The following is a 142579-nucleotide window of genomic DNA, read 5'->3' on the forward strand; positions in this document are numbered from 1 at the left end:
CAGTTTGGCTCAGTAGATAGAGCGTCGGCCTGTGGACGGAAGGGTCCCAGGTTTGATTCCGGTCAAGGGCATGTACCTCGGTTGCAGGCTCCTCCCCAGCCCCGGGGCCCTGGTTGGGGTGCGTGAAGGAGGCAAACAATCGATGTGTTTCTCTCACATGGATGTTTCTCTCTGTCTTTCCCTCTCTCTTCCACTCTCCCTAAAAAGCAATGGAAAAGTATCCTCAGGTGAGGATTAATAAAAACACACAAAACACACAGAGGCCTGGGGGTCCCTCCCCAGAGCTCCCCACACCAATCAGGAGAGGGTGAGGGCACTTGCTGGGAGCCATGGACACAGCACTGAACACAACCAAGCCCCCATCTTCTGGAAGCTTCCATACTAGTGAGGAATTCTGGCAGTTAAGACTCGGTAGAAAGCAAGTGCCGCACAGGGACACGCAGGACAAGGAGGAGACACCTGCATGACTTACAGGCGATGCGTATCCGGAGCCCAGCCCCAGGCGCATGCGGAGCGTTGTGTGTGACCCGAGTGTCCAAGCCCTGCAGTGGGGACCCTCTCCCCAGCACAGGGAGGAACTCGCTTGAATAAGGACACAATGCACAACCTGACATTTAAGGCGAATGTTTCGTGACAGGATTTTTGCCTCTATCATGTAGTGAATGTAACGTCTTATTTTTCAAGTTGGATGCGGAAAACCTACTATTACTCTTTAGTCAGAGACCAAACAAACCTGTCAGAACCACATATCCCAGCCCTGGAGATGAGAATTCTGCAAATTCCATGACTCACGCTCCGGGCCAGATGTGAGGGGGACCCTGGGCGAGACCAGGGCTGTGTCCAGGTCGCTGAAAGATGGACGCCTCTACCCCTAGAAACGGGCAGGTTCGATGTCGGCACGTCACTACCTTCCCATCCCTGCTTTGACCTGAGAAGGCGGGTCTGTGGGTCCAGCAGGTACTGTTTTCATTGCCTTCAGCTGCTCAATAACCAGGCAAGCAAACCCCACGTGTGCGGTGTCGGCGGCACGAAACAGCTGCTCGAGGCCTGCCCAGACGGGGCGCCTCAGTAACGGGAAGATGAGCTCACCCTTCAAAAGGCTTCGACATAAAAGGTGCCATAGAAAGAGGAAGTCATTCTTCTTAGTTGTAATACCCCAAAAAGAGGATGTGCCACCTACAGGGCTGCTGAAACTTGATTGCAGAATGGCTTCTGATGCCACACTCAGTGGAGGCCAGAAGCAATAAAAGCTCCATCCAGCCCTCACGCTGAGCAGACCCACATGTGCCTTTAATTTTTTTTTTTTTTAATTTCCTGGGCTTCCGGCCCAGAAATTGGATGGGAATTTTATTTAAACCTGCTCTTGTGTATCAACTTTTGGTAAATAGCAGGTTTTTGGCTGACTCACATCATGCGCTCCATTTGGAACAGAGGGAGGGAATGAAACGATCCCTCTCTCTCTCTTTCTCTCTCTCTCTCTCTCTCTAGACCAGCGGTTCTCAACCTGTGGGTCGCGACCCCTTTGGCGGTCGAACGACCCTTTCACAGGGGTCACCTAAGACCATCCTGCATATCAGATATGTACATGACGATCCATAACAGTAGCAACTTTACAGTTATGAAGTAGCAACGAAAATAATTTGATGGTTGGGTCACAACATGAGGAACTGTATTTAAAGGGCCAGAAGGTTGAGAACCACTGGTCTAGACAGACACCTATTCAGGCTCATCTCACCTGTTCTGACGGCGACACGGGGCTCACACTGAAGGTCCATCGCCATTCCTAGACATGTAGGATGTGCACGCTCCCCTTCACCCCAGGGCAACCACAGACTCAAAGTCCATTCAATCCCCTTCCAGCAGTAATCCGCTTCCCCCAGCTCGGGCAGTGTGGTCCCAGTTTGGAAATGACTAATGATTGGTGGGGTGTGGGGTGGGAGGTGGGGGGAGGGGCAGGGGTGTCCAGGGGCTCAGGCTTAGGTTTCTCTCTTGTGTGAATTCAATGCTGTCCTGTCTTGCGCTGTCGCGCTGCTGCCTGGGGCCAGTCCCCGCCCCTCCCCCCCCCCCCCCCCATGAAAATGCTCTCTAGGCAGGGCACAGATGGATGTCTTAGACCAGCGGTTCTCAACCTGTGGGTCGCGACCCCTTTGGCGGTCGAACGACCCTTTCACAGGGGTCGCCTAAGACCATCCTGCATATCAGATATGTACATGACGATTCATAACAGTAGCAACATTACAGTTATGAAGTAGCAACGAAAATAATTTTATGGTTGGGTCACCACATGAGGAACTGCATTTAAAGGGCCAGAAGAGAAGGTTGAGAACCACTGACTTAGACTCTAAGACTTAGAGGAAAACGCACTGTGAGACCTCGCCCTGGGAACGCTGGGAAGAGGCACCGTGTGATGGATGTGGGCAGGGGGCCGTCATGGCAGTCGCTAGGTGCACCACAGGCACGGGCATCATTTGCATGTCGTCCTCTGGGTTCTCCCCAGAATTCACCAGTTCTACCCAATCAAACATTCCGTCCCACTCAGGGGGCTTGCCAGCATGCTCCCAGACCGCAAGCAAAGGGTGATTTACAGTAGCCAATGACCAGGGAAGCCGCCATAAACCACCTCTCCGGGTACCTATTCCAGTTTTTTCCCTTTGGCTAAGTACAGAGACCTTAAGAAGCCCAAATTTACTGCAACTTAATTCTGATGGGCGAAAGAAAGCACATTATTTCTATTTATAGTAGTGAGCGCTATCCTTGCCTCCCCCCCCTTAAAACCTAAATCTCCTCAGCTTTTTCTTTTCTTTTTTTTAATGCAGCCATTCTTCCTACAAGGAAGAACAGTATCTTGTCAAAGTGAGAGGAGAGGACAAAGGTCGCCAACAGGGGACAAAGCCGCCCCCCCCCCTCCCCAGTGTATCCCAGGCACCAGGTGTGCTCTTGGGGCCAGGGTAGGGAGGGGGGTAAGGGGTGTATGAGCTCATCGCTGCCCCCTAGTGTCAGGCCTCTGCAGCAGGTCCTTCCACCCTGCCTCCCTGGGCCTGGGTTCTACCTCCCTCTTGTCTTTCCAAATCCCGAAGGAGAGTTTTCCCAGAGACAGGAGTCCAAAGGGCCCTTTCCCTTCACGCCCCCTGGGCTCTCCTGTGCCCAGGCCGCTGCCCTAGCTGAGGGGTGTGCCCCTCCAGTATGAGGACTAGGAGCGAGGAGAGGACAGAGAGAACAGAGCTGGAAGCTCCCTTTTAGTCTAAGTAAGCCAACAAGTAAACTAGAAACTTAAGACACTATAAACTTTAAAATGTGCACCCTGGGCCCAGACTCCTGCCCAGAGTCCAGCGTCCCCTGCTGACCAGACCTCTCACACCTGCATTTCAGGGAAAAACCACATACTGGCTGAGCGACCCTTATAAAGAGGTCCCTGGAATCCTATTTCAACCAATGGGCTGAGAGACCTGCCCGTCCAATTGGAGCTGAACAGCCATAGCCTCATTTGCATCTCGCCTGAGCAATCAGAGCAGCTACCTAATGACCAATCAGAACATGCCATCCCAACCAGGGCAGTGTTATTGGGACCACACGGTGCAAATTTTGGATTCCTCATTTGCATAAGGATGGGCCAATCAGGGAGCGGGGTGCCACTCTCTCTAAGTAAGAGACCTCCCCTGCGCCCTCCAGAGGCAGTTTCCCCTGATCCCAAAATGTTCACCTGAAGAAAGTTTCTCCTTTCACCACACCCCAGAGGGTGGTAGTCACCTTCGGTTGACAAAACCAGAATTCTAAAACTCAGCCCCAATTTCGGTTTTACTCACAAGGACTATTGCTAGTGTCCCGCAACAGCCTTCTAGACATGGTGAATGCATCCATATGCATGCATGTATGCAAGCGAGAAAACTGTGCTTTTCCGGAACCAACTTCCTTCTAGGAAAACCTCCTGGAGGTCACCCCTGTGAGGGGCTCCCCCGAATATTCCCACGCCTGTCCCCAGGGCATGTGCATCACTCTCCCAGGGATGGACAGACAGGTTGTCTCCAATAGTTTCAGTTACTGTTCATGCCGTTACACAAGTGCTGTTAGGAACTCGCGCTGCTCATTTGGGTCCAGGTGCTGCCACCAGCCACTGCCTGGAGGTGATTCGGAACATGCAGGTGTGAAACCCTAACCGCACAGGGTCCTCATAGGAAGAATACAACTGTGATGAGTCTCCCATCTGACTCCTGGAAGCCCGAGGCCAATGAATTTCCACTCCCTACATCAGGGCACAGTCACAGACCCAGAGTTCTCTGGGGAGAAACCGAGAACTGACTCCCTTCCAGCGCGCAGGCCACTGCCTGGGGCGCAGCGCACCCGGAACAACCACCCGCTTTTTTATTCACACTGAGGTCCGGAGCGCAGCCAGGTGCAATCCCTACCTTTACCCCGCGCTCCGGGCCAGCTGTGTGCACGGGAGGCCACCCAGCGGCGACGTGCGGCTCTCCGCCCTCCAGCGCCGCCTCGGGCCCGCAGGCCAGACACACTTGGACGGGCGGAGCGCGGGCGAGGCGTGCGGCGTGGGGCACGGCGGGGCGCGGGCGCCCGGGGGCGGGACGTGGCGCTGGCACGAGGCGCTTATGGGGCGTGGAGTCCGGCGGAGCCGGAGCACGCGGGGGGCGTGGCGTGGGAATGGAGCGCACGGGCCGCCGGGGGCGTGGGCGCGCGGGGCGGGGCCGCGGGCGCGGGGCCGGGTTGGCTGCTGCTCCGCGGCGCCGCGCGCTGGCCCCCGCCCCCCGCCTGGTCCCGCCCCTCTCGGCGCCGAGTGGCGGAGGCGCCGGCAGCAGGACCGCTGCTGCCCAGACGCACAGCCAGGCCGGCGGGGTGGCGCCGCCGGGTGGGGACGGCGCGCACCCTGAAGGCGCACGGAGGACGTGGGATCAGGTAGGTCGGGCTGTCGGTCCTCGCGCCGCCGGACCGACTGGACACGCTGGCTTCGTGGCCCACGGGCTGCAAAGTTTGGGGAAGACGAGGCAATCTCTAGCCCGTGTGCTTTGGGGCGCTCGTGTTCCCTTCAGGCGAGGGCTGTTTCGGGCTAAAAAGATGGGTACCTGGCTCCAGCGGGGGCTATGCCCGCCTGGCCCTCTGACTGGCCTTTAGCGCTGAAAGTTGGGGGGTGGGGGGGCGGGGAGTTGCGAACCCTGGGTACACAGAGAAGGAGCCCCCGAGGCCCCTGGTCTTGTAGGAGGGTGACAGCGGTGAGCCCTGGAACCCCCTTCCCTCCGGGCTTGGGGCGCCGGGCGAAGGATTCCTCCCTAGAGATCAAGTTTTCTCAGCTGCCTCTGCACTTCCAGGTCTCCCTGGTGGACCGAGTGCAGTCTGGGTTCCTGAGCTCGGACCTGGGTCTCCGCTGCTTCTCCGAAAGCCTGCAAAGCATCCCACGCGCGCGGGTCACCAAATCCCACCCGGCGGCTGCCCGGCGCGCCGTGTCTCAGCGCTGCAGGGACCAGCTATGGTGCCTGAGACACACGGGCAGCCTCTGGGCTCCGCTGAGCACAGCTGCTCAGGGCCGCCGGTCTGTGCCCCTTCCCCGCATTGCATTTGCTTATGGCTTTGCCGGCAGGAGATGCTCCCACAGCAATGATTTCATAATAAATGGTGCCGCTCAGGCGAGGAGAGGCAGCCCCTCTTCGGAGCCCTGGGGAAGGTGGGGGGGGGGGGCAGTCTGGTCACCTGCAACAAGATTGGGGGAAGCAGTGAGCAGGAGCGAGGCAGACGGGGGATGTGTGATGTGCAGAGAGGTTGGAAGCCCTGGCTCCCGTGGTGAGTAGGTAAATCCAGAAATCATCTCAAATGATGAAGCAGGAAAAAAAAACCACCTAAAAATATTAGGGAGGCTGTGCATGCTGTGGTTTGTGCCTGCCCCCACAGAGACGAATATCGTGCTTGCTGAAAAGAATCCTGATCTGTAAATAGATTAAAAACAGGAATTAGTGCGAACAATGAGTCAGGGCCTTCGGAGATTGACAGGAGGGATAATTGCTTTGGAAAGAGCTACTCCGTCTCAGTATCGCTCCAGTGTGTTGCTCTTGCTTTGCTGGCTGTGTTTGGTAACAGTAGCATGACTTTGGCTCCCATGCCCTGGCCTGTGAGTCTGTGGGTTTAACCCTCTGTGGGTCATGGGACCCGGGAGGAAGTGGCAGGTGAATCGTCATAACCGCATGGACAGCATGTGCATAAGCCCCAGTACGTGCCAGGGACAGGTCCCTGTGAGACAGGCCGCAGTGGGACAGGTCCTTGTGGAAGACGGCCAGTGGGACCCCGGGACGCATCTGTACCCGCCAGGGACCTCGAGCAGGTGGCTGCACAGTGTTCAGGTGAAGGCCGGTCGGCTGCATATGTGTGGGCCTCCCGCCTGGAGATGGGCCGGCGGAGGCGCCGCATGGCTAATTGACTGGCCGGCTGATGGGTTCGGCAGCCGCGGCCTCAGACAGTGACATCCAGCCCCATGTCTCTCTCCCTGTCTGGGTGTCACTAATGTCAGCCTCAACCCAGGGAGCCTGGAAGTGCACTTCTCAGAGGAGCGTAACTTTTAAACACCCTTCATGACACAGCCACGGAGCCTGAGGGCTCCTTAAAATGGCCACAACACCTTTCATAGGACCCACGTGCCCCGCAGGTTCAGGGGAGCCGAGACCCGCTGTGGACAGCATGCTGTGTAGCTTCTCCCTGACTCATTTGTGTTCGATGCCCTCATGGTCACATTTCATACCAAATAAGTCTTTCTTGTGTATCGGTTCCCCACTCCTTCCCCCACACCCAGTGCACATCTTCCAGCTTCGTTTTTCCTGCGCAATTTAAGCGTCCAACTTGAAGTTTTCATCAGCTCTCACTACAGTTTGCACTGAAATAGTATAGAGATACAACTGTACCTTTTCTTTTTCTTTAAATATATTTTTAATGATTTCAGAGAGGCAGGGAGAGGGAGAGAGAGAGAGAGAGAGAGAGAGAAACATCCATGATGGGAGAGAATCGTGGATCAGCTGCCTCCTGCACACCCCCTACTGGGGATTGAGCCCGAAACCCAGGCATGTACCCTTGACCGGAATCGATCTCAGGACCCGTCCACAGGCTGACGCTCTATCCTCTGAGCCAAACCAGCTAGGTCTATACCTGCACCTTCTCATGCTGCACGGCATATATATATATCACTGTGTTGTGGCCATGTCACCAGACAGAGGAGCGATGCTCTGTTGCCCTGTCCCCGGTCAGTAAGCCATTAGCAGTGAAGTCATGCTAATTTTATGTTCTGGGAGAGAATCAGATGGAGGGGGATTTATTGATGCTGTGGGCGTGTGTCTGCCCCCTCAGAATCAGTCACTCCAGCCGTCCGCCTTGAAGCCGGCTGATCGGCCGGAGTTACTCGGTCCCTCTGAGGGTGAGCATGTCTCCTGGTTTCAACCCGCATGCAATACGCCTTGATCGGTGGTGGACATTTCCTTTTCGGATGCCTGATCGTGGTGCACCAGAGAGCATCCTTTTTGCAGAGACGTTGGGCAGTGATTGGCATGTTGGGCCACAGGCTCCTTTAAGGTACCAGAGGTCTTTGAAATGGAGGGATCACAGGTCTCAGGTTCAGATCTGATTGGAATAAACATTTCGGAGATGACCGAGCGGGCTAAGTGGTGTTTGGTTTTCAGTCTTTGCTCTGCCTCTCTCCCCCCACCCCCCACCCCCGACCCTTTATCCCCGCCGCATCTGTCTCCCACACACCCTGGCGGGCGTGTGTCTTTTGAAAATTGGCTGCAGGAGGCAGGCACCGCTGGTTGAGACTCTGCATGCCGCGTTTCCGTCCCTAGTGCTTTTCATTCCGCCCTTTCATGCGCACGTTACACACAAGAAGTGAGGGTCCGTAATAGAAGCGCTGACAGAACTTGATAGCGTCTCAAACAGCTCGGCTCCGCGGAATGTAAATATTTGTAGCATCTTGACTGTGCAAGAGGCTGCCTTGTGGGAAGGGAAGCGAGAGACAGCGGCTGCCTTGTTAAGTGGGAGACCGGCGATGCGCTTGCTCCTTATTGCGGACGGTGCATCGTAGGACGTGGATTGTGTAAATTACTCTCTTAGGTGCCTTTGTGACTCGGAGTGTGAACTTTCCGGGGGCTAGAACCGGAGGGACCAGCTTGCCCCGTTTGTTTTTCTAACTCGCTTGGCTTGGAGTGCCTTGCGAATGCTGAGGTGAGATCTCATTCAGAAACAACGTGGATTACATGGCTGATCCATGAGCCTGTCCCCACACTGGTTGCACTAGGAAAAAGAATTCCTGGGCTCATTACAACACTTAACATGCTCTGCCTGGCTGGTGTGGCTCAGTGGTTGAGCGTTGTGCTGTGCACCAAGAGGTTGCTGGTTCGATTCCCCATCAGGGCACATGCCCGGGTGGCAGGAACAATCCCCAGTAGGGAGCGTGCAGGAGACAACCAATGGATGTGTTTCTCCCACACTGATGTTTCTCTCTCTCTCTGCCCCCCGCTTCCTTCCACTCTCTCTATTTAAACTTTTTATTTTAAAATAGAAACGGAAAAATATCCTCGGGTGAGGATTAACAAAAAAACACAACAACAAACACAGGACATTCATTGGGGTTTTCCTGCACCAGCCTGGGCTCAAGCCCTGGATCGCATGTCTTGCCCTCAGTGCAGGGGTGAAGAAGCCGTCTGCTGCCCCGCCCGCGCTCGCTCCAGCCTTCTGGACACTCCATGCTGGATGAATCCATGAGCCACAGGCCCGGGGCTGCGGGACACTCAATGCTTGACCTGGAGAAGACTTCCCCCTACTCATCCCATGCAGGGCCTCCCAGCCACAGCGGCCCCTTCCACTTCCTGGGAGACCCTGTAGACACACCTGGCGTCCACCCTACGCCCCTTCTTCCATCTCCCCACACCCCCCTCAGCTCACTGTTGCTTCCGCCAGGTAACTCTTTACTTCCATGCTGCCATTTGCCCGTGACCCTGCCTCTGGGCTCCTCCCTGACGAGACGGGCCCGTGCTGTCTGCTCTGCACTGCCCTTGTGTCCTGCTTCAGGGGGGCGGGGATCAGAACTTCATGAACGTTGTTCAGCTGTTCTGTCCCTGCCCTTCCTGGTAGCCGGTGGGTGGAGTGGCACATGCATGTCAGGGCTTCGGTAAATATTGGTAGAATGAAACTCTCATCTCTTTTATTCACATGAAATTCTACTGTAGTTATATTCGGGCTTAAAATTAATTTGTTGGACTTAAAATGACTAGAAGATTTTATTTTATTTTGCACAGTTTTGGGGTGACCCATCGTTCATAGAAAACAGACCAGGATTTTCATATTGTCTGCATTTAGAAAATTCTGTGACAAGTGCATATGCCCTTAAAGCAGGGGTCCTCAAACTTTTTAAACGGGGCCAGTTCACTGTCCCTCAGACCGTTGGAGGGCCGGACTATAGTTTAAAAAAAAAAAACTATGAACAAATTCCTATGCACACTGCACATATCTTATTTTGAAGTAAAAAAAAACAAAACGGGAGCAAATACAATATTTGTATTTGCGTGTGGCCCGCGGGCCGTAGTTTGAGGACCCCTGCCTTAAAGGAAGCATAAACTAAAGGTGGTCCGTATGGAGGTCTGGTTCTCGGTGTAATTGGCTCATTTGAGTGCAATTCGGAATTCTCGGAATGCATTATCTTATTAGAGTAAAGCAGTGGCACCTGGGGAACATAACTAAATGACTGGCCCTCGCCGGACCGAAGGGTCCCAGGTTCGATTCCAGTCAAGGGCAGGTACCTCGGTTGCAGACCCTTCCCCAGCCTGGGCCTGGTCTGGGCACGTGCAGGAGGCAACCAATCAATGTGTTTCTCTCACATCGATGTTTCTCTCTGTATTTTCCCCTCTCTTCCACTCTCCCTAAAAAGCAATGGAAAATTGTCCTCAGGTGAGGATTAACAAAAAACAAAGAACTAAATGACTAAAAAACAACAAATCAAAGCCCATCTTCCTAAACTATAAATAATTACGGGTCCACGGGGCACCATGTGAGCATGGAACAGTCTCGCCTCATCCCAAACAGAGGGCCCCTCTGAAGGCCAAGCATACTCATTCCCCTCCCACTGCCCCCATGGGAGATCTTTCTGGAAACATCCCCTAGGATCGTCTGGTGAAATAATGGACATTCCTGGGCTCTGCCAGGACTTTCCGAGTTATCTCGGGGGTCCGACTTGGTAACTTACATTTTAAAACTTTTTATTTTAAAATAGTAACACAGGAAGTCACAAAAATAGTACAGAGTCCCATGTACCCCCCCCCCCCCGCCCCCCGCATGGGATGCCGGTGGTCATGGTGCACTTTCTGAACCAGGGGTTGCCCCTGGCGCGTTACCATCAGCCGGGCAGCCGATCTGGCCATTTCTCACCGTTTTTTAGCCCGATCCTGTGTGTATAGCCCGGTGCGGTTTTAGTCCATGTGTAGATTCCTGTATCTGGGGTTTAATTTAAAGAGCAAACATCCTCAAAGCCGAGTCTCCGTGTCGGCATACACCGATGCTGTATTTATGCAAGTGTCTTCGAGGCTTCCGATTCCTCTCCCACAGGCCGGTTTCCATGCAAATATTTGTCTGGTTGTTCTTAAACAGTACGATCTGCTCCTCCTTGGAGACGCCAGCGTGTGAAAGTTGCTATGGAGATCCAAGTGTTGGCATTTTACACCCGGGACGTGGCATTTGGGCGGCGCCGGCCGGCGGCTTGGGGGCAGGTGCTGACTTTCTGAACTCTCTGTGGAAGGCTCTGCTGGGGGGTGTGTGTGTATCTTTTACTCAGACCTGGACTGGGTGCTTCGGTGTTTGGTTTTTTTAATCCTCCCCTGAGGATATTTTTCCATTGACTTTTAGAGAGCGTGGAAGAGAGAGGGAAAGACAGAGAGAAATATCGATGTGAGAGAAGCACATTGCTTGGTTGCCTCCTGCATGCGCCCCGACCAGGGTCCGGCCCGGAGAGGAGCCTGCGACTAAGGTACATCCCTTGACTGGAATCAAACCCGGGACCCTTCGGTCTGTAGGCCGACGCTCTATCCACTGAGCCAAACCAGCAAGGGTGGACAGGGTTTTTATGCCCCTCAGGCAAAGACCCACGGATGCTGCTTCTCCTGTGCAGCTGCCTCCCAGCCCGTTCCTGGTTCTTACCTGGAAACAGCCCCTCTGTAAATAACTCCACACCTTGCAGGGACGGCAATGACCCTTCTCAGGCAACTAAAATCAGCGGGAGCCTCGTATCCCAGATCCAGGCCGGGCTGCTGCTCGCGGGGCGGCTGCCTCTGCAGGGGAAGCAGTGAGTTGCCTATCCCCAGTCGCGGTGATGAACCCGTGAGCATCCCGAGGGCTCTGGAACCCAGGCGGGTGCGTTTGCACCCAGTCGGTGTGAGCCACAGAGACGGTGCCTCCCCTGCACCACCACCCCCCCATTGGCTTCACCAGCAGAAGTGTTCACATGAGTGTGTATTAGTCGGCCTGTCATTCTCTCAGTTCTTTTGGTGGTGGTTGTTAATCCTCACTTGAGGATATTTTTCCCCTTGATTTTTAGAGAGAGTGGAAGGGAGAAAGGGAGGTGAGAGGAGAGAGAGAAAGAGAGAGAGAGAGAGAGAGAGAGACATCGATGTGAAAGAGACACATTTATTGGTTGCTTCCCGCTCATGCCTCGACTGGTACAGGGGTCAAACCTGCAACCCAGGTACGTGCCTTTGACTGGGAATCAAAGCCTTGACCATTAGGTGCAAGGGCTGATGCTCTAGCCACTGAGCAACACTGGCCAGGGCTGAATTATTCGTAGGGAAGCTTTACTAGTGCTTTTTATTTTCTTGAGTAAAGCCAACCAGGACCTGTGTACACGGATGGGCTGTACACTTTTGAAATTCTGAGCCTCGTAGGTCAAAGGTTTTTCTCTCTTTCTCACTTCCTCATACCATTACGTACACATTTCCTCATGCACGTGGAAGAATACACACATTTATATTTAGTCCTGCTCTACTGGACCATTTCATGAATATTAAACATGGAGTGGACCTGGGGAGCTTGTTTTCTGGTTCTGGGGGGCATATTGATTTCTGCAAACAGGAAGCGTCTCAGCCTGCGGTTCTGTTACATCCCGGAACCAACCACGTGGTCTGGGGAGGTGCAGGTGAGTGGACAGCATATGTCCCTGTGTCGGGCAGTTCTAGAATACAGGCGTTCTCTCTTCTTCATCCAACGGTGCCGTCGTCGTCTGTTGCTTCGGAATATCTTTGGTCATTTTTCCAGAAATTACTTCTGGGGGTTTCCTCCTGAATCATGATTTTAAAAAAATTCTTCCAAGTGATTACGAATACTCCATTTCTTTGTCATTAACACCTCCCCCGCCCCCTCCCACCCCTGCACACACACACAATACCCAGGACAGGTGAGAATAGGGAATAGAATTAACACCAAATCAGACAACACATGAGGTAAGGGTGTGCAGACATTTCGTAAGCGTCCAAGCAAGAGAATAACAGCAAAGGCTGGGGAGGGGTTTCGGGCTGCATTTGGGGCCAGTGTGCCCATGTTATTTAAAGTTAGTTGCTTCCTCCTCTTCCTCTTCCTCTTCCCTTTTCTGGGTTTTCTCTCTTGCTTCAGGGGTCTGCTTTTGAATGGGCTCCTCTGTGCTGACCCCTAGTGGGTAAGTGTTTTCAGTTGTCTCCAATTGAAAAGTGACATGTCTTGGTTTGCAGGGGAACCTGGGGGTCAGGGAAGGCGGCTATAAAGCTTACCAAGTTTGACCTTCAGAGAAGAACGACTTTAGAAGAAGGTGCAGCACAGGTCGGCCCTGCGGGAGGCAGTTTGCCAAGGCGGCCGCAGCGGCCTCTTCCTCGGCCGGGCCTGGGGGCTTGCACTTCCCTTTAAGCGTGAGTCTCTTCCGCTCACCCTGGATTGGGCTGGATGTGAGGGAGAGAATGCGGCCAGGTGGTGGCAGTGTGAGGGCTGAGCCTCGGCCTAGACTCAGGGTGCAGGGTTCTTGCTCTCCTCTGGCCCCTGCTCATCACGGCTCCTGCTGGGGCCTGACCTGTGTCTCCTATGCTGAGCTTATCCACAGGCTACATCCCAGGACAGTGGGCAGTCGTGGATTCCACGGGAAGGTGTGGGGTGGAAAGGAGTATTGGCCTAAAACAAGAGGCCTTTCTGTTGCTCTCTGATGGGGTGGCTGGGAGCTGTGCTGGCAAATAATTCTGAGTCATGTGGGACCACAGTCACTACGAGTGTTCTTATTAAACTTACTAGTGACCCGGTGCACGGATTTGTGCACATTGAAAGGAAATTAATTAGAAGGTGGCCGGCGGGGAGGGACTGGGTGAGACAGGATGGGCACTCCCTAGAGCCAACCTCCCGTGGTCCCTCCTCATTATCTATGGAGTGAGCGGGGTCCCTCCAGCAGGTGGGTCCCTCAGCCTGGCCTGTGGGGGTCAGACCAAAACTGGCTCTCTGACATCCCCCAAGGGGTCTCAGAGTGCAAGAGGGCACTCTGCAAAGTTGCTGTCGAACAGGGTGTGGAACGAAAATGCATGTGTGCAGTAAACCAGATTCAGTGTCGACAGTGCCCCAGCAACAACATAACCCACGGCCGAAGGGGGAATCACAAAGCCCCGCGATAAATTGTGCTCCCTCCTCTCTGGTTTTGGGGTGCGTCACCCTAGAACCACCACTGCCAAGTCACTGCAGCTTGGCAGCTCCTGCGTTGAGATTCTTCCCCCTGGTGGTCAGTGCATGTCATAGTGACTGGTTGGACGGTCGGACACAGCATATTAGTCTTTTATATAGAGAGCTTTTTTAGAGTGTAGGCAAAGCTCTGGGTTGATGTGTCTCGGTGTTCAGTTATTCTCCCTAGGAAATTTCTTTTTTTTTTTTTTGTAACATTACAGAATAAAAATGTGTGCAGTTTACTAAGTCAACAACTGTGACCTTTAATTACTTCATAAAATGTGCAGCTACTGAGTGGCTAGGACGTTTTAGGCACACATATAGCTTTCGAATAAACATAGCCTCCTAAAATGTAAACAGATGTGCAAATTGACTCAATATTCCCACGGCGGTGGGCAGACGTGGGTTCCACAGGAAGGTGTCGGGGGGGGGGGGGGTGAGGGGGTGGAAAGGAGTATCTGTGAGCAAGAATACGGCTGACCCAGAGGAATTTGCACTACGATTGTACTTAGAAAACAACCAGGAGTTTCCAGTGGCCTAAAGCAAGAGGCCTCTCTGTCGCTCTCTGAGAGGGTGGCTGGGAGCTGTGCTGGCCTTGCTCCCGTGGCCACGGGCTGCAGCCACAGGTCCGGCTGGTAGGGGGCCTCCAGGTCCTCTGGGGTGCAGGCTGAGGGGAGCTCCTGGCAGAAACCGTCCTCATGTACGTTGTTGGGGTGCAAAACAGGCGGACAGGACAGCATCGATGCTTGAAGCTGGAATAAGCCCCGGATGCGTTCCTTCCTCCACATTTCGAGGGGTGTACGTGGCGGCTCTCAGGCCTCGTGGGGGCCAGGCCTGAGCTGCAGGTGTCACCATGGCCGCACTCCCTGGGCCAGGGTGTCCCAGGCTCCCTCGGCCTCTCCATAGGGAGGATCAGCACCTTGGACAGCGGCGGGAGGACCTGGCTGCGTGGTTAATAGTCCTCTACTCTAAGGGCACCACCTACCAACTTCTCATTTTCTTCTAGAGCAGTGGTTCTCAGCCTTCCTAATGCCGCGACCCTTTAACACAGTTCCTCATGTTGTGGTGACCCCCAACCATAAAATTATTTTCGTTGCTAATTCATAACTGTAATTTTGCTACTGTTATGAATCGTCATGTAAATATCTGATATGCAGGATGTATTTTCATTGTTACAAGTTGAGCATAATGAAACCATAGTGATTAATTACAAAAACAACATGTAATTATATATGTGTTTTCTGATGGTCTTAGGCGACCCCTCTGAAAGGGTCATTCGACCCCCAAAGGCGACCCACAGGTTGAGAACTGCTGTTCTAGAAGTTTCCAAGGAACCTTTCCAAGGACTTGGTATGAGGTGTAGAAAGTCTGATCTGCTCAATCTGAGGCGTGTGGTTGGCTGACAGTGAGCCTGATGAGTGAGCCAGAAGTCCTTTGTGAATCTCGAGCGTGAGGCACACACCTGTTCCCTCACCAGGCTGATCTTCAGTGCTGCTAGTTATCTACGTTCTGTGATTAAGGACAATAAACAGAATTAATCTGGGTGCGGGAATTAGGATCAAACCTGTCAGCTGAGAAGATGGCTCTGAACACAGTGAGCTCAGTTTAAATCGTTCTGAGGAAGTTTGGTTGGTTTTAACATGTACACGCAAAGTGCAAATCCCCGGGAAAGGAGGGCGTGTCCGCAGGAATGCCGGGTGCTGCTGTCACTGTCCGTCCCTAAAAATAAATGTGCTGATTGGTGCCCTGAGTAACTGAGTGGAGGCAGCGGTGGGATCCGGGCTGTTTTCTTCTTAGTGATTGCGCCTTCCGTTCCACCATTTCACGGAGCCACCGCTCACACCCCGGGAGGAGCAACCTCTGGGTTACTTCCTGTTCATTAAAAAAAAAAATCTGCCCGATAAAATATAGTTCCTGCAAGATTTTTGCTTAGAGTGTAGAGATTTCTCATGTCTGGTATTAAATCATGTGGAGGGGTTGATCTAGCTAATGAAATCATTATCCCAAGAATAATGACCAACATTTCTCAAAATGGTTATCGAGGGTGGTTTTCTGGTTCAAGATCAAACCCAGAATCCCTGTGATTTAGGGGACCTTGTGGCGGTCACCGTGCACGGTCAGAGCCCAGCTGTCGCCTCGGACCTGGAGGGACAGTGAGCCGAGCCCCCTCACTCCTGCGGCCTTACCACCCCACGTGATCAGAGTGGAGCTGCATTAACAGGGCCCCGTCCCCACCCCTAGGGTGGTCAGGAGGTAGGACAGACCTGCACCCCGGCATCTGGGCCACACTTCCTTGAAGGTGAGGGGTTCACCCCAGGCCATTGGCTGGCACATAGGAGGCTGCGCAGTCACCCGGGAACGTTGCCTCCTAAGCAGTAACATTCTCTAGTGACAGAAGCACCCCTTTCCCACGGGAGGGGCCCTTGGGCTGCAGCCCATGCGCTCTCAGTTCCCTTTCCTCGATTTGCTCAGGGGGTGGTGCCTTTGAGTTCAACATTGGCGATACTGTGGGGTTGTGTTTGTTTTCATCTACGTCGTTGAATCCTCCGTGATGTAGGAAGTACTGCATGGAATACGGAACTGCAGTACTGGCTGTGTAGGCCAGAGGGAGGACTGATGGAATTGTCCACGGCCGGCAGCCCTGTGGGGGGACGCCCATGTGAAGTGCACTGGGGGGTTCACAGAGCCAGATGCTGACCGCCCATGAGAGTCGTCCCCGGTGCTTCCCAGCTCACCCTGTGTCTCGGTGGGGGCCAGGGGCTAGGAGACAGGACACGCCCTCTGGAGTTCCCTCTCTTCCTTGTCCCTGGATTCTTCCGTCCCCTCTGTGTCCTCCATTCAAAGGGCCACCTCTCCTCCGTGTCTCCGTGTCCAGAGAGTGAATGCCCTCACTCTGGTCCACATCACTCCACTCTCCCGAGGGGTGGGGCTGGGGGGTGGGGCTGGGAGAACAGAGAAAGTACACTGTCAGCCCTCCGTACCCATGGGCTCCCCTCCGTGCCCGCGATTCCCCAACCTCATGTCAAATATACTGGCAGGGAAAAGTGGTGTGACCCAGCCGGCCGGTGTGGCTCAATGGTTGAGCGTTGACTTATGAATCAAGAGGTCACGGTTCAATTCCTGGTCAGGGCACATGCCCAGGTTGCAGGCTTGATCCCAGTAGGGGGTGTGCAGGAGACAGCTCATCAATGATTCTCTCTCTCATTGATGTTTCTGTCTGTCTCTCCCTCTCCCTTCCTCTCTGTAATTAATAAAAATTATATATATATTTTAAAAAGTGATCTGGTTGCTGGTGGGCAATTCAGTTCGATGTACCAGGGTCGATGGGACTTTTTTCTTGTCATTATTCCCTAGACCCGTGTTCGGCAAACCGTGGCTCACGAGCCACATGCAGCTCTTTGGCCCCTTCAGTGTGGCTCTACACAAAATACCACATGCGGGCACGCACGTACAGTACGATTGAAACTTCGTGGCCCATGCCACGGGGCCAAAGAGCCGCATGTGGCTCGCGAGCCGTGGTTTGCCGACCACTGTCTTAGCCACTCAGTAGCTGCGTGTTTTATGAAGTAACTAGAGGCCCAGTGCACAAAATTTGTGCATGGGGGGGGGGTTCCCCTCAGCCCAGCCTGCACCCTCTCCAATCTGGGAGCCCTCAGAGGATGTCCTACTGATGGCTTAGGCCCGCTCCCCGTGGTTCTCTGCTCTCTGCGGTCCTGCCTGCTCGACGCCACCGCAGGTCCTGTTGTCTGCTCACAGCGGGGGACTGGGCGCCGCCATCTTTGTTGTGAAGTGACAGTCAATTTGCTTATTCTGTCTTTATTCGATAGGATTAGAGGTCACAGTTGTTGACTTAGTAAACTGCACACATTTTTATTGTGTAAAGTTACCAAAAAAAAAGAAATCTCCTAGAGAGAATTGCTGATCACCCAGACATGTCAGCCCAGAGTCTTGCCTAAGCTCTAAAAAATAAGTGTAATAAGAACACTCGCGGTAACTGCAGTCCCACGTGACTCAGAATCATTTGCTGTGAAGGGAATTCCTCTTACGAAGCTTTGCCTTCATTTTCCTTGAGGAAAAGCGACCCAGAACATCAGCCACATGGCTAAGCCCCTGGGCCACGCCACGTGGACAGCCACATCCCACAGGCTGAGGGCTTGGACAGGGTGGGTATCAAATTCCTTACGGTAAGAATCGCTGGATACAGTGTACCTACGTAATTTGTGTCTTTTTCCTTTTTTCCAAGTGATACTTGGGGGTTGATACATTTTCCCACGGTTCCCGATTCCCGTGTGAAATCAACTCCTGTGTCCAAATGCCATGGAAATGGGGGTGCGCCCTGAGGTTTCTCTGTTTCCCTCTCCCCCTCGGAGCTTCTAGAACCCCAACTCCTCCCCCCCCCCCTGCCAATTTCCTTTCCTCTCTTTGTTTAGATGGTCTTCTGTTCATTTTCTGATCCCCACCATGGACTTGGCTTCTTGAGTCCCAGGCAGGCACACGGGTGTGGCTCTGTCTGTCCTTCCTTCCAAGCTCAAGCCCCCTAAGCGGCCCTTGCAGTCACTGCCCCTCCCCGGCTCCCACTCCCAGAGCCTCTGGGCCCTTTCTCTGTGCAACTCCTGCCCTCCCCGGGCTTGAAGGCCGAGGTCTGAGCTTCTGCCTGACGTCTTTCCCTGGCCCTGTCTTCCCTCAGGGCCATCCTCTCTGCTCTCCATGCTGTCACTCCCGTCCTGCTGAGCCCCAGGCTGACAGCCGCCCTTTCAGCCGGAATGTCTTGCTGTTGATTTGGGACACAAGGTGCCTGAATGTGAATCCGTCTTTCTCCCCAAACCTGGCTGCTCCTCTCACGTTCCCAGTGTCTGACTCAGACCATCCTTCCTCCCGCCAAGGAAGCCGCCATCCTGGGTCCCCGCCACCTTCTCCTCATTCGTCCCCATCACGCGTCACGTGTGCTGATGTGCAGGTGCCAGATCCTGTCCTGCTCCAGGTGTTGCTTCATTCCTTCCCTCATCCTGTGCTCACCTTACGGTGAGTCCCCTTTGCAGAAGGCTGCTGTGAGCATCCTTTAAGTCCGAGTGCCCAGCCGCCAGGAGCCGGCAGGGGCTGTTACTAACCCAGCAGGAAACCAGGCTCTAAGAATAAAGTCCTCCAGCCCCTTCCCAGGGCCACACCAGGTCCCGGTTGCGACCCCGCCCGGTGCTCTGTGGCTGTCACTCTAATTCCTGCTCAGCACACATTGATACAATTTCTTAATACTTTCTGCCTCACACGGCACAGTGTGGTCGTCGCTGTTCAAGCAGGAAGAGGACAGAGCTGGTGTAAGTGCCCCGGGCCTGGTGGGCATGTCCTGGTCACTCCATGTGAGGAAGCTATGGTGGACGTAGAGTTTAGCATTCTCCCTCGGGCTCCCGTTTTATTAATGACTTTCATGTCTTTTCTTTCTTTTGTTTTGTTTCATTAATCCTCACCAGAGGATACTTTTCTGTAGGGCACGGCTATAGGGTTAAGCCTCAGACTGACCTGTGGCAGGGCCACAAACAAGTCCCAGCTAGACAGAGCCCTGCTAGCATAATTGAGCTTGACCTTAGAGTCCTTCCTTGCACCTTCCTAGGTAGCTAATGGATGTGGGAGGTGCAGCAAGTGCTGCCAAAACAAGTGAAACTCACAAAAACATTGTAAACATGTTGACCACTACCCTTGTTTTGCTTTGTGTGTTCTGACTATAAAATAAAGATTCGGCCTGCAGGCCGTGGCGCTATCTCTCCATCTGAGAAGTAGCATCCCACCGAGCCCCAACTGTATTCTCTTGTCTGTCTTCTTTAATCCTTTACCGCCCTCCTCAGGCTCACTGAACCTGCCCATGCTGGACAGGGCACATTTTTCCATTGATTCTTAGAGAGAGTGGGGAGGAGGGGGAAAGACAGAGAGAGAAACATTGTGATGTGAGAGAGACACATTGATTGGTTGCCTTCCACACACGCCCTGCCCCTCCCAGACCAGGCCTGGGGATCATGCCTGCAACCGAGGTAGGTGCCTTTGATGGGTTCGAACCTGGGTCCCTTCAGTCCATGGGCCGAGGATCTAACCACTGAGCCAAACTGGCCAGGGCTCATGGGTTTTTCTGGGTGAAACTCCATTGCGTGATCGGTTGGAAACCTGCTCTGTCGTCACAGAACAGCTGATGTCTGGCCGGCGGCGTTCTCAGGCCGGAGTCTGACCAGAGGAGTCATGGCCCCAGGCTCCATGCCCCCTGCCCGCTGTTGGCTCTGTGCCAGGCGGGAGGAGGCTATTTTGCTTTTCTTTGTACCTTGGAGACATCGAGCAGCTTGTCACGACTTCAGAAATCTTGGAGGAAATGAAGGCTGAATGCCGAGACAGTAATTTTACCATTATCCCAGCAGGTCTGGCTCCTGCTTGATCCATTGTGATTTTAACAAGGAAGTTACAAGAGAAGAGTTTCCCACCGGGGCTCTGTGGACAGATGGAGTAAAACACCTGATCTCCGGCCGCTCATTTTGACAGCTGAGAAAACCCTTCAATGGCCATGAATAGATCCCTTTTAATCTGTATTTATCCAACATTAAAATTACAGGTTTAGTTGTGCTTATTTGCAATGGTAAAATCATTAGATTTTAAGACAGCCATTTAGTAGTTCAAGATGATAGCAATGAAGGTTTTCTAAAGTGAAGTAAGAGTCTTGATTTTATAGTGCACCTTAAAATGGACTTATTATTATTTTTTAAATATTTTTTTATTGATTTCAGAGAGGAAGGGGGAGGGAGAGAGAGATGGTAACATCAATGAGGAGAGAGAATCATCGATTGGCTGACTCCTGCACGCCCCCTGCTCGGGATGGAGCCCACTACCCAGGCACGTGCCCCTGATCAGAATCAAACCATGACCTCCAGTTTCATAGGTCCATGTTCAACCACTGAGCCACGCTGGCCGGGCTAAAATGGACTTATTTTTTTTACATACTTAATATTTAATTATAAAATTAGCGTGTAGTGTGGGTGTGTCCTACAAAAGGCCAATATTCACTCAAGAGATGTTGGATCACATACAAATTTAAGTCAGTTTATTCCTATAAAGCAGCGGTTCTCAACCTGTGGGTCGCGACTCCTTTGGGGGTCAAACAACCCTTTCACAGAGGTCGCCTACGACCATTGGAAAACACATATATAATTACATATTGTTTTTGTGATTCATCACTGTGCTTTAATTATGTTCAATTTGTAACAATGAAATTGGGGGTCACCACAACATGAGGAACTATTAAAGGGTCACGGCATTAGGAAGGTTGAGAACCACTGCAAAGGATGGCCACTTACGTGTATGTAGTGTTTTACTTCTCCGAAACCTGATTTCAAAATAGGAAAGTGCAAGCAAGCTAAGCTCCCTCGCTGTGTCTGGGATCCCGTTGCACTTTGTTCCCTGTAGCAGACCTTGGGGCTCCTGTGCCCACCTTCCTGCCCACTGTGCCCCTCTTCTGTGCAGCCATTCCTAGTAAGTGAGAAGCTGGTCCCTGCTGTAGCTTTAATTTGCATGACTAATGCCGCTAAGCATCTTTTCATATGCTAATTCATCACTTTTATGTCTTCTTCTGGGAAGTGTTTGTTCAAGGCTATTGCCCATTTTTATTGGGCTTTTTATCTTCCCAACATTTACTTAGATACTCCGCATACACCTGTACTGCTAATTTTGTCCTTAGACTATTAATTAATTTTCTCAATGATTAGTTTTCGTAATGATATTAATTTTCTTAACGATGCTATTTATGGCAAAGCATTTTTAATTTTGAACAAATCCAGGTTATCATTTCTTAGGAATTGCAGGTACTTAGCGTGTCCTGGGCATGGTCACGCGGCTTTCTTCCGGAAGCTTCCTGGTCTGCTGTCTCATATTAGATCTGTGGTCTATGTCAGATACATGGTGTGGATGGAGAACGTGAGACTGAGGATTGCTTTATGTAGATATCCCGTTGGCAGTAACACGTATTAAAGACACTCCCCTCGCCACCCTCCCCAATGAACGGCCTTGGTGCCTTGGTTTAAAAACCTAAAACTACCCACCTAATATTTGGGGTCTGTTTCTGAGCTCAGCTCCCTCCACGGATCCATCTGCAAGTTCAGCACTGAAATCTCAGTCAGTGTTACGCCTTTGACATTCTTTCTCTCCAATGTGTGTTGCCTTGTCTGGCTCCTGTGTGGCTCCATGTAAATTTGAGAGTCATCTGGGTTCATCCAAGGGGCCTGACGCTGTGAGGTAGTTCAGGGAGGATGGACGTCAACCCCGCGGAGTCTTCAGGCAGCGAGCGCTCTTCTTTCTCCTTTACTCAGCTCGTCTGGAATGTCCTCAGCCACCTTCGTGGTTTTCCTGCTGGGTGCTGCACATCCTCCTTAGATTTCTTCCTGGATAGTTGATGTCTTTATGTGCCTTTGTAAGGATGGCTTTTAAACGTTCACTTTCCAGTTCTTCATTGTTACATTTAGAAATACAGTTGTTGCCAGGACCGGTTTGGCTCAGTGGATAGAGCGTCGGCCTGCGGACTGAAAGGTCCCGGGTTCGATTCCGGTCAAGGGCCTGTACCTGGGTTGCGGGCACATCCCCCGTGGGAGATGTGCAGGAGGCAGCTGGTCGATGTTTCTCTCCCATTGATGTTTCTAACTATCTATCTCTCTCCCTTCCTCTCTGTAAAAAATCAATAAAAATATATTAAAAAAAACAAAAAAGAAATACAGTTGTTAGGATATTGACCTTGTATTCTGCAACATTGCTAGTTCACATGATAATCCAAGTGGGTTTTTGCTTTTATAGGTTTTATGGGCTTTTCTTTTTTTTAAAAAAAAAAAATAAGATTCTTATTGATTTTTAGAGAGGGAGGGAGAGAGAGAGAGAGAGAAAGAGAAGCATTGATGTGAGAGAGAAACATCGATTGGTTGCCTCCCACTGGCACCCTGACCCGGGGCCAAACTCGCAACCTGGGTGTGTGCCCTGACCAGCAATCGAACCGGCAACCTTTTGGTGCAAGGGACACTGCTCAACCAACCAAGCCATACCAGCCAGGGCTGGGCTTTCCTTATAAACTGTCTGTAAAAATAATGAGCTTTATATTTTTTTCCCCATCCAAATGCTTTCATTTTCTTTGCTTGCCTTATTGCATTGTCCGCCAATGCCAGTGCAAGGGTGTTCGGACAAGTGGACGCCTTAATACAACAATAAAGGTTTAAAAAAATGAACCATCTGAGACCCCACTTTAAGAAGCAAACACAGAGAAGCAAATGAAGCTCAAAATAAATGTAAGAAAGAAAACACATACAAAATAAGAGCATAAATAAGTGAAACAAATGAAAGGGCAAGCAACAGGTGAAATATTGTTTCTTTAGAACCATAAATAATGCTGCACAGGAGGAAAAGGTATAAAAGAGAGGCTCTGACATCAGGAATGAGAAGGGCAACACCAGCGCAGGTCCTAATCATAATAAAGAAAGAGACTGTAATTTTTATTTTTTAATTGATTTATTATTTTTTGCAGCTAGGGATGAAAACCCTGTGATTTGGGCCCCTTCCCTGGGTCCTTTCCAGGCACGTGGAAAATGCCACATGACCCGACCATCCCGGTCGGTGCCTCCTGATTTCGGGATGGGATTCTCCCAGGGTTCCTGCCTGCGGTGGACTGATCTGCTGAAGGGGCTTATGGAGAGGAGCCGTCCACCTTGCAGGGCGGGGAAGGGAGCTTAGAGGACCCTGCAGGGCTCACAGGCACCGACCTTGACTCATGGTGGGGGTCGTGCCCTGGAGGGGCCCCTTGTTATCTGCAACTTTTTACGTTAATTCCCAACAATGGGAACTTTGGGCTTCGCATCTGCTAGTAAGTTGCTGGGATTCACTTATTTATTTATGTTTTTTATTGATTCTTTAGCGAGAGGAAGAAAGAGGGAGAGAAACATCAGTGAGCTAGAAACATCAATGGTGAGAGAGAAGCATCGATTGGCTGCCTCCTGCACGCCCCCTACTGGGGATCGAGCCAGCAAGGCGGGCGAACGGGTCACCTTTCAGTGCATGGGACGACCCTCAACCACCTGGGCCACACCGCCCAGGGCTGGATTTTACCTTATTGATGTCTTCTTTCCTGCAGTTTTAACTTTCTCTCTGACAATTTATAACCAGACTTTGGTTAAGTGATTGTTTAATAGCTGCCCTTGCTGATGACTTGCTCAATCGAAATGTGGATTTTCATATGCAGCCATTTCGGCTTTCTTTACCAGAGAATTAATAAATAACCTTACCTTCACCTTATGAGAGCATAAATGCTTTGCAGATCGGTAAGGATGTATCGAAACGTATTGTAATGAAAACGTGGAACATTTAAAAATAAATGTCTTTTCTTTACATATAAAATGGCACATCCATAAGTTAGACACTCACTTGTTCATTCAAAAAACCTGCCCGGCATGTCTGCCCGTGCCAGCGCGCATCCAGATTCCGCAAACCGCCCGTCTGTCGGGAACGAGTTTCATGTTAAAACATCTAATCATGGGTTTCTAGCAGCCACATCCATCCCCGGTGCAGGGTGAAACTTTTGGCTAAAATTCATGCTAGCATGGGGCCGAGTCCTTGGCTTTTGCCAGTATTAGATAGGCCCTCTCCTGCATTGAAGGGAAGGTGGCTGGGGAGGAGGAAGGGGGGTGATGTGGAGTAACCCCGGGTCTTGTGCGGCACTGAAAGGGGGATGTGCGCTGGTTCCTGGGAGAGGCCGGGCTGTCCAGGTCTGAGCTGCCTGCTCGCACTATAATTCCTTCCCTCAGTCTGGGCAGCCTGTGATAGAATAAGCGATGCCGTGCAGCAGACACACTCTAGTTCCATCGCATGGGAAGGCGGGACAGTGAGATTCACAGCTTCTAACTGCTGACGTCACTGGGATTAACTCTGTTTTAGTGAAGTGTCTTCGTTTTCTTCGTGCTGGGAAACATGGGTACCCCCTGGATACGGTGTATCCATTCGCCCGAGACACCCGCCTTTGCATGGGGATGTCTCCACCTGGGTCCTCCCCGGGGAGGGGACACAGGAGGCTGGGGGGGGGGTGTTATTGGGGTCACTCTCGGCACAGTGAGAAGCCGCTGCTCACAGCCCCGAGACAGCCTCTCCTCGGGAGGTCAAGAGTGCTCACTGGACTCTACAGGAATCAGTGATTAAGCTGAGAAAGAAAATAAGCTTAAAATTGCAAATTTGAGCCCAGGAAATAAACACTTTGTGTTTCCAGGAGGGAGGTAGGATTTAAGCCTTTATTTGAATGTGCTTTTTAGAAACATGTCCTTTAAGACAAGAAGTATGTAGTAATACCTTTTCTTTTCTAAGTAGAAAAAAAACATTAAGCAGCAGGGTATGTGTTTTCCCCCTTTTTTTCTTTCACTTGGTACAAATTACAACTCAAGGCCAAAAAAAAAAATAATAACAATCCTATTAAAAAATGGGCAAAGGGTCTGAATAGACACTTATTCAAAGAGGACAGACAGATGGCCAAGAGACTTCTGAAAAGATGCTCAGTGTCACTAATCATCAGAGAGATGCAGATTAAAACCGCTATGAGCCCTTGCTGGTTTTCCTCAGAGGTTGGCCCGCAGACTGAAGGTTCTTGGGTTCGATTCCGATCAAGGGCATGGACCTCAGTTGCAGGCTCAATCCCCGGCCCTGGTCGGGGGGCGGGGGGGTGCGTTCTGGAGGCATCCAGTCCATGTGTCTCTCTCACATCGATGTTTCTCTCTCTGTTCCTCCACCTCCCTTCCATTGTCTAAAAATCAATGGAAAACATATCCTCAGGTGAGGATCAACAAAAAACAAAAACAAAAGCAAAAAACAGCCCCCAAACCACAAGCACAATCACCTCACGTATTAGAATGGCCATCATCAATCAACAAACAGCAAGTGTTGGGTAGGATGTGAAAGAAGGGGAGCCTCTGTGAGGCTGGTGGAATGCAGATTGGTGCAGCCACTGTGGAAAACTATGGAATTCCCTCCAAAAATTAAAAACGAAACTGCCTTTTAAAAAGTTTACCCATATTGTTGAAAGTATTACAGATGCCCCCTTTGTGTTTTTTTCCCCATTGACCACCCCCACCCACCTCCACCCAGCACCCACCCCTCCCAGGCCTTCACCGCACTATTGAATTGCCTTTTGAGCCAGCAATTCCTCTTATGGGAATAGATCTTAAGAATCCCAAAACACTAATTCCAAAGAATATACGCACCCCTGGGTCCATCGCAGTGTTATTCACAATAGCTAAGATCTGGAAACAGCCCAAGTGCCCACCAGTGGATGAGTGGATTAAAAAGCTGTGGGACATTTGCACTATGGAATACTATGCAGTTGTAAAAAAAGAGGGATCTCTTACCCTTTGAGACATCACGGAGGGACCTGGAGAGCATTATGCTACGTGAGATAAGCCAGTCAGAGAAAGACAAGCACCATATAGTTTCACTCTTGTGAAATCTAATGAACAAAATAATAACAACAAAAAGAAACAGACTCATAGATACAGAGAACAGACTGACAGCTGTCAGAGGGGAGGGAGTTGGGGGACTGAGTGAAAAGGGTGAAGAGATTAGAAAAAACAAACACACCAAAAACTCATAGACACAGACAGCAGTGTGGTGATCACCAGAAGGAAAGGGGGTGAGAGGAGGTAGAAGAGGGTAAAAGGGGGATAAATAGTGATGGAAGGAGACTTGACTTGGGGCGGCAAACATAAAATACAATGTATAGATGATGTAGGATTGTACCCCTGAAACCTACATAATTTTATTAACCAGTGTCACCCCAATACATACAATAAAAAGGAAAACTTTAATTATAATGTGAGAAACAGGAATTTTCCTACAGAATAGATACAATTTGAGGGCATTTTTAATAGACTAATGTACGGTGACTGGTTTTTATCTCTGCCATAAAAAGAACTTTTTTCTGGTTTACATATAAATGATTAATGTAATTTCAATTTTCATCGATTAATGACATCGTTTCCTCCTGGCTTGTGGCTAGGTGAAGAATTATTTTTTTCCCCACCCTCGGAAAAGGGAGTGTAGTCTGGTCTGGCTTTGGGAATGAGTTTCTCTGGGTCCATTTTAAGTAGACATTATGTGTGCTATTGATTTTCTAAATTTTTTAAATGGCAAGGAAGAAGCTATGCAGATTAGCTGTCAGACTGGTGGTGGTTTATTGATGAGAACACGGGAAGCTTATTTGAAAGGCTCGGAGGGGAGAACGGAGTGTGTGCTCACACGCATGTACGGCTGGAGCATTTCTGAAGATACAAGTCTGTGTGGTTTTCCCCTGGATTCCTGGGCTCCATCTCCCAGGAAAAAACTGTGACCGTGGGCTCGGGGGAGGTGAGCCAGAGCGGGGTGTGGACATGAGAGGAAGGAGAAGGAATAGCCCTGGGCGGAGGCAGATGGGTGTGGTGTTGGGGGGTAATGCTTGTGGCCACACTGCCAGGTGGTGACATCTTCCAGGGGGTGTGGGTGGGTGGCAGTAGATGCTCTGGGCCCCGGGAAGTCACCACAATGTTCCAACCAAAGAGAAGGTCACCCAGTTGGACTCCGCTCTGAAAGTCCAGGCCCTGGAATCCCAGGAGCCCATGGGAAGGAACCAGTCAAGAGTATGAATCCCAGTCAAGGGCACATACCTGTATTGCAGGTTTGATCCCTGGCCCAGGTCAGGGCACATGCAGGAGGCAACCAATGTGTCTCTCTCACATCGAGGTTTCTCTCCCTCCACCCTTCCTCCCTTTTACTCTCTCTAAAAATCAATGAAAAGCCCAGCCGGTGTAGCTCAGTGGTTGGGCATCGATCTATGAACTAGGAGGTCATGGTTCCATTCCCTATCAGGGCACATGCCCAGGTTGCAGGCTCCATCCCCAGTAGGGGGCATGCAGGAGGCAGCCGATCAATGATTCTCTCTCATCATTAAAGTTTCTCTCTTTCTCCTCTTTCTCTCTCCCTCTTCTTTTCTCCCTCTCTCTCTTTCCCTTCCCTTCCTCTCTGAAATCAATAAAAATATATCCTATATTATAAAAGCCTAATATGCTAAGTTTCAGGTCATCCTGTCAAAGTGTAACATGATAATGATATGCTAAGGCCACTCAACCACTCGCTATGACCTGCACTTACCACCAGGGGGCAGACGCTCCAACCAGTAGGGGTCTGGCCAATCAGGACTGAGCAAGATGGGCTGGACATGCCCTGGAACCTCCCACCGTCCTGCCCTGGCTGGCCAATCTCCTGCGTCCCTCTCCAGCCCCGATTGTGCACTGGCGGGGTCCCTTGGCCTGTCCTGCGCCTTCTTGCAATCTGGGCTGAGGGACCCCCCTCCCAAGTGCACAAATTTTGTGCACCAGGCCTCTAGTATTTTTAATAAAAGCCTTCCTGTGGATGGGTGGTAGGGCTGGAAGCTCACCCCCAAGCTCAACTAGCACAGGAAACCCACTTCCTGTATTTCTATGACTCCATTCAGGCTGTTTTAATCGCAGACCCTCACCACCTCCCCAGCCTTCCTGCTGTGGCTCCCAAGTCTCTGTGGAGCCAGAACTGAGAGATGGCAGCATGAGCAGCGGTCAGAGGAGGGGACTCGGTCAGAGGCCAGGTCTCGGTCATCGCCCTCCCAGGCATGTCCGTCCACGGGTCACTCCCTGCTGGTGCCGTCCCAGCTTCTGTGGCCTGGGGTCTCCCTGGAAACTCCAGGTGATGGCTCCTCTATCCACCTGCAGCTCCCAGCGCCCAGGCCCGGAAACCTCTCCTCAGTGCCCAGCGACGCCCTCCCTCCCTGTGAGCGTGTTTCCAGCGGAGACCTTTGCTGCATCTTCTCAGCGGGGTTCAGAAGCACCTGCTGCTTTTGGCAGTGACTCCTCCGGGGACAGGCAACGTGAACACCATTCCGCCTCCACCTCCTGGTGAGGAGGAACCTGAGAGCTCACCAGTGCACCCGCGGAGAGGAGGGAGCAGCCCTGCAGCCGGGGTGGAGCCGCCTACAGGCGCTCGTGGGCTGGGCAGCGGGCGAAAGTTGGAAGCAGAGCTGGTTCCTGAGAGCGCAGGGCCGCAGCAGAGTTCCTTGGGGAAGTTTTAAACCGACGGCAGTTTCTGGGCCTGAAGCCTGGAAATGGCAAGGCAGTGAGACCAGGGGATCGATCGGCGATTCTGTTTAGCTCCCCAGATGGTCTGATGCGGGGCCAACTGTGGCAACTCCAGCCCTAAATCAGATGTTCATGAATTCAGCACATATTGTTTGGAGCGTCCGCCTGGGCCCTGCTCCGGGATGGGGTGTGGGCAGCCGGCGGGGAGCCTGCCGAGGTGGCCGGGCGGGAGGTGAGCACAGCAGGCTCAGCCTGATTTGAACAGGTCTCCAGAGAGGGTTTTGGCTCCTGTGGCTGGTTTTTTGTTCCTCTCCTGTCCCTGTAGGTTTAGAGACTGCAAACTCCCGCCTGTGGCCACATCTCGTCTAGTTTTGTTAGACCAGCCCTGTGTTATTTAAAAAACAACAACAGATGCTGCCCTAGCTGGTGTGACTCAGTGGTTAGAGCATTTAGAGCAGTGGTTCTCAACCTTCCTAATGCCACGACCCTTTAATACGGTTCCTCATGTTGTGACAACCCCCAATTTCATTGATACAAATTGAACATAATTAAAGCATAGTGATTAATCACAAAAACAATATGTAGTTATATATGTGTTTTCCGATGGTCTTAGGCAACCCCTGTGAAAGGGTCATTCGACCCCCAAAGGGGTCGTGACCCACAGGTTGAGAACCGCTGATTTAGAGCATTGACCTGTGCACCGACCAGTCTGGCTTTGGTTCCCAGTCAAGGGCACGTACCTGGGTTGCAGGCTCAATCCCTGGCCCCAGTTAGGGCACCTGCAGGAGGCAGCCAGTCGATGTGTCTCTCTCACATCGATGTTTCTCTCTGTCTCCCCCTCCCTCCCACACTCTGTACAGATCAATGGAAAAAATATCCTAGGGTGACGATAAAAAAAATGAGTTGCCAACATGAAAAACAGAAAGACAAGTGAGCAAAGTTGTCTGAATCCCAGAGGCTGCTTCCCTGTGTTCTGGGTGGCCCCGGACCCCCCCAGGCTCCCCGACCTGGCACTCTCACCAACGTATACTGTCCGCCGGTTCTCTAATGTCCTCATATTCCGAGAGCATGTGGAAAACTGGATGTGTGTTTGTGGAGACTATCCCTTGACTTTGTTTTTCTTTTCTTTTTAAAAAAATATATTTTTATTGAGGTCAGAGAGGAAGGGAGAGGGAGAGAGAGAGAAACATCAATGATGAGAGAGAAACATGGATCAGCTGCCTCCTGCACGCTGCACACTGGGGATCGAACCCACAACCCAGGCATGTGCCTTGACCGGGAATTGAACCGTGACCTCCTGGTTCATGGGTCAATGCTCAACCACTGAGCCATGCCGGCCGGGCTGTCTTTGTTTTTCTGAAATGCGGAGGCTGGTGGCCGGACCGTGTTTTGATTCCACAGAAGGAAACTGTGTGTGTGTGTGTGTGTGTGTGTGTGTGTGTGTGTTAGGATGTGCAAGTAGCGGTACTTTATCCGGAGGGTCTGGGGAAGCAGGGAAGTGGATCTGAGCCCTGGACACACCAGCATCTCAGGGTCTTTTCCAAAGCACGTTTGTCATCGCTACCCGCTGGGCGGGGTCCGGGGCCTGAGAAGCAGCGCTGCTGTTCAGAGCTGGGCCTGCCTCTCCCCACGGCCCTCCCCCTCCCCCCGCCGGATCTGCAGGTGGCTTTTGGGTAAATGCCGTCGTCTCCTGAGTCTGCCCGACTGTGGGGAGGCCAGGCAGTCCTGAACGTGTGTGAACTGAGATGTGAGGACTCTTTTCCTTGCCCCTCACAGCCTTCCCTGAAGTCTAAACTTTTCCCGCTGGTACTTGCAAATGCTTTCCTCGCCTCTCCTGTGGGCAGGCTTAGAAAATGTTACTCGTATGGCCCTCAGGGCGGCCGTTGGGCTCCTGTGACCCGAGGCAGCCTGTGGACAGTGCCCAGTGAATCCACATCTGGGCAGAGTCTTTGGGACCCGCTGACCTTGGGCTGCAAAGCGTGGCTCTTAGGTGTGAGCGCCCAGGGGACGAATGAGAATCACCCCGCTGAGTAGAAGGCAGCACTTTCTACGTCACTTTCCTCCTGTCCCCGTCACCCTTCCCGCAAGGAAGGGATTCACACTGATCCCTGATTGGACACAAGGCTGCAGTGTCTCTGATACGCTCTGTTGCACATTCATCCAGGACCACAGGGGTGTCAGTTACACCGCTCAGGCTTCTTTAAGCGGGAAAATGCATTTGGTCAGACGCTTCCGGGCGGATGGCGTCCAGGTTGCAGGCATATATGGTTTGGTCCGCACACGTGTTCTGAAGTTGTGGTTTAAGTGGGTTGCTTGCTAATGTTGGAAAACGGGGACGTCTCCTGTAAAACTCTGCGTGTCCGGGTCTTCTGAAAACTCGGAGCGTCTGGAGGCCCCGGGTTCACAGTGCTCCGAGGGGGTCGCCCTCATCCCCTCCCTGGGGTGTGGTATCTGTGCCCTGTTCCCCATTATTCCTTGCAGGCTGGCGGTTTGAGCCCCCATCCCTGTGCGCTAGGGGTTTCTTCTGAACCATTGCTTGTTTGCAGGAAAACAGTCAGAGCTGTGCCCCTGTGTGTGTGAGGAGGGGGGGCAGGGGTGGGGGGAGGCAGGGGGAAAAGGGTCTGTCTCTTCCACTGAAATCCATACAGTGGGGATAAATTCACAGTTTGCCTCCATTTAGATTCACGCCTCTGTGTTGATAGAGCGGATGTGTTGTGCACCTAGAAGCAGCCCCTAATAGGTGTGAGTTCCAAGCTTATAACTGTTCATAGCCGTGATTAGCATTCCCAAAGGTGTCAGAACCACTCCATTCATTGTGATAAAACGCAACTTTAAAAAACACACAGTTAAGCAGAACAAGTGTTGGGCGCAGCTGGAGTCTCTTTAAAATGAGTTGGAGACCTGCCTTTAAGTGCCTCCTCCATTGAAGTCTTATTTATCACCAGTCAGGTGCCCATCATATTTAATTTCTGCATAGCAGTCGTGGTAACTGTCCTCTCTCGGTCCAGGGAGCCGGCTCAGCAGACAATCACAGTCCTTCTCCTTATATTAAAGCGTTATGCACACACTCCCGCCGCTCTGCAGGTGTGAAACTGAGGGCTGGGGCAAAGGTTATACAACGGTGTGTGAGCACATATGTATCTATGCCACATACATGTGTGCACACATGTACATATATACACCATGTTTAACCACAATTTATTCCGCCTCCCATGGTTTCTGTACTATTTTTTTTTTTAGAGTACAAGTTACTTTTTGTTTTAATCCTCCCCGGGATATGCATTTTTATTGACTTTTAGAGAGAGAAAGGGGTGAGAGAGAGAAAGAGAGGGAGAGAGAGAGACATGGATCTGAGAGAGGTGCTTGCAAAACAGTGGGCCCTGGTGGTGCGGACGTGGGAGCAGTGTAAATCCAAGAATGGCGTTGTTTCTCCAGCTTCGAAGCTGGAGGTGACTCTCTGTGGCTCTGAGGCATGCGCAAAGCCATCCTTCCACACGAATCTCTGTCCTGTTTGCCTCTGAAGAGGAGACTCGCATCAGGTGCCTGTGAGTCTGATGGAAACAGAGCCACACTCAACCGAACGGCTGAACCGAACTTCCCCGGACAGGAAGCGGCCCCGCGCGCTGGCCAAGGCGGCGCTCAGCGTTGTCCACAGACGTTTAATATTACAAATGCGTATCAATATTTCACGACCTATTGCCTTCGCGGCATCTCATAATGCATGTGACGACAGCCGCAAATGGTCTCTTAGAGCAAAACGCAGGAACTACTCTCGAGCTGTTCTTGGTTTGGGGTCCAAGGTCTGGCAGTTCTGGGCCCTCAGCTGACTGACATTAAGAAGAGACAGGACGAGGGTCAATACGCACTGACTGGGGGAGCTATTTAAAGAGGCCCCGAGCAACGTGTGGTGAATATCGTGCACTTTTGCCCCCAGATGCAGCTGTCCGTCAGCAGAGGAAATTGTGAAGGGTATCGTCTAGTTTTCCTTTGATGTGAGACATCCCCGTGAACACGGGGAGAGCAGATGGCGTTTGATTTGGGTTTGTCTTGCTCTTTGGCTTCCTTTGTCATTACTTGGGCTCGGTGGTCTCAGGAGCGGGCCGCGTCCCCTCGCTCTGCGACGCTTCTTGGCAGCGCGGAGACACACCAGGTCCTGATCAGATTCGTTGCCTTCATTATTTATCACGTCAGTGCCCTACTTAGCGTTGGCGAAAGGAGCAACATGATTTTTAAATGTAATATTCCTGAAGGAGTTACTTTTTTATTTTCAAACTTTATTATAGAGTGTATGCCCGTGCGCTCGCCTCTATGAGAATAATAGAATACCCATATTTCCTCTCTCATATCAGACAGTTTGCCTAGTATTTTCTAGCCTGGGAGTCTGTGAGTTCGAAGAGAAAGATAAAGTGGGTGTGTTTGGAAAATGTGTTTTCTTTTTATCCTTTTATGCCTGGTACAGATATAAGGCGTCTGATTTGAATGCCCGCCCCTTGCGAATCTGATCGTGTCAACTACTGGTTCCAAACGCGATGACTTTTCCTGGGCTTTGCCCCGAGACCAGCATCCTTAGCCCGACATCTGAGGCCCCCCCCCCCCCCATTGTACACCTGCAGCCTCATTTCCTTCACACCCACCTTCGCCATCAGCAGCCTCTCCTGTGGGCCTTCCTTCTGCTTTTGCCACAGGGGCTTTGCTGAAATATTGACCTATAGGTAGGTCGTGGGCACAGACCAAACAGAAAGCAGGATTCTGGAACTCCTGCTAGCCAGGCATTCACCCTGCGGTGGTGGGTCGAGGGGCAGGGGTGGGGTCTGAGCAGCCCAGGAGGGCAGGGAGGTGACCAGCCTGAGTCCAGTTCAGGGCGACACCTGGTCTGTGTCCACGCCCGAAAGGGTGCTCCCCCCTCCCCTCAGCACACACATCACACGTCGGTTATGCACCTCCGCCTTCCCGCCATCTGCTCGCCTCCTCAGAGGAGCCCTGACCTTCCGGGGAGGCCTCCCCCTGCCCCTTGGGAACCTCTCCGTCACTGTCCCTGCCGGTGGCCTGTTCACGGCGACTTGGCGCTGACATGGATCGTGTGCCCCTCCCCCTCGTTCATAGAGTCCACTCGGGCGGGGCTGGTCCGTGACCCGACACCCCCTACCCCACCGCCCTCCCGGATGACAACCTGACACCTCATAGCAGCTGCTCAATAGTATGTATTGATCACATGGATTTTCAAAAAGACTTGAGAACGTCTTCGAATACATTTACACGTTTAAAATGTAACACACACATGGAACCTGGGGTGCATTGTTGGGAAGATAACGGTGTTAAGTTATCATCCTTTTAATAATGTCTTACATTTTTTCTGAAGTAATTTCAAGTTCATGGCTAAATAAATATTGATTTTCTATTGTGTGTGTGCATGTGCGTAGGTGTCCACGTGTGTGTGCACGCATATGTGTGTGCATCTGCACATGTGCACATGCATGCATGTGCACCTGTGTCCATTGTGCATGTGTGTGTGTGTGTGTGTGTGTGTGTGTGAGCTTATGATTTCTGGACTACAGCTTCCTCACAGACATGATCAGAAAGAGGGTGTGGTGGTTATGGATTGTCAGTTATCAACTTAATCCAGAATGATTTGGGTCAGCATTCAGGTTTGTAATTGAAAATAATTGTGGGCACGGTCGGTGTCGCTGACAGAGCAGAAATAGAGGAAGGCAGGCGGGTCTGAAAGCTTCCGGGCCACGGAGGAGGCGCCAGCCAAGGCGGAGGCCTGGGAACCCAGGGCTCAGTGAGTGAGGTGGAGAGGGCGCCCCCACCCCACCCCGTGTACTGGGATCACTCGGTCACCTCGGCGTCGGTCTCTGGGACAGACGCCATGCACGTGGCTCCCAAAGCTGTTTCCGCCGCGCCCTCTCACTCCCTGCCCCCTCCTTACCTGAGCTCACTGCTGGGCTGGGGAGCCACGTTGCTGCCCAGCGAGCGGCTGGACGTGCTGGGCAGTGACGCCCCGGGAACGGCCTCCACATGGTGCGAGACTCTCAGGCTCGGTGGTTCCCACCAGGAGCGTTTCGGGTCTGTGCTCGGCAGCACGCTCTCTGCGCTTGTCCTGAATGCACCGCCCTGGAGGCGAGCCTCGGTCCTGCCGTTTATAATTGACGCTCCTCGTCATGGACCCGGGACCAAGATAACTGGTGCTGTGAGGTGTCTGGTCCCGTGACCCTCGTAGTCTTAGCAGCATGTCATCATCGGAGAAAATGAGAAAAGTTGGAATGCAGGGTTATAAGTGCTGTAATTATTATCTCGCCAGTGTTTTAACACTTAACATTAATGTTTAATATTTTTAGTGTTGAACAGTTCTGATTTTATGAGGCCACTTCCATCTGCCTCTCAGTTACATAGAGTGTGTTTTTTTAATGTCTCTACATTTCATACATCTTCTCTTTTGCATCCAAAAAGATGCATTTCCTTTGAGGATTTTGAGTGGCATACAGTTTTAGGAGAATAAGGAAATGTATTTTTAAAGGCAACTCATTTTTTTCAAGCCTAACTTCTTTGTACATATATTTTACAGATTAAGGGTTTACCTGAAGGCAAACCACCCTGTTCATCAGAGACTGGACCAGAGTTCCTCCCTGTGGGCAATTAAAGATGCTGTTGTCATGGAAACAGCTGGTCCTGCTGTCATTCATTGGCTGCCTAGGAGGTAGGTAAAACTAAGCTGTATTTTCCAAGTTGAGGTTAGAAATACACTTGAGTCATATATTCAATAATTTTTAAACTGTGGAGTAATACTCCTCCAGTAGCAAGGAAGAACAGTTTTTGTTGTTGTTGTTGTTTGGTCTTTTCAAAAAATTCAGACACTCTCTTCTGACTGTCAGATTCTCATTTCAGCCCCTAATTTTGGCCCAATGTTTTATGCCTTCTTACCTCATGAGTCTCCTGTAGCAGATGAATGCAACAGTTAATCAGAATTTGCAGATGTTAGTTCATGAATATTTTTTTCCAAAAGGAGCTAAAAGTTATAATCTCTAGAGTAATGGGCAAATATAAATTTTAACACCAGTATTTTTATATATTGAAAACAACAGTTTTCCTTTTAGCAGGTAAATTATTTCAGGGAGCAAAAATAAACATGGGCTTTTTATTTGTTAATTTGGAAAATTTGAAGTTCAGAATAAAACAGAAAGAAAAGGAATAATTTCTCAGACATATACCATACAAAACAGCTCTTACAGATCACTTGATGTATTTCTTTTGTTCGTTTTGCTTTCTGAAAGAATGAATAAGTAAGAGAAGACTTTAAAAAATTAGTATATGTATAACGCATAGGTTTTTCAAAATGTTTATTCTTCTTCTTGTGAAAATTCTCCAGCGCCTATAAAGTTGAAAGAATAGTATAATGAACACCCACACATGCACCACTTAGATGGAACTGCTGGGCCGTTTCACTGTATTTGTTCTATTGGTGAACATACGTGGATGTATTTTTTCTGTTGATTGACTGATCAGCTCAACCCTTTGAAAGTAAGTTACGGAAGTCATCACCTCTCACCTCTGAAAATTCCAGCACCCATCTCCTGAGAAGACCAATTTTCTCCATAAACACGATTTCCTGGTGAAAAGGGAGCTGACTCCATGCAGCCCGGTTTCCTGCCTAGACGAGGGCATCGCTGTGTGATGAGGCCAAACGTGTCGTCCGGTAAAACACACGTTACCGGAAGTAGACTTTTGAGCCCTTATATCAAACTTTAAACATCCTTCAAATATTTTAATGAAACAAAAAACCTTCAACTTTTACGTTAAAGGTTTTTTTTTAAAAACAGGTTTTTCCACGTGACACCTCAGTGTTGTTCCTAAAACAACTATTCATCTAGCCCATAGGGGGAAAGGAGTATTTATTTCCAGATTTCTGCCTATTTAAGTGATCTTTGAAGAAAATGCAATGGAGATATCAAACAGTTGTTCTCCTTGGATTATATTCTTCATGTACAAAGTCGCCATTTGAGTTCTGTTGGAGGAGGAAGAAGATGAAAGTGAAGGCACCACAGTGATGATATTATTCACGACTCAATTTTTATAGAACAACCTCGAAATTTCCCAGTTAATTGGAAATTGGAAATTATACTCAGGAAGGGGAGGTATCGCTAAAGAGAAAGCTCAGTCCCTAAAGGTTTAAAGGCTGAGTTGTAATTTCATACAATGTGCAACGAATTAATCTTAGCATTTTTTGAGAAATCTTGCATATGTTTCTGAATGAACTTATGAAAAAGCAGTATCCATTTTTCTAAAATATTAAGACTTTATTAGAAAATTGAAAGGCCAACTTGATTCTCGGGATATGTTGCTAAAAAGCTTGGATTAATATGATACATTATGTACAAGGTACCAGTGTGGTTTTTTTCCCATTTTAAAAAGATTTTGGTAAAGGTCCTTAACAGAGCAACCTCCACACTCCAGACCCCACTGCCAGGGAGCCCGTTATGTGGTGGGTCCCGGCCGGCCCGTGGCAGGCGGCGCTGGCTTCCACCTCTGGCTCTGAGACCAGGTGATGGGCAGTAGCTTGTCCACCACCACCCCGGCGGCGCCTACGTGGTCAGCCCGGGGCTTCTCGGGGCAGAGGAGAGTCGCTGGAACGCAGCGTTTACCACCCCCACTCACCCTGGCCACCCTCGCTGTCTCCCGCCCACAGGTGAGCTGCTCTTACACGGCCCCGTGTTCGTCAGCGAGCCCAGCGACAGCATGGTCCCCGTCGGTGCTGAGGACAGGAGAGTCACTTTCAACTGTGAAGCGAGAGGCAACCCTTCCCCTCAGTACAGGTAGGGTGCAAAGTCTGAAACGCACGTTAAGAATGACGTGGCCCCTGGCCGGTGTGGCTCAGTGCTTAGGGCATTGGCCTGTGGACTGAAGGGTCTCGGGTGTGATTCCCAGTCAAGGACACGGACCATGGTTGCAGGCTCCATCCCTGGCCTCAGTCGGGGTGCGTGCAAGAGGCAATCAATTGATGTGTCTCTGTCACATCGATGTTTCTCTCTCTCTTTCTCTCTCTCTCTCTCTCTCTCTCTCTCTCTCTCTCTCTCTCTTTCTCCTTTTCCCTCTCTCTCTCCTGCAGTCCTCTCTTCCATCCATTCTCTCTAAAAAAATCAATGGGAAAATATCCTTGTGTGAGGATAAAAATATCCAATGGGTGAGGATAAACAACAAAAAGAATGATGCAGCGACTGAATTTTTGGAGGCCATGTGATTACGGCTGTGGTTGCACCTGGGGTTCAGCAGACCTGAGGTGTGAACACGGGGCCCAGCACACAGAGCCTCATTCCCCTCCAGCGGGGGGGCGGGGGGGGGGGAGCGGGGTTCTGGCGTGAAGAGAAACGCTGCAGAATCCCCCACGTGCACAGTGGCTTCCTACTGACCCACAGTGCAATTGAAAGTGCGTGCTGGGACCGAGGCATCCACTGCGGCATCCTGGGGATGGAATTCAGTGTCTAAGGATGCGGTCCATGTACACACGGGAAGACGACTCAGCCACAAGAAAGCAGGAAATACGGCCATCTGCAACACCATGGACGGACCTTGAGAAGATCATGCTAAGTGAAATAAGTCAGTCAGAAAAAGCTAAGAACCATATGCTTTCACTCACGTGGGCTGTAAGACTGAAACTTGTGGACACAAACAGCAGAGTGGTGGTTGCCAGAGGGAAGGGGGTGGGGGGATCAGGGGACCCTAATATGAGGTGACAGGAGACAATTTGACTCTGGGTGGTGGGCACACAGTGCAAAATACAGATCTTGTAACATAGAAACCCACATCTGAAGCCTGTATGTTCATGTTGACCAATGTCACCCCAATACATTCAATTTTTAAAAAAATAAGAAAGGGAGTTGGAAATGCTAGTTTTAGAAAAAGAACCTTCCGTGTCTGACCTTCTTCCTTTACCATTTTCCTGGGGTGTGTTTGAAGGTTCAGTAAATACAGAATAAAATACATTCTTACTAAGATCAGTTTGCTTATCCTTGAAAAGAAAAACACATTTAATTAGATTTTTTTTCATGTAAAAGTCTATATTTTTCCGATTATAGAGATAACACCTGTTCACTGAAAGACTTCGAACACCACAGCAAGGTATACGGAGAGAAAGAATAAATCTCTAGTTTTTGGTCGCCTTAAGATAAAAATACATGTGAACATTTTGGGGCGATGGTGGATCCTTGGATGGGATGGGTACTTACTGGGATGGGATGTATTAAACATCCCGGGATTAGGATTTCAACTCCTAGGGGTGCTGAGGGGACCCGCTTTCACGCAGAAATGAGTCATGTGTAAACAGCATGTGCTGCTTCCGTGGGAGGGGCTCCGAGGGAGCGTGTCCTCTCAGTCCTGAGAGCATCCGTCTCCAAAACTCTGTTTGCGGAATTAGTTGGCTTGGCACAGCTTTCCTGAATCCCGCAGAGCGAGCCGACTGCGGCCCGTATCAGTAACATCTGACTGTTTAGAGTATTTGAGTCACTCCCTGAGCTTCCGTTCAGTTAAATCATATAAATAGTTGATGCCAGCAGTCAATGGCAACTGGGTCAGCATGAGGTCGGAAGGGAAGGCCCACCTTTGTATTTTTTAAAATATATTTTTACTGATTTCGAGAGGAAGGGAAAGGGAGAGAGGGATAGAAACATCCATGACGAGAGAGAATCATTGATTGGCTGCCTCCTACACACCCCCACTGGGAATAGAGCCTGCAATCTGGGCATGTGCCCTGACTGGGAATCGAACCGTGACCTCCTGGTTCATAGTGATTGGCACTCAACCACTAAGCTATGCCGGCCGGGCGACCTTTGCACTTTTTTGTTTGTATTTTCATCCTCACCTGAGGATTTTTTCCCCCATTGATTTTTTTAGAGAGAGGGACAGACAGAGAGAAACACTGATGTGAGAGAAACACATCAATTGGTTGGTTGCCTCCTGCACGAGCCCTGGCCAGGGCCCCGGGCTGGGAAGGAGCCTACAACCAAGGTACATGCCCTTGACCGGAACCAAACCCGGGACCCTTTGGTCCTCAGACTGATGCTCTATCCACTGAACCAAACCAGCCAGGGCCTTTGCATTTTTACATCTGGAAGCCTTGCAAGGTCACCGATATCCACCAGCCGGTGTATTGAGCACCTACTGTGTGCTTTCAGCAGCACAACACCAGGTTCCTGGTCAGCCTTGGCAGACTGGTGACGTTTTCTCTCTGCCTCTTCCTTTCCCTGTAGAAAGAGGAGAGGTGTCAGACCTGATGAAAGAGGCAAGCAACCAGCATTTCGCAAGCTGGATTCGTTCTTCAGACGTCTGGGCACATTTCCCTCCCTCGGGGACATAGGAACGAAACAACGGAACCAGGCATGGCCCTGGAATACTTTCCCAGCATTTTTGTAGGACGTTCTGACCTGTTGAAAACGCCTCCGTTGTTTCTCCCCGAGAGGAGGAGGCTGCTAGGCGTGACTGTGAGCACGACAGGGACTCTGCGAGCTCTGACCCGCGGGAGGGCCGTTCCCCTGTTGTCAGTCAAGTTTCATTCCCTGGCATCTGCCTTCTGAATCCTGCGACGACAAGTGTGTCCAACTGAAGAATTGTCAAGATACAAGATTTAGTCCTTCGGGCATTTCAAAATGGGGAGATTAATTAGGCTGCAAAACAGCAGGGAGTAGTGCCTTTAGAAACCCAGGCATAGCCTGTCATTGTCTTTATTTCTTTGGACACCGGGTATTTATTGGAAAACCAGAGAGCAAGTTTTTAACCAGTTAACGGCCACTATATTTTGAATGGAATTAATAAAGGTTCGCTGCTTGCGTCTGTAGAGGCTTATGGCGTGCAAACGGTTAACTATCAATGGCATGCGTGCATGCCTATGCAAAGCTTCTCCTGTTTGCAAAGTGCTTCTGATACTGGATTACAGGGCCTGGGATGGCGTGTGTTGAAATGCAAACAAAATCCATAGCCGAGACTGGAAGCGGTGGGACTTAGGTTGGTTTATCAGTTTTACGTCTTATAGTGAAGGAATTTAACGTGCGGATGTTTTGGAATGAGCAGGTATTGTTGAAACCCTTGGCTAGCCGACAGTGCCAACACTTGCATTGTAGCTGTAAGATTTTCTAACGTTAAGACTTCTAACCAGTATAAGATTTCCACTTAAACCGGAGGTTAATAGTCACTAGAAATGAAGACCTTAAAACAGCACAGGGAACCTCGTTTATTGTGAAAACATTAGGCTTTCCGACCACAGGCGCCAGCAGCCTCTTACATGTTACCTGCATGGGTTTTGCGGACAGAGTCATGGGTGTATAAAATCCCATGGGCTATGATTGTAACTTTATTGACTCACACGGCACCTTCACTTATGGCCTGATTCTCTCCCGGCCCCCAGTCCCCAGGCTTTTGACTTTAAAGTCCACCAGGTAATGTTCTACATTATTCTTTAAATGTTCCAAAGAAAACATGCTAGCGTGTTCTTAGGTTTTTACTATCCTTTAAAAACTACAGAGAAGCACTATAGATATGCGATAATTGAGGACATATAAAAGATATGGGGAATTTTCTCCATGAAGCAAGAGAGAATATGTTTTTATAAGTATAAATCCATGCAGATAAGTAGGTAGGTAGTAGGTAGATACATAGATAGATCATGCATCATACATACATCATATATCATACATATATACATAGGTAGATAGGTACATAGGCACATAGATATATAGATAGATACACATGTAGGTAGATAGGTAGATAGACAAACACAGATGTACATAGGTAGATACATAGATATATAGATACACACACATACATAGGTAGATACGTAGGTAAGTAGGTAGGTAGGTAGGTAGATAGATAGGTGATAGACACACAGACATATCTAGGTAGGTACGTAGGTAGGTAGGTAGGTAGATACATAGATATATGGATACACATACATAGGTAGGTACGTAGGTAGATAGATAGATATACACACATATAAGTAGGTATATATGTAGGTAGGTAGGTAGGTGGGTAGGTGGATAGATAAATAGATAGATAAATACTTAGGTAGGTAATGTTCTATATTAGGTAGGTAGGTGGGTAGATACAAAGCCACCAAGGAGTAAAATTAGGGGGTCATGTGTAACCATAAGTGAATGGAACCCAAACACAAGGTTCAGAACAAACTTTGTCTAACAAAGACTGTCCATTGCAAGCCCAGAACCTACCCTGCAGACAGAGGCAAACTTGTCCCAAGAGAGATTTCTTTGTTGTTATCCCATTGAGTAAAAACAAAACAAAACAAAAAAACCCGCTTAATTGGCCCTACTGGAAAATCTGAAAGCTCAGAAATTCTCCAGAGAATCGCCTGTCTTGGGGTTTCGTGGAGGGTTTTATTCTTCCTTGTGCCTCTCCCCGCCAGAGCCCCACCGCCTACGTGTGAAAGTTAATTGTGTTCCGTCTCCTCCCAAAGCCAATGCCGCGAAGGAGGTGCCCTGAGGAGGCCTTCAGACCTCCTGTGAACAGGCCGGGGTCTCCCGTGTCTCTTAGGTGACAGATGCCCACCTGTTCGCTCACTGCAAACTCTGAGCAGGGGCGTCTCTGGGCTGGATTGGGTAGAACGGGCCAGGGCATGAGGATCAGGCAGGTAACAGACCTGCAGAGGCGCCTGCCTGGCGCACACGCGACACCCTGAGCAGCGATGGGGATGGGCTGCCCAGCGCCGGGCCACAAGCCTCACAGGGTCCGGCGCTTCTCGGCGGCCAGCGGTGGCTGTCCCGGATCCGGGCCCAGTGTCACAAAGCTTTTCAAGGCATGTTTCTTTCTGGGCGCTCTCCACGTCTGATGTTGGGTCTGCTTTTCTGTTCACACCTGCTGGAGGCCACAGAAAACAGGTCTGCACGCTGGACGTGGCCCACGTGGGCTGTTTCCAACATGCGGTTCAGCTGGGGATCGGCAGCCGTGCTGTCCAGTAGGGCAGCGCAGCCACATTTGGGGGGAAGGGCAGGGAGGAAACAGGGAGTCTGGGGTTAGGCCAGGAGCCAGGCTTCAGGTCGGCAGCAGTCGGGGATGCTTACGTTTGGGGTGGTGCTTCTGTTTTGCTCACTTCGGGACGGATTGCAATGAGGGAACAGGTGGCTCCGGAGTGAGCAGGGGCAGCATGAGACTCCCAACTGGCATCGACTGGAGAAAAGGGCATCTCCCCTGTTAGGGTTCTGGAGGGTTCCAATCACGTCAGGAGACTCCAGATAAAAACAGCGATGCTGTCAGCAGTCGGCCCAGGAGAAATGCATAGGTCGGGTCTCGGCCCTGGGCCAGGGCAGTGCAGGGAAGGCTTCCTCTTGGGGGGTCTTTTCCTGGAGTTTCTGAGTGGGGACAGGAGGGGTGACCTGCTGACCACTGGCTTCCTCGGGCTCAAGGGGACGTTCTGAGGCCCAGGCCTGGGGCCCGGGAGGTGTGGCCTCGTAGGAGGAGAATGAAGGACCTGCTACCAGGAAAAGCTGAACCGGTTGCCAGAAACGTAGAAATAGCCAACCTCCACCCTCTACTGTCTCCTGGGATTAACTAAGACAGTCACTGACCAATTGGAACAGGGCCGTAACTATGGAAACTGAACTCTGGTTTTTAATCCCAGTATAGCTGTAATCTCTGTTTTTCAAAATGCATGTGTTTAAATTTACCAACACAGGACAAATAGGAATCTGTGTCATAAAACATGGTCAAAAACACAATTTTTAAAACATAGCATCACCATTACACTCATTTATATCTTCGGCAATTACTGCGGAAGCCTAACTAGTTATTTTTGGCTAAATTATGGAATATGCAAATTCAGACGTTCATGCTTTCAAGGGCTGCAATTACTCTCATCACTTCAGTAAACATATTAACAAACGTTGCATTGGAACACAAACGCCTTTGCTTATTAACACGAAGCTGCATCTAAAACCACAAATTGCTTCTGTGATTAAAAATCCTCATTTTCCCGTCAAGCCCCCAACAAAGTATTGCCTGTTGATTTAATAAGCCTTTCGTGTCGGCCGGTTTCCCAAACCCTACCCAGCCCCCTAAAGATTTTAGTACATTTTTTTTTTTTTTTTTTTTTGCTTTTATGTTGAAGCCCAAGGTGACATCTCTTTTTCTCTAGAATATGGCTTTATTTCCATTTTCCTGACAGATTTTGTGGGATCGTTTGGATATCCCGCGGGATGATAACTTTATACCGTCCACTGCGGGTGCATGATATCCTGGGATCATTTTCAGTCTAGCCTGAAGGCACTCAATTTATTTTCAGGTTTGTTAGTTCCAGCTTCAAAGGGTGGCCTTCCTGCCCTAGCCGGTTTGGCTCAGTGGATAGAGCGCTGGCCTGCGGACCAAAGGGTCCCGGCTTCGATTCCCGTCAAGGGCATGTACCTTGGTTGCAGGCTCCTCGCCAGCCTGGGCCCTGGTCAGGGTGTGTGCAGGAGGCGACCAATCGATGTGTTTCTCTCTGTCTTTCCCTCTCTCTTCCACGTTCCCTAAAAATCAAGGGAAAAATATCCTCGGGTGAGGATAAACAAAAAAAAAAAAGGAGGGAGTGGGTAACCTTCCCTAACCTTGTCCTCAGATTCTAGCAGAACATGGGATTTGGGACTTGGTGCCTTTCAGTTACACTGGCAACAAGATCTATCGCCACTTGTTGTTGTTTTGCTCCTGGGTGGTTTTGTGTAGGAGGTGCCCTATGTGATGATAACTAGCGTGGTAAATCAGTAATGACCAGTGAAGTAAATGAAGATGATCGTGCATTAACTCCTCATCTCGGAGTTGTGTGTCGATCTCGTGGGTGGCCAGCGTCGGGCGGGCTCAGTGGGGCTGGTTAGGGCCGGGTTGGAGGCGGGGATTGAGGCACTCCCTCAGGATGCACCTGTGAGCAGCCCCCGCTCATGGCTTTGGCGGGAATCAGAGGTGACTCAAGCAGCCGCCCTCCAGGGGAGCCTCTATGCTTTTAAAGCAGCTCCCCACCCTGAGAAGGCAGGCTTTCGCATGGTTTAGCTCATGAAGACATACATTTGTGTTTGGAAGGCGGCGACTCACACCCTCAGCCACTGATGTCCTACTTGATCTCCTCGACACAACGGTGTATGCTTGTCATCATTTAGGAGCGAGGTCTACCAGTTGAAATGTCTCCTACGTCAGGCACCTTATGCTTTTAGTTCAATTTATTTTTTAAATATATTTTTATTGATTTCAGAGAGGAAGGGAGAGGGAGATAGAAACATCAACCATGAGAGAGAATCATTGATCGGCTGCCTCCTGCATGCCCCCTACTGGGGATCAAGCCTGAAACCCCAGCATGTGCCCTGATGGGGAATGGACAGACGCCGCCCTTCTGTTTGTGGGCTCCCCACTTCCTCACTCACTCCACCTGCCCAGCCCCAGGCCAGTGTGGTAGGTACTGGAGCGCCCGGTGGTGTAGACGATATAGCTGAGATTTAGAAGTGGATCAATCAAATCCCTGCTGCCTCACTGGGGGGCAGCAGTGAAAGTAGACGTCTCCCTCCAGCACCCCTACCTTCCTCCACCCTACCCCCTGCCCCAGGCTATCAGCCCAGAAACACACACACACACACACACACCCTCCACTCAGTGGTTCGGGGCCAGGGAGTTTGCTGACGGAGGAGCAGTGGGTTTGCGAAGGATGAACCAGGAGCCATGCCTCCCTTGTGGGTTCCACAGAAAATCCCAGTTCATGTAGAATGAGGGTCTGAATACCGAAGGCTGACGGCCAGGGAGGAGATCACTCGGGAGGGTTACGACGGAGGAAGATGCAGATTTGCTCCTTACCTGTGACCTTCCCACGGAGCTGACGTCACCAGGTCCCTCTGTGTCCAGAGCAGAAGTCAATGTCCCCCCGATGGGAATGCCGGGGTGTGGCCCCCTAGCAGCCATGGGCGGCCCCCTTTGCGCCATCCCTGCCTTCAGCCTTTCGGAATGGAATGTTCTATCTGTGAAGTTTTAAACACTGTCCACATTTCAGAAAGAATTCATTCAAGACTGTAGAGTTCCTTATGAACTTCAGAACGTAGACTCCTCGACTTTTACAAAGATTGTGAATGTGCAACACTAAAAGCCATCGTCTCTAAAAGCTTCCAGATTTATGACCGGAATGTGCCACTCACCTGTCACCTTCACTCCTGTGCGATTGAGTTCATCAACTCTGAACAGATGGAGGACAATTTCCTGCAAAAAAAAATTAGTCTAAAGTGTACATTTTTTGGACATAGACTCTGAAAGAAGGAGTGTGAGTGTAAGCCTTGGGTTTTTTCCCCATACAGATGAAAATATCAGAACCATTTACAGATCAGACTGAAATGGGACTATTTTGCATTGGGGAATGAAAACTGTTTTCTCAGGATAAATCGCAGGCCCAGCGATTTCTTCCATATTTCAGAGCTTAAATAAAGACAGCCCTTTTGAATTCGCATACTTTCAGCAAGAGGAAAAACAATCAATATTTAATAAGATATTTTATGTCACCTGGGGATGGGTTCCATTAACGAGGACTCGTGTGGGAAGGTGGGAAATAATTTGCGGCTTTGTGGAGGCAAAATGAGCATTCCCGAGGCCTCCCAGTGCTCCCGCGCTCGGAGGGTCTGCTGAAAGAAACGCCTTGTCCTCTTCTGTGGCGGGAGCACACATAAAGGAGCCATTGCTGCCTTTTCTGTAGTGAAATGACATAGGGACTGTGTCCGCAGGAGGAAGACCGAGCTGACGGAAGTAAGAAATACTTATGCAAACGGAGCAAACTTTTCCATTTCGGTTCTTCGTCAGAACTTCAGGGTGTTGGCTTTTAGATCGGAGACAATTAGTGAGATAAAGTTTTCACCCACATACTCCACAGCCCCTAACTCTCTCCAGCTAGTGCAGAGGAAGGAAGAAGTACTTCTTCCAATTCTTATTTATCTTACAACTAGAGGCCCAGTGCACGGAATTCGTGCAAGGGTAGGGTCCCTAGGCCTGGCCGGCGGTCAGGGCCGATCAGGGCCTTCCTTCTCCCAGCTGCCGGCTGGGGCCTTCCTTTGTTCCATGCCACTCCCTTGGTGGTCAGCGCACATCACAATGAGCAGTCGAACTCCTGGTTGGTCAAACTCCCGAGGGGACAATTTGCATGTTAGCCGTTTATTATATAGGATTTTCCACATAGCCACTGTGTCTTTATCATTGAACAGCTCGACACAGGAATGCAGTTTTCAAATGCTGAGTCTGGCCACAAACATTCTATTTCTTTTCCCATTGTTTTTTTTTTTTTTACAGAGTGGAAGGGATAGGACGAGAGAGAGAGAGAGAGAGAAGGAGAGAGAAAGAAACATCAATGTGAGAGAGACACATTGATCACTTGCCTTCTGCATGCACCCCAACCAGGGTCAGGAATGGAACCTGCAACCCAGGTGCATGCCCTTGACTGGGAATTGAACCTGCAACCTTCAGGTTCATGCTCTGATGCTCCAACCTCTCAGCCACGTGGACCAGGGCTGGCCACAAACATTCTAACTTGAGAGCTAAAATCTCTTTCTTCCCCCCATGCAAGCTGAACTTTGTAGGGAACAAAAACACAGGTACCCTTTGTCATGAGAAGACTCCATTCAAAACTGTGAAATCAGCTACATCTTTCCTGACTTGAGCTCAGAGCAATTTTCCCCCTGCACATCACTCACAGGTTACGTTGCAGCCCGCTCCCTTGTGATGTCCCCGCAGATCTACTCTTCGAAGGTGAAGCCACCATGATTCTTGTTCCAGTTCCGCTGGCTTCTCAGGCAGGTGCACGTCAGACAGTCCATACATGCAGACACAGCCGTGCACCTGGGAGGAGGGGCCGGAAGCACTGAGTGAAGGAGGGAAAATATAACCAACAAATGTTTGGAGGAAGTGGGGAGAAAAAGAAAAATGAGGTGGAAAGATCGCTGGCAGCCTGGGAGGGCGCCACCCCATTGGCTGAGTGGCTCCTTGAGCTACGAGCTTTGCATCCATTATCTACATAAAGAAAGTTATAGAGCAACCCTATGATAAAAACTTAGGTCTAGGGAAGGTGAGTGATTTGTGCGTGGTCACACAGCTGCAGGGAGCGTTTGGTTCTGGATCCCCTTTGGGTTCATTAGGCTGTTACCGTGGCAGGAGTGGCCGGGGCCTGGGGCCTAACAGAGGTCAAGGAAGGAAACAGGAGGAAATCCACCAACATGAAGCTTCATGAAGGCAGGGACCCATCTCACCACATCCTCAGAAACTAGAGAATTGCCCAACATACAGGAACTCGGTGTTTTTCTCAAGAAGGGGTGGGAGGGAGCGGGGAGGGCTTTGTAATTACAATTGTTGAACATGAACGAGGCCAAGTCAAGAGCAGGAGCTCTTACCTGCTGTGTCTCCCAGAGGCTGCCCATGGCTGCTGCTTGGGCATAAGGTGGACCAGAACTTCTCCAACCTGAGTGTGCTTAACAGTAAGCCCCTTCAATTCCCCTGAAGATGCCAACTCTGACTCCGGAGATGTAAGATAGAGCCTGAGATTCTGCATGTGCAACAGGCGCCCCGATGGTGATGGTGGTAGTGATGGTGATGATGGTGGTGATGATGATGATGATGGTGGTGGTGGTGATGATGGTGACAGTGCTGATGATGGTGATACTGATAGTGGTGGTGGAGATGATGATGGTAATACTGAGGATGATGGCAGTGATGGTGGTGGTGGCAGTGATGGTAATGCTGAGGATGATGGCAGTGATGGTGTGGTGGTGGTGATGGTGATGGTAATGCTGAGGATGATGGCAGTGATGGTGTGGTGGTGGTGATGGTGATGGTAATGCTGAGGATGATGGCAGTGATGGTGGTGGTGGTGATGGTAATGCTGAGGATGATGGCAGTGATGGTGGTGGTGGTGATGGTAATGCTGAGGATGATGGCAGTGATGGTGGTGGTGGTAGTGATGGTAATGCTGAGGATGATGGCGATGGTGGTGGTGGTGGTGGTGATGGTAATGCTGAGGATGATGGCAGTGATGGTGGTGGTGGTGATGGTAATGCTGAGGATGATGGCAGTGATGGTGTGGTGGTGGTGGTGGTGATGGTAATGCTGAGGATGATGGCAGTGATGGTGGTGGTGGTAGTGATGGTAATGCTGAGGATGATGGCGGTGGTGGTGGTGGTGGTGGTGATGGTAATGCTGAGGATGATGGCGGTGGTGGTGGTGGTGGTGGTGATGGTAATGGTAATGCTGAGGATGATGGCAGTGATGGTGTGGTGGTGGTGGTGATGGTAATGCTGAGGATGATGGCGGTGGTGGTGGTGGTGGTGGTGGTGATGGTAATGCTGAGGATGATGGCAGTGATGGTGTGGTGGTGGTGATGGTGATGGTAATGCTGAGGATGATGGCGGTGGTGGTGGTGGTGGTGGTGATGGTAATGCTGAGGATGATGGCAGTGATGGTGGTGATGGTGATGGTAATGCTGAGGATGATGGCGGTGGTGGTGGTGGTGGTGGTGGTGATGGTAATGCTGAGGATGATGGCAGTGATGGTGTGGTGGTGGTGATGGTGATGGTAATGCTGAGGATGATGGCAGTGATGGTGGTGATGGTGATGGTAATGCTGAGGATGATGGCAGTGATGGTGGTGATGGTGATGGTAATGCTGAGGATGATGGCGGTGATGGTGGTGGTGGTGATGGTAATGCTGAGGATGATGGCGGTGATGGTGGTGGTGGTGATGGTAATGCTGAGGATGATGGCAGTGATGGTGGTGGTGGTGATGGTAATGCTGAGGATGATGGCAGTGATGGTGGTGGTGGTGATGGTGATGGTAATGCTGAGGATGATGGCAGTGATGGTGGTGGTGGTGATGGTGATGGTAATGCTGAGGATGATGGCAGTGATGGTGGTGGTGGTGATGGTGATGGTAATGCTGAGGATGATGGCAGTGATGGTGGTGGTGGTGATGGTGATGGTAATGCTGAGGATGATGGCAGTGATGGTGGTGGTGGTGATGGTGATGGTAATGCTGAGGATGATGGCGGTGATGGTGGTGGTGGTGATGGTGATGGTAATGCTGAGGATGATGGCAGTGATGGTGGTGGTGGTGATGGTGATGGTAATGCTGAGGATGATGGCGGTGATGCTGTTCCTCAGACAACCACTGCGCCTCAAGCATACAGAGTATTTGGACGAATGTAGATGGACAGTTTTCCTTGTTTCATTTCCTTTTCTGAGTTTCTGTAGTTCTAGGATTCAGGGAGGAAGAAGATGAGAGGGTTAGTACATGTTTATGGTTTGACTTCCAAACAATAAGGACAGAATTAAAGTTAAAATAGAAGAAAATTACCCAAAATGTTCATGCAAATATGGACTTGCCCTGGGAAGGATCATGCGAGAGTTACTCTATTATAAGCAAAGAAGAATTAGCAGATTCTTCTGCAAACGAGGTTGCAGCTCTTCCTTTTCCTTTTTTGTGATTTTGTTCTTTTTAAGTTTAAAAGAAAAGAGTTGGGGCCTGGTTTTTTTCTCTTACGTTTAATTTGGTCTCTCAGGAGAAATGTTGCTTTAGACCTAGGAGACTTGTATGTGAATAAAGAAAGAGAAATCAAGAAATTCTTGATTTGAAAAGGGAGCAAATGATAAATTTTTTGAGCACTAGGGACTAAACTTATGAATTTATTCATTTCCTGTAGTCTCCATCATTCAAGTTTCATTGCACACTATTTCAAATATAGAATATGATGTAGACATATAAGCAAGAATAATGATGAACCTTTTTATATCCACAGCTCAGTTTAAGAAGTAAAACCAAAAACACTAAATTTCCCAGCATTCGCCCTTAAATACATTCTACTTTCCCTCCATGAGAGCTTTAAAATAACTTAGGTTGAGGTGTATCATTTTCGTACATTAAAAATATCTTTAGAACAGTCCTAATAAGACTTGATGTGTTTTAAAATTTTATATTAACAGTATCAACCTGCATATTTTAATTTGATTTTTATTAACCATACTAGTAGTTTGTGAGGCTTTTTCGTGTTTATGAAAGTTCTCACGTTTTCGCAGTTGTATAATATTCCATTTAACCTCTGCACATCCACTTGGGATAAAGTTCGCATTTCATCTTTTTGTATGTTTTTACAGTGCATAACATGTCCAGGTTAAATGTTCGATATATTAATGAGACAAGTTTAGATGGTCCATGACATGATGAAAGGATTCCAGCTAGAATTAAAATGGGTATCACTTCCATTCTGGCGAATGAATATACAGGGGACTCACTGAGCTGCTTTATTGAAATCCTCATCTAGGAAAAGGGCATTATGCCACCCATTTCCTCAAAATTATCATAAAGAGAACATCATAATGGAAATACTTGTTTTAATGTGCTAACATTTATAGAATAGGTGGTCATGTGGCTTTATTGCTAGAATCAAGTCTTCGGGAACATGGATGGCTCAGTCTACACAGTGGATGTGTTCTGTGGTGGGACATGGGTGAGTTGTTAAAGGTGAACTATTTTTTATCCACTCATCTACTGATGGGCCATTAGCTGCTTCCAAATCTTGGCTATTGTAAATAATGTTGCAGTGAACATAGGGCACATTGACACAGTGGAGTACCACTCTGCTGTAAAAAGGAAGGACATTGTACCCTTTGCAATAGCATGGATGGACCTGGAGAGCTTTAGGCTAAGTGAGAAAAGCCAGTCAAGAAAGACGAGTATCACGATTTCACACGCACTAGTATGTGGAATCTGAGGAACAAACTGAACTACCAAGCAAAGCAGAGACAGACTCCTAGAGAGCAGGCTGACAGCTGTGATGGGGGTGGAGGAATTGAGCAAAAAGAAAAAACAGAGAATTCATGGACCTGGACAACAGCGTGGTGATTGTGGGGAAGTACTGAGCTGAGTGGAGGTGGAAGAGGGCGTACAGGAGATAAATAGTGATGGAAACATGAAATAGCCCAGCCGATGTGGCTCAGTGGTTGAGCATAGACCTATGAACCGTGAAGTTCATGGCTCCATTCCCAGTCAGGGCACATGCCAGGTTATGGGTTAGATCCCCAGTAGGGGGCGTGCAGGAGTTAGCTGATCACTCATTCTCTCTCATCAGTGATTTTTTTCTCTTTCTCTCCCTCTCCCTTCTTCTCTGAAATCAATAAAAATATATATTTTTTTAAAAACTGAAGGTGAATTCTACCTCGATGTGTCAGGTGTACTCACCGTTGAAAACTGGTGTTCCTGTTGCAAACCCTTGTTTAACAGCCAGCTTCTTTCTCTTCCCTTTTTTCCCTCTGGCTTCCTGTTGGTAAATATGGCCCTGGGGCCCGTGCCTGTTCTGGTCCGAGCCCCGCGGTGACATTTAGGGATTTTTACCGCCGTGTACTCTTCAGCAAATAGCACCGTGATGGCTTAGAAGAACAGCGCACGCCTTGGGGACGGGTATTTACCCAAGACAGATGGAAACGGATAGCTGAGCACTTACCCAATTAGTGGATTAAATGTGCCCAGTCGGTCTGGATAAATCACAGAAATGTGCCCTTCCCCGCTCCTGGCCAGCGTGAGATCGCCTGCCGCGTGCCAGGCAATTACCTCGACGTTGTGCCTCTCGTGGCCGGCGCAGGCAGAGCCTGATTTCCCCGGTGAGCACGCCGAGTCGTTCTCACTTTTCAGGAAATCCCGAGGAGTCTCTGACTTCAGATGCTGTGCTGCCCTGGTTTCTGTGTTCGTCGGCCTTTGGTTGCTGCTGAAGACCCCGGGCGTGTACGAGTCGCAGTTATGACTCAGTGCAACCATACGTGCGTTACCTGTGGTCTGTAGGAGAGGTGGTGTTTGAGTGGGCTTTATAATGCTGATTTAATGTATATATTCAAAAAATCCTTGCCTTTTCTCCAGATGGCAGCTGAACGGAAGCGATATTAACCTGGCCGTGGAGTCTCGTTATGAGCTGAACGGAGGAGACCTGGTGGTCATTAACCCCCACAGGGATCGGGACTCAGGGAGTTATCAGTGTTTCGCTACGAATCCGCTTGGAACCATCGTCAGCAGAGAAGCAAAGCTGCAGTTTGCCTGTAAGTTCCGGCCCACACACCTGCAGGCCCAACATCTAACAGCACGTAGCCGCATTGGTGCGGTCCAGGGGTTCGGGAACAACACATGGTTTCATTCGTGTAGTAAGTGGATTGAGTCAATATAAATGGGGGTTTTTAAATATATTTTTATTGATTTCAGAGAAGAGAGAGAGGGAGAGAGAGATAGAAACATCAGTGATGAGAGAGAATCAGTGATCGGCTGTGTCCTGCACGCCCCCTCACTGGGGATCGAACCCACAACATAGGAATGTGCCCCCACCGGGAATCATACTGTGACCTCTTGGTTCATAGTTTGACACTCAACCACTGAGCCACACTGGCCGAGCGACCGGATTTAGTTTCGATCTTCCCCATACGACCTTCGAACACCGTCCACTTTGTGTTTCTTCTCGCTGGTCCCCCTTCCTGTGCGTTGGTTGTGTGTTTGCATAGGACGCCTGGCAGGGCGGAGACCTGTGTTGGGAGCAGGCGAGGGCTGCAGGTCAGGGGTCTTCGCTGTGGGCAAAGGGCAGTGAGGTGTGGTCCCCGAGTCCCATCCTCGCTCGCTGCTCCCTCTGGCGGTCCCCGCTCTGGGCTGTGCCGCAGGCGCATGCTTAGCCGTGCTTCCTCAGACCTGCTCGCCGTGGCGATGAACCTCACCTCTCCTTTACAGGAAGAGGAGCGGGTGAGGCTAAGTCAGCCGCTGTACAGACACCCGTGTGTGTTATCTCACCGGCCGATGTGGCCTCCCGGCGCCGTTGGTTTTCAGGTCTCAGTGGCCATGCTCTGGAGCATCGCTGCTCCCTCCCCAGCCTCACTCCGGGGACAAGCAGCCAGCAGGTCGGGTCAGTCTCAGCAGCTTTGCCATCCGGGGTTTCTGTTTAAAGACGCCTTGTGTCACCCGACCGCATGGCTCAGAAGTTGAGCATCAACCTGTGAACCAGGAGGTCACAGTTCGATTCCTGGTCAAGGGCACTTGCCCGGGTTGCGGGCTCCATCCCCAGTAGCGGGTGTGCAGGAGGCAGCCGAGATCGCTGATTCTCTCTCATCATCGATGTTTCTCTCTCTCTCTCTCCCTCTCTCTTCTTCTCTGAATCAATAAAAATATATTTTTTAAAAAACCCACAAAACTAAATTGGGTCTCAGGTCCCCAGTCTATACAGAGATCATGTGCCGACAGGGCTCTGTGGAGAGCAGGGGCGTGTGAGTCGGGACGGAGGACAAGTTCGAAGGGTATTTTTTTTAACGCTTGATTGAGATAGCTCTGCCAGGCCTTCCTCTGTTCCCCGGCGATGTCCTGGGAGTAGGCGGGAGGCTTCCTGGATAGACCCGTGGTGTCTCCTGGAAGCCCCGGAAAGTTCTTGCTTGGACATCCTCTGCCTCTTGTTCTGTGTGACTCCCCATCTCTGGTCCCGGGGGGCCTGTTTCTTCATTGCTCCTCTTTGGGGATATTGTTGCAACCCTCCTCCCGAAGCCTGAAAGTGGTGTCTTTGCAGCAGAACCCTGTGGCGTCCCCGTGAGCGAAACCTCGCCCGGGAGGTGGGCAGCTCCGGGCGGTGGTTAAAGATAAACCAGAGGCCGGTGCGTGGCTGGGACTGCACTCAGCCCTCAGTTCAGAGGCGGCAGCAGCGTGTGTGTGTGTGTGTGTGTGTGTGTGTGTGTTTGGGGGGGCGGTTCCACAGGAGACCAGGTGCCATCATTCTTAGGCCACTGTGTTCTCTCACTATAGGGAGCTCGCTAAAAATACCCTGCGATTTCTCCTTCCAGGGGAGCACCTCTTTAATTGAGCCCTGGCTTTAATGCGCATCCATTATGCCCCTAGGACTCTATTTTGCAAATGTTGGAAAATGTCTTTAAAATCATTCCTGAAATCCTGTGATTTTCACAGTCATGATCTCTTTCGTGAGATGATTTCTCCCTCTCTTCGCCCGCCCTCTTATTTTTTGTTCGACTTGCAGTCGTGTTCTCAAAAAATAAAAATGGCTCTTAGAAGCACATCATTCACTGCACATCTTTCCCTAATTCTGCATTTGATGGAGAGGCCTCTTGTTTGTCGGTTTTAGGATGATTGGATTTGCAAGAGACGTGCTAAAGCATCCCTTGTTTTATTTTTTTCTTCTGTGAATTGTCTGCCCTAGTCCTTCGGGGATAAAGCAAAGAATATGCTACCCCGGGGCATAGTACATCTTTTTTGAAAAAAATTCTGTCTGGTGTAAATTATACCTCAGGACATTAATTTCAAAATCTCAAAGGACAGTGTTTTATGAAATAGAATATATCATCACTTAAGTTATTTGATTTGTTAAAGTACCTGATAGAAATTTCCTGCGGCAAACACTAGTCTGTGTTCTTGTTTGTACCTGCAAGCTGTGCCGACTGTCCCTCGCCCACTCAGCTCCCGGCTTTCTGCTCAGCAGCACTGACAGATGACGGCCGAAAGTCAACAGATAGGTCGTTTCCGTCACACTTCTTTATTCCTAGCATTTTGAATATGAATCCTTTTAAAAAATATTTTTATTGAATTTTAGAGAGAGGAAGGGCGAGAGCCAGAGAAACATCAATGTGAGAGTAAAAAATATTGGTTGGCTGCCTTCTGCACACCCCACACTGGGGATCAAGCCCGCAACCCGGGCATGTGCCCTGACGGGGAATCAAACTGTGACCTCCTGGTTCATAGGTTGATGCTCAACCAACTGAGCTGTACCGGCCAGGGCTTGATTATGACTTCTTGATTATCAACTTCAAAAGTTTTAGAATAACTACCTTTCAGATTATTGAATTAATTTTAATTGCATAGGCTGAAAAGGTTTCCTAAAAAATCTGTCTTCAGCTCCAGGTTATCTAATACACAACTTGTCCATGAAAAGTCCCTCTCAACCCGCGACCTTTAAATGACTTTTCCTCCACGACAGCCACCCACCGGGACCTCAGGCTCCCCGTGGAATAGGCGTTGATGATTGGACGTGGAATTAGCGTATTCTGGGTTTTCCCCCTCAAAATAAGCATGTCTGTTAGTGCACCTGGGAGCTTCATTATCGTCTGTCTTTCCTGACTGTGAATGTGGTTGTTGTTAATATTGCCATCACGCTTTTCCTAACACCACGTTTTGATGGTGTCGGCAATCAAAATCCTGTTGTCTGATGAGGCCCCGATGTCCTCAGCAGGAATTCCCAGTAAGACTAACAAAGCTAACAAAGCGGCTGTCTTCTCCCTCCAGCCACACTCTGGCCTCCCTTCCCTCTGTGACTGCCCTGCTCTCCCCACGCTCCCTCATTTCTTCCCACTCCCTCTCCCTTTCTCTCTCCCTCTTCCTCTTTCTTTCTCTCCCTCCCTCCTCTATTTCACTCCCTCTCTCCCTGCTACATGAAGGGCATTTCAGCCCTGGGAACAGCATGTGCTAAGGTGGGAACGCAGGAGGCACAGGACATTCAGGGCCTGAGAGAAGTTGGATGGTAGGAGCCTAGATTTGCGAAGATTTGTGGAGGGAGACGCGGCTGGGAAATAGCCGAGACCTCACACGCCTCGCTGAGACGTGGGGCCAGTGGAAGCCGCCGGGGTGGACAAGCAGAGGGGGTGGACAAGCAGAGGGGGTGGACAAGCAGAGGGGGTGGACACACTGAGCGGCAGAGTGAGTTGCACTGGGATGAGTGTCCGGGCTGTTAGATGGAATGTGCTGATGACGGGGCTGGGAAATGAAGAGGGAAGGGAGGGAGGAGGTGCTCGGGGATAGACGACCCAGACTTGCGCGCAGATTGGAGGTGAGGCAGACGAAAGAGTGAGGATGACAGGGAGGCCCTCTGGGTCTGGGAGGGTATGTGGGTGGCAGGGGCTCCGTGGAGAAAAGCGAGTGAGCCCCATGAAGGAAACTCGCTACAAGACCCTGACACAGGCCCAGGCGAGGAGGAGGCACCCCGAGGAGTCGAGTCCGTGCGGATGGTGAGGAGCAGGCACACGGTGACACCGAGAGAGACTTGGGCTGATGTGCACACGAGGCAGATGGTGGCGTCCTTATCGGCACACGGTCAGCTGTTGGAATGAAAGGGCTCTGCAGCCAGAGGCAAATAGTCCTGGAGAGAGAGGGAGGCCGGGCCCTGCCGGGTCTGTACGGCTATGGGTGTGGAACCAGCCAGGCCCGTTTTCCCCTTCATTGCGCCCGTTACATGCACACCATTTGGTACACGGGTCTTTGGGGGTTCACGGGGGCAGCTAGGGCACAGATCAGAAATGTCTGCAGCTGCCCCTTTGGGGTCCAATGTCCCTGTACCTTACCTTTGGGGACCACTGATCTCCTCTCCTTGCCCCTCGCTGGGCCTCTCCCGGAAGGTCCTGGAAATGGGGTCACACAGCCCGTCAGCTCATGCATCTGGCTCCTCCCCAGGCCACATGGCCTCTGCCTCCAGGACTCACTCCCCCTTGGAGCAGGCGAGCAGCCATGGACAATGTGGAGATGAGTGGGCGTGGCCGTGCTCCAATAAAACTCTATCTGTGGGCACTGGCCGTTTTGTTTCGGGTAATTTTCCCATGTCATGAAAGCAGGATTCTTCTTTTGATGGTTTTCAGCTAAATGGAGAAACCATTCCTAGCTCCGAGGCCGGACTAAAGCAGATGGTGGGGTGGGGCGGCCTCAGACAGACAGAGTCTGCCAACTGCCTGCCCCTGAGCCCCGGGCACGCAGGTAGTGTGAGCTCCTGGCCTCACTGATGGCTCTGACATGTCGGAATTTCTACCTCCGATTAGAAATGGGGAAGGTAGAGTGGTTGAGTGTCCACCTATGAACCAGGAGATCACGGATCGATTCCTGCTCAGGGCACATGCCGGGGTTGCGGGCTCCATCCTCAGTAGGGGGCATGCAGGAGGCAGCCGATCAATGATTCTCTCTCATCATTGATGCTTCTCTCTCTCTCTCTCTATCCCTCCCTCCCTCCCTCCCTCCCTCCCTCTCTCCCTCTCTCCCTTCCTCTCTGAAATCAATAAAAATATATTTTAAAAAAAAAGAAAAGGAGAAGGAATGTATCACCCCAGCAGAGTGCTGTGTCCCTGGAGCTCACCACATTAGCAGCTGCCCCCTCCCTCTCTGTCTCTACAGAATTATTTTTAGATGGACTCAGCACGGGGGACCATTCGTCCCGCTGTGTCTGGGACATGTTCACTTACACCTGTTTTCCCTGCTAGTTGATGCCTGTTTTCCTGTTCAGATTGTCTTGATGCAGAGGCTAAGGTATATGACCAACCCGCGTGAGCTCGACAGCCTGCACAGAGGAGCTGTGGGGAGCCGCCGGATAGCACGGCCCTCCCTGTGCCCGGCAGGGGGGTGAGGCGCTGCCTCTTACCCACAGAGCCGCTGTGGGAACCTGTAGGGATCCCTGTTTGGATGTTGGGATCAGGTGTGCCTGCGTTCCACCCGCGGAATTAAAACACACATGCACTTTCTGGACACAGAATTATTTATCCAATCAAGTGTCTCTTTTCTTCAAAATAGTTAGAAAGTCAGAATGAAGTTTATGGCCTGAATATAAGTAAGTAGGACTTTCTAATGGTGCCCGACTCTATTATAGAGGTTTTTCCCCTGCTTAAACTTTGTTAATTGCCCAGATTCTCCTCATTTGTGTGTCATGTATTACCTATCCTTCTGAGCCAGGCAGAATATGTTCTTAAACAAGCCACGGCACTAGAAATCTAATGAGGTTGTGTTCTATCAGACTGCCATTATAAATGCTAAATGCGAAGGATGTCTCGTTTTTAATAGTGAATGTGCATATGGCACACTCGTAAGGAACCAAGGTAAACATTTTGTCTTCGGCTTCATGATTGTAAAAGGGTGGAAGGGATGGTCGAGAACAGCCCCCGACCCCTAACCACAAGGAATGTTTAAAGCGGAATGGCGGGTTTGGGTGGGGGCGGTTTCTAGGAAGATGCCGCGTTGAACCCGGTTGAGGTACATGATATCGTCCGGTTATTCCTGTTTCACCGACGAGAACACCGAGTCTCAGAGAGCGGAGGAGAGTGGCCTCAGGCGTGGAGTTGAGGGGAAAGTGTGACCGCAGACCGGGGCCAGGTAACTGCACATCAGAGGCGTTGCCACCGGCGGCACCTGACCCTCAAGTCGGTCTGAGTGGGCAGTTTTTTCCCAAAAACCGTTACCCCTTTGAGTACATGAAGCTTTTGCGAGCAATCAAAACCCCTTTTAACAGTTCTCACCCTTACACCAAATGGTGACTTCATTGTGTTTTCCCACCGAAGCCAATTATAGAGTCTTATTTATCATAGGTTTCCATAAAACATCAGGTTTTACTAGTGAAATTATCCATCAGCTACTGCCATTTTTCTCTTGCCTCAGAACTTTATTAAATATGCTATTTTAGTATTAAAATAAATAGTAAAATAAATATTACAATAAATATTAAAGTAAGCTCCACCATTAACAGAGTGTAGCCTATCTGTGGAAGAAGTTTCATAAGCTTGGTGTTTGTTGGTCTTCAGAATTATTTTATTTATATATAAATAAAATATAAAGTTTGTGGAAATGGATTTCATTTTCCTCTGAGTGTGTCCTCTTAGTGACTTGCTATTTCAGCGTAAATGCAGCATTTTAAACTCTCAGCCGGAGGAAATGAACACCACGTGTTCATCAGCCAGAAACGCTGGAGCCAAGTCACAACAAGGAAATAGAGAAAGTTTGTGTTTTTTCATCAAAAATGCGAATTTGCTCCAGCGAGACTTCCTGCCAGGTATTGGCGTGCGAGTTGAAGAGATGCCGAACCACCCAGCTGTATTAGACAGTTTACCTCCCACCTCGGGGGCTGGGAGTGTCAGGTGCTCGCCCAGCGGCAAACCTCTCCCCTGGCCCCTCGGCTCAGTGCTGCCGTGATGGCCTGGTGTCTGGACAAAACACCTCAGCTCCCAACCAACACACCATTTTCACATCTGTCTCCCTCGTGCAGGCCCGTTAAGGCAAGAGAACCCCGCCGTGTTGCCAGGACACTGTGGGCACAGCTGGCTTCGGCTCTGCAGGTCCCACATTGAAGCCCCTGCAGAGCCTTTGGCTAGATGCCCCGGGCAGGGAACACCACACCGGTTTCGTAAGTCAAGTAATTAAAGTGGAATCGTCTCACCTTGCTTTCTCTTCAACAGTTAGAACTTCATTTAAAAAATGTTCTGTGGCTGGTTCGCGTGGTTCAGTGGTTGAGCGTAGACCTATGGGCCAGGAGGTCATGTCTCGATTCCCGGTCAGGGCGCATGCCCAGGCTGCGGGCTCCATCCCCCGTGTGGTGCGTGCAGGAGGCAGCCCATCCATGATTCTCTTTCATCATGGATGTTTCTGTCTCTCTCTCCCTCTCCCTTCCTCTCTGAAATCAATAAAAATGTGTTTTTTAAAAAGTGCTCTGTGCACAATGAACGGTGGCCTCCTTCCCGCCCCACGTCCCGGGTGTCCAGGCAGCCAGCCCTCCTGTGCCTCCTGCGGTGTTTTAGGTGCCTGCCCCGAAAAGCGGGGACGCCAGCCAGTCCAGCACCTGAGGATTCCCATCCACACACTGCAGATTCATTCCTGTCGGAACCTGTGGTTCTGATTTCCCCTCCCACTCCACACACACACACACACACACACACACGCACACACACGCACACACGCACACACTCACGTGCACACACACACACACACAACACATGCACACGCACACACACACGGCTGTGAGATAGTCCACAGCATAGACCAGAGACTCCAAGTCTGGTTCCTAGACCTGCAGCATCGCTTCACCTGGGAACTTCCTACCGAAGCACCTTCCGGGCCCCACCTCAGGGCTGGTGCATCAGACACGCCTGGGAGGTGGGGGGCAGGAGCCTGCGTGGTTTTTTAAAAAAAAGTATTTTTATTGATTTTAGAGATGAAGGGAGTGGGAGAGAGAGATAGAAACATCAATGATGAGAGAGAATCATTGATTGGCTGCCTCCTGCACGCCCCACAATGGGGATCGAGCACACAACCCAGGCATGTGCCCTGACTGGGAATCAAACCGTGACCTCCTGGTCCCTAGGTCGATGCTCAGCCATGCGGCTGGGCAGGAGCCAGTGTTTTAAAAACAGCTCAGGGAGTGCTGCCCAGGGCTCCAGATGACCTCTGTCCTTCCTAATGGTTTCTATGATGACCGTTGAGGCGTTCCCAGCCTTTTTGTTTGGTAAACAGGGCCTCAGAAGAGATCTGTGTATTCAGATCTTCGGTGGAGAGTGATGGAAGTCAGCACGTTGCTCTACAAGGTCACCCCATTCACGTGTCCACCAAGGGTATGGGATTTTTCTGAGTATTTCTGAGCAAGCTTGCTTCTGCTTTTTCTTCTATAGTCTGGGAACTGGAATCCTTGAAAACTTTTTAAAGCTGTATATCAGAAAGGGCATATGTGTAAAATGTATTTCTTATTGCTGCAAAGCAGTTACCAAGCTTCCCTGCAGACTGAATGAGTGCCCTGGATGAGTTCCTGAAAGCCTCCTGCATTTGGAAGCTGGAGCCATTAACTCTCAGGAGGTGAAGCCATAGACACAGCAGGGTTGACCCTCTCGCTACTAAATGATCACATGAAAACTTATGATTATAACCCATTATTGTAAAACTAGAGGCCTGGTGCATAAAATTTGTGCACGGGTAGGATCCCTAGGCCTGGCTGGCGTTGAAGGCAGCCGGTCCGGTCGGGGCCTTCCTTCGTTCCGCGCTGCCCCCTGGTGGTCAGCGCACATCATAGTGAGCAATTGAACTATGGTCTCCTGGTCAAACTCCTGAGGGGACACTTTGCATATTAGCCTTTTATATATATAGATTAAGAGATGCACTTCTGCCCTGACCAGTTTGGCTCAGTGGCTATAGCATCTGCCTGTGGACTGAAGATTCCCAGGTTCGATTCCAGTCAAGGGCATGTACCTTGGTTGCGGGCACATCCCCAGTAGGGGGTGTGCAGGAGGCAGCTGATGGATGTTTCTCTCTCATGGATGTTTCTAACTCTCTATCCCTCTCCCTTCCTCTCTGTAAAAAATCAATAAAACATATTTAAAAAAAGAGAGAGAGAGAGATGCACTTCTATGTGCTCTTTAGAGAAACGTGTCATTCCATTGCCTGGTGAGCCATAATTTTCATGCACATCTCTTGCTTGATGACAATGTGCAAAACCTGCTCCTTGAAGGTTAGGGTCCTGGGTCAATATTTGGGGCTCCCTGAGTCAGGGACTAGTCAGCTGGGCTCCTGGATGTTTGGGGGAGGCCGATTCATGCCAAGTTTCGGTAAATGTCAGAGTGGAAATAACTTCAGTTCACCCAGACTTATATTTTCATGAAAGACAAAGGATGCCAGGGTGTTTTCTATTAGGTAGACTCCCCTGTGTCTGAAATTTCAGTGTGGGTGGCCCTCAGATCACCCCCCCCCCCATCTGCCCCTCCTGCCCGATCAGAATCCTTGGGGGCGGGGCCTGGAATCTTCACTGGAACCTCGCTCCCTTTCGGATTATCATACACCAACGTGGTTTTTATTCTCTCTATTAAAAATGATGGCTGGTATTCTTCTTAATTGCGCAAAGATGATTAAAGAGATTGGGGCTCTAGGAGAGTACATAAATAATTCAGATTTAAACTCTTTGCTACAGTGGTGTGATTTACTTAACACTCAGAACCTCATCGAAACCTAATTAATTGGCTGTTCCGCCCTTTCCTCTTACTCCGTCCTTCCTGTGGCGAGGTGAGTGGCAAAGGAGTGGCCCCGAGCAGGCACAGCAAGAAACCACAAAGACGCGATGTTCATTTTACTACATGATGCATCGATATTTACGGTTTATACCCGATAGCTGCTGAAAAGACTTGCATTGGCTTACAGGAGGAAATTAATATAAAATAGGGCGAGCCCAGATGAAAGTAGGAGGACATTTATATATATAATTTATTCCAGAGAGGATGGGAGAGGGAGAGAGAGAGATAGGAACATCAATGGTGAGAATCATTGATTGGGCTGCACAACCCAGGCATGTGCGCTGACCACCGGGAATTGAACTGTGACCTCCTGGTTCATGGGTTGGCACGCAACCACTGAGCCACGCAGGCCAGGTAGAAATAGGAGAGCATTTAAAAGGATCAGAGGCACATTGGGGGTGTTCGTGCTAACCGCTGGGAAGTGCCCTGCTGGCCGCCACCAAAGCACAAGGCCTGTAAATGCTCCATCTCAGACATAGACGGCGTGTCCAGCTGCCAGACGAGGCTGACTTCTCCTGCGCCCAGGCAGAGGGGGATGTGGATGAACAGGGGTGGGTATTGTTTGTTTAACAGAAGACAAGGAACGCTTTGCAAAAGATGCAGAAAACGAGTTGTGAGGTGCGCTGTCCGGTAGAAGTGAAGGCCCTTCATGAACAGGAGCAGCCACGGTGGACACTCTGCGTGGTCTGGGGCCTGTGCTCACAGCCAGTGATCAGTGTCCTTCCCACGGCTGCGAGTCACGTCCCGGTTCCCCTTCACTCCCAACGACCCCATGTTCTCCCGGTGTCACAGCCGGGGAAGCTTGGGTGTGTGGGGGGAGGTGACGCCTTCTGAGCTGCTCAGTGTGCAGGTGCATCTGAGCTCAGAGCCTCTGAGGGACCCTACACTCTGCAGACTCTGCAGGGTCACCCGCCTGGTATATTTCCTGGAGCCACAGGCGAGGTAGTAAGTGGCACAGTGGGGAATAGGGTGACTATGGCAGTATTTACAGTGTCACCGTCTCTCCTTTCCCAGGCCACGTCCAATGTCAGGCCCCTCTATCCGGTGCCCTGAGACGTGACCGGTGTCTCGTCATTCTGTGGTTCCTCCGTGGTGTTGGTTAGAAGTCTGTGTCCATCTGCCTCCCATATGGCAGTGGTCACAGCATAAAACGGGTGTTCGCATGAACATCAGCCAGCTCTCACCGGGACAGGAATGGAGAGAGCTTCCTGTTTAAAAAGTCAAGTTACACCCAGCCGGTGTGGCTCAATGGTTGAGCGTTGATCTATGAACCTGGAGGTCACGGTTTGATTCCCCGTCAAGGCACATGCCCGGGTTGCGGGCTTGATCCCCAGTAGGGGGCATGCAGAAGGCAGACTATCAATGATTCTCATCATTGCAGTTCCTATATATCTCTCCTCCCTTCCTCTCTGAAATAAATAAAAACGTATTTTAAAAGTCAAGTTACAGGACACATACTGCCTGGAGATGTGTTCTGAGAGGGCGAAGCCCAGCCCATCATCATGGGGGCAGGTGCACCAGACACGGGCCTGTGGGTGCCATTCTCCCCCCAGGTTCACGGTTTCTGGCACTTTCCATAAGCAGAGGTCCGAAGGGTCAGACCCCATTCGGGCAGTTACCACGTTTTTTCTAACAATGATGTACTTGCATTTGCCCCGTTTTCCCTTCGTCCTACCCTCTGCAGCAGCACCGGTGCCCTGCTCGCTCTCTGACTTGTCTACATTGTTGTGCCTTAGACATTTAAACCCAGAAACCTCTGTCCAGGGCCCTTTAAGGCACACAGGGTGGGGGTGTCCTGGGCTGATGGATCACGTGGCACCTGGTGTGGTAGGTGATGCGTTTCTGTAGCATAACTTGCACCTTGTTCTTTGCTTGATGTGGCCCTTGGACGTAATTTATACGGAAAACAAGTGGCATGAATCTGCTTGTTTGCTAAGCCCCAGAAACACAGGCAAATGCAAAGGTTTACTGATAGTGAGGTTTCCATGGCAACAGGCAGGAGATCATAATATTTATATCCTTCTATTACTGTGCTCCAGTGTATTTTGGGGTATGGTGTGAAAAGGACACAATAATATACGCACGCTTTTTTTTCTTAAATTACTTTATATTAGGCTGATTTTTTTTCTTGGCTAAGTGCTTTTAAAGCCTTCATAAAAATTTCCAGGAACTCATTATTAAAAACGTAACTTTGTATTATTCCCCATTAGTTGTAAATTACATACTTCTGTTTGTGAAAGTTTTAAAATTACTGTGCGTGACACCATGAGCCTGACCCAGGGTTAAAGTTCGGGGGAAATGCACCCGTTTCTTTAAATCCCGCACTCGTGTTCGGGGGGAGGGGGGGGGGGGGCGGTTTCTTTGATTTTTGCCTGGTGAGCTTTAAGTCAGTCATTGAAGAGCTCCTCAGCAGAGAACAGAAGTCAGCCACTCGAGGAAGTGACCTCCGCTACAGTCAGCCTCCCACCAGCGGACAGGAACGTACGGGTCTGTGTGGGTTCGTGTGGAGCGTAAGGCTGAGGTCTCCTATGGAAACCATGCGATGACACCTGTTCATACGCTGAGTCCGTAATCCCCGTGCCCAGGACTCAGGGATGAAGCTCACTTTCTAGCCAGGATGGGGGTTGGCACCAAATAAACAAATAACAGTGAACACACCGAGCAACATTGTGTAAAGACTGAAGAAACACGGCTGTCAGGTTGTAGAGGCGGACGACGAAGGGAGCAGTGACGGTGGGTGTTGTGTGCGCCGTCGGAAAGCTGTGCCACTGACCATCCCCTTCGACCCCGCCTCAGCCCAAAGGAGTCCTGAGCAGGTGTTTCCTCCTCGTTGGGAAAACAGAACCAAAGCCGGACAGGTCAGGGGGCGCAGACAACTTTCAGAGGCGCAAACACATCTCCTCGCTCAGCCCTGGGGGCACTTGAAAAGATTTGTTGAACAATTGAGTGGATGGGGGAAAGAATACTGTTCGGTAAATATGACTTTCAAATTGGGCAAATAGCATCCTTTTCAGCATTTTTCCTAAGCCCAAGTTTCTGCAGACTGAAGGCAGTGAGAGGCTTCAGTGTCCATTGGCTGTGATGTTCCTCTCTCCAAGTTAGGAATCGGGGGTTTGGGGGGGGGGGGGGCGCATCAGCCCGGGGCTGACTCCCCACGAGCTGCGTGGCTTTGGGCGAAGTCCCAGCTCTCTTTGGCTTTGCGCATGTGACATTGGGAGGAAGGAGGACACACGTGACCTGTCTCACGGGTTTCTTTTGAAAATCGGTTAAAAGCTGTGTATCTGTAGAGGCTCGTGCATGGGAAGTCATTTCAATCCACTTGAATTAGGGAAGTACTTTTTTTCTGACAATTCCTAAGTAATCGTTGATGTTTCTCTCTTATTTTGATAAGCCTTTTCCATATGAAATGATCACCTAATTAAAGAAGAATAAAGCCAAATTAGCTTCTTTCTTTGTAACCAAGGTACTCTTTGAATGTCAGCCCATAGGCCTCCTCCTCCCCCTTCACGCCCAGTGAGCCAGCCTGCCGGTCTGCAAATGGGCTGCTGAGGGGACTCCTTCAATAATAAACTATTTGTAAACAAGGGTAAGGATGCCATATTTGATGCTGTTTCCTGTAGTGCTAGGAGAGTCCTTGCTTTGCTAGTGTGTTTTTACTTTCCATATTCCTGTGACAGATAAAAGCAAGGGTATAATGCAACAAAGAATAGTCATCGTTAAAATCACAGGTCTTAAAGGCAACTGTTCCATGAAATTTATAAACGGTCCCCCCTGACTGATACACTCAGCCAAACCCCAGAGTGCAAAGATCAGGAGCTTTTAGACTCATTTTGAGCATGGAATTCAGCAAATATTACTGAGCAACTGCTCTGCTAATTGCAGGGCAAGCGAAGTAGACATGCTGAGGTTCCCAGGGGGAGGGAGCACTCATCAAATGCAAGAGGTTAAGTTAGATAAAAGGAGCTGAAGCCTAAGGAGAAGGGACTTTGCAGGAGGTGAGTGACACAGGTGGTAGGTGGCGGGGCGGGGGGCAGGGGGGGGGGGCGCAAGCTCACCTGGCCTGAGGCCTACTGAGCACTGGTGTGTCCTCCCCTGCCCCCCACCCCGCCCCCCTTCTCCCCTCTCCTCCTGCCCCTGCAGGCTGCTCACTCAGGTGCCTGAGAACCTGCATTTGCATAAGAGGAAGCATCTCCCAGGGTCTGAGACATTTGCACAGAATCCTACAGCAGTTTTAGTAACAGACACAAGGGCAGGCTGTCCGCCCTGCTTCCTGGCTGAAGGTACCGCTTCGACATTTTCTTCAAGGCCGAGGCCCTTAAAAGCGTTTTAAAAAGTGTTTGCGACCGTAATTAAGATACCTGCACTGAGGTGGTGTGATCCGTTCCCAGGCTCAGGAGCTTGTCACCTGAGGAGAGCTCTTCAGTGCCCAGTTGACGCGTGGCTGTGTCGGAGTGGAAGGCTCCAGGGGGTGTGTGGGGAAGTGATTATTAGGGCTCCCCGGCTGCACCCCCAGCTCCACGGGGAGGCTTTGAAATAGAAGGTTCCGTGGGTCTTGAAAACCCAGCTCTCTTGGTCTGGCGGGGTTTTGTCTAAGAACACCGGCTTTTCCCATGGCCCTGTTAAAACGAAACTGGCTTTTAAAATACAGCTTTCACGCAGGTGCGCTGGGTTCTCCCAAACCTCTGGTGCCCCTGGAGACCTTTGTTTCAAGGAGAAGGAGCATGGTTCAGTGGTTGAGCGTCGACCTATGAACCAGGAGGTCACGGTTTGATTCTCGGTCAGGGCACATGCCCGGGTTGGGGGCTCGATCACCAGTGTAGGGCATGCAGGAGGCAGCCAATCAATGATTCTCTCTCATCACTGATGTTTCTATATCTCTCTCCCTCTCCTTTCCTCTCTGAAATCAATAAAAAAAATTTTAAATAATAAAAAATATTTCTGATGCAGCCTGGTGCACAGGTGGTCTACAGATATCCGCATTTGCAATGAGACTCCCAGGCGGTAACGGGGCCGGGGCCCTGGACCACACCCTGGGTGAGATAAACTAAGAATCTGGGAGCAGAGCCATAGGAAGCATGTTGAAGCCAACACCATCCACTTCTCGCTGTGTGGATGCATGTGGATGCGTGTGGATGCATGTGGAAGCGTGTGCTCCGTGAACCGGCCACGTCAGGCCCCACAGATAATGCCCCTGTCCTCACAGGCTGTAGAGGCAGCACCAACGCAGCATCCTGAGCAGTGGTCGCACCTGTGCCCGGCAGGACTGACTGGTGCTTCGGGAGAAAAGGTTCTTACCTTTCAGGGAGAGGGGACGCGATTGTTCTAGAGCTATTTCATCCTTTTTGCGTATTCTGGCCGAAATCAGCGATGACTCCCTTCCACGGTGTGAAGTTATATAACCGCCGGAACAGGAATTGGGCAGGAGAGCAGCAAGGCTGACACCCATGGGTGGTCAGAAAGGCACCATTTGGTTATTGTCCACGTGTGGGCTCATCCTGGTTTGCCGCCCCCTATCCCCACCCCCTCCCCTACCCCATCTTAGCCTGGACCCCTCGGAGGGTGCGGTTTGGCAGTGCTAACTGAGGTGCGTTTCAGGAGCCTTGCGCTGTGATAATATTGCACTTTGCTCACACATTTAAGGGGACGTAATGCTCGGTTATCGTATCATTTTTGCAGGGGACCTCTGGTTACAGTAAGTCTAGAACACATTCTGGCTCCTTTTATAGCCACGTATATGTAAGCTTCGCTGATTTGCTTTGCTCCGTGCTTGAAACCAGCAATGTAATACTCGTTCAGGGATAATGAAATGAAGCACTTCTCTCATTCCCCTCGGATGCACCGATTACTTTTTTATTAACCCTCACCTGAGGATATTTCTTCCATTGCTTTTAAGAGAGAGTGGGAGGGAGGGAAAGAGAGAGAGAAAAAACATTGAAGTGAGAGAGACACATCGACTGGTTGCCTCCCGCATGCCCCCTGACTGGGGCTGGGGAGCAAACTGCAACCCAGGTACATGCCCTTGACTGGGAATCGAACCCACAACCTTTTGGTGCCCAGGCCGATGCTCTAACCACTGAGATTCACAGGCCAGGGCTGATGCACAGATTTAAAGTGCGTAGAACAGTCAACATGTACTAATATACACTTTGTAGTTTCACCAATTCAAAGATAATTATTTTGAAAAACTTACATTTTTCAAGGCAGAGTTGAAATTTTCTAAGTTACCCCCTCAAATACACGCACTGCCTCCTTTGCCTAGTCGCCGCATGGACGGTCTGCGTCCACCGTCAGGAGCCATGAAACGGGTGTATTTTCCCACAAATCAACAGTGCAGTCGCCTGGATACGGAATATGACACCATCGAATGTGCCCATAGAAGTCACCTCCTTTTTAGTGAGACTTTCGAGAATGGATAAATCATTTTTCTTCCTTTCCCCCTGGAGGCCTCAGCTGTGCTCAAAATAAAACCAGTAGGATTTTCTCCGTGCAGTTTAAGCTGGAGGGTGTGAGTCGGGATTTGCTGTCCTGATTGTTCTTGGAGGAAATTACATGTTTTAAAAATAACCCACTAAGGCGATCAAAATAGCGTTTGCCTCGATGGCTTCATGACCCACCGGAAGAACATTCCTTGGACGATAATAAAGACAGCTTCTGTTTTTTCAGAGCTGCCAGTCAAGGGGACTGTGTGAGGTAATTCACTGCTCTCCTGCGAACTCCCCCCACTTGGTAACTGCCTGGGAATCACCCCCACAGAATTCTCCAAGACGTGGGGCCGATAGGACTCGTAACCACGAGTGGAATATTTTCAACGCTGTGTATAAATAGCACCACCAGTCACAGGTGGAATGACATTCATTTGTGCTCCTGATGATGACACATCTTAGCGGGAAACTGTATGAAGAGTTGGCTCATTGCCAGGAGAAGCTAAAGGTGGTCGTGATTTGGTGAATCGCTGTGACCGGTGTGGGGACCAGGCCATGTAGGTACTTGGTTGCAGATGTTTCGTTTCCTCCTTTGGGTCCCCTTTCCCGGTGATTTAATGCTCACACCTGCTCCGTTTGCCCTTTGGGGCAGCCCTGCTATCTATGTCTGACGCGATTATAGAAACACAGGATTAGCGGGTTGGTATTGGTTTTAAATGTCACCCTATGAAAGAAAGGAGGTCACTGCTCGGACATTCTTTCTGAAGTGCTGTTTTGTTTTGTTTTCAAATCAGATCTGGAAAACTTTAAAACCAGAATGCGAAGCGCGGTGTCGGTGCGCGAAGGCCAGGGCGTGGTCCTGCTGTGCGGCCCCCCACCTCACTCTGGAGGTAAGACGCACCCGCTTTTGCTCTTTATCGGGTCCCTTTCTGGGCAGGGCCGCCGCCTGTGTGCCGTTATCGCATCCACACATGAGCCGCAGCCCGGGCATGTGACCTGGCCAGGCACCAAACCGTGACCTCCCAGGTCGTAGGTCGACACTCAACCGCTGAGCCACACCGGCCAGGCCTTTTTTCTTTATTTATCCATCCATCGTTTTATTCATTCATTGGTTGACTCGTCCAATACCTGTTGATGTGTGGGAGATGCTTCATGTCTGTGTTAGTAAAGATGGCCCTTTACTTACCTAGTCTTAGTACTGAGTTGAGGAGACGCTGAGAGCTTTGCTGATAAACTTGACGGAAATGTGTTTGAGTCGGTATTGGTTGACCGTGCCACTCCCCACCCCCCAGTGCTCCCAGTGACATCACTGAGCTGCGCGTGCAGGACATAGAAACGTAGAAGGAGTTCCGTCCGCAGGGCCGAGTGTCCCCCGGGACATGGAGAGGTGGGTTTGCTGGGACAGGTTGCCCCGTCTTGATGTAGTACGCGCCGTTTTTCAGCCGGATGTGGGGTTTTGGCTCATAGCACCCAGGACAGGATACGGCTGGCATTCTGTGTCGGCAGGCAGGGGCTCAGAGCAGGTGAGTAACTTGTCCAAAGCCACACAGCAGCGGCTTGTCTCCTCCCAGAGGGTTCCCACGCTGCCCAGGCCCAGCTGGTCATTGCCATGAGAAAGCGGATCTGTGGGCTTTTCAAGAAAGCTGGAAACTGTAGGTTGGCACATTTCCCCAAAATGATTGAACAGTGTGGGTCAACGGTACGGGGCTTGAGGTACCTTCAGCCCGCGGGCCACAGCTGGGCGTCTCTTCAAGGGCGTTCCGTCGATGCTCATTTTTTCTAAAGCCTCGTTCACTCAATCTGAGGGAACACAAGCCCAGAGAGAGTTAAAGGTACAGCTTACAGCCTTTAAAAATGCACTTGTGTTTGATTCAGAAGGACATGGTTCCAAACTAGACTCATTAGAACCGCTAATTAGGGCTCCGGAGGCTGCCGTGTTTGGAGGGAGCACCTCAGTCCCTGTGGAAACAGTTTCCAAGTTCACGTTCCGTGCTCTCCCCGGGTAACTGCGCATCCTCCACTCTCAGCCTCCTCTGCATCTTACCTTGTGTAACAGATTGTTATGGCCCCAAAGTCCGGATAAATCTGTCCACTAAACAGGAAAACCGTCGCGGGGTCTAGTGTGTGAGCTTCCGTTATACCTAAGTGCCCACTCTGTCCTTTTCTTAGACCGAATTCTGTCTTAGCTGGAAAGAGGTCGGTGTGGGAGGGCGGGATGTTCCCCACCATCCAGTTCCCAGGCAGGCGCCCCGTGTCCTCCTGGGTAAACGCAGAAACTCAGCGGAAACATGGAACTGATCCCCCAGTGTCCACCCTAAATCCTTTGTCCTTAATGTAAATGTTGGTGCCGATCTGGAGATTCAAGGATTTTTTTTTCCTCGTTTCCTCACATTATCTCAGTGCTTTTGGCAACAGCTTTTATTCGGAAGTGTTGTACATCTTGCAGCCCAGTCTTGTACTTAGTTTTTAATTTATTTTTTTTAATATTTAGAGAATTTTTAACATTTTTATTTTATGTTTTCCATCACCCCTTATCCCCTCTATCCCCTCTTCCACCCCCGCCCATCCCCCTCCACCCCCGCAATCATCACACTATTGTCCACATCCATTTGAGGTTTACACAACCTGCAGGGACTCTATCTGCCCCTGAGCCCCTCTCCCTCCCCAGAGCGGGAGCCACCTGGCCTCCTCCTACAGCCCCCCACCCAAGGCCCCCCTCCCCCGCTCCGCTTGCAGCACAATCAGAACGGAAAATTCCAGGCTCCTGGGGGGCTCCTCATTCCGGTGGTTTTACATGTTTATCTGCATGAGTTGTCCTCAGAGGCCCTGTGTGACAGGGTGGTGTTCGCCACAGCGTCTTCCTGTGCAGCCAAAACAGGCACCGTGCAAAGTGCGAGGCACTTGAACAAAAACGAAATGTTTCGAGATGCCGTTCCCCGCTTCCCAGAAGTCCATGTGACGCCAGTTTGCGTTGACGAGAGACCTAGATCAACGGGTACCTGTTGGCACTAATGGAAAGACATCTGAAGACAGTTTTCATTTGACCCAAAAAATGGCAAAAAGAGAAAAATCACGTGCAGCGTTGGTTTTGCGGCAGCCGCGCCGGCGCAGGTCAGCGGCCCGCCGAGAACGCCTCGTGTCCTTTCTGCCCTCCCTGTGAGTGTTGGTGTAGGTCTGACGTGCTGTTTGGCGTGGTTTCCTACGTTATTTTGGGGACGCTCAACAGCTTTTCCACGTGGCTGAGTGGTAGTTATTTTCTGTGGCATTTCGGCTCCTGAAAGTTCCCATAGGAACTTCTGTTTTGGGTACCGGGGGGCATCCTGCATGTTTTTGTTAAGTTTGTCCATTTCCAGGTCTTGCACGTGATCAGAGACAGATTTCTCGAACCAATTTAACACATTTCGTACCGCTCAGCGGTTTGCTCGTGTTTCGTGCGCCATCTGTTAAGGACCGCTCACAAGTGTTCTCGTTTTTTCACGCCCGTGGAAAAAGGAGCGAATCTAGATACTTACGTAAAAAAAGTACTAGGAACTTTAATTGTTTAATTCTTTTTGTAAATAAAAATGTTACAATTATTGAAAAACAACACCTAAAGTGCATTATGATGATTTAAATAACATGCAGTTTGCCCAAAAACGTGCGGTCCCCGGCGTATGTCTTAGAGGTTTCTATGCGGTACGCAAAGTGTTAACAGGAATTGGGACAACTAGCAACTGCGAGATTAGGAGTCTGATAAGGCATCCTGGCGGGGACAAACCTGCAGCACCCTAGCACAGAGTCCTCGAACCCTGAGGCACAGGAGCCCCTTCTAAGCCTGCGTAGTCTGTCGGCAAAAGGACCTGGGAACCTTTGCCCACGCAAGTGAGGGAGTGGTAGAGGGGATCACATGTGGATGATCGCGCTCTGTCCCGGTCCTGGCGGCATCCCCGTCTCACTTCTCAAGCACCGGCCCAGCCAGGGCCTCTGGGGCCGGGAGGCGGCTTCTCGGGAAGACAGAGGGGAGGGGGTTCTGTGAAAAGCCCTGGAACCAGGGGTGCACGAGCCTCCGGAGCAGGGAGCTGTCGGGATCCCCCCACAGAGCTGCCCACCGATCCCACGTGGAGGTCACTTACAGAGGTCGCCGTGGGGAGCATGTGCGAGACCTACCCCAGTATCTGCAGGACGGAGAGGCGTCGAGAGAAGTTCATACTGCACGCCAGCAGCAGGCCTCATTCCCGGCCCCTCTGAGGACACAACCCTCTTCCCAACGCACCCTCTGCAGGCTCCCTGTTGCTGCCTTCGAGTTCGTGTGATGCTTTTCCAAACCAACACTGTTACCTGACAGGGAGGTAATCCCGGGTGAGACCTACGCCTCGCGAACCTTTTATGAAAGGCTGACGGCATGCGTTCTGTGGAGTTTCGCTTTCCTTTCCTTAAGCTCTCCTCAGATCAGGTTTTCAAAAGTGCGCCCGGAATATTCCGGTGTTAAACCCAGGGATTTATAGAACACGAGGCGAGAGGCCAGTGGGGAGCTGTTTCCTCTGAAGAGCGCTGGCTCGCGGTTGCTACCTCCCCGGCCGGCCGGCCGAGCAGGTCTGTGCCGCTTGTGGGCGACCTTCGGCCTCCTCCCTGGGGAGTAAGCCGGCAGCAGGAAGCCGATGATTTGGGGGCCATTCTGGCTCAGTGGGACATACGGTCTCCGGAAGTTTCACCGGAGATGTGCTTGTTGCTCACAAACACCAGCCACCGTGGGGGACCTACTGTGCGCACATCGCCTCTGATACACTTCCCTATGCAAGCCGGAGGGGAACGTGGTCCCTTTAAATGCCAACGAGGTGTTATACCTGCATAACCCGGGAGAGCTTTGAATGGATGCAAAGTGGTGTGATGTTCTGCCGTATTTATTTCCCAGGACATTCCAAACTTGCTTTTTAAGAAGGTTCTGGGGGGATGCAACAATACGTTCGTCACGTTGTATGGGCGCATGTGGCACCCCAAAATAATCACAATAGCAACGTCAAAGACCACAGATCACCGTAACACATGGGAGAATCGTGAAAGTGTCTGCAACGTTGCAAGAGTTGCCACAGTGTGATGGACACGCAGCGAGCGAACGCTGTCAGGAAGACAGTGCCGATGGACGAGCTGACGCGGGGTCACCCCTAACCTTCAGTTTGTAACAGACTCGGTGTCCGCGAAGCCCGATGAAGCAAGCCCGATGAAGCGTCCACGTGTCCCCTGGATCTTCGCTTCTCTCAGGCTTCTCTTCGCTTTAGCCTGTGCGTCACCTGGAAACACAGCACACGTTCCAGCTTCCTACTGAAACGTGAAGTCGAATCCACTGTCAGCTGTGGTTTGACCCCACCGAGCGGTGGCCACCGGCCGGAGAACTGCTCCTCAGAACGGGACTTCCGTTTGTCTTTTACTTCCTTCTCTACAAGATACGGTGCTGCAAACAGAGTGGGGTTGTCATTTGAGGCCTGAAAAGAATTAATAAGTACAAGCTGGCCCTGAAACTCTCCTCTGTACCTTTCCTTTATTGCTTTCTTCCTCCAGCAGCAGCAGAATAATTACCAGCAAGTGCGATCCTGGAGCTGTTCCATTTTAGCTATTTATTCTCCTTGCGCCTGCACTTGAGTCCGTGGAGTTTCTTTTCCTTTTGGCAAAATTATAGACTTGCTAAGGGAGAAAACAGCCTCGGTTAAGATAATTTCCCACAGAAAAAGGTGTTTGTTTCTAAAGCTCATTATCATTTAAATGCTATACCTATTTTAATTCCATAATGCTCTAATAATGTGTAGGGCAAGTTTCCCATTCATACAACTTATTTTGCCCTAAAAGAGAAAACAATTATCTTTCAAATATAATACTTCATTCTTCTAAAAGCACATCAGCACCATCACACTCAAAAAAAAAATTTGAAATCTAGATGGGAATTATCAGATATTTGCATATTATTTGGGGAAAATTGATAACTGCGACATTGGGACTTCACACTTGGAAATGTGACATGTATCTTCAGCATTCAAATCACAATACCCTGCAGCAAATTGCTCTTTCCACCCCTGCCCGCCGTGGCTCAGTGGTTAGAGTGTCGGCCTGTGCACTGAAGGGTTTGGGGTTTGATTCCTGGTCAAGGGCACATAGCTGGGTTGCAGGTTCCATCTCTGGTCCCCTGTTGGGGCACGTACAGGAGGAAACCAGTCCATGGGTCTCTCTCATATCCATGTTTCTTTCTCTCTCTCTCTCTCTCTCTCTCCTTTCCTCCCTCCCTCTCTCCCCAATCCCCCTCCTTTCCACTCTGAAAATCAATGCAAAACAAAACAAAAATTGCTCTTGCTACCTAAACTGCACATACCCTTTTCTGCATGAATGGCTGCACACATCCAGCATGGGTGTGTTCTTATTTGGAAATCTAAGGGACAGAGAACCCTTCTTTGCTTTGACCTCGTAGCTGAAATTAAACACGGGTCCCCAAACTTACACGATCATTAATGCTGGGTTGCAGTTTCCCTGGGAGTGCAAGTCAACCCTGCAGACGCCACCGTTATTGGTATTGCTGGGGTCTTAGGAAAGGTTTCCAGGAGCCGAAGGGTCCGCACACACCGGTGCCACCCCTGGTCCCACCAGCACTGCTTGTGATGCTGGGGACACAGAGCCGCTGCCTTATCCTTCCCGCAGGTCCCTGGGAGGCTGTGTGTGGGCATCGGGACTTTCACATAGTCTCTAATTCCTTGAGAGTAGACAGCTGGGAGGAGCGTGTTGCGTTGCCATGGCTACAGGGAATTTTTCTTGAATTGAGGGAGAGGGAGGAGAAAGAGAAACATTGATTTGTTGCCTCCTGCACACGCCCCAGCCGGGGATCTAACCTGCAACCTGGGCATGTGTCCTGACCAGGCATTGAACCCGCCAGCTTTTGGTTCCTGGGACGACACATCAACCCACTGAGCCACACCGGCCAGGGCACAGGAAATTACTGCTCACAATTACACTTTCCAGCCTACACTGGTGCAACGATTGTCACAGTGGCCTGCGATCACAGTTTCTTATAAAACTTTCCAAAATAAGTCTCTCTCAAATAGAAGTTTCCACCCTGGAGCTCTACAAAGAGGAGATTTCGCAGGCGAGGGAAATGTGTTAATTACAGAGCCGTGGATTCTAATTGAAAGAGCAGCAGAGACAGCCGGCTTCCGCGCCACCCCAGCGGGACGGGCCCCCGAGGCTCTGAACGCCAGGGTCCCATCTGCCCAGTGGAACACCTCCTGTTTGAAGACTAACAAGCGGGAAGTTAAAAGGAGAAGTAATGGGGTCTTTGAAGGAGGGAAGGCGAGCCTGATGTTAATTCGGAGAATCTTTTCTTGGTATAAAATCTCCTGACACCTTTTAATTAGACACTCCATGCAGAAGTCTTTTAACCGTGTGAAGGCCCAGGTGTCAGTCTCTAAAACGGGAACCTTTTTGTTGCCGTGATGCGGCCGGGCAGCGTGACTTTCTGAGATTCCCCCAGTGGCTCTGGGCCATGGAACTCACCAGGCTTCTGTTTCCTCCCCACGCTGAGCTGGGCTCCGAGGGTAGAGAAATAACAGGACACCATGGTCGCCTTCCTGCTGCTCAGAGTCTGGGGGGTGGGGGGGTACATAATAGAGACTCTTAGGAGCCGAGGGGTAAGCGGACGTGCCCCTTACCATGACTCACCGGGTACTGGCAGCGGGTGCCGCCTTCTCCCTGGGTATCCTCTCCCCCCTACCCCACCCGCCCCTCCCCCCCTCATAGCGACCTTTCACATTTTGTTCCTGGAGTTTTTACAGATGGTACTTTTATGATGTTCTGACGGTTTAGTGACCGCGTCTTACTTAAGAATCTAAGTAGGAGAATGCAGAATGCCGTAAACTATAATAACAGCGGGCGTTCACTGAGCGCTTACTGTGTGCCACGGAGACATCCCGCTTCTTCCATCCTTGCTGCAGCCCCGGGAAGCATTATCTTCCCATTTCACAGGTGGGAACACCGGAGCTCAGCGTGAGTGCCTGGCTCAGGGTGGCCGCTCGGTCCCGATGCTGAGCGGGACTCTCTGCCTCCCAGCCCACAGCCGGCACTTACTGCCCACAGGAGGCCCACACTCCGAGCACCCATCCCTCCTTCCTTCGGATGGCATGGGGCTTCCTGTCTTCTGTAACCTGAGACGGCATCGCCCCCCACCCCCCACCCTGAGGAAGCACTCAGCAGACAAAGCGGAGACCCTGTGGGTGGCAGAAGTCAGCGCACATCCCCAGGGTCCTGTTTTATGGGGCTGCCAACCCAAGTTGTTAACCCCCCTCAGTCCTATTCCAGGCCGTTCTGTGCCCGATTCCTCTGCTGAGTCACGGCCAGGGCTTGGCCAGTGGGTGGTGGTGGAGAGACGAAGACCTGGAGGGGAAACACTTTCAGAGCTGCCTTTGTGATCCCCGCCCGCCTCTCGGCCTGTGTGGTAACCTGCACCCCAGCCCTCGCTGGTGTCTGAGCACTGAGGTCTCACTTGGCTGCGGCCTCGTTGCCAGCCTCCTCCTGGTGGGATTCGCAGTGGGAGTGTCTGCTCCCTGTGGGGGACGCTTGCAGAGCCCGTGGGGGGTCCTGCGCCCAGGAGGGGCCTGGCTGAGGCCTGGGCTTTGCTCGCTGAAGCTTCCCGACAGGCTGAGTCTGCTTTTGCCCGTTTTCCCCAGCGCGGCCTGAGCGTCGTGGGCCTCGAGGAAGAAAGAACATCCACACGGAGACTGTGGAATGTGAACTCGAACCAATTACTTTGACATGAAACGGCCTTTTCTTGTTTCCAAATGGGCAGACGGGGCCGAGACATGAAGCAGGAAACGCCGGCTGTTGGGGCGGTTTAACATTTTTCTTCTGTTTCAGTCAAACCCGGGAATAGAAGCTGGCACCGGGGCCTCGCTCCCACCCAGGTCGGGCGGCGGGTTCTGGAGCCGCTGGGAGAGCCCGGAGTCGGTACTGGGCTCAGGGGCAACAGGTTTGTTCCGAACAGCTCGGTCCCTTCGGAAGGTGGTGGCCTGGAGCGCCCTGTGCCATTCACACTGAGACCCAGCTCTGAACAAAGGGGGGGGCTCCTCCCGGGGGGGCCCCTCCCAGCTGCTCCCTGCTGTTCCAGAACCTTCATCGCCTCTTGCAGGAGCCCCTTGTTTATGTCGGGAAGCTTCGGGCTTCCTCCCTGGTCCAGGCTGCGGATCTAGACGAGGCCTTCGGATTCTCTGTCGTCCCCGGGACTTGGGGCAGAGCTGGGAATGAGGGGTGGGAGAGGGCGGCACAGGGGGGCCGAGTGAGTGAGGAGGATGCAGGTGTGCAGGTGTGAGCTCCCAGGCAGCCTGTGGCCTCAGGAATCCTGCCAGTAAAACGGGGTGACTCCTCTAAGCTCAGGATGGTGTGAGGACTGGAGGGGACATCCGTGTGCAGGGACAGACAGGCCTGACACAGAACGGGTTCGCCTTCAGTAACAGCCGTGCCCGCCCCCGCTGCCCCTGTCCTGGGGGCTGTGGTTACTGTTACCAGATGCTCTTCTCATGACCGTGCTGCTCCCCGGAGCCCAGCAGAGAGCACAGGCCTACGTCCCGTCCCGCCCTTGTGCGAGCATTTCTGTGGGTCATGTTTTTAAGGTGGATTTCCACGCAGGGTGTCCCCCCAAATGTTGCACACTTTGCATGGTTATAAAGTCGGTGTTTACTAACATGCAGATCATTTTCAAAATGTAAAAGAATCTACAGAAACATGTTTTATGTCACCGCCTGTTTTCACCCGGATGCCCGTTCGGGCCCAGGCCCAGCTGGTCACGGGAAGCAATGGATCGCAAACGTCAAGAACCGCTTCGTGCGGTATCTTTGCGCCTTCCGTCTGTCCACTGTTGCTGGCTTTGTACCGTAAACTCTACCTTTTATGTCTTTCCCATAAACAAGCCCCGTGGCACTTTAGGGTGCATGTTCTTTGTTCAGAGCTTAGTCTGGCTTCACCCATTATGTCACGTCAGTTAAACCTGAAAAGGAGTGAAAATGAAGTGAGTTGTCAACTGTTGGAGGGTGTACACATTTTGAGGGGGGACACCGTATAGATTGTGTAGAATCCAGACATAAGGCTTCCTCTGAAAAGGGGGGAGCCCTGTTTTCTCTCTTGTGATTAGAAAGCTTACTGTATTGAACAGTGAGCTAACATAATTCCCAAATTAATCTAACCTTTTCATCCAGTGTCAATATCAGGGTGACTTAATTTAATTTAGTCTCTTCACAAATATAAAAGCCAGTGGAATCCCATAAAGCGTGTCCATAAATATCTCCTGCGATATGCACGATTGAGAGGTAGGGGTCAATAATTTTAATAATTAAAGCCCCGCGGTAAACACCTTAATTGCTGCTGTCAGTAACTTGTACGTGGAGTCGGCTGAAGCTGGGTGTTGACATTGTGAGTCTGAGCCGAAAAATTAATCAATTGTGCGGGACAGTCGCCGAGAGTTCACGTGTTGGTCTCCAGTGTGGAAACCAGCTCGAATTAGCTTCAGTAATCAAACCAAAACTTTGAAAAAACTTAAGAGACTAAAATGACCATTAAATCTGAGCCCCCTGATTCCATCAGACATCCTGCCACGGGGACACCCCTCCCCCGGGGGGGCTTCTTTCCTGGGGAGGCTGCGAGACCAGTCATTTTCTGTCCTGTGTGCACCTGTGGGCAGCTGTGTGAGGGGCCCTGTGAAGAAAAATGGGGCCCTAACTGGTTTGGCTCAGTGGATAGAGTGTCATCCTGTGGACTGAAAGGTCCCAGGTTCGATTCCGGCCAAGCGCATGTACCTTGGTTGCAGGCACATCCGCAGTAGGGAGTGTGCAGGAGGCAGCTGATCGATGTTTCTCTCTCATTGATGTTTCTGGCTCTCTGTTCCTCTCCCTTACTCTCTGTAAAAAATAAATAAAATATATTTTAAAAAAAAGAAAAGAAAAATGGGGAGAATCTGTTGTGTATTCAAAGACTACTTTGGCTGCCCCTTAGAATATAACTTATCAGGACATGCTTGTTAAATATAATTATTAAGATGAACTTTATAGCTTGTTTAAGGAAAGTTTTTCATAAAATTGAATATATTACTAGATTGTGAAAGCTATTTTCTGTGAACCTTTGTTTTAAAATAACACAGGAAAATCTCAAATTATTCAGGTGCTATAGTTTTTATTGCATTTTTTTTTTGTCAGTTAGCATTGTGTTAGTGTCAGGTGTACAGCATACTGGCTGACAGCCATACCCCCACCCCCATCCATGGTAATGGCAGTATTATTGGCTATGTTTTCTGTGCTGTGTTTTACATCGCATGGCTATTTTGCAACCACCAGTGTGCAACCAGGTAAATCCTATGGGACGGCCTCAGTTTTCATAGAAGTTGAGAGCAGAGATGTATTTATTTATTTATTAAATCTTTGTTTTTGAAAGTCTTACAGGTGTCCCCCTTATTCCCCCATTGACCCCTTCTAGCCCACCCCCACCCCAGGCCTTCACCACCCCATTGTCTGTGTCCATGGTGATGCATCTATGCACACACGTTCTTTGGTTGATCTCTTCCCACCCACTCACTCACTCCCACCTTCCCTCTGAGATTCATCAGTCTGTTCGATGCTTCTGTGTCTCTGGATCTGTTTTGTTCGTCAGTTTATTTTGATCCTTAGATCCCACACATGGGTGAGATCGTGTGATACTTGTCTTTCTCTGACTGGCTCTTTTCACTGAGCACAATGCTCTCCAGTTCCCTCTAGGCTGTTGCAAATGGTAAGAGTTCCGTCTTTTCTGCAGCTGTGTGGTGGGCCCTGGTGTAGCTGTGCCACAGCTTTGTTCACACTCCTCGGAGAGCAGAGATTTTTCAGTGGCTACAAAAGGCAGGAACCGAGACTAGGACCCAGGTCAGGTCCTCACCTGAGGTCCCATGACTGAAACGCAATCTCCTCTCCATGCTGAGGGGACCCAGGCTCACTCCCGCTGGCTTCCCTCAGCGCGAGAGCTGGTCCAGCGCCGCATGTCCTTGAACGGTGTTCTCCATGCTCCGAGTCTCCGTTATACACGATCTCTGCCGTTTCTCCGTGGGAAGCAGGCGAGAAGCTTCCCTCCGTATTTCACACACCAGGGGCAGCACGGAAATGTGGAGCCAGCAGGTTCCGCTGCAGGCACCACTGGAGGGGCTGGTGACCGAATCCTCATTGCGAAGACAGAGTTCCTGACCTTCTGTTGCTTCTCATGAGGTATTGGTGCCGAAACAAGAGCTCCAACTGGATCGTGACCATCTTTCCCTGCGAGGGGCGACGAGATGCGTTATTCCTACCAGGGCAGGTGTGGTGGCGTCCGCAAGGAACGCGCTGGCTAAGGGCTCTGAGGGACCCATCCCCACAGGGAGCGGGAACAGCAGCTGCTGGTCAGCGGGTGGAGTTAATCAGCGACAAGGGGGAAAGACAGAAGCACGCTCATGCATCCCCAGAAGGCATGCTGTGGAGAGAAATGTGGCATAAAACAGATACGAGCAGTTTCCGTAGCTCCCAGGGCCTCCAACAACATATGGTCTCAGAAACGGCGTGTCCTGTTGGCACAGAGGCTGAAGGGGTGGGAGCTGGAGGGGGCGGGGGCGGGCGTGGGGAGGAGAGAGAGTCAGACTTCAGCTGAAATGGAGCACCGCCACTGGATGGAAGGACAGGGAAGAGGAGGTCTTTCTGTCACCCGGGTAACGTTCAGGGACAAGAGTCGCCGTGAGCCGAGTGACCGGCGGACAGCTGGTTGAACGGGAATTTATCTGGAAAATGGAAAGGCAGGCTGTTGGGGAGGATAAACGAAGGCGTTGAAGAGGTGTGTCCCCTCCCCACAGCTGGAGGAGGGTCAGTGGCATCACGGGGGACCGATTAGATTTGGGTAAATGCAGCCTTGACTGCTTTCGGGCGACCCGGGTGCTCCTCTAACTCCCGTCACCTGTCCGCCTCCTGGAAGGAGCACTGCATTCCCGCGGCCTGCAGAAGAGGCCCTGGTGCCGATGGTGAGCCTTCTGTCCGGGTCCTGTCTCTCCTCAGAGCTGCTCCACGTGGAACCGTCCAAGCAGGGAACAGCTGGGCGCTTTGTGTCGCTTTGTGTAGAATCAGGTAAAGACATTTGGAGCCAAAAATAAAAATAAAAGGAGCCGGTGCTCTTACAACTTTATTTTAAATATATTTTTACTGATTTCAGAGAGAGGAAGGGAGAGGGAGAGAGAAACATCAATGATATGAGAGAATCGTTGATCCGCTGCCTCCTGCACACCCCCCACTGGGATGGAGCCCGAAAACTGGGCCTGTGCCCTGACCGGGAATCGAACTGTGACCTCCTGGTTCACAGGTCAACGCTCAACCACTGAGCCACACCAGCCAGTCTGTTGAACTGTTTTGATGAACAGTTTGATGAGCCAGTAGTGACCAGGGGTACTTGGTGTGTGTGTGTGTGTGTGTGCACGCGCGTGTAGGTGAGAGAGAGAAGAACTTTAATTTCCATGGCTTTCTGAGGCCTCATTTATTGTCCCCAGTAAGAACACGCTTCTGATTTGTCAGGTGAGTTCATCTTCTACTGAAAACCTCATTTCTATTTACCAGTGAAAATGGACATTTTATTCTCCTTTAAAAAAAAATCGCCCACATGGCAAAGAGAGACACATCCAGCCCCCAGGACCTTCCTTCAAGAACAAGGTTTAATTTTCATAAAAGAAGTGAGACCGGGCGAGGAAGGGACAGGCCAGGGTGCCGTGTCCGCCAGCCTTTCATTATCCCGGGTAGGTCAGGCCCACGGCCCCACCTGTGAGTTATTTGTGGCCTGTGCGGCCCCAGGAAGCCGTGGGTAATTCACTGAGTGATGATGTGGGAATTATAACCCGAAAGCACCCCTGCTGGGCCCATTCGGTGTGGGCTTCCCCGCGGAGCCGGTGCTGAAGGAAATTTCCATTTTGCAAGCAGGTAAGTTCTGCACATCATGGTAATAGCAAGGCAGGTCAGTCAAATGATCATCAGCTGCAATTAGCACTCCAGAGGCCGCAGGGTTCTTTATCTCCTCCCGGGCCGCAGGTGGAAGGAAACGTCAGTTACTGACACCGAAGGCGTGAACGTTGCATTGTCCCGTCTCAGCTGAGGAAGGTGCCCCGGCAGAGGGCATGGCTGGACTGCAGGGCCACACCCCACCTGTGTCTGCCGGAGGTTCCTCACAAAGAGAGGAAGTGATGTTCAGTGAAACAAGCCAATCTGAGGAAGCCGGATGTCACATGATCTCACTTACGGGGGCACCTAGTGCACAAAAGGAACTGACCAACAAAATAAGATCCGAAGCAGGGAGGCGTGGAACAGACGGACATACCTGGATGTGGGGGTGGGGGGACGAGAAGAGATAAACCACAGAACGTACAGACTTCTAGGCAGGGCCCATGGACATGGGCAACAGGGTGGTGAAGACCTGGGGCGGGGGGGGGGTGTGTAAAGGAAAATGGGAGATATCTGTAACACTATCAACAATAGAAAATTTAAAAATGTTACATTTAAAAAAAGGAAAAGTTGGAAATAAGAAAAAGTAGGAGTGTGCAGACAAGCAGAGATGCCACAGGAAGCCCTGGAGGTGTTCCTGGGTTCCACATGGCAGGCATGGAAGGACGGCTGCCCTGGGCACCGGGGGTGCAGTGCCTGGTGGCCGGGGCGGGGGGGAGGGTGGCACTGAGGAGAGACGCTTCCCCACACACACTTGGCAGCGACGACCGAGAACAGCAGCGCTTCGGGGTCCGAGTGTGACGGGGACGCGGGCACCCACTGAAGAGACTCTGGCTCCGGAAAGAGAACAGGGCACAGAGCGAGGACACTGCCTTTTCTCTCAGCCGTGGCCGTGGCCGTGGCTATGACCGTGGACATAGTTCAGAGCTGCTCCCAAAGGCGGCAGCTTCACGCGGGGTGTAGAGCCGGGAGGCCGAGGGGACGCGCAGCCTGAGCCTGGGAAGCCAGGTGGGGCTGGGACAGCAGGGAGCCCCACAAACAAGAGGGAGTGGAGGTGAGATAGGACGTCACTGCTGTGGCTGGTCTGTGGGACAGTGACCTTCACACGGGCTTTCTGACAAGGTCAGGGATGTCCTTCAGGCTTTGTGGCCTGTAGTGGGTGTCACCACCTCTCGGCAGCGCACCAGCCACAGGCGAGCGAGTGTGTGTTCACCATATTCAGTTAAGGGCCCAGGCAGCGGAGTTAGAATCGGCCTCAAGTGCGAAAGGCGGGAGAAAACTTCACTTTCCTGGTTCTGCTCTTGGAACCCTCGGCGGTCGGACCCGTGAATATGAACTCATAGTAGGTTTCCTTGAGGCTCAACCAGGAAACCTACTGTGTGTGGGAATGTTGCCCAAATAACACCTAGCACGCAGCTCCTGAAAGACCACACAGGCATGCGTAAAACGTGTACACAGGTGCCTCTGCTGTGAGGTACGGACCTCGAAGTCCTAACGGTTGATCATTTACTCTTCAAACGTAAATGATTTTGCCCTGGCCAGTTTGGTTCAGTGGTTAGAGCATTGGCCAAAGGGTCTCAGGTTCGATTCCCGATCAAGGGCACTCTTCCTTTTTCTTATTTGAAACGTTTTCTTTTTCCTCTTTGGGGCGCAAGTAGGAGGCAACCAATCAATGTGTCTCTAACGCATCAATGTTTCTCTCTCTCCCCCTCCCCCAACCTTTCCACTCTCTCTAAAAATCAATGGAAAAAAATATTCTCACTCATTGCGTGAGGATTTAAAAAAACAAAAACAAACTTAAATGATGTTTAGCCTGCGGCATTGTTGTAGGTTTTTTAATATGTCCTGTGTCTCTGACCCTCCCCGTGCGGCGTCCTCTGTGAGCCTCAGAGCCAAGTGCTCTTCCCAATCATGTAAACCAGTGACAGCAGCCTGAACGCCCCCCAGGGAGCCCCCACACCCTTTAAACGCACCTTCTTTCAAAGGAGCGCACCATCCCCCAATTGGCTCCACAGCCAGTGCCCAAGTTGCCTTGACAGTTTTGCCCAACTGCCATTTTCTTCCGACAGAATTTCCCCTAGAAATTGCCCACCCAAAGGGTTACATCTCCCTGGCAATGGAATTTATGACGGAGGTGAGGTGCCCCCGTTAAGTGTCAGTGGTATTTGTGTCCGTGGATCTCCAGGTAAACGCTCCGGTGTCATATTTCGTGTTAAGTGACGGCCTTGTGCGTAAGTGACCAGGGGAGACTGGCCGCGGGAAGGATGGCACCCATCATGCATTGCTCTGCAGAAGCCCACGTCCAGCAATTCTCTTTGTAAACGTATGTCTTGGAGGGTAAAACCCTTTGTTCTCTAATAAAAAATGCCTCCTGTCTCTAAGATGCGTGTAGCGTTGTTACCAGGAAGCCCAGGGGCCAGGTGGCTTTTGCGTAACATTTGTGATTTACACAAGAGGTTTTGTAAAGTCTAGCTTGTCTGAGGACATAAAATTATCGTTTTTAGCATAGCATTGTATTTATCATCAGACACGAAATTACATGGAAAAGTCTCCTGCTGACTTGACGTATATTTTATTGGGCGGGATACAACCGACATTGGGCGGGATACAACCGACGTTGACCGCAAAGGCAGGATTTTATTCGCCTGATGGGCTGGCGGCGGGGCGGGTGTGTGTTACTGTATCAGAATGCAGTAAACACGTGGTTTTCTAATGCTTTCCATCGGGGAGAGGGCCTGTGTGTTAGGGCAGGCCTCGGGGGCCTGAGTGCGCCTCCCTCTCTCCCTTGTTTCATGGATGAGGGTGCTGGGCTCCTGCCCCGTCCATTAGCTGCCGGGAAGAGGTTCCCTAAATAGAACATTTTCCCTTCTCTGCGGTGGGGCTCTCAATAGGCTTGCGATGTTTGACTCCGGGATGCTCACCTGTCGGGGAGTGTCCGGGGGGCAGGTACCAGGCACCTCGGATCCTGGGTGGAGGTGAGGGGATCGTCGGTGGAAGTTGGCATCACAGACAGTTCTGTGAAGGGAGGTCATGGAAAAGGACATTCCCTCCAGGCCCAAGGGGAGGCGCTGGTTTAAACACAGAGCAGGGCTTTACCTGCCCTCCTGTCCTTCAACACCTGTTCCTCACCGGGAAACTGTCCCCTCTCCTGCCCCTGGAGCCGCAGCAGCTGTGGCCTGCCCGTCCACACGGTCCTGTTGTCACTGGTGAGCGGACCTGCTGGCTCTTCCACTGAATGGAGGAAGGGCCCTTCACCGGGGCCTCCAGGCCTCCGGGACATGTTTGGACTTACTGTTCATTAAATGTATCTTGGTTACATACATTTTGTCAGAACTATATGGGTCTGTGGTGACCCATATATTTTCCTTTGGAAAAGCATTAGCATAATGAACCCCTGCAATGAGGTTAATAAAATCCTAAGAGAAAATAGAGCCACCGAAGAAGGGATCTGATAATCCAGGAGAAAGTCATTTCTTTGGACCCTGATGTTCAAGAAAACATTCAGATTTAATGGTAGGAGGGAGGTAGTAGCATAAATGTATTATTCATTAATACATAAATATTTTTGAGTGCAGGGACCAAAATGACTAGATAACATGTGTATTGAAGACTGCTACATGTGTTTGGATGATTCATTGTGCTGATTGGCTGGGAGTGGGAGTGGGGCAGGCAGGAGAAGAACTGACATCACTTGTTACCGGGCAGGGGGAGGACAGACCAGGAAATAGGTGATCCCATGCTGAGTGACACCTTTTTTAGGGGATACAGGTGTCTAGTCACTCCAAGTAGGACCAGAGCAGGTGACTCCTCATGCTGGGACGGAGCTTTGAAAACCACGGGGAAGTGTCCACAGCAGAACAGGGTGGGTGTGGAAAGGGAGGGAGCAGGGGGCAGACTGGGGAGAGGACGTCACCAGCTCAGGCTCCTGTGATGCCCAGGCTCCGAGTGGGGCTGCACCAGTCGGGGTCTCAGACTCGAGTGTTTTGCATTACGCCTGGGGCCACTGCAGAGGGCGGAGCGTTCTAGGCCGGGAAAGGCCATCATGGGATTGGTAACAAGGAGAGAGCATGAATGGGTCGCGTGGACACACAAAGTACAGGGTCCAGACTGAAGCAGAGAGACTTGTGAGGGGGGGAGGGGTGTCTGGAAAGGCAATGACATTGACACTGGTACCAGCTGCCACCGGAAGGCTGATCTGGCCCGGCCGTGTGGCTCAGTGGATTGAGCTTCGCCTCATGCACCCACTGGGAGGTCATGGTTCCATTCTGAGTCAGGGCACATGCGTAGGTTGTGGGCTCGATCCCCAGTAGGGGGCGTGCAGGAGGCAGCCGATCCATGTTTCTCTCTCATTGATGTTTCTCTATCCTTCTCCCTTACTCTTTCTCTAAAGTCAATAAAAAATTCAAAAAAGAATGCTGATCAGCCCTGGTAGGTGTGACCCAGTGCTAAGAGCATCGGTCCACACACCAAAGGCTCCGGGTTCGATCCCCCTTCAAGGGCAGGGGTGCGCAGGAGGTACGCTGAGCTGTCACTGAGTTGTGATTCAGTCCTTGGCCCTGGGCGGGGAGCGTGCAGGAGGTAATCAATCAATGTGTCTCTCTCACATCAATGATTCTCTCTTTTCTGTCTCTCCCTCCCTCGCCTTCCCTCCCTCCCTTCTACTCTCTCTAAATATCAATGGAAAAAATATCATCAGGTGAGGATTAACAACAACAAAAAAATAAAAATAAAGGAAAGAATGCTAAACAGTGGGGTCCTCCATCTCAGCCCAGAGTGGACGCCCAGGGGTCCCGTAGCGGCCTCTCTTTGTGACCTGCCCCAGAAACACTCTGTATAGTAAAGGTGGCGTGTACATTCTTAATGTGGACACTTTCCTTGATAATAGAATGTTTTTCTCCCCAAAACTTCTATTAGAACTATCCTATGCGTGGATCTTCAATGAATACCCTTCCTTTGTTGAGGAGGATGGCCGGAGGTTCATCTCTCAGGAGACAGGCCACCTCTACGTAGCCAAGGTGGAGCCGTCCGACGTCGGGAACTACACGTGCGTCGTGACGAGCGTGGTGACCGCCGCCAGGGTGCTGGGCTCCCCGACGCCGCTGATGCTGCGCGCCGACGGTAGGAAACTCGAGGTGGAAATGTGGTGAATCCAAGCAAATACACGGGGAGAGTGAAAAGTGTATCTCGAAGAATTACCGTTGCATTTGTTTCAGAACAAGAAATATTTTCGAGTGCAGGGACCACAATGACTCCATAAACCACGAGTCCCTGGGCACAGTCCTCACGCAGGGCCAGCTTCAGAATTTGCAGAATGAAAACGAGGGGCCTGGTGTTCCAAAGTGATTAATTCTGGATGTTGACCCCGTTAAACCAGGCGCAGGGCCCCTGAGCCTGGGACCGTGCTGCTCTCCACGAAGTCCTCTGTCCTCACCCTCGCCAGCTTAAGGCACTTTGTTACAAGCTAAAAGTTCTCTATAAGGAAAGAAAAAAGTGCACATTAGATCCCTAAAACGTATACATCATACAGCTGAAAGTTTGTACCCTTTTAAAAAATATATATATTTTAATTGATTCAGAGAAGAAGAGAGAAGGAGAGATAGAAGCATCAATGATGAGAGAGAAGCACTGGTCGGCTGCCTCCTGCACGCCCCCTACTGGGGGATCGAGCCCACAACCAGGCAATGCCCTGACCAGGAATCAAACCATGACCTCCTGGCTCATAGGTCGATGCTCAACCACTGAGCCACCCTTTGATAATGTGTCATTTTGTCTGCCACCAGGAGCGTGGTGATGATAACTCACAGCACTGTATTGTGTCCTTGGAACTAGCTTAGAGAGCAGATGTTAAGGGCTCTCATCACACGCAAAAAATAACAATGAATTAAAAGCAGTATCCATGGGAGGGCCTCTGTGTGTAACCTTGACTGAGATAATCATTTCACAAGATGTACATATATTAAATCATCACATTGTACACTAAAAGAAGTCTAAATATATACTACACTAGAGGCGTAGATTCGTGCACTTGGGGGCGTCCCTCAGCCCAGCCTATATATGCCCTCTCACAGTCCAGGAGCTCTTGGGGGATGTCTGACTGACAGGCAGTGGGCCCAAGCAGGCATTTGGACATCCTTAGTGCTGCCACAGAGGCAGGAGAGGCTCCCGCCACCGCTGCTACGCTCGCCAGCTGTGAGCCTGGCTCAGGGCTTCTGGCTGAGTGCTGCTCCCCCCGTGGGAGCGCACTGACCACAAGGAGGCAGCTCCTGCATTGAGTGTCTGCCCTCTGGTGGTCAGTGCGGGTCATAGCGACCGGTCATTCCGCCGTTTGGTTGATTTGCATATTAGCCTTTTCTTATATAGGATATTTACCATACAACCTAAATAGATACAGTATTTCTTTGTCAATCACACCTCTCCGTAAAGCTTGGGGAAATAATGCTTCATTATCTCCTTCATGGCTGTTTCAAGGGAGCCCATGAGCTGCAGAGGAAGCAGACATGTAAGCCTGAGACACCACCCACTTAGTACACAAAACCATCTCTGATGCATCCCAGTGCCAGGACCACAGTTACCCGAGCCCTCTTCCTGGTCTGTTATAATTGCTCGTGTCCTTCCCCAGTGTTTACATTACTGTTTCCTGTTGGCAGGGATCCACTTACTACCTCTGTCTGAGCTGCCAGGGTGCCACTAAGTAACTTTCCTCCCATAATTTTTGCTCTTTGTGGTACGTCAAGAAGTCAGAACGCCTTGTATATTTCACTTTGACCGGGAATGTCCTAATGGGGCAGACGATACCAAAGCCACCCATTTTCTACAAGGAAAACCCATGGCGCTTTTCTCAGAACCATTCCGTACACGGTAGCTTAGGAGCCTGGGAATCCGAGGATGCTTACTCATGTTGCCCATGCGGCCCGAGTCAGCTCGGCGTCCGAACCCACTGACGGGCGGGAAGTGAGTCATTGGCATCCCTGGGAGACGCTCCTCCCAGAGGCAGGAAGAGAATGCTGTGTTGGAGGGAAAGGGGCCGGTTCCCAAGGAAACGGTGAAACCGTGCAATCTGCATTGTGGCTTTACAGGTGTGATGGGCGAATATGAACCGAAAATAGAAGTTCAGTTTCCAGAAACTCTTCCGGCTGCAAAAGGGTCCACCGTGAGGCTGGAATGCTTCGCCCTCGGGAAGTAAGTTCCGTCGCCCGCCCTCCCTCCGACGTGCTGAGCGGCAGGTGCCGTATGGGATTGAGATGGTTTATGACAGACCCTTCTTTGCCTTATTTTCTTTTTTTCTTTCATTTGGAAGCAAAGGAAAAAGCACAGGGGGAATGTGCATGTATCATTTGCTGTGAAACTCTAAAGGCATCTGCTGTACACACCTCTGCCTGATTTTGTAAAGAACTGGTGTTAAGTTTCTTTTCCTCGTTCCTATGATCATGCAGTGGGTAGGTTAGACCTTTTACAAATCATGAGTTCACGCAGGAAAACACAGCACGTATGTTATTGCACTGGGAACCTGAAGAGGTCGGGCTAGGTGTGTGTAATTGACAAGGCCAGAAACCCGTTGTCTTTTTCTGGATCCAAACTAAAGCTGTACTTGTTCCAGGCTTCAGTTTACGATAGCAACTAACGCGCCGCGTTTCCTCGCAGCCCCGTGCCCCGGATCACGTGGAGGAGGAGTGACGGGCGGCCTTTCCCCAGTAAAATCAACTTGCGGAAGTTCGGAGGTGTGCTCGAGATCCCCGGCTTCGAACAGGAGGACGCGGGCTCCTACGAGTGCCTCGCCGAGAATTCCCGGGGGAGAAACGTGGCCCGGGGGCGTCTCACTTACTACGGTAGGTGTCCCCGTGATCGGTGTCCCTGTCCCCGTGGGCCGGTGGGAGTGGGAGCTTCTCTCTTATCAAACTCTGAAGTGGGTAGGGCGGGAGGTCATGGCAGAATCCCGGGTCCAACTTGATCTCCATTTTTGTGAAATCAGGATGAATATCATAAAAGGGGTTGAAAAGACATAGAAGTCTGCAGTTGGAGGCATGCCATGTTCTTTCTCTGCATTTTAAAATGATTCCTATGATTTCTATATATAAAAGCTTAGCGACCGTCTGACCGTTCAACCATTCGACCGGTAGCTATGAGGCGCACTGATCACCAGGGGGCAGATGCTCAACACACAGGCATGGAAACATGGAACAGACTGATGAATCTCAGAGGGAAGGGGGCAGGGGGGAGGGCGGGAAGAGATTAACCAAATTTGTGTACCGATGGGGCCCCTCGGCCTGGCCTGCAGGGATTGGGCCGAAACCAGCAGTCCGACATCCGCCGAGGGGTCCAGGATTGCGAGAGGACGCAGGCCAGGCCCAGGGATCGCACTGGAGAGTGTCCCAGAGTGCACAGAGCTTGGAAGCAGACAACGGGGGAAGAGCTTGGCTTAGAAGTGACCGTGGCCACCTCCCCCTCAATATGGAAATGTTGATGAATCCGTGGGGTCGGGACGGAGGGAATGAAACAGCATCTGGCTCAGGCCTCACGTCCGTCTGTGGCTCTGTCTTGTGCCCGTGGGCATGTCCGTGGAGAGCGTATCTATCCTTTCCTCGGCTGGGGGTTGATGCATTCCTTCCCTTGCAGCAAAGCCTCACTGGGTCCAGCTCATCGGCGACGTGGAGGCCGCGGTGGAGGAGAGCCTGCGCTGGGATTGCCGGGCCGGCGGGAAGCCCAAGCCCTCCTACCGGTGGCTGAGGAACGGGGAGGCCCTGGTGCTGGAGGTGAGGCCCGTCCCGGGGCGTCCGCCCTCTGTCCCTCTGTCCCTCTGTCCCTCTGTGTGTGAGGAGCGGTGCAGGTAGAAACCCCGTCACCACGGGAGAGCGTCCTCACATTGCATTTCATGGGGAAAGAGTGATTTTTGTGAATTTAGTCTATGCGATGCTGCACCACCTTTTAAAAAATATTTTTTTAATTGATTTCAGAGAGGAAGGGGAAGGGAGAGAGAGATAGAAACATCAGTGATGAGAGAGAATCATTGATTAGCTGCCTCCTGCACGCCCCACACTGGGGATCGAGCCCACAACCCGGACATGTGCCCTGATTGGGAGTCAAGCCGTGACCCCCTGGTTCATAGGTTGATGCTCAACCACTGAGTCACGCCGGCCAAGCCCCAGAACACTTTTTAATGCGCAGAATGTATAGTGTCTTTAATCAACATGGTTTTTTAAAAAAATGGTGAAAACCTTTGCAGTTGAGGAGATGGAAAGCTTGTGACATTTTTAAGGGTCTTTAATGTTAAAGATCTCTCTCTCTCTCCCTTTCCCTTCCTTTCTGAAATCAGTAAAAAAATATATGTACTTTAAAAGCATTCTGGAAGAGTAAGTGATGGCAGCATTTTACCTCTTTCTTTGTTACTTGCAGATATACTTAAGGAAGAGTTAAATGCCTTTCCTGGTTACTTACAGATATCCTTTCAGACTGACATGCTTGTTAGTATTTCAGTGCATGGCTCTCACACTAATCATTCCCACATTTTCAAATGAAGAAGAGTTTAGATTTCAAGGCAGGTGGCCTGGTCATCTGAGGACACGAGGAGGATCTTGTGAAGAAGTTGTCCTCAGCCTTGGCTGGGTTTGCTCAGTTCATGGAGCGTCGGCCTGCAGACTGCAGGGCCCCTGGTTTGATTTCAGTCAAGGGCACGTTACCTGGGTTGTCGGTTCAGTCCCAGCTCACTCGGGGCACCTATGGGAGACAACCAGACAATGTGTCTCTCTCAGGTCGATATTTCTCTCTCTCTCTCTGTGTCTCTCCCCCTCCCTTCCACTCTCTCTAAAAATCAATGGGAACGATAAAAATAAAAAAATAAAAAATCAACGGAAAAAATATCCTTGGGGAGGATTAACAAAAAAAAAAGTAGTTTCCAGCAGTTCCGCTGCTCTCACACGGTGGGTGGACACACTGACCTGGGGGAGGTCTTGGTCTCCGTGCAGGAGCGGATCCAGCTGGAGAACGGCGCCCTGAGCATCGTGAACCTGAGCGTGGCGGACGCGGGCATGTTCCAGTGCGTGGCGGAGAACAAGCACGGCCTCGCCTACTCCAGCGCCGAGCTCCGGGTGCTGGGTGAGGCGCCCCTTCTCTGGTCTTGTTATTTTCCCTAAGCCCTCCATTTTGCCAGAAGCAGAAATACTTACTTTTCTTTTTTTCATTTATTGTTCTTGATTCCAGAGGGGAAGGGAGAGGGAGAGATAGAAACATCAATGATGAGAGAGAATCATGGATCGGCTGCCTCCTGCACGCCCCACACTGGAGATCAAGCCCTCAACCGGGCATGTGCCCTGACTGGCAATCGAACCGTGACCTCCTGGTTCATCGGTCGATGCTCAACCACTGAGCCACGCCGGCCGGGCAGAAATACTTATTTTTATATTCCCACATCTGATAACATGTACGGTTTTCCCGGGGAGTGGGTCGGGGTTTCTCAACAAGGCCTACGCCCCAGTGGCTTCTGTGTTTTTAACCTGAGCCCTGGTCCTCCCTCCTGTTCCTCCCTCCTCTCCAGCCTCCGCTCCGGACTTCTCCGCGACTCCCATGAAGAAGCTGGTGCGGGCGCAGGTGGGCAGCGTGGTGGGCCTGGACTGCCGGCCCCGAGCCGCCCCCCGGGCCGTGTGCTCCTGGAAAAGAGGCGAGGTGACCGTGCGGGAGGATGGAAGGTATTGGCTTGGTTTCCTCCCACTCTCCCCGGGGAGACCTGCGGGCCTCAGACACTGTCGAAGAGGCAGTTGTTTCACCTGCAAGACGGGTTTGCTCCGGAATAGCAGGGGGATGCCCTGGGGACTGGGAGCTGGGGTGCACCCTCCCCGGTCAAGGTCAAGGAGCAGCTGGACTCGATCCTAGAGGAGGAGGAGCGGGAGGGCCCTTTGGAGGAGCTGGTGTGGTCACAGCATCCTGGGGGCGGGGCTAATGTCACAGCTCAGCCAGAGGTGCAGGTGAGGACTGACAGGTGGGGTGTTCTGCTGGCCAGGAGGATCCCTTCCCTCCTCCGCTGCCCTGGTCTGTCCTCCTCTTTGGGGTCCAGGTGGCAGAGCAGGACAGCGCCCCCTTTCAGTCCAGCCGGCTCCATTTCCAATGAGGATTCCATCCTTCATTTTCCACATTCTGACTAGGTTTTCAATAGGAGGTGAGACGCAGTCGCATTTCAACACAACGGGAGGTGTTTCAGGACCAGGGTAGCCTGTTTTGTTCTATACTCCCCTCCTGTTGACAGTAGCCAGGCCCTGGAATTTAAAATAGCGCTCTCTCCCTCTTCGCCGAGAGGACTTCACCTTAGACAGGACTTTCCCTCCTGTCCTCATAGATGCCAGCGTTGCTCTCAGGTGGGGGAGCGTCTCAGGCTCAGGGAATAGGGGTTAGTTCCCAGCTGAGGTCTCCGAAGAGCTGCTCTGAGCAGATAACAGGCTTATGGTGCGGAGAGCGGCCCAGGCTCTCAGCGTTAAGTGCTCCTTCTTCCATTTGGAAATATTCTGAGGACCAGCACAGGCTAGTCACTAGGTATTTAGTCTTTGTTTAAATATGTTTTTATTGATCTCAGAGAGGAAGGGAGAGGGGGAGAGAGATGGAAACATCAGTGATGAGAGAGAATCCTTGCTGGGCTGCCTCCTGCACATCCCACACTGGGGATGGATCCCGCAACCCGGGCATGTGCCCTGAGTGGAATCAAACTGTGACCTCCTGGTTCATAGGTCAGGGGTCAACCACTGAGACACGCCGGCTGGGCTAGGTGTTTATCACACACATCTCTCCCCTTGTTCTCAGCTTCTTGGAGTCTGTGAAGGAGACACAGGGGTCACAGGGGTGCCCACTTGGGGGAGAACAGGAGGCTCTGTGATTCCCCGAGAAGGCCCATCTGCATGTGAGGGAGCAGGAGCAGGTTTGCTGGGGGACCCGGGTCAGTGAGACCGGAGAGGTGACAAGGGTTCTTGAAGAAGCGTGCCAGGCACAGGGAACAGCACATGAGGGGCAAAGAGGCCTAGGCGGCCTGGGCATGGCCTCGCGGTGATGAAGGCTCCGTGCCCCTCGAGTGGACAGCACCCGAGGAGGGGTGCCGTGGGATGAGCAGGGGTCTCACTGGGAATGACATGGTTGCTGAATTGCGGAGTCCGGGCTCGGTTCTGTGGGCCCTGGGGGGCAGCAGAAGTCAAAGTAGCAACATCAGAGATCAGATTTCTGTTTTAAAAAATCGGAGTGGTGGTCCGAGCTTGTTTGGCTCAGTGGCTAGAGCATCAGCCTTTGGACTGAAGAGTCCCGGGTTCGATTCTGGTCAAGGGCACACACTTCGATTGCAGGCTGAATCCTGGCCCTGGTGGAGGCTCATACGGGAGGCAACCAGTCGATGTGTCTCTCTCTCACGTTGATGTTTCTCTGTCTCTTCCTCTTCCTTCCTCTCTCTCTAAAAATCAGTGGGAAAATAGCCTCTCCAAAAAGCTCCTCCCCTCGCTCTCCTCCTCCCCTCGCTCTCTCCCGCCTCAATAAACTTAAAAGCTTTGAAATCGTGCTGTGTATGTTCTCTAACCACAAAGAAAATAAATTGGAAAGCTGAAAAACATGTTTTGATGTGAACAAAAGAGCAGAGGACATACGACAAAAGTAAAAAGCTTTTCAAAAATTCATGGAAGCCCAGCCATCGTGGCTCAGTGGTGGAGCATTGACCTATGACTCAAGAGGTCACGATTCGATTCCTAGTCAGGGCTCTTGAAAACGTGGCCTTCAGGAATAATCATATCTCAAAAATCTACTTAGGAAAGTATATCATTTTCTAACCACTATGCTGTAACCTGGAAACTAATACAAAATTAATATTGAATGTAAACTGCAATTGAAAAAAAAGTTTCAAAAAGTAAAAGAAAAAAGAAAGAAAGAAAGAAATCTACTTAGGAACTAAGAAGCCAAAAGATTATTCTGTCCTCTCTGTTCTCCCTTAAATTATGCAATAAACGTTATCCTCTCTATCCAATTTTAATGGTGGAATAGATGCAAAATTAAAAACAAATTAGTTATCAAGAAGAAAAATATATCAGATGAGATTTCGAAATATAATTCTTATCCATAGGCATAAAAACAGTGGGGAAATGTCATTATTGTTGTTACTATTATTATTAAATGACTGCTTCTTGGAAGCTTGGATATCAACATTGAGAAAACTCAAAAAAACAAACAAAAAAAACTCCCAAAAAATAAAAATCAATGGGGAAATATCCTCTGGTGAGGATTAACAACAGAAAATCGGTGCGGTGGCCATGGGGAGCGTGGATGGGGATGGAGATGCCCAGTTAGCAGCAAACCAAGGAAATGGCCGTGAGAACAGAGAGGAGGTTCCGGGAGGGAGGTCGGATCAGCAGGACCTCCGAGAGGATGGGGTTCATGATTTGAAGAAACAAGAAGATAGGAAGGAGTCAAAGGTGACACCTCAGTTTCCAGCGTGGGCACCAGGGCGGTGCCTGGAAGACCTGGTCAGGGAGACGGAAGGTTCCGGAAGGAGCCGACAGGGGCAGGGAGTGCACGTTCATCTGGGGCTGGCTGCGTGTGCAGTGGTGTGGAAGGACCAGCCGGATGTGTCTGCGCACCTGGAGAGTCATCGGACACATCGGGACGCGGGAGAAGGCTGAGCCGCAGACGGGATGTGGAAGCCGTGAGCAGGCGGACGGCCGCGGGAACCACGCGGTGGACCAGGTGCTCTCGGCGGGCACCTAGCACCTGTCGGCACGTGGGCGGGTCTGCCTCTCACCTGGGAAGTGGGTGGAAACGTAACCGTTGAGTGGAGGATGCCTGCTTTACAATCCCATTTAAAGGGCTGACGGTTACAGTGGATACTAGTAAGTAATTCATGTATTAAGTCAACTCAAGTCAAAGGTCAGCGTGACTCACCTGGCGGACATCACCGGTGTCGACATGGGGCGAAGTTGTTTTGTTTTGTTTGGGGATGCTCCTGCCGTTTATTTTCTCGGGTGTGCCACCCCCTGTGAGGAAGCAGTGCCGCCCCTCTCCCTGCAGGAGGTGTGCGCGCTCTGAGCCCAGCAACGCCTGACCACAAGCCCTCCCCTCCCCGCCCAGCGTCCCAGGTCTCAGACGCATCAGTGTCACCGAGCTGTGGCATTGACCCATTTCCCCAAACCCACGAGTTTCCAAGACCGGAATGAAGATGGGGGGACTGTTCTCCCTGAAGCAAAGTAAACTTGAAAAAGGCCCGGACAGTGCAAACAGGCGCCGTCAGCAAGAAGAAACCTCCTGTTGGCGCATTTGAAAGGCTGCTGAGCTTCCCGAGTCCCTGGGTAGCCTTTAAAATGCATTCGCCAATTATTTTTTTTTAATGGGGCTTTCACCTGAATGCCGCCGCCGATCACGGTAGATGCTTTACTGCGACGGCCTTCATTCAGAGGCGAGGCGAAGGATGGCCCATTATTTCTAATTAAACACATTAAAATTGTTTTATGTTCTATGCGGCATTTAATGTAGACATTTAAATGCTCCTAAAAGGAGGAAATGGTAAAGATTTCTTTCAAATATCAGTGACCGTGATGCCGACAGTGTTTTTAAAACGTATTAACCCATTCTCAGTGTATTTTTTGCATAGTTAGCAGGTGGCTGTTAAAATGCCATCAGCATTATAGGCTGGGGGTGCCATGTCGATGACATTCCTGGAAAAGGCACAGCTTTGGGGACAAGAACAGCAGTCCCTGCTTGCGGAGCTGAGCGTGGGTGGAGAGGGTGACTGTCGGGGTCACAGGAGGGGGGTGGGGGGGTTGGGGTGAGGGAATTCTTCTAAGGCTGGGTTGTGACATGGTTACACAAGCTCATGCATTTGTTCAAGCTCAGACCTGCTCACCAACGAGGCTCACTAAGACGGCATGCAGGTACCCGAATTTCCTTAAAATCTTACATGCAGTTTTACGCTCGTCTCATCCCAACCTCATGAGCAGCTTCAGGTCCTTGAAAAACTCGAGAGATGCGGGTCCCCTTTGCTTTTGGGGACACATGGAGTCTTCCATCCGGTGAGATCCCTTCGGGGCAGGATCTAAACTTCCGCCCTGACAAGCACAGGCTGCTGACGTGTCTGAGTGTGCATGTGTGTGGTTCTGTGTATGCCTGCGTGTGTATGCACATGCTCATCTCTATGCCCGTTACTCCCTGGGCCGGGTGAAGTTAACGGAGAGTTGTATTTGCTTTTTGGTTTAACTTCAGCCCATGGGGAGAGAGGAGCAGCCACGTGTGACATTAGTTGGACACGTCGCTCAGCCCGGAGTCGTGGTGCCTCTGCTTGTGACACGGGCCCGAAAGCCCTGCGTCGCCGGGTTCGGCATTCTGCTTGGTGCCATTTGCTTGGCTCACGTTCTTAGCGAGAGGTTGGCTGAACTCCTGGCCTCCCCTGACCGGCAGGGAAAGGACAGGGTTTCCTTTGGGCAAATTGCTCCCAACGCTGTCCCTGCCCTGTTTCTCTCCCAGCCCGGACGCCCCTTTCCTGACCTCAGGAGTCGCACAGGTAAAGCGAGTGGTTTATGTGAGGCACCTACGCTGGCGGCTTTCCCACGGGGTCTCCGGCGCGGGCCCGGCAGCGGCCGAGGTTGTTTCTAATACTAACCTTTTCCACCGTGTTGCCCAGATACTTAAAAGTAAGTAGCGAGACTGGGTTCAAAAGGAAAGAGATGAGAAATGAGAAAGGACCTTTCTAAATTTTTTTTACAATAATCAATTGAGTTTTCCATTATTTAAACCTTAAATAAATAAATTCCACCCAAATATTATTAAAGAAATTGCTGCTTTCAAGTGGTTTCTAAAATCCTATCAGCTACAATTTGCAGGTCACCATGCGGCTGTTAAATCTATATTTCAAATATGACTTTTTATGGATTATGAACGTTAAGGCCACATTTAAAATACTTTGCCGATGCTATGATTGCGGTTGGGAGAGCTGGTTAAGGCACCTACTTCACACCAGTTTCTTGTTCAAACTTGATACTATGTATCCAGGCTCAGCATCACAGTTTCACCTACTGGGTGTGTCTCCCCAGATCTCAGAAGCCCCAAATCCCAGGAGCAGCCCGACACCCCCCCCCCCACTGAAAAAGCAAAGCAAAGCACGGTAATGCAGTTGTGGCGTCACTGCAGACTGCCTTTGCTCTTTTCTGCGAATATGTTGAGGAAGAAACAGGTTCTTTCTCTGGAAGTAGTAACACTGACCGTTGTTAATTCCATCAAGAGGCACTACTCGAGGGCGTGGTGTTGCCTTTGAATTCTCGCCGAAAGGAAGGAGAGGGAAGCTGAGTGCTCACTGCCATTTCCTCGGCTGCAGTTTCTTCTCAGCCTAAGAAATCCGGCTTCCACCCCAGCCCGGCTCCTTGTTCCCCGCCGGGGTCCCCTTTCCAAGCCCCAGGGCAGGGCTCACTGGACTTCCTTCCGTGTCGCTCCTGCGGTCCTTGGCCACGTGTGTCCTGTGACAGTGTGTGAAGAGAGTGTAGGGAAAGCCCACCTGATTCTCAGAGCCGGGCCTGGAGGGACAGCGGGGTCTCGTGGACCCTCCCCGGGGCAGGGGGTGGGGGGGACGGGTCCGGCTCCTGAGTTCGGGAGGAGGACGGTGTCTGCTGCCTGGAGAGAAGGGACCACATGAACGTGCTCAGAAGATGGAGTCCAAATCTCCATGTGGCCTCCGCACCGCCGTGAGTCCTGGCCGCCTCCTGTGACCCGGCCGCTCTGAGACGCGCTCCCGAGGGGCACGGTGGCGGCCTGTCGGTTCCGCTCACACGGAATCAACTACAGTGACGCTCCGAACCCGGGGGGTAGGGGTGGGGGCAGCCAGGTCGCAGGAACCCTGGCTCCCAGGCAGCCTGCTCCGCACTTTCCCCTCTCTAATCAGACTGTGTTATTACCGATGCTCGGCTGTGGCCACGCAGTTCAGGTCAGTGTTGCCAAGACAACGGTGGGCTTTCTGAACAAACAGGCGTCTGAAGGGTCGTACATGCGATGCCATCGCTGAAGCGCGGCCTGGGCCCTCGGGCAGCTGAGGGCAATGACCTTTATCATCCCAAGCCGTCCGCAGGTGCACGAGGTTAAGTAAAATAACCCCTTTGACGACGAAAGGGGGAGGCCAATGGAGGGGGCCGTAGAGGCAGAGTGTGGAGCTGCCCGCTCCTCAGAGCGAGCTGGAGAGCCGGCCACCTTCTGAACGCTCATCTCGTGAACCCACATTTAACTCTGGTGCCTCGCCCGGCGCCGCCCGCATCGGGGCCCTGGCCGCTTCCAGAAAGCATGCCCTGAAAGCCTAGGGAGCCGTGTCACCCACGGGTGCTGTGGGGCGGTGTGGGTTATGGAAGGCTGGCTGCTGGAAGCAGTCCCTCCATCCTTTCCTGACGGGTGTCTGTGTGTCTGCCGTGATGTGCCCGGTGGGCCTCTGAGCACTTCCTGGAAGAACCCGCTGTGGAAGGAGATAGCCTGAGCTCACAGGCTTTCCCGCTGAGGAGTGTGCGTTCTCTGGGAGGCGTGTGTTAGGAGTCGGTGCACCTCCTGCGTGGCAGCCTTGCCTGGGTTGCTGCCCCTCCACTCAGGGTGGCCAGCGGGGCGGGGGGCAGGCTTGCTAGTCAGGAGTGAGGGTTCTTGCCTCATGCCCGGGGGATTTCCTGTTCTCCCAACATTCCTAATGGGTCCGTATGTGTCCTGAAAGTTCCGCTGTCACACCCCATCTCAGCACGGGAAGACAGCTGTCATTGCCTGGCTGTTCTCCGGTACCAGCCAGAGCATCCGTGTAAGCTGAACTCCCAGTCATTCCACAAGCGACATCGGTCCCTGGTCTGAGCGCTCTCCACCCTCCCAGGGTGGGGCCCAGCTTCCTGGAGGCCCCTGTCCCACCTCCTCCCTCTCACTCCGGGCCGATGCCTCCCGTGTAAATGTCTCCGAGGCCTCCCGGCATCCTCTCTCCGCTTCCTCCACTTATGAACATCTCCAGCAAATCGCTTTTCTATATTAGCCCTGGCAGGCCGAATTTCTGGATGGAAGTTACGGATCAGTGCTGTGCTCTTTGGGGTCAGGGCAGAAAACTCCCTCCGGTGGGATTAGCCTTCGTGGTGGGTCACGTGCTTATACTCACGCTTCTCCCTTTGAGACTTTTCTCCGCCAGTTTTCTCCTTTCTGCCTCCCCTACAAAAGGGAGGGAGGGAAGAACCCTTTTGTAGGTTCGATTCCCAGTCAGGGTACATGCCCGGGTTGTGGGCTCGATCCCCAGTGTGGGGCGTGCGGGAGGCAGCCGATCAGTGATCCTCTCTCATCATTGATGTGTGTGTCTCTCTCCCCCTCTCCCTTCCTCTCTCTGAAATCAATAAAAGTATATATATTTTAAAAATCTGCATTTTCCTGGGTTGAATGTGCTTCTCCCAGGTTCATAATGAAAAGCCAGTGGGTTCCTTATTTCTCGGGTCCTGTTCTAAATTTAAGGAAAACAGTCTCGGCCCACTTTTTATTTTCTCCAAATGGATGAGGGTAAGGCACGAGCGACCTGCCACACCAGGCCTGTGTGGAAAATATTCCCCACTTATTTGATGTTGGAACCTCCCAAATTAGGTGCAAGGTCGGTAATGCAGTTAAGTCATCTCTCCCGGGGGACGGAAACTTAACTTCCATTTCCCTTTATTTCCAAGAATGCCTCAAATGTACTAGCGTAAGGCAGCACTTCTGTTAGAAAAATTGCTATTTATTTGGGGGGGGGGGGGGATGGGACTGCTATACATTTACTTGTCAAATCTGTATTTCCTTTAGAATTTCTTTCCTAAAAGATGGAGGGCTCAGCATCGCCAACGTGACGAAGGCCGACGCTGGGACGTACACCTGCTTCGCAGAAAACCAGTTCGGGACGGCCAACGGCTCCACGCGCCTGGTGGTCACAGGTGGGGTCCCCACGCGGGCGGAAGCACACGGGTCACCGTGCTGGTGACCTGCGTTCCGTCACGCTGTTCTGCTCTGTGAGGTCTCTGGGATCCTCTCTGTCTTTCTCAATATCCTTGATGGTGTCTGGAGATGTTTATGACCACGGAAGGGTCGTTGATATCCGTAAAAGCCACTTAGAGTTGTGCATTTATTCTGCTCATTTATGGGGAATGTCTGGCCCGAGGGCCGTAGAGGGCCCATGAAATCCTTTGGTCTGGCCCTGCCCAGGCATGAGGGGTGAGTAAGTGAAACCTTTGACCAAATGGAGCAGGCCCATTTTTAAGCGGATAATTTTGTATGGCCTGAGAATGATGTTCTAAGTAGCCACATGGCCTTTGGCAGAAAAAAGGTTTCCCCACCCCTGACGTACTCATTCAAGAAAAAACCAGAGCACCTACTGTGCGCAGGTCCTCGGGTCATGTCATCAGCGCAGATGAAGATGCTGCCCTGGGAGGCCGGCCTCCTAGCTGAGGTCGGAAGAAAACAAACAGTGGGAATGACAAGCAGGGAATTAGTGGAAGGAGAACACTGCAAACCATCTGAAACTCGGGGGCGTGTGGGAGGTGAGCCGGGGCGGACATGCACACTCTAGGCTAGATGAGCAGTCGGCCTGGGAACGTCGCTTTCATGGAAACAAAATGCTGGCGTTTTGCTTAAAACCTGATTCCTACCCCCAGACCCCACGAGAATAACACTGGCGCCGTCCAACATGGACGTGTCCGTGGGCGAGAGCGTGGTCCTGCCCTGCCAGGTGCGGCACGACCCCCTGCTGGACGTCGCGTTCACCTGGTACTTCAACGGGGCGCTCGCCGACTTCCAGAAGGACGGCTCTCACCTGGAGAAGGTGGGCGGGGTGAGTGGCCCTTCCTTCCTGCTCGGTGTAGACTCGAAAAGCAGTGCAAGTGTGGTGCTCAGGAAATGCCTCAGAAGTCTGGTTTCCTCATTTGTGGTTCTAACCGAGTCAGGCTGTTGAGAGCTTCACCCGTGGTTACTCGGCTGCCCTGCTTGGTGTAGGTTCTGCATGAGGAATGAAGCCATCTCCCTATAAGAGACAGGTAGCGGAAACATAGTTTTATAAGGGAATCCCTTCGCTTGGGAATTCAGGTCTTTGTCTAGAGCAGTGGTACTCAACCTTCTGGCCCCTTAAATACAGTTCCTCATGTTGTGACCCAACCATAAAATTATTTTCGTTGCTACTTCATAACTGTAATGTTGCTACTGTTATGAATCGTCATGTAAATATCTGATATGCAGGATGGTCTTAGGCGACCCCCGTGAAAGGGTCGTTCGACTGCCAAAGGGGTCGCGACCCACAGGTTGAGAGCCGCTGGGCTGGAGGCTGGTTCGTGGCCTTGAATTGGTGCATGGACCTGTGCCTTGGTGACAGTATTCTGCCGTCAGCATAAATCAGTAAGCCCTCCACCGCGACATGACCCTTAAGCACAGGCAATTCGGGAAATTGGTTTCCTGCTGCGTGAGGAGTCACGTGACAGCTCTGCCCTGGGATTGTGTGCCAGTGGCAGCATTGGCGTGAACACGGGGGGAGGTCGGTCTGCTTGTCTTTCACCCCGAGTGTTTCCAAAGTGGTCTTTTAGGAGGGAGAGGGGCTGTTTAAAAAATGAAAACCCAAAATCACAGCTTTCAACCCATCCAGCCCCTTGCCATCAGGACTAGGCTGCATATGCAATATTCATTGATTACAAAAAGCCAACGCACCTTTTGGGGAAAATTACATAAGCTCAGAAAGCTCCAGCCAGCCTGGCTGCCCAAATCTGCCCCTACCCCCCCACCCCCGCCCCCCGGAAACCCACGCACCCCCTCCTCTTCCCAGGAGATTTGCACACAGGTGGGAACCGGAGAAAAGCAGGAGCGGGTGCTGAGCTGGCTATAAAGAGAAGTGTCACCTGATAGGAGGAAATAGACTCTGAGACCATAGCCTCTGCCCTCATTTATTTTTGAAACATAAATGCCCGGAGGAAAGCTGGTCTTCAGCCATGGAGATCTGTCTGCAGGCCTGGCGGTTTCCCCCTATCTCCTGTGTGGTTTTCTCCCTGTTGTTCCTATTTCCATACGTTCTGGGGTGTTGGTCTTCATCTCCCCCACGTGTTCTCCCTGGATACAGGTCTCCTCCTTGGCCACAGCCTTCACAAGGGTTTGTGTTTGCAGAACAAAAGTGTGCTCCTTGCGTGTTTATTCCCGCAGAGCTCATCGGGCGATTTAATGATCAGGAACATCCAGCTGAAGCACGGGGGGAAGTACGTCTGCGTGGTGCAGAGCGCGGTGGACAGTGTCTCCTCGGCCGCTGACCTTGTAGTGAGAGGTAAACGCCGATGCCACCGTGTTTCTTATTGAACATCTTCCCTGGGCCTTTCTCCCCGCAGTGAAACCAGGATGAGGGGGCAGAGGAGCGTGCGATTTTAATGTTGATTTGTTCCCTGGTCCCTGAGAATGTGATAGTAAGGATGGGTGCAAATTCAAAGAAGTAAAAATTTCAACTCCACCCTCCGTATAGCTTTAGCACAGCAACTGCTCAGCTGATGTGCTGTGAGCATGTAGTGAAGTCAGTGATCGAGTTTAATATGAAAGGGAATCATCGCGTGTGCATGCATGTGCATGGCATGCACACACTTGTGCATATGCATGTGCATGTACGCACATGTGTGTGCACACGTGCGCGTGTGGTGCGTGTAGACGTGTATGTGTGTTTTGTGTGTGTATGTGTGTACTTGTGTGTGCATGTGTATGGAAATTCCAGAAGAATCAGTGTCATCCTGAATGCCTTCGGCAGTGGTCGGCAAACTCACTAGTCAACAGAGCCAGATATCAACAGTACAACGATTGAAATTTCTTTTGAGAGCCAAATTTCTTAAACTTAAACTATATAGGTAGGTACACTGTTATTAACTTAATTAGGGTACTCCTAAGGCTTAGGAAGAGCCACACTCAAGAGGCCAAAGAGCCGCATGTGGCTCGAGAGCCACCGTTTGCCGACCACGGGCGTAGGGGACCTGAGCTGCTCTCCAAGGTGCTGATTTGCTGCTGGGCTGAAATGACCCGCATGTCTCCCAGAGCACAGCAGCCCAGATGACCTTCTGGGACGACTGAGATGTGCCCAGTGGTGGCAGGAGTGGGAACCCCGCCCAAAGCAAAAACATTGAGTTTGAAGAAGTGCAGAAATCCTTCTGAACTGGGGCCTCAAAAGCTGGCGTCATGTGCCGCTGTGAGCCATCCCGATTGCGGAATGACTGCCTCACAGTCAGATTTAAGGCCTGACAACAGAGGGGGGGGGGAGGTTATTACAGGTAAATGGCCTTTTCTGTGAGTGCCTTTGAAGTCAGGATTCTGGCAATATTAAAGTGGTCATGTGGCATGCCCTTCCCTTGGGAAAAAGAGGGTGACACATGCGGCCTAGCTCCTCCTGCTTGCCTTCCCAGGCTCCCCTGGGCCACCAGGAAACGTGCAGGTGGAAGAGATTACAGACACAACAGCCCAGGTGTCCTGGACAGAAGGCCCCGACAACCACAGCCCCATCACCTCCTATTCCGTCCAGGCGAGGACCCCTTTCTCCGTGGGCTGGCAGGCCTCCAGGACAGGTAAGGGGTCAGGCCGATGCCGTGGGTACCTGTCCGTGGATTGCCAGTCGGCACCGAACCACGCAGACTCTGACCTCTCTGACTTGCTCTTTGTAGTGCCCGAGGTCATTGATGGGAATACACACACTGCCACTGTAGTCGAGTTAAACCCGTGGGTGGAGTACGAATTTCGGGTTGTAGCCAGCAACAGAATCGGAGGTGGAGAACCCAGTTTGCCCTCAGAAAAAGTAAGAACTGAAGAGGCAGGTTAGTGTTCCGTTTCCTGAGTAACGAGCGGGTTGGCAGGTTTCCCCGGGGGCGAGCTTGCATTCCCCTCGGCCTTGGTCTCCCGGCCAGCGGGGGACCGGCCTCAGTGACCCATCGGTGCAATGAGCCCCCGTCTTTAATGGCAGGACTGGCCGTACAGCACTTGTCAGAAAGACTCCCTTGAACGTGCTTCAGATGTACTCTGGCATGTCCAGCGTCCAGGGCATTGTCGGCGTCCACTAATGCATGTTGAGTGGATCTGGTGTTGTCACTTAAGGTGATAATTACTCGCTGACCTCGTCACCCTGTTAGCAGGGAAGTGCTGTTTTCATTTGTAAGGAGCCCCGACAGACTGTGGGATAATGATGACTCGGAGTCGGCGGCCAGGAAACCTCGCTCCGCCGCCGGCCCCCGAATGAGTTCAAACAGGGCACGAGGAGGGACATCCGGCCTGTGAGGCTTCAGCCAGGAGAGAACCATTGCTAGAATGCCCCACCTCAGGAAACGATTCACGTGAACCATACGACTGTTTGACAGTTCTGAAAATATCCTGACGTCACAGCTAAAAATAAAAAATCGGGCATCCTGTCCCATGATCGAGGCATCTGAGGGGATGCAACGGCTCCCTGTCGGATTCTGTAATATGAAGCGATACTCCATGAAACGTTGTTTTAAACACAGCCCGTGTGTCCATGTCGGCTCTAAGCCAGGATCCGAGTGATGGCACCCGTTTCCATAACTTGAACGAGGCTGCCTCACTCGGGGCGACGTAGATAGCACGGGTGCCAGACCTGGATGCTGTGGGCCATGGGGACCACATCTGCCTGGTGCTCATTCATTTTCTCACCTGGCATGTTAAGGAGCATCCCCTGTGGCCAAGCACCTCCTGGGTGCGGTGGGTGCCGCTGTGAACGAGACCAGCTGCAGGGACCCTGTATTCTAGCCGCATCCTGGGGCTTTCTCAGCACCGGCTCGCATAGGAGAGAAAGCTGGTGCCTGTGAGAGGGTCAGTAGCTCATCAGGGGCCTCTAGACTCCCAGGCAGGGCATTTTTATGTAAAGCCGCTGTTCTATGATCGTCCTGTTATCATTCCTGGTGAAGCACTGGCCTTGTTTTGCAGACCTTCTGACTGAGTCCACTTGTTTTCTTACAGGTTGAAACCTTGATCATTTCATACAAATGTAAATTATGTACCGATTCCCCCCCAAAGATATAGGCAGCTTACCCTTGAACAGGTAGGGGCTAGGGGCACTGATGCTCATACATTTGACAGTCAGACTCTCAGAAACTGAAGTTGCAGCTCAGTGTCCCCTGGGGTTGGTGCCAGGACCCCTGTGAATAAATACGAGGTGCTCAGCCCCTGTCCAGCACGTTGTAGGTCAGTGCGTGTGGCTGGCTCTGCCTCTGTGCATTGCGGACTCCAGACCGCAGATCCAAACCAGGGCAGATGTTCGCTGAGAAAAACACATGCATAAGTGCTGCTCAAGGGCCCACTGCGTACATACATGGAGAGATATGTTGCATATATGCAGACACGTGTACACAATGTGCCTGTGATCAGATTATGTCAATTATGGAAAACGAGCAAGATCGCATCTTCTTTCAGGCACACGTTGCCAAAGGCAGGTAGGGTTTCACCTCTGTCTCTCTAACCTCACAGTCCCTGAAGTGCCTCCTTCTGAGGTCAGTGGGGGAGGCGGAAGCCGGTCCGAACTGGTGATAACTTGGGAGGTGAGTGTCTGGGTCGCATCTCTCTTCAGGGCCCTGCTGATCCCATAATCCTCGGGGCCTCAAGTGGGGGGGGCTCTTGGGGGGCTGGTGCTGGGATCCTGCTGTTCTCACAGTCCTCGGGGCCTGGAGGGTGCTAGGGGGGTTGTTGGGGTCCTGCTGGCAGCCAGTGCTTTTTAAAAAGATACATTTTTATTAATTTCAGAGAGGAAGGGAGAGGGAGAGAAAGATGGAAATATTGATGAGAGAAAACATCATCTATTGACTGCCTCCTGCACGCCCCCTACTGGGGATGGAGCCCGCAACCCGGGCATGTGCCCTGACAGGAAATCGAACGGTGACCTCCTGGTTCATAGGTCATTGCTCAACCACTGAGCCACGCCAGCCAGGAGGCTAATGCTTTTAAAGCTCAGGCCGGCTAATCACTGGGCCTAGCATTTTTCATATTTTTAAAAATTGCATCGTTGTCACATTTTACAGACAGAACACTAAGGCGTAGAGTTATTAAATAATTTGCCCGAGGTCATCGGGCTGGGGAACCCAGGGGGAGAGTCTGGTCCTGGCTGCTGACCCCCAGCTGCCCGTGCGGCGTCCGGAGCAGCTGTGCCCTCGCTGGTGAGGGACCCCCCTGGGACGCGCCCCTGACGCCGCAGGTGCTGGCTGCCTGGCCCTCCTCTCAGCTGCTGCTGGATGTCACAGTTAAGAACAGTTTCAATGAGCACATTTAAAGCAGAAGCACTAGCATTGTCTCTATGATTTAAAGACGTTGAAAAAGGTTAAAAGTCGAGATCGTGATGGGATGGGAGTAGGAGTTTTTGATGTGACCCAAATGCAGCTTTGAGTGGGTGCGTGTTTTTATTTCCCGTTCTTCTAGTTTTACGGTTTTGTACTTAATTGTCAAATCCATGTGTGGTTTCTGTTCCTAAAGTCAACATGAGGGATAAGGTGGCATAGGAGATGTGTTTATTCCACTTACTATTATTGTTATTACCATCATCATTCTTATTATCATCATCATTCAGGACTCAGGCAGAAAACATCATGCTCAAACACATGAACAGCTTTGGAAAATTTCAGAATGACTGCCCACCTGGGTCCCCCTGTGCTTCCCCTTAGCTTAGCACCCAGGCAATACTGTGTGGATTCCTCCCTGGTGCGCCCCCTGCAGGCCGGGCTGGCAGCGGCACGCACCCAGCCTTGGTCCCCTAGGTGACGGGAGTTCTCTCTGTCACAGCCGGTCCCTGAGGAGCTGCAGAATGGCGAGGGCTTTGGGTACGTCGTCGCCTTCCGCCCCCTGGGCGTCACCACCTGGATCCAGACCGTGGTCACGTCCCCTGACGCCCCACGATACGTGTTCAGGAACGAGAGCATCGTGCCCTTCGCGCCATACCAAGTGAAAGTGGGCGTCTACAACAACAAGGGCGAAGGGCCGTTCAGCCCCGTGGCCACCGTGTTCTCGGCAGAGGAAGGTACACACACGGCGATTGTGCTCCGGGTCCAGCCTGAGCCCGAGCCGTGGCCCCGGCCCGGTTTGGAGTTCTCTGTGGCCTCAGATACAGTTCTCCACCGAGCCACGGTTGGGGGGTGTGGGGCATGGTGAGGTGCCCACGTGACGTGTTGACTCGGCCGATGGTGAGCGGACGTCACGGCCGGTCACAGGTCTGTTTGTGGGGACATCCTGAGTCCCAGCTGTGACAGCTTCCTCTCGTCCCGCGTGCAGGTTCAGTTCCTGATCAGGGCACATACCCAGGTTTCAGGTTCGGTCCCTGCTTGGGGCGTGATCGATGTTTCTCTCTCACATGGACGTTTCTCTCTCTCCCTCTCTCCCTCTCCCCCTCCCCTTCTCTCTCTAACATCAGTAAACATATCCTCAGGTGAGGATTAAAGAAAAAAGACCATTCCCTATGTTCTCCTGGAAATGCCCTCATCTCCAGGGTCACAGGTTCCCACGACCGAGCAAGTTGACCCACCGGAGGGGCGGCCAGGGCATGACCTTGGGGAGGTGTGATGGTGCCGCTTCGAGCTGTGGCCCAGTGCATCACCTTCTACCAGGACTAGGCCCCATCCCGTGGCTTGGCCTTTCTTTATGCCCTCCTGCCCCCCAGATACTGTCCCTGCTTAGAGAATAACGCTGACGGAGGAGACCCCTGTGACATGGCGGGGTCATAGGTCAGGAGCCTCGGAGCGCTGTCTTCTGAGTTCACAGGTGTCCAGTGCTCCCCTTGGCTGGCGTTGCCTGGGTTCAGTGTTCCAGGAAGGAGAGACCTGTGGGTGCGGTTATGATTTCTCATTTACACACGAGGAAAGGGAAGCTTGATGGAAGAAAAGAGGAAATGGGCCCAAACCCACGCAGACGCCCTGAGCCAGGATTTTGACCCGAGGCCTCTGCTCTGCACTGTTCTGAGCTCAGGAAACAGATTTCACAGGGTCTCCTCTGCGGCCAGTTCCCCCAGCGGCCCTAGCTGCCTGCCAGAAAGCATAAAGTCACTCAGGTTTTCTTCCTACCCCACCCCTCTTATCCTCTCCTTTTCTGCTGAGTAGAAAGCAAACAGGTATCACAAACATCTTTGCAAAAGAAAGAGCTGTTACAAATTCACAGCCAGACCCCATTTGCAAGCCCTGCTGGGGTTTCGGGACAAGGGCTGGTCTGGGGTCCCCGGAGGGATGGCAGTCAACCAGGGAGCTCTTGGCCTGGAGGTCCCCGGTGGGGGGGGGGGGGGGGGGGGTGGAGGCCAGAAGGGGGCAGACACGCCTTACCCCTCCCGCACTCGCCTTCTCCTGTTCTCATTCTCCTCCACTGAGGACTTGGGTGAAGGCCTCTCTGTTCCTGATGTCAGGAGAGGCTGGTATCTGTCTATGAAAAAGGCGAGGGACTTACTGGAAACACACTGGGATCTCTCTCTGAGTCCAAGGAGGAGGTCAACAGAAAGCCTCATTGAGGAGGAGGGAGGGGGGCTTCATCAGAGATGCCCTGGGGCCCAGACGGGCTGCCTCGGGCGCCCGGACTGACGGATAGGCCCCGAGTTCTCCTCGTCTTCCCAAACCAACGTTCGCATCCCCAGGAGAAGCATCTCCGAGGCCCAGGCTGGGCCAGGAATCTGTATATATTGGTCAGCCATGGTGGGGAGCTGGGTCGGTTAACAAAGAAGTGGATTCTTGGGGAGGAGTCTCCTCTCAGAGCTGTGCCCTAGAGGGGGTCCCTGGGAACCCAGGATGCCCCCCCGGGGGCTGTCTGTTACAGGGGGGACCTGGGACTGTGCATGTGTGTCTACACCTTCCAGAGGGCCCACCCTCCACGTGAGTGTGCGAGGGCCTCGGCCAGAGAAGGTGCTCGCTGAATGCTTCTGGGATGAATGAACTCTGGAGCCCTTGACCTTGGCAAGTCACAAAAGGATGGTCAGCCCAGCCGGTGTTGCTCAGTGGTTGAGCATTGACCTATGAACCAGGAGGTCACGGTTCAATTCCCAGTGAGGGCACAGGCCCGGGTTGTGGGCTCGATCCCCAATAGGGGGAATGCAGGAGGCAGCCAATCCATAATTCTCTCTCATCATGGATGTTTCTATCTCTCTCTCTCCCTCTCCTTCCTCTCTGAAGTCAATAAAAAATTATTTTTTAAAAAAAGAAGAATCAGTAGCATTTGTGGGCACAGGGGCTCCCAGCAGGAGCTGCGGGTGAAGAGAAGGCATGGTGGTGGGTGGAGAGGACAGAGGGGAAGAGGGAGACAAGCTAGGCCTGAGGACGGGGGGGCAGGAGCGGAGAGCCCAGGCCACCGTGGCCCCTGAGTCGTGGCTCTGATGTCCCCTGTCCCTGAGGAAGGGAAGTGGGCCAGTGTCTCTGTTTTCATGACATGGTTCGTGATGTTAAATAATTTTTACTGAATAGTCTATGAATTTTCAAATGTATTAACCTGCTCTCTGACAATAAGAACTTCAGTAGATTTTTTAAATTTCCTGCCAACATTGTATTTTGGTTGGTGTTCCCTTGCAGAACCTACAGCGGCTCCAGCTCACGTCTGGGCCCACAGCCTGTCCTCCTCGGAAATTGAGGTGTCCTGGAGCGCCATCCCGTGGAAGCTGAGCAGTGGCCATCTCCTCGGCTACGAGGTACTTGCTCTCTGAAGCTCGGTCTGGAGGGTGCCACACCCCTCGCTCCGTCCCTGTCCGTCTTTTTAACAGGCATTTCACTGGCATTTCACCAGCATGTGGTCCCATGTGAATATCCAGGGATATTGAAATGAACCCAACAAGTTGAATGAAAATAACGTTAGTTGGGGTAGAAAAGGAAAAAAATAGCCATCGAAAAGGAACTGGACCCCTAGGTACGGTTTTTAGAAGGCTTGACCGAGACACGAGGGTGAGATCGGCCTGTCCGGTTCTCGTTCAGGGAACGTCCATGCCATTAGGATGGTCCTCAGCTCTCGATCTTCCTTTCTTGGTGGCCTTGGCATCTGTAGACAAATAACTCCTTTCCTTTCTCCAGGTACTGTCTCCTCCTTGAGCCTCCATGGCTCAGAGCCCACTGTGTGCAGCACACAGTAGGCACTTTGCGAATACTTGTCTAAACAATGACATACATCAGGGCGCCCACTTTAGTGAGAGCCTCTGAGCGTGAAGGGGGCACCTGTCGTGTCTCGGCCCCCAGGTGCGGTACTGGACCAGTGGAGAGGAGGGCTCGCCGCGCAGAGTGAAGGTGGTGGCAGGGGAGACCGCGGCCCGGCTCCACGGGCTGAAGAGCCACCTGGTCTACCACGCAGCCGTCCGGGCTTACAACAGCGCAGGTGCCGGGCCCTTCAGCGCCACGGTGAATGCCACCACCAAGAAGACGCGTAGGTATCTTGCGTGTTGGGTGGGGGGGCGGCGGGAGTTTGCATCCGGAATGGCAGCTTCTGTGTGTGCGGGCAGCCAGCCCAGCTCAGCCCCTGCAAACAGAGCCACACGCATTTTCCCGATCCCCCAAACCCCAGGGGAACGGGCACGGCCCCCGTTCAGAAAGCTCAGTGTGAGGTGTTGAGTCAAGTACGCCTGCTTTTCTCTTAAACTGTGACCACCTTACTCGGCTTGGGATTTCTGATAAGTGTGAGAAAGTTAACATTCATGTCAAGGGATCAGAGGTGATTTCTCTTCCTCTCTCTCCTACGTTGTTTGAAAGATGGCAACGCAGAGTAAAGGTTACCCTCAGCGGGTCCAGGAGGGATGCTTTAAACCGGACCAGGCGAAAGCGTTGCCCTGAGCCGAGTCTGTTAGCTGTGCTCGCGGGGACTCACTCCCAGCACCAGGCTGGAGTTAGACCATGGAGCATGTGGGTTTGCAAGTAAACTGAAAATATCATCGTTAGGTATGTTTGGTATTCCCAACATCTATTGTGAATTGGTAAGATTTAAATATACGTCATTACATATTCAAAGCACAGTGTCCATCAAAAGTTCCAATGGCAAAAATATATGCAACAGGCTTATCCGGCTCTTTCCCTGACTTGGGAACTGATGTGAGTACTTGGCAGGAGACGGTGGTTGTGAAACCCAGGAGACACCAACCAGGGACCAGCGAGGGACTCGGTGAACTGACCCGGCCGGAGGAGGGGGCTGGTTATAAATCAATAGGAATATGGCAGCCGTGCATAGGAGAGAAGTAAATTTTTAAAAAGAAGCAGAAACCACTGTAATATTTTCAATAACAAAGTTAAGTTTATAAAAATAAAACAAAGGGTGACTGAAAAAATAAAAATAAGCAAAACCCTTCATGATTGAGCGATGGTACATGAACACCCAATGTAATGTGCAAATTGCAGGAAACAATAAGGATAGTGATTATGATTTTTTTATTTTTTAAATATATTTTTATTGATTTCGGAGAGGAAGGGAGAGGAAGGGAGGGATAGAAACATCAGTGATGAAAGTATCATTAATCAGCACACCCCCTACTGAGGATTGAGCCCGAAACCCGGGCATGTGCCCTGAACCATGACCTTGCGGTTCATAGGTCGACGCTCAACCACTGAGCCACACTGGCCGGGCACGATTATGATTTTAACGGCTGGTGCTTTCACTGTTCTGTGAACACCTCAAGCATTGAATTCCCTAATTCTCAACTTAGAGAGAGGGCGCCAAGGCGTACGCAGCCCCTGACTGTCCCCAGATCACAGAGGAAGAAGTGGGACAGCCACCCATACCTGGCCCTGTCCTCTAGGTGCCCTTTCCATTGACATGGATATTCGTGTCTCATTCAGCACCAGGTTACTGGGACTCTACCCTGTGCCCAGGACCCGGGAGTGGGGTGATCTGAGACAGCCAGCACTGCTGTGTACACGCGCTGTGCAATGATGGAAGTTCCACCAATGGAACAAAATCTCTGGAAATTCCACAATTCATCAGGCATCTGCATGTTGGCCATGGCTGTTACCATGGACACGTTCCCACATTGAGTGGGAAATATAGAGATAACTGAAATCCCTAGCCCAGCCGGCATGGCTCAGTGGTTGAGGGTCAACCTATGAACTAGGAGGTCACTGTTCGATTCCTGGTCAGGGCACATGCCCGGGTTGGGGGCTTGATCCCCACCAGTATGGGGCGTGCAGGAGGCAGCCGATCAATGATTCTCATCATCGATGTTTCTATCTCTCTTCCTTCCTCTCTGAAATCAATAAAAAAATAAATATATTTCTACTAGTAAAAATCTCTAATCATCCTAACATTGTATAAAAAGAACATGGCTAGTTTTTAAATTTCGTGTCAGTCATTTTTCAAACATACCACGATACCCATGAAACAGAATCTCTTAAAGCTGTTTGCGATATTATAGTTACTTCAGTGTCATCCTCACCTTTGAAGTGGCTTTAGCTGCAAATCCTACTTGCGGGTTTTGATAAGGCTTTTGTGGTTATCGCCAGGGAGACAATTAGCGGCATGCTTTGGGCGTCAAGAACTAAACCGAGGGCTTTGATGACTCACTGGCTGGCTGTTCACCCAGCCCTGTGCCTGGCGAGGCCCTGGGAGCCACTCATTACATCTCGATTGGTGGCTGAAATCTACAGAAGCAGGCCCTGACCTCGCACCCCCTGCACACAGACCAGGTCCCCAAAATGCCCACCAGGCCGGCGGCAGTCCTCGGCTCACTTCCTACCACCCTGGCCTCCTGAAGTATTATAAGGAATCAAATATACTTCCTTTTGGCTGAAAATTGTGATTTTAAAGCACTCACTGGAATCCTCACCATCTTGCTTAAAAACGTGCGAGCGTTGTGTCCCCGTAATCACGGAAGTCGGTGTGCGTGGCTTTGCATCGGACAGATCGTGGCTGCTCTCTCTTTATCTGTGTACAATAATACGGGGGCTCTCAAGTAATGTGGCTGCCGCTGAACACTGAATTTTTGATCTCCAACTGCGTGTGCTTTGCGAGAGCGTTTCTCTTAACCACTAAGTAGCCTCTCTGATAAGATGAGCTTCTGTCACTTGCAACCCAAAGCCAGCTCTTCGGAGCACCTTCCACCCAGAGGCGCTGAGGAAACCGGCAGGCGGCCCAGAAATCCATCGGCTCCTGAAAAGAAACACAGAGAATCCCATGTCCAGGGATCGAGAGGACGAAGGCGCAGGGCTAATATTCTGCTTTCTCCACCCGGACGGCCAGCAGGGGCCGTGGCGCCCCACATGGACGGGTCAGCCGGCACCCCCAGACCCTCTCGGGAGATCTCAAACTGCATTTTCCCAAAACTGCACTCTTGATGCTCCGCCCACCCCATGACACGTGTCCCTTCTGCAATCTTCCCAGGGTTTCTGTTGCTCAGGCCGCAAATCTCAGCGTCACCCTCGATTTTTCTCTTTCCCACGTGCCCACAAGTGATGGAGAACCCGCCGCCCCCTGCGCTCGCTGCCGTCCAGTGCAGCCCTCGCACGGGTCCGGGCCAGGCCCCCTGTGCGCAGCCTGCTCCCACCCTGGCCTCGCACCCCCTGCACACAGACCAGGTCCCCAAAATGCCCCCCAGGCCGGCGGCAGTCCTCGGCTCACTTCCTACCACCCGGGCCTCCTCCACTCCTGCAGGCTCTGCCCTCTGCCCAGGGAGCCCTGTGTCCTGGTGCCCATGTGGCAAGTTCCCGTGCCCTCTCTGCCTTTGCTCCAATGTCGCCGCAGCGCCACCACGGGCGCCCCCGGCTGGGAAGTGTGGCCCTCACCCGACACTCCTGTCGCCCTCCTGGCTCTGACCCAGCGCAGTACCCGCCTGTGTTACCGCCATCTCTCCCCCTGCTCGGACTGGAGCGTGGGCCCCTCGGGCAGAGACCGCCCGCTTCCATCGCCACTGTCCCCAGCGCTCTGTCCCCAGGGTCCTCGGAACAGGTGGTGCCCTGAGTGTGTGGACAGACGGGACTGTCCCCATCGTCAGGGTCTGTTCCGAGGTGGCCTTGTTCTCCCCCAGGTCCCTCCTCGGGGCAGCAGCGATTCCATCAGCACCTCAAGGTTATTTCTCCCAACCAGACACGCTGGGGAAGTGGGCATCTCCCCCCCTGCACAGCGTCCCTCTCGGCTCTTCCCAGATCCTGGCTCTGGGGCTGGATGATGGAGGGGGGGGGGGCCCGGACCCCCTGGAACCAGGGGTCCTGGGTTTGTGGCTGCACCGATGACGACCCGTGTGTCCACCTGACAAACGCGTGTGGACCGGCTCTGTCCGCTTTGCACTTGAGGTTTTCTGGCTCCGCCCGCACGCTGGGCATCCCCCTGGGTAGATGCTGGTCCGCTGCCTCCCTGACGGCCCCTTCTCTGCCCCGGGGGCAGTTCCCTCCGAGCTCGGTCCCTGATAACCCCTCACTCTCACTTCCAGCGCCCAGCCAGCCGCCGGGAAACGTGGTCTGGAACGCCACGGACGCCAAGGTGTTCCTGAGCTGGGAGCAGGTCAGAGCCATGGAGAACGAGTCGGAAGTGACGGGGTACAAGGTGAGTGGCGGGGTTTGTGGTGGTCTCGGCTCCCGCCGGAGCTTTCCAGGGAGCTGGGCTCAATTTCCTCCGTGAGGGAGGTACGGCTTCTGAACACAGCTAATGACGTCATTCACATGTTAAGCCTTTTATGAAAAAGGCTTGTTCCCAAAATGTCTGATTCCTTAAATACAATGAAAGTGAAATCATTCTGCTCACGTGGGGGTTTTGGACGAAACGTTTGTAAATTGTTTATGTGAGTTTGCTGCTTCTGATGCTACCTGTGGACGACTTTAAAAACAATGAAAACTGCCTGGCTGGTGTGGCTCAGTGGTTGAGTGTTGACCGATGAACCAGGAGGTCACAGCTCGATTCCTGGTCAGGGCACTTGCGGGGTTTTCTGGCTCAATACCCAGTAGGGGGCGTGTAGGAGGCAGCTGATCAATGTTCCTCTCTCTCATTGTGTTTCTATCCCTCTCCCTTCCTCTCTCAAAAATCTCAGCAAATCATATTTGAGCCTTAGGTTTGGCTCAGTGGATAGAGCTTTGGCCCACCCATGGTTCAATTCCGATCAAGGGCAAGTACGTTGGTTGCAGGTTAGATTCCCAGGCCTCGGTCAGTGCCCAGCCCTGGTCAGGGCATGTGCAGGAGGAAACCAGTCGATGTGTCTCTCTCACGTCGATGTCTCTCTCTCTGTGTGTATCTCTCCCCCTCCCTTCCACTCTCTCTAAAAAGCAATGGGAAAAATACCCTCGGGTGCGGACCAACAACAACAAACATATTTAAGAAAACACAATGAGAAGCATTGTCTCCGGTCCTCTGTGTGTGTCCGCGATCAGGGCAGGGGGCCTGTCCCCCCGCCCACACACACCTTCCCGCTCAGCTCTCCGGGCAACCCTAACCCCCCAGACGCTGTGGTTGATGGCCCTGCCACGTGCGAACCCCGGGCGAAGACCGTGGAGAGAGAGAGCTGAGGATGGGACTTAAGCTGGGTGGGTAGAGATGACAGGCACAAGGCCAGAGCAGTGAGTCCTATGAGAAACACAAACGTGGGCGACATGAGTGTGTGTTGGCGCCTTCCAGGTGTTCTACAGGACTAGCGGCCAGGGCAGCCTGCAGGTGCTGAGCACAAACCGAACGTCGGCCGAGCTGCGGCTGCCCGTCCAGGAGGGATACGTCGTCCACGTCCGGGCCACGACGGCCGGAGGGGACGGGGCCAGCAGCGCGCCCGTCAGGATCCCGAGGAGAACCAGTAAGCGGCCAGGCCACACGCTCTCCCCCACAACATCCTTGGGGACCCCGAGTCCTCAGGGCCCATCTGTCCACTCCTTCCCCACACTCTGTTCATCGGGTGCTGAGACAGTTCGGGGGGGTTGAGGGGTGAGCAGGGGGAACTAATTCCTCTCGAGTCGTGCAAAATCGGGAAGGGGAAGACAGGAAGACGGAAAAGACGTGAGAAATATGTAGCAAAACCATCCATTTGGATCCTCCCCACCCCACCCCCGCCCCGCACCATGCTTGCCCAGGGAAGCTTGCTTTAATGAAACCCTCCATTGATCTCAGTTGTGTGTGTCATAGAGTAGAATTGTTTTCAAAATTAAGTTGTTTTCTCAGATTCAGTTAAAGTTAAGTGATAGTGTATGAACAAAGCCTAGAATTGTTTAAGAAAATGTAAATACAGCTTGTGTTGCTCAGTGGTTGAGCGTGGACCCAAGAACCAGGAGGTCACAGGTTCAATTACCAGTCAGGGCACATACCCTGGTTGCAGGCTCACTCCCCAGTAGGAGGCATGCAGGGAACAGCTGATCAGTGATTCTCTCTCATCATTTATGTCCCTTTCCCTCTCCCTCCCCCTCTCCCTCCCCCTCCCCTTCCCCCTCCCCCTCCCCTCCCCCTCCCCCTCCCTCTCCGATATCCATTTTAAAAATACTTTAAAAAAGAAAGAAGGAGGGAGGAAGGGAAGGGAAAGGAGGGAGGAAGGGAGGAAACCAGTGTGTTCATAGATCCCCTTGGCAGCTAACATGTGCCCCACTGTAAACAGAAGGTGCTGATCATGACGTGTGGTCCTCCCTGCTCTGAGAGGAAGAGCGGGGTCTTGCCGTGGCCGGTGATGCAGGAGCCGTAGTAACCACCTGTCTCTCACCTCGACAGGTTCGGACGCCAGGGGCTCCCCGTCGGCCATCGCCAACGTCCACCCCGTGTCACGCTACCTGCCGGCAGTCCTGTGCGTGGCTCATGCCCTGTGGTGATAGCAACTCTTTTTTACTATTGACTGCAAGTTAATTGGTTACAAAAAAAAAGTGCTTTCATGAAATGCAGTGATTATGCATGGTTTCCCCCCACCCCCAACTCTGTATTTTTAACTTTCTACGCAGGTAAAATACAAATGTAATTCAAAGACAAGCAGTACATCCTTTTAGGGGAATCTGAAATGCCTTAATACTTGATAAACCAAAGGACTTTATATATATTATGTATTTCAGACTTTTGATACCGAGGGTATCCCCCCAAAATTCAACACACACGTTGAATAACTATAAAGGCGGTGTTTATTAAAATGCATTTCATTCTCAAAATGGAGCTATGGGCTGTGGAAGGGGGTACACATTTTGGGGGGACACCCTAGAGGTGTCTGTAAGCGACGGTTTTACACTGCCTGTGGGTGAAGACGCCCATCCTCCCACGCGGACACACGTCTGTTTGTTGTGTCTTTTATTCATGCAGAGAAGCTCACTGAGTCCAAAAGTTAGGCTCCCCGCCAGAGCAGCAGTGCTTGGGAGAGTTGATCAGTGTTATTTCGAAGGGGTCAAAAACGCCTTTAGAAACTGCCCTGTCCTGAAGAGGGCGCCTGGGATTAGAAGAAGAGTTGGAAAACGCTGCCCTGGGGGCCCCAGGGTCCTAGGGAGGGGGTGGGATTCTTCCCACGCCACTTTACCCAAAACTCATCTGTAAACCGTGGGGACGGTCACACCGTCACACCCCCCTTACCTGCCTCGGCCCCGGGAAGGACTTGGAACAGAGAAGGAAGGAGGTGTGAGGGGGCTACCTGCGCTGTGCAGGCCGCGGTGCGAACGTGTTCACAGCAGATGCAGGGACCGCGGCGTTTTCATAGCCCGCAGCCCATTCCAGAGCGGGCTTTTGTTTCATTCAAAGACGCTGTGAAATTGGAAGGGTCACACTTTCTCCTTCTCGAAAATTAAAAAAAATAATAATAAGCATGACTTGTGTCCTTCACGCCTAGGAACAAGTCGCAGCTTTTATTAAAACCCCGTGGGCACAAGAAGGAAGGACCTGAATCTCAACCCAGACATTAAACAAAATCCACACGGCTTTTCATTCCCAATGTCGGGTTCCATTAAGAGGCCTTCTCTTTTTTGGGGTGACAGAGACGGGCTTTTTTTTTTCTTAAATGAAATCCAACGGGTCTATCTGAGAGAGTCGGGCAGGCTTTTTAGTTCCTGCGGTAAATTTGTAATAGAGCCGGGCGAGGCTGCTGACTCTGATGTGTGTGGTTTTCAAAGGCTTTTCAAGGACGCGGCTTCAGAGCAATATGCAGAGAATAACGTGAAATCCGCAGATTGAGTGTCAGACGAGGCAAAAACAATTTTTTACCTCTCTCTCTCTCTTTCTCTCTCTTTTTTTTTTTTTTTTTTACCAATTTCACATTTTTGCAGAAACTTGTTCTTCTCTGCAGAATTCTCAGAATTTGAAGCCAACAGTTTCATGTACCAGAAAGCATAAAGCCTTGTTTTTACGTTTAGAAATTTCATTTAAGATAAAGTCGTCCTACACAGAGGAGAAGAATATTTATAACTCTCTCCGCAAGGTCTGTATATACTGTAAATACCGAGGAAAAATCTAACCATTGCTCCTTCAGTCAAAAACAGAGGCCGCGCTCTCTCCAGTACCCGTGTGTGCAGCCGCACGTAATGGAGCGTACGGTACCTCTTTATGACGTAGTGATTCCTATGCTTCCATCTTCAACACCATTGCTCTGTGTCTATGGCGTTTCTAGCAAGATATCTCCATGAGATTTGTACATTGTTTCATATTGAAAAGTATAAAAAGTATCTTTACATTTCTGTGCGTGTATCCTATGGTTATCTGTATGTATTCTTTTCTATCATTCTAATAAAATTTATAACAATCAGATTGCCTGTCCGTGATGAATTAGGGGATGGTCCAAAGGAACATTGAAAGGGCCCCGGAATGATTCTATTTTTCCCGCTTCTCTGTTGTAACAGGATATTTTAAGAAGTATGTGTGCACCCTGTCGACTGAGTACACCCAGCCTGTGAGACGATGCCCTCTCTAGTCGAGGTATAGCAGGTGCGGGAAGGGAGGGCAGAGAGGGGAAGCAGAAAATTCACTTTGTAGAATGATGGTATTGAGTCTGTTCTGACTTTATTTGGTTGATACTTGTATATTTTTGACAAGTATTTTTTTTTTTAAAGATTGGCATCAATTTGCCGGGCCCTGCATAGACTTTCTCTTTGGTGTTGGGGTTAGAGAGCCTGGCTTTTAAGCATCCCTTGTGATAGACAAGGTTCTAAATATTTGAAAAACTACACTAGAAAAAAAGATTAGTTTCTGACTAGTACCGGTACGTAGAAGATGGTATGCCAGCTCTCGGTAGAACTAAACGCTCCTACCAGACTTTCCTTTGCTATTTATACACTTTTATAAGAAAACAAATGGCTCTTACAGAAAGACCACACAACGCAATGTAAGCCTTCGTTCACTGGCCTCGGCCTTCATCGACCAGCTCCTCTCCCTGCCTCGTGAGCAGCCCTCATCCTGACTTCACAGGAACTGGTTTTTACCCCCAAATATGCATCCTCAGACGCCTCAGTCTCGCCCCTCTATTTAAATGTGATATATCTCCTAAGTTTCTCTTAACCTACAGCTCTCCCTCCATCCTTTATTTTTAACTCGCCATTTATCAGCACAATACAGCTCATCACTCTTGGTGGTGCCAGCTTTGCCTGTGAATAAATTTGGCGGCCGCCTGTGGGTAGCTCCTGTCTGTCCAAAGACTCATGAATCACCCTTTAAACCCCAACAAGTGACTCTGACTTCCAGCCCGCACCTCCCCTCCCCCACATGGAAATGCCTCCCTCTGTATATATGTTCATGTCCCATGGGGCACAGAAATTGCTTGGAAATAAAATTACAGCTTATTTAAGAAATAAAGTCGATCGACTAGGCACAGGGGCTGCAAGGTGTCTCCCAGGGGCAGTGCAGGAGCCCCAAGGTTGTTACCGCCTCCCAGGGTGTCGCCAGGGGTAGAACCTCTGGCCGAGCAGCCATCCCCCCGGGGTCCCTTGGCTAGGGCGACACATCGCCAATTCATGGGCATCCCAGGAAAACCCGGGTTCTGCTTTCGTGGGTCGGGGGCAGGGCCAGGACATGCCCTCTGAACGCCTCCCGGGTGGGGTCCACCCTGCCTGCCATGGAGCACCTCTGGAAAGCTAGGGCCCCCCCCCCCCCAACTGGCCCATGGGGTGGTGCATGCAGCTTGCTGTGGGGGCCTCCAGGGTATTCCCGGGCCAGCGTAGGGTAGCAGCACTCAAGACTGCGGGGCGCCTACAAGTGGGAGCACAGGTCCTCGGATGCCAGGTATGAGATGGAGACATGAGAAGCCGCAGGCACAGACAGGAGAGACTATTGTAGACTGAGTAGCCATTGCCTCTACAGGAGCCATCAGACAAAGTAGTTCTTCAGAGCGGCCGCACACTGCTGGTCAGTGGCACCGGAAACACGCTCACACAAAAGAGGCCTCGTGCCCAATAGTGACCCTCGTGTGACATTAACGAAAACAGGTTCCCTGAGGGTGTGCCTGTGCAGTGCGTGTATTGCCACTACTGAGTCACTGCTCTCCCCCCTGCGTAGGGCAAAGAGGCCTTCACCTGGTGATACTGCCATGTCCTCGCCTGCACGCATGCGTATGGCGAATTGGTGTGCTCTGATTAGGGTTCCCACCCTGCCCCGGCGGAACCCCGAGGGAACTGCGTGTGTTGAGTGCAGAGAAACGGGCCCCTGGGCCTCGGGAGATCGGACCTGGACGTTACCGGCCCTCCCTCCCCACTCCACCTGCTGCCTCTCCACCGTCTGCAGCCCCCGTTCTCTGAAGGGAGTTCATCTTGGCCATCAGGACCCGCCTCGGGGGAGCACAGATGTCTCTTCCGTTGCTTTCCCTGTAAAAAGAATGACCAGTCCTTACAGCTGTGCCCGAGGTAGAAGGCGAAACACGTAAGGCGAGCTGGCTGTCCGGGCTTATTTAAGCGCCCTCCGTCTCCTAATTAAGCGTGGACTGTGGGATGCAGGAGCACCAGGCGCAGGCATTGCCAAGCAGGTGTTCGAACGGCGTCGGTAAGCACTTCTGTGACGGTCTAATCAGCGTCCTAATCCACCCTGCAGAGCAGTCGTCATTTCTTCTTCATTAGCCGAAGATACATTGTGTCACGCAGCTTATAAAGGTGTTCCTACCAGCTTTCAGGAAGTGTGAGTACCCCCAAGGAGGAAATGCCTCGAATGTTTCTTTCAAACACGCCAGTAAGGTGGGGTTTTTTATAAAAGACAGCTTGTGATCAAGGCTTAACACTCATTTGAATAGGATAGAGTCGAATTGTAAATATTTATATTTGCGCAAATTCTTTACTTGGAGTTGCAGGACAGTAAGTCACATAGTTAGAAGGATGAGTCATAATTAGTGTCATTTCTGTGTCAGGAAGCTACTTAGCAATTAAAATGAGTGGCCCATTCTCCCCACAAGCACATGTAGGCCTCTTTGTTTATTCTGTCCAGCTTAATGGAAATAAAATTGACATGTGACACGGTGCAAGGTTAAGATGTAACCTTAAGGTGTAAGGTTAACAGGTAACGACCGGATGATCTGGTCAGTGTATCCATTGCGTACAGATCCCACAATAAGCCGAGCTGACACCTCGTCCCATCACATAATTCCCATGTTTGGGGGAGTGATAACATTTAAGCTGGAAATGATGCACTTGTTAGAGTACAGGGATACTATAATCACACGTTTAGCCTTAAATAGCTTTGAGTGGTGCCCGGTCAGTGTGGCTCAGTGGTTGAGTGGTGACCTATGAACCAGGAGGTCAGGGTTCAATCCCTGGTCAGAGTACATGCCTGGGTTGTGGGCTGGATTCCCAGTAGGGGGTATGTAGGAGGCAGCCGATCAATGATTCTCATCATCTCTCCCTCTCCCTCTCCCTCTCCCTCTTTCTTCCTCTCTCTGAAATCAATGAAAATGTGTGGGGGGTTTTAAGTTACATAGGATATATCAACTGGGCTTCGTGACATCAGAAACTTGGAAACTGGGTCCAGTCTCGGTACTCAGGGCTCAGAAGTTAGTAAAGCAGTTTAGTAGGTGAGGCCTGGAAATGTATCATGAAACCGGGATGGCGCTCTGGGTCCTGCGCTTGTTGAAAGTAGGCTGGGGAAGGACAGAGCTGATATTTGGTCTTGCGGCTCATCGTCCCAGGAGGCTTAGCAAAAGGGGGCACAGGAGAAGCGTCACTGGGTGCAGGCCTGAGCGGGAACAGCCGCTCGCTTTGACCTGAGTTGAAGCCTGAAGAGGCCCCTGTGTGTTCTGTGTGGGGCTCGAGCCTGAATGATGTCAAACAGCGTAACGCCCGAGTCGCAGGCCAGCGAACCTCCGCACACGGATGCTGCGGAGCACGTCTCGTAACAGAAGAGCCACGTTGCCGGTGAACTGAGGGAGACTGTGCAGGGGGGCAGCAGGAAAACATCACAGAACAGTGAGTGTGGCCCTTGGAGAATGAGCTCCCGTCGTAAACACTCGGGGATGAAATTTTCACAAGTCAGACACGCCAAACTGGGCTCTCACCCGCTCTGCTTTTCAAAATGAAAGGAGTGTGAAGTGCCCGTCATGGGGACACGTTTAACGGGGGCATGGTGGCGTGGACACAGCAGGCCCGGACAGGAGAGGCACCTCCTGTCGCTCGTACAGTGTCAGTGGTTTTGAGTTGTCGTGTTGGTCCTCCCATGTGTGACCGTGTGTGATTAGTTGTGTGTGTGTTTTTTCAATACATTTTTATTGATTTCAGAGAGGAAGGAAGAGGGAGAGAGAGATGGAAACATCAATGATGAGAGAGAATCATCGTTAGCTGCTGCCTCCTGCACGCCTCCTGCTGAGGATTGTGCCCGGAGCGGGAATCGAACTGCGACCTCCTGGTTCATAGGTCGACGCTCCACCAGGAGCCACGCCGGCCGGGCGGTTGAGTGTTTCCCTTGGAGCTGATCTGCGATGGTGTTGACTCGGCGGAGCGAGCTGACTGATTTATCAGCTCCGTGCAGGGAAGCTGCTGTGCTTTCTGACCTCCGCAGTTTTGTCTGCCGCGTTAATGAACCGTGAAGGAGGGTTTACAAACCTATTAAGACAGCAGCGCTCGGCATCCCTGATGATCCCGAGTGACAAGGCCTCTCCGGTAATCCACGCCTGAGACCCTACAGGCTGAGGATCCCGCTCCCGTCCACAGGCCCCAAGGGACGGAAGGTGTTGCTCCGCCGTCACCCACCACCAAGCTCATTTCCGAAGCTCATTCCTGACGAATTAACTTCCCAAATATTTGGAACTGCACGTTTCCAGAGCTACGGTTGTCTGGTTCGAGCCCGTTCATTTTACAGAATTAAAAATCCGAGTGTGTAACTTCCTAGAGGCGGGGCGTGCCCCCCACCCCTCTCTTCTGGGGAGCAAAGGTTGCATCACCCCACAGCTCCCTGCTTCGTGGTTCCTCGCCCTTCTCCTCTCCTGGCACACGGAGCGGGGCCCCCGGAGCCACCTCTGAGCTTTCCTTCTGCCTCAGGTGCTTTACTACAACCTCCAGCATCGCCAGAGACACCCAGAGGCAGAGAGGGTGGCGATGGGGAAGGTCTGTCTTGAGTTCCTCGAGACAGCACCCCACCTCGGACGAGGGTTCCATCGGGGTGTGAATGACCGACGGCTCTGCTGCCCACACTGCTTCCTACTGTGTTCGTCACCTCTCTCATCGTCTCCTTTTTTTATTGGTAATTTTTCCCCATTAGTACAAAAGAGGGATGCGTTCTCCCTTTTTGATCAGTAGCCCTTGTTTTCACTGTTCTCCCACATTTAAGCCCAAACCCAAAAGCAACAGAGAGGTCTCGTGAAGTACCCAGAGCCACCAGAGTGGCTGAGCTGGACGGCGCAGGCCCCTCTTCTGGACAGCAGGCCCCCACCAGCCCCCTCTGGTGGGAGTCCCAGCTGGGCTCTCACGTGGGAGCGTCGGAAGCTTGTCTCCCGGCCACTGTCCGTCTGAAAACCGGACTCTGACAATCAACAGCGACATATTTAACTCTGGACATGAAGCTGTTGATTTAAATCCCACTTCAAAAAATATGTTTCAGAGGAAACGCAATCCAGAATGTCCCCTATAAAAAGGAAGGTTCTACCTGACGGCTTTCAAAAGCAGACTTAAAAATGCATTCATTACAGCCCGGCTGGCGTGGCTCAGGGGTTGAGCGTCGATCTATGAACCAGCAGGTCACAGCTCAATTCCTGGTCAGGGCACATGCCTGGGTTTCGGGCTTGATCCCCAGTAGGGGGCGTGCAGGAGGCAGCAGATCGATGGTTCTTTATCATCATTGATGTTTCTCTCTCCCTCCCTCCTTCCCTCCCTCCTTCCCTCCTTCCCTCTCCCTTCCTCTCTGAAATCAACAATAATAAAAATATTTTTTAAAAGTCCATTCATGACAAAATCAGCAGAGCAGCACCCAGGGTGAAAAACGGCCACGGTTTGGGCCCAATTTGCTCTGTAGTGTTTTCGGCTCAACAGCCCTCTCCCTCTGTGGCCATTTCTCCTGAGAATCAATGATCAGATGCCGGTTCAGCTTATGCTGTAATAATAATTAAACACGCATCTCCTCTAAAAGACACATTTAACATGCTTTTGCTTACGAGGGCCCTGCAATGCCCCTTTCCCTGGTGGAGCTGTTGGCTTTAGAAACCAGAGCCACCGGAATAATCCCCAGAATCTAATAAAGATTCCATCAGCGTAACATTGTTATCCGTAGGCAGAGAGACCCAATTCAATTACGGCGCCGGCTGAAAAATTGAAAGGCTTTTTAACTCGCGGGTGGAAAAGTTGTAGTACATATTACAGCGGTTAGTACAGAATCCGTGCATCCAGGCTAACAAATGCTAATACGTTCCTTTGTTACCCTCTAATTTATATGATTCATGGGAGTCTCCAGCCAGCGGAACTGGTACTAAATTTCATGTGCATTTAAAAAATAGCAAAGCAATGAATTGTGAAGCTATTAACACCCGAGTCTGCTGGCGTTATTAAGCCGTGCAACAGCCCTTGGTCAGAAGCCCGGAGAAAGGTCATCGGAGCGTCCTGGGCGCCCACGCGCGCCCGGCGGGGAGCTGAGACACGTGCCCGCCGGACCTCGGGGGCGACGTGTCTAATGACTACAGCTCGACGGTTCTCCGGCTGCGGGCACAGCGGGCGCGGCTCCAGACCACATGTGCCTCTCCCTGCAGTAATTACAGGTTAGTGGGCAGCCGGGAGAGAGGTAATACGGGCTCCTCTGCTTGTTTACCTTCCCACGAGCAGACGGCTGGCGCTCCCAAGGCAGAAAGGGCCACAGGACATCCTCATCCGGGCGCCACGGGCAGCACGGGTAGAGTAACCGGGAATCTGTTAGAATCTTCTTACTTGCGGCAGGACAAGCCTGCGCATCTTCCTACTTAAAAGCTGCAACACTGACCCCCCTGGATACATTATAGTAACATGGGACTCACATGGGGTTCAGAGGGGAAGGAAGCAAAGTCGATGCCCACATGCCTGCTGGCTCGGGACTCAGGCTCGCATCGGATTGTTAACGTTTGGAGGTTTTGCAGTGGTGTTAACGGGGGTTATGGCTTGTGCGGTTGAGAAGGCCAACAGGGGAACGAACCCCAATTTCAGATGGTTACGGTGGATCTGGACCCACGGTTTTCTGTGGCTTCTTGTCGCTGCCCCACACTTGGCTTTGACCCTGCGGTCCTGGCCCCAGGAGGAAATATTTAGATTTTGCCAATTTTAAATTCTTCTTCAGCTTTTCTTTTTTTAAAAAAATATTTTTATTGATTTCAGAGAGGAAGGGAGAGGGAAGGGGAGAGAGAAAAATATCAATGATGAGAGAGAATCATTGACTGGCTGCCTCCTGCAGGCCCCCTACTGGGGATCGAGCCCCACAACCTGGGCATGTGCCCTTGACCAGAATCGAACCCGGACTTTTCAGTCTGCAGGCCAACACTCTACCCACTGAGCCAAACTGGCTACGGCAAATTCTTCTTCAGCTTTACAATTGTGTTATTCTGCTGCCAAGCAGTTAGAGGTAATTCAACAACTCTTTGAATGCCTCGTATGATATAGGCCATGTTGGGGGCTTAGAAGGCACAGGCAAGCTATTATTTGATGGGAAATAAAAGATAATAAAATAAGGTTCCTGGGCTCAACGATTTTACATGCCCAGTAACAGTCTAAATTTCACATAAACAGAAATGTCTTTGTATGGACAGAAAAATATCTACCGTTGCTAACGATATCACGTCCATTTTCCCAAGGAGTCGAGGGCCAGAGTGTGCGAAGGATATCCCGGTAACCAGATGTTAGTCCCTTCATGCTGCACGTTATGTAGGTTTAAAGGAACCGGCGCCTTCTGAATTATGAATTCTTTGTATTGTGGACGCACCCCTGTGGGGTGGGGATAGCTTTCAGCTGGTGCCTGGGGTGAAGATAATGCCCAGCTGGGGGTCGTTAAATTTACCCGTGCAAACTCCGTGCATTCCCGTGCACAGCGGGATTCCTGGGGCAGCCGCTTCCTGAGGCTGCTGTACCCACGCACAAACTGGGCTATTGACAGCACAGACATGTGTCTCCTCCTGGTTGCAGGGGCGGGGAAGCCCCACACCAAGGTGTTGGGGGCCAGGCTCCCTCAGGAGGTGCTGGGACAGGTGTGCCTTGGTTCACATGAGTCCAGGCATCCGGGTGTTTCTGAGCTCGTCCTGCAGACCTGCAGCCCCGCCCCCGTCTCCACGTGGCCGCTTCTCCATTGGCATCTCTATGAATCGTCACCGCCTATGAGGACACCAGGTGCTGTTAATGCCAGAGACTGTGCATGTGTCGGGGTGAGCGGGACATCTCTGCACCTGCCTCTTAATTTTGCTGTGAACCCAAAACTTCTCTCTAAAAAATTAAATCTTTTTTTTAAATATATTTTTATTGCTTTCAGAGAGGAAGGGAGATGGAGACAGAGAGAGAGAAACATCAATGATGAAAGAGAATTATTGATTGGCTGCCTCCTGCACGCCCCCTACGGGGGATCGAGCCTGCAACCTGGGCATGCGCCCTGACCAGGAATCGAACCATGACCTCTTGGTTCATAGGTCAACGCTCAACCAGTGAGCCACGCCGGCCAGGCACCTCTTCGGCTGTTAAAGGGATTAAATAATTCAGTGTACTGAACGTTCCAGGCACAAGGGAGGGCTCCCAGCCAGAGAGGTGCCCGGGAGTGGGACAGCTGGAAGTGCCCCTCCTGGGTGCGGACAGTCCCTTCACAACACGACCGCATGTCCCGGGCCTCCAGGTGAACTGGCCACCTGACCAGATAAAGCCCGAATTAATGTACTAGCTCGGCTGCGAGCACTTAGCAAAGGTGTGGTGATCGCTTAAAGTGATTGCAGATTCGATAAAACATTTCACGTGGGACTCCATGCAGCCCCGCCATGTTTCTGAGGCCAGCAAGCCATGAACATGACGAATGTGGCGACCTGCTCGTTCCCGAGCCCGAGGTGCCCACCGGGCCGTCGAGGGAACGGCGCTGTGGCCTCCAACACCACCTGAGGGGACCCTCCGGGAGCTTAATTGACCACAAGATCAATATGTGGAAATTGTACGATATGATTACTAAGAAAAAGCCATTCCTTTTTCATTTGGAGGCTCCTGGAGAAGCGTGTATTCCAGCGAGAGTTCGGGGAGACGCCGGCCCGGTCTGCGCTAAATGTGGAGTGGCCGTCCCAGCTGTGTGCAGGGTGCATCCATCAGGACGCCCTGGAGAAGGAGGTCGATACAGGAGCCTGTGACAAATGCTGTTCGCAGCCAAAGGAATTCGTAAAGAAACCCCAGGCCTGTCCGGCCGGCAGGGCTCAGTGTCTGAGTGTCACCCTGTGACCAGGGGGTCACGATTCGATTCCAAGTCAGGGCACGTGCCCTGGTCCCAGGCTCCCCTGGTCCCTGGTCCCCAGGGTGGGGTGTGCAGGAGGCAACCGATCAATGATGCTCTCTCACCATGGATCTTCCCATCTCTCTCTCCCTCTCCCTTCCTCTCTGAAATCAGTGGGTTCCACGGAGGCTGGGCGGGGCCAGCGGCCAGCATCTTCTGAAAGCCTGGCCCCTTTGGCCCCCTGTCCCTTTGCCAAGACCTGAGCGCTCACTTTGGAGCAAGTGTCCACAGACTTGAAGGATGAGCATTTGGAACAAATAAAAGTCCGTGTGGATAACCATCAAAGAGCAGGTTTCGGTATCACCCCTGCGAATAGAACACTTTCTCCTGGCAAGGTACCCAGCATGCACTCCTAGATGGTAGAAAACCTTGAAATCACTTTTTCCTTAAAGAGCAACATCCTAAAATTTGATTCATTGTCCCCGCAGCCTCTTTGAGTCATGTGACCGGCCCCTGGTGAGGCCCGGCTGTGGGTCCCGTGAGCTCCCCCCACAGACAACACTTCACATGGACGTCACGGCTCAGAGCTGGGCCGTAAGCAGGTCCTGTGGGACTCGCTGGGCAGAGGGCTCTTGGACGCCTGTGCCACGTTCCTAAGGCCTTCGTCCCGTGAGCCACTTCCCTCGGTGACCGCGCCCCATGTCCTGTCCTGTAAGGAACCACAGCGGTGAGTGCGGCCGGGGCAGAGTCCTCCTGCTGAGTCACAGGCCTGGGGTGGTCTGGGATCCTTGACCCAAGCACAGTCTTCTAGTTCCTTGCTCCTCACCTCGCCAAGGTGACCTTGTGTGGCAAAGCCATTCATCCGGTCAATGGAAATTTCCTGAGCACCTACTATGCGCTGGGCACCGCACTGGAGCCTGGGAATACATTTGTGAACAGGACCACGTGGCACCTGCCTTTGCGGAGCTCGGGTTCGATGGGGGCTGAAGTAGACGAAGGCAAGGACCTACTTCTCTTCAGCATGTCCTTTGCTTCCCGGAGAGGGAAGCTTGCCAGCTTGTCATGGGACAGTGAGTAAAGGGCAGCCCCAGCCGGTGAGTGCATGGCTTTCTGTTTTCCCTAGAAAAAGGTCAATTAGATTGTTAAGGGCGGCATACGGTTTTAAAACTCAGTAAAGACCAAGGCCGTGGGTACGTTAGCGCTGTGTGGAGGCCGATGCTGGAATGGTTACCGTGCGTTCTCATAGCTGAGTTTCCCGGGCCCTCCCCGCACTCCACCCGCAAGAGCAAATGACAGACGCCCCCCGTGTATCACCACTGGACCCTCGGCAAGTTCCAAGGAGGAACTGTCAGTGGAAACACGACACGCTGGGGAGGGTCATTGATTTTCCAAGGCAACTTCGCCTTCTTGAAGTAATGGGGTCACAGGCCCCGTTTGAAATGGAAGTGTGAGTTTCGAAAGACATGGAGCGACGAAGTAGAATGGTAGCGCCGTGGCCAAATTGGAATCTAACAATAACTGCCCTGGCATATTGGGGATTTAGACGGCTCGCCCGCCCCGGCTGCTTTCTGCACCGTTTTTCTGGGTACGATTCAGCCCCCGGGGTTTATTTGCAGGTGTGATTGGAACCTATTAGCCAGGCTCCCTCAGCCCCCATCTGCATGGAGCGGGGAGGTTTCGGTGCCCTGCTCCCACCAGCACATATTTCCTCCTGTTGCACCAGCTTGTGCGGAGAGATGGGAAACTGGGTGGCATCGAAGTGCCACCGTGAGCCAATTCCTGTCAGCGACTGCGGTCTCGCCGGAGCCCGTGTCTCGTGTTTTATGGTCGCCCATCCGTCTCCTGTGCTCTCTGCCTTTGATGCCTCATCATTAACCGGGTACGAGAGGGGCACTTCCTCAGGGTTAGGAGCAGCCGGGACGGGCGCGTGGCAGCCAGTGCACCAGGCGCCCTGGCGTTTGTCAGGACTCCTCCGTGCTCGGGATTGAAGACACAGATGGAACATAAATCTGGCTTTGATTTCTAGACGTTTGACAGATTAGGTAATCTTGCGTGAATATAAGTAAAATTCAGCGTTCGCTCGGTTTTCCCTCCCCGCACATGCGTCTTTCAGGCATGCAGTCATTTGAGGCCGTGGTGGTTGTAAATTCACAACTGTTTTGAGTTAGGCTTGAACGCGTGCTTGTTGCCCAAAATCTTGAACCGAAAAATACGGTCAAGAGAGGTTGAGAAAGCCATTGAATTAGAAAGTACTGAAGCCCGGCCGGCGTGGCTCAGTGGCTGAGCGTCGACCTATGAACCAGGAGGTCACGGTTCAATTCCCGGTCAGGGCACATGCCCGGGTTGCGGGCCCGATCCCCAGTGGAGAACAGAGCGTGTAGGAGGCAGCCGGTCGATGATTCTCTCTCATCATGGATGTTTCCGTCTCCTTCTCCCTCTCCCTTTCTCTCTCTGAAGTCGATAAAAATACATTTTTTTTTTAAAGGAAACTTTCTCTATTTACTTGCTTTCTACGTGCATTGATTAAGGACTGGAAATTGCACAGTGAGATTCCTTTCGTTGCTTCCGTGAAAATTCCATTTGCCAAAATCTCGGCTCAGGAGTGCCCGTGTCAGGGCCTGGCCTCAGACCCCGCATTGTAGTCCGATCTGTGTTTGTGCTTAAACCTTTTCTACTCGAAGGCCATTTTTCATCGTGAGTACCGTGTCCTTGAATGCTCAGTGGTTAGAGATGAGTGAGATTAAATAGACAGATTCACCGACTGTTGAAACGTTATTTACCAATGTTTTCTTTCTCCGGCACAAAATAAAAATGAATCAAAATGAGAGAGAGACAGCAGAACATGAGAAATAACCATACTTTAGAGGAATTTCTTTGCACAAACCAGAACAGCCCGTTAGGAATAAACACATCCAAGGTTTTTCAAATGCAATTGAATAAACGGGGTTGAAAATCCTTTCATCAAAATTGTTTCTAAAGTTCAGGCGTTTTATAACCCTGTTGCAATGGCTCACGTGTATTGAGCCTGAACTTGGGCCAGGCCCTCCGTTAAAGGTGTGTATCTGAGTGTGTGTGTGTGTGTGTGTGTGTGCGCGCGCGCGCACGCGCGCGCAGGTACCAGACTCAGAAATGCTCTTCTTAGCATCGACTAAGAGGCATAATTAATTAACAGAGAAAGGTTCAAAAGGATAATTTACGGGCATTTAGGTCCCGTAAATGGAGTGTAAATTATTACATTCAAAAGCGACAAATGGAAGCATTTGTTGAAAAACAACTATCTAGAAACTTAAAATATATGGATTAGGATTAATTTAGCACAAATTGAGTCTAAAAACATGACGTTTGCCTCCATTCTTTAGCAATGTGGGAAGTGTTGTCCCAAATAAATTTAAGAATCTGTTTTAGTGGAGGATAATTCTATCTGTAAAATTCTAGGTTCATATATATTGGGCCAAAAAAAAACCAACACAAAACAAAACGTGGTTTAGAGAGTAAAAGTCCTTGTTAAGGTACTGTATTCAAGATAAAAGTGTGCCTCACCATATACTCTATATTATAAGCTGAATCTACTGTAAGTAGTCCTGTTTCACGCCAAAGTCCACCTGATCTAATGACTGATCCATGAGCAGGCGTGTTTCCCTCGAAAGTGGTGCCAAAATGTTGCCACAGCTGCACCCAGGTCCCACGCACAGCAAATCACACCACGTGGCATCAGACAGGGGTTTCATCAACTGGTTTTGGTTGAGAGGTAGGAACTTTTTTAAAAAATATATTTTATTGATTTTTTTACAGAGAGGAAGAGAGAGGGATAGAGAGTTAGAAACATCGGATGAGAGAGAAACATCCATCAGCTGCCTCCTGCACACCCCCTACTGGGGATGTGCCCGCAACCCAGGTACATGCCCTTGACCGGAATCGAACCTGGGACCCTTCAGTCCGCAGGCCGACGCTCTATCCACTGAGCCAAACCGGTCAGGGCGAGAGGTAGGAACTTCTATGAGAGAAACCCAGAGTCCGTGTTTTGGGGGAGGTCAGGGATTCTTAAAACCGCAGCATTAAGCCCAGTCCGTTTCCGGGATTAGTATGTGTGCCAGGTGTTCCCTGTGGCTCGCTCCTTACAAACCCGTCAGCCAGCGGCGCTGTGTGAAGTCCTCACGTGTTCTAAGTGCCGCTGGGGTAGGGGCTTAAGCACGCTCCCACCTTGCTCTTCAGTTCCGGCCCCTGCGTTAGCTCGCTGACCGCCTGTGAGACTGTAACTTTTTAAAGAACAGAAAACGTATTTTTCTTTGCCTCTTCCAAGATGTCTGTCCATGTTCCTAGTGGTGTTTTCTCTGCGCCCCAGGACCACACTGTGTTCCCACAGCCATTCTCCTGGGACCCGCCTCACCGTCTTCTCTGACACGTTCCCGCTCCTATAGCCTCACACCAGGTTTCTTTCCAGTCCCCTTACTACCGCCTGAACCCACAATCCTCTGCCGAGTTGGTGCGCACTCGCCGACTTCTGCCAGGACCATTCACGGTTGATGTTTCTATCCCGACTCTGCCTTATTTCCTGGAAGGTGGCCACATCGGCTCTGGCTGGTCTCCCGGGGATTTCACATTGTAACTATCTGGTGGGTGACCCTGTTCTCAGCATATGCATGCAATGTTGGGGCTCAGCGATCTAGAAAGAGAGATGCATGATGAGGGGTTATATTGGATTTAAGAATAAACTTCCTTTTTTGAAAGAAATGGGTGAGTTACAAACATTGTCTTATTTTTTTCCGAGAAGAACTTTTCAAATTACGGAGTCACTAGCCTACAATAGCTTAAATTTGGTTCCTTGCAGAGACTAATACGTGGTGAGATGTAGCGAAGTCTCCTGTGGAACTTTGAGTTCATAAAAGTAAGAATTCCGTTCCCAAGCTCGCTCAGCTGAGGCGCAGCTACCGCGAAGGCTGAGGAAGGAAGCCCTCCGCTCCACTTCCCTAATCGTCTGCAAAGATGAAAATCGGAAAGAGTACATCCCAAGTACTGGCTTTTGACCCCACTAGGAAACAGCACCCTGCGTGTGTTTTTGCACTTTGTGATTTCAGTTTTGCAATATGTATATTTCTGGCTCTAAACACAATTCTAACTATATTTTTTTAAACTTTGATAGGACAAAAAAAGAAAAAAGAAAAAAATTAGAGAATAGCTTATTTTTCCTCCGGTGAAATTATCTTGGCTCCTTACTTGGAACATAAGTGGCTTCCAGCCTACGTTCAAATAGTCAAACTGTTCACTCAAACACTCGCCTCTCCGCCTTATCGAGTCTCCAGGCGCCCGGAAGGACACTGGTAAGCCTTCCCAGAGTCCAGGGACGCAGAATTCCCAAGGGAGTTGACAAAGTGATGCCCAAATGAGAATGCCTGAGTGTTTTCCACTCTTCACACTCCCGGGGGTTCTTGTGCGGAGCGCCACGCTGGGAGCGCCACCGCGGAGTGCGCTGGCTGGCGTGTGTGTGCACAGGGGATGTCCCCTGGGTTCCTTGTTGTGCTACTGATCTGGGTTTAAATGGCACTTGTCACCTGCAGTGTCTGTGTCCTGGCTCCCAGGGGCTCCATCCTTGTTGCTATGGTGACCGGCAGACAGGGGGCACGGGGGGGGGGGGGGGGGGGGGGAGAGGAAGAGGCAGCCAGAGTCCCGGTGCCTCCCTTACCTTTGAAGGAAACCCAGGAACGGGTAGGCTGTGTGGTTCCGGATTTTATTCTCACAACTTAAAAAAAAAAAAAGGATTTGTGGTTCATTCCAAAGAAATAATTGGAGCAATGCCAGAACCTCAGTGACAAGAGGAGATAAGATGTTTATATTCTGGTTGCAGCTGGCATGTTATCTCGAAAAGTTCTCTACCTGTGCCACTCCTTTCATCCTGGATTTTAAATCAATGTTGGCGGGGGGGCTCGGAGGGGGGCGGGACATAGGTAATACTTTCAACAATAAAGATTTTTTTTTTTAAAAAAAAGGAATAAACTATGTAATAGGGCAGAATCCATGTCAAACAACCGAGATAAGCCGCCCCTCTGGGTAAGGTTACGGTAACAAGGAAGCCAGCAGCTTAAACGCTCTCTCTGCACCGCCCCAGGCTCTCCATGAAATGACAGGAAGAATAAAGAGCGACAGAAAGCAAGCACAGGGGTTCCGCGCAGCCTCCAAATGTGGGGGAGCGTCTGAGAGGTAACGCATCAGAGCAGGCCCGGCCCAGCCCTAGTGGACGTGTCCCCGAAGGATGAGCCCACAGACAGTTCCCTGGAGACAGTCTCCAAGTCAGGAGGGCAGCCAATGTCCACGTGGTCCATGCACCAGCCGCTGGGCACCCTCCCACCCCCCGTACAGACACGTCCTTGACATTTAAGGCAGCGCAGCCCAGCCCGGCTGGCCACCTTCCCAGCGAAGCCACCAGCCCGGCTGGGACAGCGAACCCAAGCAGCCCCCCCTGTGTGAGGAGGAGCGCGCAGGCCTGGCCTCCCTTCCGAACGGCAGGTGCTCTGACTGGGGCTGCTCTTCCTTTCCCGTCCGTCCTCAGCATCCAGCCTCGGCATTTCCCCGAAACTCGTCCCTCACCTGCAGGGCCAGCCCCGTCAGCCCTCAAGGGAGAGCGCCCCGTAGACTCTCCCATCTGGGAATGTCTGTGCCGGGGGTTCTTGCAAGGGCAGCAGGCACACCTGGCTTTATGGCACCTCCCAGGTGACGCGAGCCACAGGTGATGCACCTCCCAGGTGATGACCATCACAGGCGATACACCTCACGGGGGATGCGTTTCCTACAAACCAAGGCCAGACCTCCACCCGCAGAAAGGAGGAGGCTGCCTCTCCGCGGGGGGAGCTGTAGCCGGCAGATCCCCGGTCCCCTGCCCTCAGCTGCGGGTGACCTTCCCTGGGTGAGCCCCACCCTGCGTCTGGCTGCGGAGAGACCACGGAGACCCAGGCACTGGCCCCTGCTCCAGGGAGGACCCTCGGCAGGTAGGCCGCTCCCATCCGCCCTCCCTCCTCCCACGTGATTCCCCAGGGCTCCTCCGTCCCTGTCCCCAGCGGTGCTCTGACGCCCGGGTCAGGGTTCACGGGGGTTTTCCAACAGCCTTCCCGGGGAGATGGAGTGTCGTTCTCTCGTTCAATGTTACTGTTGTTTGAGCAGCTGCCAGTGGGTCTCGGGCGTTGGTCCTGTTTGCGATGTCTCGCCATGGTATTCGAGTGGTTCAGAACATGTGTGGGGTGGCAGGGAGCTTGCCAAGCCTGGGTTACCTTGTACCCACACCGATATGCTAGCCATGAGGATTTTCAAAAGGTTTAGTGACAAAGCGTTCGGGTTTGAGGGAGCTCCCATTTGAGGTTGAAACGGAATTGAAAATTCATGTGATGGAGTCAGGACGTGCTGCCCCCAAAATGGGAGCTGGGTGTGTTGAAGGCTCCGCTGAAGGAGTCTGAGAGGCTGAAGCAGGAAATTCACATTGACACACACCCCCTCCCCCCTCCCCCCGCCCTGCCCCCCTATCCCCCTCCCACTTCCCTGAAACAGGTCCTAAGTGTCCCCTGTGCACGGGCCCGCCCTGCGCAGGAGGAAGGGGGACACTCTGTCACCAGGGACGGGAATGTGGCCTGAGAAGTCTGCACAGACAACCTGTTAAGGCCTCTGCGCCTTCCCATCACCTCTCACAGCACGTCCCCCTCGCCCGACCCCTGTCTGGTGAACGCCTCGCAAATGCATGGTTTCTCTGTGCACGAGGTAGAAACCGCCTCTTCTGTGGCCCCTGGTGTGTTTGGGTCTTCGTTCTCCTGTGAGGGCTCCGTGCAAGTGTAACAATTTGATAAAATGGCGTGCTTTTCTTCTGGTCCTTCTTGTAGATTAATCCCCAGCCCCAGCTGGGGCCCCGAGTAGGGTCCAGGAGATTTTTTTTCTCCCCTGCAGCCGGAAATGATGCCCTTGTTATCAGACAGTGAGACTGCAAGCGCGTTTATCTTATGAGCCTTTTAGTAGGAAAATCTTCTTTTTTTAAAAAAAAGCCCCAAAGAGTGAAGTGCACACACACACACACACACAGGAACACTCGCATGCACCCACAATTGTGCACACACACATGTGTTTTTCCATAGAGTCACAGAACGTAACGTTAACTGGAAGTTAAGTGTAAATAGGATAGCTTTTTGCTCAACTTCCATTTGAACTTGAAAAAAACAATAAAACGTGCCTAAGGGAAAAGAATGGCTTTTCCCCCCTCTCTCTCTCTCTCTCTCTCTCTCTCTCTCTCTTTCTCTCTCTCTCCTTTTAACTTGCCATCCTAGTTTTAAACATGAGATACAAGTCATCAGTTTCACTGTGACTTAGCAATGTATTCGCACAGTTTTACCGCTGTGGACGCTCGCAGCTGAGCTTTGAGCCTGCTGGAATATTGTTATCCACGTAATTCACTTTCTGCTGCTCCAACAAGGTGTTCGGGTGTGTGGGAGCTCCCATTTGAGGTTGAAATTGAATTGAAAATTCATGTGCCGGCTCTGCGGATGAGCCAATTCTGACTATCAGGAAAGTGTCAATTAAATTTACACTGCAGTCTCTGGCATGCAAACCTGCTCCCGTGGTCTGAAAATCGCTCTCATTATCATATCGATTGGAGTCAACAAATGTAACTCACACCTAAGGTGAGCATCGGTTTATGCCTAGATATTTACAGTGAACTCCCAGTACATGGTATATATCTGTCACATTGGGTTTTGTGTAAGTTATTAATGTTTACCGTCATGATTTATGGGTGCGTTATGGGCAATCCTTGGTTATTAAAGATGTTCTTGACGGAGCTGGAATTAACAATTCTCTATTAATTCACGATGTTTAGCCATAAAAATCAGACAAAGCCGCACTGGCCGTAAATTATTTTACAAACAGATACAGAAGCAGAAATAAGACAGCAAAGCCGTTTTCTCACGGGTACCAAGCAGCTTCACAATAGAAAGTAAATTGAATAGAAAAAAAATCACTCTTTTTCATAACAGTTTTCTGTTACTTGGAGAGATGGGAGGCACGAGGCACACGTCTGAGGCAGAAATAAAACACCTCGCAGTGGGTGTCAAGTTCCTCGGAAGATCTTTCGGCTTTAGATAGTTTTCCAACATCACAAATGGAAAGGTGTCTTTTAAAAAACACGGCATTGAAAGAAGGGCCCCCAAAAAGGAACATTTAAACTCTCCGTGGGGAAATGTTCTTGCAGATCTTAGCTCCAAATTAAAAGTCCCTTCTTCTTATGTCTTTACCGATGGGGGCGGTGGCCGGGGGAGGCGGGGGAGGTGTTCACTCGCCAGGCTCTGCTGAAAATGCGCCATCACCTGTGGGACGCATCCTGCTTTGGGCAAATGCTGCACCTTGAGGTCAATGAATGCACCCAAGGGCCACATACGAGGCCGCAGAACCTCGGTAACGGCCACGAGGAAAGGGGTGCATGCGTGCTAGCAGAAGGGGTAAGGATGAGGACACAGCTCCTTCCCCTGAGGAACAGAAGGCCTCGGGCTTGTGTCCCAATGGGGGGATTTCAGCCCAAGGGCCTCTGAGGGAGGAGACAGGGACAACACCCTGGAGAGACACTCCTGTGGCCTCAGGAACAGAAGCATTGCATTCGATGCTGCATCCACCGTGTCTGAGACAGTATCTGAAACAGAGATCCCCGGTGTCTGACCTGGGGAGACTCCTAACCTCCTCACTTGCTGTGTGACCCTGAGTAGGAGCCTAAACCTCTCTGTGCTTCGACCATCTCCTCCCTAAAATGGGGGTAAAAATAACATCTGCCTCCTAAGCTTGTCAGGTTATGTGACGTACTTAAAACGTAGTAAATATACGTGTTTTTATCATTGTTGTTTCTGTTGTTACTATTGAATATGAGTGACCAACACAGCAAACCTGGGCTTCCGTTTTGATCCCACATGGAAGTGTGGGATCCTCAGAGAACCGCCCTCCTGCATAGATTATGGGGTTTGGGGCTGGGGAGGTACCCGCGGGGTCGGCTACGTGACCATCAGCCTCGTCAGACACAAAAGCAGTTGGAGCCCTTTTCAAAGCTCAGGGAGGGGCTGTGGAAGGTCCGGAAGTGGAACCTGGAATCTGGAAACTGAGGGTCGGGCTGGGGGAGGATTCATTAGCAAAACTTAGAAAAAAGGAGAAAACCCTTCAGCTTTTATTTTTTCATCAGATTATCTGCTTATTAGAATAACCACCTACCGAGGCTGGGCTGAGAGCGTGCCGTGCGCACCGGTGTCCCCAGGCTGTTGGACCTGCGGGGAATGGCGGTGACTGATTATAGAGCTGCCCTGGCCGGCTGCACGGACGTGTCTATCTCTCTTCTGCAGACGCAACGAGAAGCCAAATAGCAGCTTTGTGAATGCCATCGATTCCCAAAATTTAAATTTTAAAATGAGGAGGTGAAGTTGCCGTAGCACAATTCTTCTCTGTTCTACTGTGGGAATTAACTTTGTTCTTTTGGTGTTTTCTTTTTTGTTTTCTTTTTAAATCCAGCCAAATATAGGACTGTGGAAAAACAATTACAAAGCTGACCTCACAGTATGCCTCCAACTCTTTTAACATTTGCTTTAATTATGGGATAAAATCCCTAGGAAACAAAGAATAATTGTATTGGAACAGATTACATCGTTGCGTTTTTGTGAACTTTGGAGGTTTTGTGACGTTGCTTTTAGTCTCTTGTTCGTGCGTAAGCAATCAGACCTTCCCATGCCAAGGGCAGCAAATCCTGGGCTTTCAAGGCTCAGTGTCTGCCCAGCTTCAGGAATGTTCCAGAGACATCACCCCGATGCCTATTGTTGGAGCTGCCACGTGAAAGCCGATGTGACCTTGTCCTGTCCCAGAATAGGCAGCCCCAAAGCCATTTAGCCCAACAGCTGAGTGAGGCTGAAAGAATCCAGACCTTAACACAGTGGTTCTCAACCTTCCTAATGCCGCGACCCTTTAATACAGTTCCTCATGTTGTGGTGACCCCCAACCATCAAATTATTTTCGTTGCTACTTCATCACTGTAATTTTGCTACTGTTATGAATCGTCATGTAAATATCTGATATGCAGGATGTATTTTCATTGTTACAAATTGAACATAATTAAAGCATAGTGATTAATCACAAAAACAATACGTAATTTTATATGTGTTTTCCAATGGTCTTAGGCGACCCCTGTGAAAGGGTTGTTCGACCCCCAAAGGGGTCGCGACCCACAGGTTGAGAACCGCTGCCTTAATAGAAAAGATAGCACGGGGCGGCCCGATTCAGAAGAAAAGGAAGAAGGAAAAGGACAGGATGACCCAGCACGTGGGACATCCTCACACGCACAGTCCCTTTGTTGTCTATCTGGAATCACACTTCTCTGGGCATCGCTGATGGGAAGCATCAAGTCTTCCCGCCTGTGCATCTGCCTCACCTCACACCGAGCTCCTCCCCTGGATGCTCTGGTCAGCACATGCGTGTGGGGTTTTCCCACCAAGCGATCCTTGGACACCAGGTGGCAGTCCCACGATTTAACTCAGTTCTGACCCGGTCTGTGGGGAGGCAGTGTCGGAACCCACTGGGTCAGCGCTCAGTCCCAGGAGACGGTCCACACCTTCCTTGCGATGAAATTCCTGGGCTCTGTGGCCACCTGTGCTCTGACCTGCTGGGTATAAATCTGAGGTGCCCACAACCTCCTCCTCGCAGGACACAGTAGAGTGTTTACATACGTTTACCCACCGATTAAAGGATGTGATAAAGGACACAGACCCACAGCCCGACGAGAGACACACAGGCCGAGGGCTGGGAGGGTCCGAGCACAGAAGCTCTGTCCCGTGGCGTTGGGGTGCGTCACCCTCCCGATACCTGGATGTGTCCACACACCTGGAATCTCTCCGAATCCCATGCTTTTTAAATGTTTTTATGAATTTCAGAGAGGAAAGGAGAGGGAGAGAAACATCAGTGATGAGAGAGAATCATTGATCGGCTGTCCCCTGCACACCCCACCCTGGGGATCAGGCCTGCAACCCGGGCATGTGCCCTGACTGGGAATCCAACTGTGACCTCCTGGTTCATAGGTCCATGCTCAACCACTGAGCCACACTGGCCGGGCTTGAATCCCATACTTTTGGGATTTTATGGAGGCTCCATTTCCAGCCCTTTTGTGTCTGAGGAATGGGGGCAGTGCTGCGACTCCCAAGCTTGTAATCCAGGAGCTCTGTGTCAGGACTGGTGCTCGGGAGCAAGAGCTGGATGTTTTCTCTTATCTCACAAAATCCTGCATATCTATATATACAAAAGGCTAATATGCAAAGTGTCCCCTCGGGAGTTCGATCGCTCACTATGACATGCACTGACTACCAGGTAGTGGTGCAGAACAAAGGAAGGCCCTGGCTGGCAGCCGGAAGGCCCCAATCAGCCCTGATCATCGGCCAGGACTAGGGACCCTACCCATGCACGAATTTTGTGCACCGGGTGTCTAGTATATGGGCCTGGCTGGCGATCAGGGCCTATTGGGGCTTTCCTTCCCCCAGCTGCCAGCAGCTGGCCCGCCCCTGCCACAGTGTCACTGGCCAGTGGCCTGGGCCTCCCTCTGCAGGGCGATCATGGGGCGATGGTGGGGTCCCCCAAGCAATCGCATTGCACCCGCCTTCGCTGGCCTGGTGCCAGTGTGTGTCATAGCGTGGTTGTCTGGAATGTCGGTTGGAGGGTCGTTCTGCTGTTCGGTAGTTCTGTCGATTTGCATGTTATGCTATTATTATTATTATTATTATTATTATCTAGGGGCATTTTCCATGGACACTAGCATTTTTTTCCTTCCTACCCATTTTTGTCACATGAGCCTCAGCGTTTTTCTTTCACGAATTTGTCAGAACTTCTCCCATCCCTGTAGCATCCTGTCCTTCTCAGGTCTCTCCTGTGGGCCCTCGCTCTGCCCCTTTGTCCTGCAGACTGACCAGCTTCTCTACAGTGGACATGGGCGGGACTCTGCTCTTCAGAAGGGAACACGGGAG

The 142579-nt window shown here is 51.3% G+C and overlaps 1 protein-coding gene across 3 annotated transcripts; it reads left to right on the plus strand.

Moving 5' to 3' along the window:
• Positions 1-4847: 4847 nt before the first annotated feature.
• On the plus strand, positions 4848-120472 carry CNTN3 (contactin 3). Of its 3 annotated transcripts, XM_070391459.1 has the most exons (23): positions 4848-4905; positions 35371-35502; positions 37489-37615; positions 52680-52855; positions 69795-69890; positions 87882-88085; positions 90044-90146; positions 90609-90793; positions 91581-91717; positions 92927-93056; positions 93496-93646; positions 101733-101860; positions 102578-102753; positions 104103-104220; positions 105335-105493; positions 105590-105739; positions 107400-107470; positions 108702-108936; positions 111455-111570; positions 112109-112292; positions 116275-116387; positions 117450-117618; positions 118518-120472. In XM_070391459.1, exons 2-23 carry the CDS (start codon positions 35448-35450, stop codon positions 118613-118615), a joined length of 3081 nt encoding a protein of 1026 aa, XP_070247560.1. In that variant the 5' UTR covers positions 4848-4905; positions 35371-35447; the 3' UTR covers positions 118616-120472. The 3 variants fall into 3 exon arrangements, with proteins under 3 accessions (XP_070247560.1, XP_070247561.1, XP_070247562.1); XM_070391460.1 differs by lacking the exon at positions 105590-105739; XM_070391461.1 differs by lacking the exon at positions 87882-88085.
• The last annotated feature ends 22107 nt before the right edge of the window (positions 120473-142579 follow it).

Source organism: Myotis yumanensis, unplaced genomic scaffold, assembly GCF_028538775.1.
Source record: "Myotis yumanensis isolate MYYU_CA2020_CCGP unplaced genomic scaffold, mMyoYum1.0.hap1 SCAF_14, whole genome shotgun sequence".
Classification (NCBI taxonomy): domain Eukaryota; kingdom Metazoa; phylum Chordata; class Mammalia; order Chiroptera; family Vespertilionidae; genus Myotis; species Myotis yumanensis.

Coding starts and splice junctions, on each gene's coding strand:
- CNTN3 (XM_070391459.1), top strand. CDS start 35,448: ATGCTGTTGTCATGGAAACAGCTGGTCCTGCTGTCATTCATTGGCTGC. Junction 108,937..111,454: donor CGTGTTCTCGGCAGAGGAAG/GTACACACACGG, acceptor GTTCCCTTGCAG/AACCTACAGCGGCTCCAGCT. Junction 116,388..117,449: donor CGGAAGTGACGGGGTACAAG/GTGAGTGGCGGG, acceptor GGCGCCTTCCAG/GTGTTCTACAGGACTAGCGG.